We start from the raw sequence: 119,265 nt of genomic DNA on the forward strand, positions 1-119,265 counted from the left end.
TAAGATACATTGGATAAAACTTACAGAAAAAAATGTTAAATGATTTCTTTCAGACTGAAGGATCTTTATCCAATAAGATAGAACCTATTTTCTCAAATCATGTCATGAGCTCTTTATTCCCATCACATGCTAATTTCATTTTACAGCAAACAGTAGACATTTATGATAAAACATTTTGAATATAAACTTAAAAATGTGCAGGTGAGCAGAAAGGCTTAAGGACCACTAACAGATAAATGTCTTCATATATGTATGAGGACTACTTCATTAATAATGCATTGTCCTAGACCAGGAATAGATGTCTGTATATTGTAACACTAGACAAGTCTCTTCTTGAGAATATAATCTCTACTATCATTTCATTCCAATCTTCTGAGGTTGTCTTAGCTATAGAAAAAGTAAGAGTGATGGCATGTGGTACTGGAAAGAATGCTAAATTTGGGATTTTTCAAAAATGGTTTCTATTTTTTGAATAGCTGACACATGGCTCAACCAAAATGTAGAAAGAAGTTAATCAGTGAAGTCTCTTCAGTTTTGTCCCTCTGCCACACAGTCCTCCCCACCCCAAAACCTTAACAGACATCTCATTTGTTAGGAGTGTGTACGTATGTGTTCCTCTTTCAGACATATTTTAAACATATAAAGAGAATAAATATATTCATTTTTGCCTTCCACTTGTACAGAAATGATGGTATGCATTACATCCATACATAGTGTTTTTCACCTTGATTTTTACTTACAATTCATTTTGGAGACCTTTCCGTATCAATTCATGAAGAGTGTTTTTTTTTTTTTAATATCCAAAAGGTATTACATTGTATGGTTGTAACCATTTATTTATTTAACCAGGGCTTTATTAACGGATACTGGATTATTTCCAGTTGTTTCCTATCCTGAACGATAATACTGTTGTGAAAAACCAAGTTCACTTTTTACTTCTCTTGTGTCCAAATATATCTTGAGAGGCCACAAGCAACAGCCTGGATTCTAGACACATATGGCTGGGGTTTGAAGCCTCCCTTCACCACTTACTGCGTGTCCTTGGGCCTGTTAAGTTCTCTGTACAAGTTTCTCATTGGTAAGAACTCAGGTTACTGCAGAGATTAGTGAATGGCTCTATATGGAAACTTCGTAGAAGGATGCCTGGCATACAGTAAATGCTGGATTAGCTGTAGCTATGACTGCTACTGTTACTATCATCATCATCTTAAGGACACATTCCCAGACACAGAATTACTAGGTCAAAAAGGAAATACACGTCAGATTTTGACAGATGTTACCAAAGTGATTTTTTTTTTTTACCAAAGTGATCTTTATTAAGGTTCTACAAATTTACATTCCCAACAGTGATGTGTGAATTCAATGTCTACTTCCTCACATGCATGCCAAGAAAGTATTTAAACTTTTTTTGAGTCTGATGAATGAACTGTTACTACAGTGTAGTTTGTTTTTTTTTTTTTTTAAGTTTTTTTTTTTAATTTTATTTATGATAGTCATACAGAGAGAAAGAGAGAGAGGCAGAGACACAGGCAGAGGGAGAAGCAGGCTCCATGCACCGGGAGCCTGACGTGGGATTCGATCCGGGTCTCCAGGATCGCGCCCTGGGCCAAAGGCAGGCGCCAAACCGCTGCGCCACCCAGGGATCCCTACAGTGTAGTTTTAAGTTATATTTCTTTTTAGTGAGGAAGGTATTCTGTTCTCTGGATTTCTTTTGGTGTAAATTATCTGTTCAATTCCTTTGTCCATTTTATTTGAAACCTGGAACTTTAATTCGTCTGAATGAATTTGTAGCTCTGTGTACTGTGTCATACTTAGGCTTTCCCTATATAAGAGTTCAAAATATTTTATCTCATGGTTTGATTTTTTGTCCATTTAAATCTTTCATTCATTTGGAAATTATCATGGCGTAAGTTTTGAGCTATAAATCAATGGCTGCTACCCAGTTGTCTCAAATTATTTTACTGAATAATATCTATTTTCTGAAGTGATATGAGATGCCCAGTTCATCATATACTTAATTACCATATTGCCTCTTCTATTTCTGGAGTTGCTATTCTACATCTCTCAATTCGTACCCTTGTAATATTGTTTTACTTTATATTTCAGTATCTGATGGAGCTAATTTGTACTTACACATTAGTCTTTCTCAGATATTGCCTAGTTGTTCATGTTTGGTTTAAAATGAACTTTAAAATCGATTTGCTAATGTAAAAAAAAATGTTTTCCTCTTAGCATTTTTTATGGATTGCAATAAGAAATTCAAAGGCTCACTGGAAGACCACTGAAATCTTCATGATGTTTTCTTCTTATCCAAAAATTTAGTGTCTTCTCATTCATTTCAATCTTCTTTTGTGTCTCTCAGGAGCATTTTAAAGTTGAATTCTCTTGTTCCCTTTTTTTTATTATTAAAGATTTTATTTAGAGATGGGGTGGGGAGTACACAGGGGAAGGGAGGGGCAGAGAGAGAGAGGGAAAGAGAGAATCTCAAGAAGATCCCAAATAGACTCTACACTGAGTGCGAGCCTGACTTGAGGCTCAGTCCCAGGACTCTGAGATCATGACCTGAACCAAAATCAACAGTCAGATGCTTAACCAAGTGAGCCACCCAAGCACCCCTGCTTGTCTCTTATTCAGTTTATTCCTTGAAATCTTAACTTCTTTCTGTTACTCTTAGATGAGGTCTTTTCTTTTGTCTTTATATTGCAGTATTTATGAAAACTATTTGTCTTTAATAACCAACTACCTTATTGACTTTTCTATTTGTAATAAGTTTTCAGTTGATTCTCTTGGGATTCCAAAAATAGAGTCATATTGGGATCCCTGGGTGGTGCAGCTGTTTGGCGCCTGCCTTTGGCCCAGGGCGCGATCCTGAAGATCCAGGATCAAATCCCATGTCAGGCTCCTGGTGCATGGAGCCTGCTTCTCCCTCTGCCTATGTCTCTGCCTATGTCTCTGCTTCTCTCTCTCTCTCTTTCTCTCTCTCTCTCTCTCTCTCTCTGTGACTATCATAAATAAAAAAAAATAGAGTCATATCATAGTAATTATTTTACCTACTTTTAAATATTGATACCCTTGCAGTGGCTGGGTGGCTCAGTGGGTTAAGCATCTACTTTCAGCTCAAGTCTTGATCCCAGCCACATGTCAGCCTCCCTGCTCAGTAGGGAGCCTGCTTCTCCCTCTCCCTCTGCCTTTCCACCTGCTTGTACTCTCTCACTCTCTCTCTGTCAACTAAATAAATAAAATCTTTTTTAAAAAAGGCAAGTTTATTAAAAAGTAATAATAAAAAAATAAATATTGATACTCCTATCTTCTTTTTATCTATTTGTATTACATAATACTTCTCAAGGCAATGTTAGATAATAGTGAGGATAGGCCTTCTTCTTATCTTAGATAAGATTTTAGCATAAATGCTTGCAGTGTTTCCTCATTAGGAATCATGCTGGTTTGGGGGTTGAGACAGATGAATTTTAATCACATTCAGAAATTTGCATCTATTTTTATTTTTAATACTATTTGCATCAAAATGTGTGTTGAATTTTGTCAAATGTTTATTTAGCATGTATTAAGATGATCATATATTTTCATTCTTTAGATTTATTAACGGAATCACATATTCATAAATAAATGAATATGAGCCTTCCTTAAAACTCTAATATGAACCTTCATATGAAATTATTTTAGTTTCCTTATTTGGGGCAATTCTTACTGAGTTTGGTACTAGTACTATATTTCCTTTATTTAAAGGAGTTTAGAAATTTTTTTCTTCTGTTCTAGAACAATGTAAGTTATACTGAAACTGTCTATACTTTAAAAGTCTGATAAAATTTTCTAGTAGAACCATCTGATGATAACTTTGAACAGTAACTTCAACAATGCCACTTTCTCATTGTCAGTTTTTGCAGATTATATTTTCCTAGAAAATTATCCATTTTAACTAGGTTTTTTCTTCTTTTTTTAGTCTAGATTTGCAAAGTAGCCATTTACTTTACACCTTTTTTGTCTACTCATGCATTTAAGACTTTCACTTTCCCTCTGAATACTGCCTATGCTGAATCAAATAGGTAGTATGTACAATGTTTTTGTGATGTGTTACACATTCAACATGTTCAATTTCCTCTCTGAGTCAAGAATTGTTGGAATGATTTAAAGAGGTGGGCTTTGTTTACTTCTGTTTTAATTTTTGGATTTTAGAGACTCAATATTTTTGGTTTTGCCATTAAGTTCAAATTTTATAGTATTATGATACAGTTTTATCTGTATTTCCAAATTTTTGAAATTTACTGATATTTTCCTTTTGACCTAACATATGGTCAATTTTTGTGAATGTTTCTGAAGAAGAAAGAGCAGGAAATAGATCTGTGTTTTCCACCTACAACCTTAGTATGTTAATGTATCAATTTTCAACGTCATGACTTAAAGTACAGACTCTGAAGTCAGACTGTTAGGATCCAAGTCCCAGATTCACTATTGGGATCTTATGCAAATTACTTAATTTCTATGTTCCTTAATTTTCTCATCTGTAAAATGGCTGTAATGGGAACATCTACCTCTTGGGATTGCTGTTAGGCGAATATGTGCAAAGCATTTATTTCATTGTCTGGAATGAAATCACTATAAATGTATTAGCTGTTACAATTATTTACATTTACCTTGTTAATTATCTAGTTCATCTAGAGCAGCACTGTCCAAATGAAATCTAACACAAATCATGTATGCTATTTATTTTTAAGATTTTAAGTTATCTCTACACCCAATATGGAGCTCAAACGTACAACCCTGAGACCAAGAATCAAATGCTCTGCTGACTGAGCCAGCCAGGTGCCCTCATGTATGCACTTTTAAATCTTATGGTAGCCATGGTAAGAAAGTGGAAGAGGTAAAATTATTTTTAATGGTATATTTTATTCAACTCATTATATCAAAAATCTTATCACTGCAGCATGTAATCAATATTCAAAATTTCTTAAGTAACATATTTTACCTTCTTTTTCGTGTATGTGTACTGTCTTTGAAGTCTGGCATGTTTTATACCTATACTACATTTTAATTTGGACTAGCTACATTTCAAGTGCTTGACAGCCACACTGGGTAGTGCTTGGTGTTTTGGATACATAGGTCTAGAATTTATTTTTTGTGTACTGGGTACTTAGTATATCATGAGCTGAGAACATGAAAATAAATGTCATATATCATTAATATATTTCTGTGTCTTTCTTGTTGAATCTCCTATGCTTTTTGTTCTATAAATGTTGATGTTCTGTAATTTGATGAAAAAACAGTGGTAATTATTATATTTTCATTTTGGGCTTTTTTTTTTTTTTTAGCATTAAAATGGGCCTATCTCTCTTTGTGCCTTTTGCCTTGAGTTTAATTTTGTGCAATACTATATTTATGAGTAATGTTATCTTTGTTTTCATTTACCTGCTATATCTTTGCCTGCTTTTTTAACTTCTCAAGCATCTGACTCACTTATGACAATCTCTCATACACAGCCTAGAACTGGATTTTTCTTTACTAGTCTGTAGTTCAGTTTTGCCCATTTACACAAATATGACAGGTATATTTGAACTCAGTTCTGATTATTTTAGGATTTATTTTCCATTTTTATGGCTTTTATGTATTTATTTTTAAGTATTTTATTTATTTATTCATGAGAGACACACAGAGAGAGGCAGAGACAGAAGCAGGTTCCCTGAGGGGAACCTGATGCAGGACTTGATCCCAGGACCCCGGGTTCAACTCTGACCCAAAGGCAGAAGCTCAACCGCTGAGCCACCCAGGCATCCCCATTTTTATGACTTTTAAATGTTTTAAACTCTCTTTGCTTTGGTTTTTGAATTCTGGTATTTAGAAAGATTTAGAGTTTTATTCCAATGTTTACCTTTATAACTATGTGAAGTTGCCTTCACCATATGTTTCTCCAGAATTACTAAGAAAAGTCATTGGAAACCTGGAAATAAGGCCAAAGATGGCTTCACAGCCTTTGGGTCTCATTCTAAAGTACCATCTAACAGTGTTACTAAGAGCCATCTGACTTTCTAGAGCAGTGATTTTCAAATGCAGTATCTAACTAGTAGCATCAGCACCAACATTATCTAAGCACTTGTTAGAAATGCAAGTTCTCAGACCCTACTCCAGACCAGTAAAATCAAACTGTGGATAGAGCCGAGCTATGTGTTTGAGCAAGACCTGCAGAAAATTCTGATACATGAGTAGTGTTTCTCAAACAAGAGCAATTTTGGCCCATAGGGAACACTTTTGACTGTCAGAATTTAAGGGAGAAGAGAATGTGCTACTGGCATCTAGTGGCATACTCTGCAATGTACAGGAGAGCCCTCACCCCTTCCCAGCAAAAAATTATCTGGAAACAAATGTCAGTCAAGCAGAGTTTGAGAAACTCTCTTCTAGGGGAATATAACTTTATTTGTTATACTACTTATTATGGATTAGGATCCAGACGTTAACTTATAGAAAACTTCAAAAGATGCAAATGATTTTTGTCTGGTAGAGATTCAACTTATTTCTGTGCAGTAGAGAAGATCATCTAAATCTTAGGGTTGAATTGCCCTGCAGGATATTGTGTTAGCTCTCTATTATTATGTGACAAAATGCAGTAAAACTTAGTAGCTTAAAACAACACTAAGCATTTATTGTTATGGTTTCTGTGGATTGGGAATTTACTAAGTGGCTTTGATATGCAGAGAAACAATTTTCAGATGCTCTGTAACACTGTGGCTTGTTTTCATGTGAGAGGTCTTCTGACATCTGTTTATCCTTTTTTTTCCCCTCTACTATGCGCCTGGGTTTTTGTTTTGTCTTGTTTTTAATTTTGAGCTTTTATCCAAAATTTGTGGGAAGTTAATTTAGGGAAGGAGCCAGAATAGTGTTCAGGCCAGGTGAAATTTGTCATGATCCTGGGTTTTGCATGTAAGTTCAATTAGCAAAAGCTAATTGGCAGAGATTGGCAACTGTGGGGTTTTTTTGTGTTTTTTTTTTGTTGTTGTTGTTTTGGTTTTTTGGTTTTTTTTGTTTTTAACCCCAAGACTGAAGCACTCTGCTATGGTAAAGACAGATGGTTTTCTTGCAAATATTCCCTGTGTGCTCTGCTTCTTCTGCTTCTCAGAACCAAACCAGGTCCAGGAAGCTCCTGCCACTGGCTGGTACATGCATTCCTTTTGTTGTGAACAAAGGATTGAGGATACACACTTCAGAATGTACCTGTGTGTTGAGAGGGATGCTTATATGGCCTGATGTTTGTTTATAATCTCTTTACTACAGCAGCCTCTCCCCAGGTCCTCCTGCAACCTCTGATCAATCTCTCTGTTGCTTTGGGCATCTTTCCTGTTGGCCTAGGATTTCAGATCTCTCCTGGTTGTTCTGCATATGGAACTTGTTTCTTATTTTTATTATGGTTGTTGTTTTTTAGTGATTTTCAGTAAGATTAGATAATAATTTCTTTTTCCCAACTTTTTAAACTACAAAACTTCAGAAAAGCATAAGAAATAGCACCATGAGGGGATCCCTGGGTGGCTCAGGGGTTTGGCGCCTGCCTTCAGCCCAGGGCATGATCCTGGAGTCCTGGGATTGAGTCCCGCATCAGTCTCCCTGCATGGATCCTGCTTCTCCCTCTGCCTGTGTCTCTGCCTCTCTCTCAGTCTATGTCTCTCATGAATAAATAAAAACTTTAAAAAAAAAAAAAAAGAAAAGAAATAGCACCATGAATATCTATAGACCCTTTAATAAGTTAACATATACAGTATTCCCTATCAGCGGGGAACGTGTTCCAAAACCCCCAGTGGATGCCTGAAACCGCAGATAGTACTGAACATGTGTTTTCTCTTCTCCAAAGGTACCTCTGATAAATTTTAATTTATAAATTAGGCACAGTAAGACATTAACAACAAATAATAAGAACATAAAATACTATAATGAAAGTTATATAAAAGTGGTCTCTCTTCTCTCAAAATATCTTCTTGTGCTGTACTCACCCTTAGTCATCTTGTGAGGATGTGTCTCAACACTGCCCGCGTGTTGAGACAAAATGAGGTGAGTGAAGCCCACAATACTGAATGCTGTGGTGTCTGACATACCATTAGGCTACTACTGATCTTTGACCTTCTGACAATGGGTCAGAAGAAGCGCCTGCTTCCAATGGCTTTGATTTTAGGTAACTGGAACTGTGGAAATCTGAACTACAGAGAAGGGGACTGCTATCCATATTTAAATTTCCCTAATTGCTGCCTCCAAAGTGTCTGCTTTATTTGTTGATCCAGAATCCCATCAAGGTTTACAATATTATATGTGACTGTTGTGTTTCATTTGGTTAATGCATTTCATTTGATCCAGAACTACTCAGTCTCTTATTTATTTATTTATTTATTTATTTATTTACTTACTTATTTATTTATGAGAGTGAGCACAAGCAAGGAGAGCAGCAAATGGAGAGGGAGAAGCAGACTCCCTGCTGAGCATGGAGCCTGATGTGGGGCTCAGTCCCAGGACCCCAAGATCTTGACCTGAGCTGAAGACAGACGCTTAACCAGCTGAGCCACCCAGGTGCCCTAGCCCTTCTATTTTTTTTTAATGACGTTTTATTTTTGAAGTGTTCAGGCCACCTGCCTTAGAGAATGCCCCAAGCAATGTTTTCCTTATGCTGTTTTGCATAAACCACAAGTCACTTAGTTTCTGAATAGATATGAATTCCAAGTGCTTGTTTTTATCATTTTAAAAAGAAAATAAAGTAGATACTTTTGTTTGAGGTCTGAGTACACTCTAGACTTCAGCAAGTTTTGGATGCAACTTGGAGGAAATGATTTCCTGATGAGCCTTAAATCCCAAGTAGTTTCCTATCATTACCACCTTAGCTAGATGTAAAATATATTCTGGTTATCAAATGAATGGTGTACTTTTTATTTTAAAAATAATTGTTTTCCTCGTCTGTCTCTATTAAACTAAATTCCTTCAAGAGCCAACCTCTTAAACCTAAGCTAGACATTGACCTATATTTCTCTTAACTCATTTGCATTTTACCCATTTGGTTTCTTAGTCTTGCCTACCTCTATTCAAACAGAGAGAGAATAGCCAATTTTAGGAAACTGACCAGAATTAACCCTACACACACATAATGCCAGAAATAAGAAAAACCCCTTAAATATTTTTCATTTATATTTCTCATTTAAATAATTGTTTTTGGTACAGAAGTTAGTTAAATGTTGGATATAGAGCTTCCAAAGTACACAACCGTGTAGACATAGAGTCTGGGATCCTGTAGACAATTTTAGAAAAGAACCCTGCATAACTGCAAAGTAATATTGACTGACTTACTATGTCTTTCCAAAGTACTTTTACATATATGATTCGACTTGATCTTTACAAGAGCTCTGTGAGGTAGTTGAGGAAGGGGTGAAATCTCTCTTTTTCAAATGAGGAAACTGAGGTTCAAACAGAGTACATGACTTGCCCAGGGTCTCGTAACTACAACTGGCAGTGATGGGATTTAAATCTGATTGCGGATTGCATGCCAGAGCCATATGGCCATATGTTCTTTGAATTTATGTCCTCAAAAATCAATATGTTTATTTTAGGTATGCTAAGGTTTCTATCATCAAGAACAGTTTGGTGCTCCCTTCTGTAGGAGTCCTGCCTTCGTTGTGAAACAGCAAGCCCTTTGGACCTTTGGAGGGACTCTGTTACCATGGATATTTGGGAATGTTATTGCTTCAGGAGGCTGCCACTAATACCAATTAGGGCCACCCTCTAGCTAGGCAAATCTAAAGATCAATCCAATCAGTACATCCTTCAAGGAAGACTCAGTTGCAGCGCCTAAACTATTCTCTCCTGGGACTTGATAATAGTCACTGTTAAGAGTCTGATTTTGCTTTTGCCTTTCACCAAAAAGGTGGTGGTGACCATTAAACCTATAAAAGGGAGGCCTGGAGGGACCAAACATAACAGTTCTTTTTGCTTCACCATGGGTTTGCCTAATTTACTTATCTTACTGATAATGGGAAACTGACAGATTAGAACCATCAGAGTTACCACTGGTTGTGAGTAAATAATATAATCAAAATTATAAAGCAGCTTCATTATGGACACAGAGTCCTCTTCAACAAAATTATAATACTAGTGTGTGTGTGCATGTGTGTGTTTGTATACCCATATACACACATATACATATTTTGTTTTCTTCGTTGTTTGTATTTATTTGTTTTTTATTTGAGGTACATTTCTTATGTTCATCATAGGAAGGCTGACAATATAAAATTCTTAGATATGAAAACTCAAAAATAACCCAAACTAAGTGATGAGTCAAATAATTCCTTTGAGAGGAAAAAGAACAATCCAAATTTTCTTCTTGAATTTTCTTAAAATTAAAAAAACACACGTTTAAGGTACTTAAATGGCCATTTTCTATTTTTAATTTTGTTAACACATATTTCATTGCATTTGGGAAGAGGAATAGATACTATATATACATAAAGCCAACACTTGGGGATGGCTGCTTGCTTTCTGAGGTTCTTTGCAAATAGTGAGCAAGTTCTCTTATTACATAGCTTGTTCAAAGCACCCTCAACTAATAACTTCATTTAATTCGCAATATTTCTGCAAATCAATTTCTCAATCTGTTTGGCACAATGAAGTCTGTCCTAGCAAATTTGGAATTGTACTTTAAGGAACCATTTCTCCTGAGGGTAGAGATTAAATATTGTTTGTCTTTGTGCGTTTTAGCACAGGACCTGCCTAAAGCAGGTGGTCAAATGTTTGCTGAGGAGAACTGTCCTTAATTTTATCTAATGGAAAAAGAGAAGAAAGGCATTTATTTACTGAAGTGACTGCCCCAAATATAAATAAATTCAATCTTGTATGGTTTATACATTTAAACTTCCAATGAAGACCAGTGCACTTCTGTGGGGCCATAATTTCACACTGGCCACATGGCAGCAAGTCACTCCCCTCGTCCACTGGCTCAATCCAATCTCTATTTGAACATGTTGAACTAAGTTCTCTCTCCTCTAATCATGTAAAAAACAGACCCACGTGTAGCTCTGTAGGTCAAAGGGAGACATTGAAATACTGATACCTTAAAAGCTAAATAAAATATTAATCAAAGGTTGTTTCTGAGGATTTGATTTCTATGACTACTCTTTAATTATGGATGGCAATTTCTTCGGAAGAGGACAAAAGTTCTCTTTTATAATCAAAACTTTTTTTTAACAAACAAAGTTCTTAAAACTGTTTTGAATTTTTAAAGATTGTTGGTTGTTTTTCATTTCACTAAGTGGTTTGCTTGTTGGTTTGCTTCTCTCCTAAATTTTATTCCCCAAAACTTTAATTGATTTTGTAATCACTATCCACATTTCTTACTGGCGGTCTTAACAGGAGTCTTAAGAAAAATGGCTAAACATAGCTGAGGCAAGTATACTTAATTTTCCCCCACAGCAATTATAAATATCAGGAGATTTTCATGGCTGTGTCATAGCTTCCTTAGGATGCAGAATTGGTAAGACTTATGTGAACATAAATGTATGACCTGTTACACATTGTGACAGCGACTGTAGGGTAAGAACAATGTAAACATCTCTTTACTTTAGAAGAACCACCTCATTCCAGGATCTGAAGAGCTTTCTTGTCCCCTCAAGAAAATAAGTCCTGGTCCCATCCAAAAAGCACACAAAAAAAGACCTCTAAATTGACTCCTCCCCCACCAAAAGTTTATAAAAAATACTGAAATAATATTCTCACAAAAAAGTAGAGTTCAGAGAATGAGTATCAAGTACATGCAGAAAAGCTTTCACTTCACTCATATATAAATGGCTCTAGAGAAAGATATAGGAGAAATCTACTAACTACATCACCCAGTCTTGGTGGCACCTGACTAGGGCCTGGGGAGGAGGAAATAAATAGTTCATAGGGTAAATCCTCTGTCCCATAGTCTAATCAGGGAGACCCCATGGTGTCACCAAGCAGTAAAAGTCCCAGATATCTTTTCAGATAACTTCCTGAGTTGGAGTGTTCTTCAGAGTTTCTCATCTTGCTCCTTCCAAATGCTGACATCATCGCCTCCAGTGTCCTCAGCCTGAAGTCAGCCATCCTGCAACATGAATCAGAACCTGTTGTATGGCTGGGTCACACTTAATAAAACAAGAATATTCTTAGAAAGCAGTTTATCAGTTACATTTGAGGGAACATCTGAAATGATCACTTTGATCAAATGATCAAGCACTTTGTACTCTGAAGATTTAGAGGGAATTAAAAGATCATGTAGTCTACACAGCACATGAAATCTTAAATCTTAGAGTTCAACAAGTTTGCTTACATTAATGTTTCCTAAGAGGGGCTCCACAAAACACTGGTCTATGAAATGTTTCTTGTTGAGGTTTCTCTCTTAGAAAAACACAATGTAAACTTGGGTAAGAGCACTGAGAAAATTTGTATGAGAGAAAAGATACATATCTATATAGGTATATGTAGAGAGATGCAGAGAGAGCTATGCATAAACATATCAAAACTTACAATAAACTGCATAAGACTTAAGATAATTTCTGGCCTCCTTATTAATTGTCTTCAATGAGGAAAGAACTAGAGGAATTTGGGTTAAAGGTCACTGGAGTTTTTCTCATCACAGGAAACCAAGGGGACTGTGTATTTAGGTCTCCTAAAGAGTGGAATGTGAAGGACCACCCATAAGAATAAAGAGCACTGGCTTGATTCAATAGGTTCTCTGCCTAACCCAATAATTCTGTTTATGAGAAAGACTCCATAGGGAGGCTATGGCTGCCCTCCATGGCATGGCTTGAAAGGTTAGGAATATGACACTGATTTCCCCAAATCTTTTTTCTTAATACACTACGGACTGTTGACTAATAAATTTATCTAAGTCTATCTTGAATCAATTTATATTTTCAGCTTATTCTAACAAATTCCACATGCTTCCAATCTGCTTTGGATGATGTGAATGTCATTTTTATGTGGAGTCAGGGCCTGGCTTATAGAAACTTCAGGCTCCTATGTCTCTGATTCTCACCACCCCTTCTTTTCCATGATGCTGTCAAAAGACTTTTTTTGCGGGTGTTGGGGGTGGTAAGGGCAAAAGTTTCCAACTCTTCTTCTCTATCTGCAAGTCTTTTGCTTCCACTGCCCATCAACCTCCCTCCCCTACCCTGATTCTAGCTTGGAAAACTAAACTGATACAGGTACTGGCCTATTGGATACACACAGTGAGTCATGGATCCCTGGGACATCATATCAGTTCACAGAAATGACAGCCTCACTAAGCTTTGGAATCCATCTGGTTCAATTTTATATATGAGGGAATTGAGGTGCAAAGAGAAGAAATCATTTGCCTGGGATCATATAACAAGCCAAGAGCAAGATGAAAAGTGGTACGTGTTAATGTACAACCACTCAGCTCTCAAAACTAGTAGGCTAGGGGTACCTGGGTGGCTCAGTGGATTGGGCATCTGCTTTCAGTTTAGGTCATGATCGCAAGGTCTGGGGATCAAGCTGCATGTTGAACTCCCTGTTCAGTGAGGAGCCTGCTTCTCCCTCTCTCTCTCTCTTTCATTCTCTCTCAAATAAATAAATAAAATCTTAAAAAAAAAAAAACCTACTAGGCTGTCTCCTGGACTCACTAAAACGCTTGTCTCAGCCCCTTTTAGCCTCCTTCTTGTGATTTTACTTGTGCTTTGACCCAGAACTGACCTCACCATCCTGTCTGGTCTCACCCACGTCTGCTTCATCCTGGTCAGGCTCAAACTCGGTACCCCGGTCCACAACATCCACACCAGCCTGCACCCTGGGCTTCTCATTTTCCCACTTGGCAAAACCTTTGTCCTTTGCTGCTTTGTCATGGAACTTGGATTTCATTTTGGGGAAGGTATGCGACCCTGAGTCCCCCCAGCCAGCCTCTGACCATACAGGCTCGGTCTGAGTGGCCTGGCTGGTGGTAGCCCTCTGCAGCCTCACAGAGATCTTGCGAGAAGAGCCTGTAACCAGTGTGATGGCTCTGCTGTCCAGGTCTCGGTGTCCTGCAGCCACGCCTGGGAACTCGAACACCTCATCCTGCACTGGAAGAGGAGAGACTGTTGTGATTATTTGACATCTGATTGCTTTAGAGCAAACTGTCAAAGCTGGTGCAAATCACAGGAGTCCGATGAGTAAGTCCGATGTCCCTAGAAGGACAGACCAGAGATGGACCCAAACTGCCTGCAGGTGAAATGCATAGACTTGAGACCTGAGAGCAGAGAGAAGCAGGTGGGAGTCAAGGGTATAGCCATAGCTACTCACCCTGAAGTAGGGTGTGTATAATGACTCTGACCTTGGTGTTTATAATGACTCTGACCAGGTTCAGATCCAGAACCCAATGAAAGTCCAATATGGAAAGATGAGCAGAAGGAAATTGAGGTAGAAAAGAAAGCAGAGGATCTTACCTGGGGGCAATGAGGGGCTTCCAGGCAGTGACCCATGACTACTGCCCAAGGAGGGAGCACGGGCAAATCTCCTACAGGCCAGAACCAGGAGGTCTTTGCACTGTTTGTGACAATTGGCTCCACAGTCTGAAAAATCACCAAGTATCACAAACGATTAGTGGCAACCATGTGCACCTGGTGCTGACTGGGCTGCCAGGGTGCCCCTGAGCTGTTGGCTGTGCCCTCCCCCTTCCCTGCTTCATGTTGACTCAGAGTCCAGCTCAGGCCTGCAGAGTGTGTCTAGGGACCAGAGAAAGGCCAGTGGGACTTATTTGCCTCCCCAGGGTTCCTCTCACACTTGCTCAACTTCTTCCTCTACACAATTCATTGAGGCGCTGGGGAGCAAACCAGCAGGGCATAGACCTAGCAGGGAGTTGCCTTTGCCCCAAACTAAATGCCAATTCCATGGGACTGGGGTTGTCTCCCAGGCTCCACCAAGAGGCTCCTTGAGCCAGTATGAGGGAAAGAAACCCCAACTTCTAGTGTCTTCTAGGCCCAACAGCTGCCTCCGCTCATTTACAGTCAGGTATCCCTTTATTCAGTATCTGCCTGCATTTTATTCTTCTTCTTCATTCCTTTAATTTTTTTAAAAGATTTTTTTTTTATTTATTCATGAGAGACACAGAGAGAGGCAGAGACATAGGCAGAGGGAGAAGCAGGTTCCCTGCAGGGAGCCTGATGCAGGACTTGATCCCAGGACTCCGGGATCACGACCTGAGCCAAAGGCAGATGCTCAACCACCGAGCCACCCAGGCATCCCCCTCAAAATCTTTTCTAGAACAAAGGATCTTATCTCCTGATTCCTCTCTTTGCATAGAAACAGAAAACAAGATGGGCTTATGCCCAATAACATATTCTAGATTTGATTATGGCTTTGAAATGGCAGCCTGTAAAATGGAGTCTGTAAAACTCTCATTAGAATGCTTTAGTTAAGAAAGTAGACTATAAATTGCTACTTAGAGTAGAAAACCTGGGCTGCTTTGCAAAAGAGAAACACAGTTATTTCCCATAGAGGGTTCTACATTTCTCTTAGAATGAACAGATAGGATCATTTTAAAGAGCGTATTTCTCCTATCAAAGAGGACCTTTCTAATTCTTTCCAATACTCGCTTTCCCCTCAAATGATCTTATTTCAAATACTCTTGTAATGACACCATGGAAAGACTAAATTATAATGAAATGTTGTCTATTTTAATTAATTTTAACATTATTTTGCCTTTAAGAGAAAATACTGTATATACACAGATGATCCAAGGGTTTAATTGATTTTCATCTTCATAAAAGTGTGTTTATATGTGTGTGTGTGTCTGTCTTTAGAGGATAAGGGTCAGAAACCAGAATAAAACTAAAGCTAGGTGGTAAGATATCTTTGCTGTATCTTTGCTACTTGAAAGTACCAATCCAAGTTACACTCAGACAACTAATACCAAGAACTAAAGGGAAGGTTTTTGAGATGAAAAGGTGGCTCCCATTGAGCTTCCGGAAACTCTGTTCATACAACACGAGGACCAAATCCTAAAAGATAGCTAGGAAAAAAAGTCACCGAAAGGCAATTGTATTAATCTGAAGGCATTCTGTAATGAAAATGTTTTCTTTTGTAGTGATATCTTTCAAGAGCACTGTCAGATTCTTAAAACCATCAGTAAACTATCCAGTAATTTCTTTATTTAAACACCAATAATATATGGCGGTGGGGAGATGGGGTCACTGGGTGATAGGCATTAAGGAGGGCACATGATGTAATAAGCACTGGGTGTTATATGCAACTGATGAATCACTAAACTCTATCCCTGAAACTAATAAAAGAGTATATGCTAATTAATTGATTTTAAGTAAAATTTAAAAATAAACATCAATAATATATAATGATCATATAGGCACTAGTGGCAAGAGTCCTAAGTGCCTATTTATATGCATGTATATTGCATTTATCAAGTATATATTTCTTTATTTGTTAATAAACTTCAATTAAATGGGGAACCATATGAACAAATTCATTGAAAGGGACAAAAATAAGTTTTAAGGAGAAACCTTAAATCTGTTTTTCATCCATCATCTGTGATTTAGTGGCAAAAGGAATAGCTAGCTCTATGTGAGAGCAGAAAGAAAGGCATATGTATTACAAGAATGAGTATGTGCTTATTCCCATGAAGGACAAAGTTCTTTTATATGGTATTTTAGTTAGGCCTTTTCCACTCCAAAATTCTCACCCTAACTGTGTGATGTTTCACAAGACATCCTAGTGAAGAGGCCACATGTCTGTGGGTTGATAAGGGTGGTTTGCTTGCTCTTGCAAGCAAGAATTGTGAAATTCTGATTGAGGCTATCCAGAACTGCAGGGATTTTTTTTTTCCCTAGACACATTACCTTCTTCGGTTGGTGGCCCAAAGACCTGAGTTCTCCAAGATGCCAAGAGTTTCTGTAGCTTCCTCAGACACACTGACATTTTAACATTTTACAACATAACGTTTATTTACCTTTGCATTTGTATCCTTGCTTGATTATGCCCCAGAGCTGTAACAAAAGACAAAAGAATGTCAGAGAATCTGAATTAAAATCTGGAAAAAACAAAACAAAACAAGGCCAGAGAGAAGGAAGTCCTGGGAAGCATGATGGCTGGTAGAGCACAAACAGGATGTAACTGATCCTGACACCCTTCCTGTCAGATAGAAGAATGGTCTCCTAGCTCACTCCAGCTGGGGTGATAACAGTTGTGCTTCCCTTTTCTATCTGAAAGCCAGATGGGAGCCGGGATGGGATACTGATGTTGGTACATTTATTGGACCTTGGTATAATGCACTCTCAGCAAAATTTACTGGGGAGACTGTCACTGTTCTTGGAAGCCCCCAGCTCCCTCTGCCTTCTTTTTAATCACTCCAGCTGCTCTTAGCGCCCCCTACAGGAAATTAAGCAAACTACATGGTGCATATCCCACTAAAGCACTTGCGTGGTACCAGGCTCTTTTCTGAGTAGCATTTGTACCCTGAAAGAATACAAAGAAGGAAAAGATCTATTTGTTCACGTAGTCATTCTCTGATTGCTCAGTGTTTGGCCTGTGCCAGGGCTCAGGGAGATGCAGAAAGCTTTCAGATTGTGCCAACCCCAGAGGAAGTAGGATGTAGGAAGTGACAAGTGCCTCTGGAGAGATGTGAGGGCCTACAGTTTAAGGAGGGGTGTTTCCTTAGGGGGTTCAGGGGATCATCCTGGTGGTGGTGTGTTCTTCCCCATGCCTCCCACAGCATTGCTCATGGATCCCAGGGAAACAGAAACATAAATATTAATGAATTCAGTGGGCTTAGCTTTAAGCTGGAAGAACTCCATTTGTAACCTTTTAGTGGTTATGTTAGGTGACTGATACCTGGTTAATAAAATGATCCTAAAAGAAACAAGGCCAGTGGTATATGGAGGCTGATCGGAGTGTCACTCACCTCTATGATAGGGGAACAATGCCCTGAGAGTGGTCATTATGACCCTCTCTATAAGAAGAATAAATAAATAAATAAATGCCAGTAAATAAAATAAATGTCAATGTCAAGTGACTTGAGGGTGTCAGGAAGACTGATCCTTACCCTCTTTCTGACAAGGAAATTTCACCAGTGGTAAGTGATTCTTTTGAGTCTTAAAAGTTATCATGTCCTCCCGAGTACATTATTAAGTTGCAAATGTATGCTGGGAAGGTAGGATTATTAAGACGACTGATTGGAAGCAAGGCCTCAGTTACCTCGGATGACTGGAAGAGGATAAGGAATAGTCTATCCAGAAAGGGGAAGGGGCATCAGGGTAATCACATCATGCCAGAACTACAGGGATCTTCAAGATAATCTAGTTTGCTTCTCTCCTATAACAAGTGAGTGGGATGACCCAGAAAATTAAATAATCTGCAAGGTTGAGCATCTGGGAAACTTTGCAATGGTAAGAAATCCTTTGTTCACAGAGCCCTTGGTGACAGCAATAATAATAATAATGACAGCTAACATATATTGAACTTTTGTTTTGTGAGAGGCACTGTTTTAAGCTTTTCTAGTTAATGTATATTAACTGATTGCATGCTATGTATATTTAGACTGAGCAATAAACAGGTGATGTCACTTGGCAAGGTCTCATTGCTAGTGAGTAAGAAAAGAAGAATGTGTCACAGGAGGGAAAGACATGAAGCCACTGCTCCTGGGTGTTTTATGTGTGAGCAAAAGCCACTGATCTAGAACAAGAGAAGTTAAGATTTGAGAAGAAGCATTCTAATATCCAGATATGGCACATTATCAGCATAGCTGCAGGAACTGCTAGAAAAGATAGAGTGAAGCCTAAGTCCTATCAGGAGGGAAACTCAGGGCATTGCTTGTTAACGTTCCTTAATAATGAAGAGACAACACAAGACAGGAAGAGGCTCTGGGTCACTGTCACTGCCAGCCAAGGACAGGAGATAGTGACCTCATGTGGATGGGTGTATAAAACTATTTCCCCAGGCTTTGATGTGAGACTTCAGGTTGCTTTAAGATTTGAAGGGACTACAATGTTAGGAGCACTGGGAGTGCATATGAGTCATGGGCCTGCTGCTAATGCTCCCTGTGATCTTACAGAAATCACTTATCTTCCCCAGACCTCAAAACAAGGGAATTAGCAAAATTCTTCAGTTCAGGAATTCTGAAATAAACGGATGTCAAATAGTGTTTGTTCTGCTTACCCCTAAAATGGAATTTATTTCAAAGGCAGGTGGTCCAGGCACCAAAAAATAGTTGCTTGCCTTCCCCTACAATTCCTTTTGATGACACATCTAAACTTATAAATCCCTCTGAAAACTAATGGACTTAAAAAAAATGTGTGTGTGAATAAAGATCAAATCAAATCTCATCCATTGAAATTAAATATATTTTGAAGAATAAAAAGGGCTATTAAAACATTAAATGACTTAATTTCAATTAAACTCTAAAATATTAAGGAGCACTCAAGAGGAGAAGTATTTATTCTGAGCTACATGACGGGCAACACGTCTGATGTCATTTAAGTATCGCAACAACATGGCAGGATGTATGCTTGAACACAAACTCCTGTCCTTGGGGCCCCCTAAAGCCAGTCCTTCAAGCTTGGGATGAGAAAAGTGTAATTTTTGCAGCAGTACATAATATCAGCTGTGAATTCAGAGGAGTCACCAGTGGACACAATGGCTGAATAAAGCTAACATAACTGAGCTCTGGCATTTGGACAAAGGAACAATAGCCATGCTGGCTGCTGGGCCATCCTCACCTACAGGATCACATTTTCATCTTCTACAATTTGGGTAACAACTAGAGTTTCAGGGCCCATGAGTCTTTGTTCAATATCAGGGCCAAAGCTGCCCTTAGTTGCAAAGAATTATCAAATGTGGGGAAACAAAGTGTAGGTAGCCGTGTAGGTAGAGTGCAGGATTTAGAGTCAGAACACCTGTGTTTGAGTCCCGGCTCTGGTGATTACTGACTGTATGATCCTGGAAACCTGACTTATCCTCTCTGGACCTCTCGCTGTCTTACTAGGCAAATGGGGAGAATAAAATGTCCACTTCATGAGCGAGTGCTGAGGATTAATTACACTAACGTCTATGGAAGCACTTCATTACTGTCAAGTGCCAAGTAAATGTTATTTATTATTATAACCATCTTCCGTCCAAAAAGATTTCTTCCTTTTTGGGTTATGAATTATTGAGCCATGCCATGATGGATTTCTAGTGACTGACATCACATGAAACAAGAACTGGGAAGAACTGGCTAAGATAAATACTCCCCTTAATTGCACCTGCTATGAGTATTAGCACTGAATGCCAAGGCTCATTGGGCAGAAACTTGCCTTGGCAGGGATTAACAGACAAACTGCTCTCTTGAGTTAACAAGCCTCATCATCCTTCTCTGTCATCAGCCCTGCATTCCTAGAAAGAACATAGTGAAACCTGCAGATCTTGCTTTTGTTTTTAACTTAATTTTTAATTTCAGGGAGCCATCATATTTTACTTCTGATCTAAAGCAGACAATACTCTGTTGGTGTATCATTTTCCTACCTTCTCAGAATGAGGCACGGATAACTACCCACAAGAGAAAACAATAGAAAACAGACTTACAAATCCTGCACAGTGTTCACAGAAGGTTGGCTTGAGATAGGTCATCTCCTGAAAATTATGGACAAATCCCGGTCCCATCTTACAGTGTAATTGGGATTTAGCTCGTAGGAAGTAAGCCATCATTTCATCTTTACTAATTAGGCCATCCCTGTGAAGAGAATCAGAAAAAGGAGGGGTCTTTGAAGATCATGTTGCTAAGTGGCTGACACACTTTAATCACCCAACCCTCCAAACCTTTGTGGCCAAAAGTGGGCGGGGAGTGATGTTCTTTCTGAAAGGAGAGAACCTCAAAGACAGCATTTAGTGTCAAAGGCTTTCTTAGTAAGGAGGAGATATGTACGTATATCCTAGGCACTGTACTACGGAAAGTCTCCTTCATTTCCAAATGGTAGTTTCCAGAAGGAAAACTCTTTTCTAGCCCATACCTAGCAATAGGGTGTGTAAGAATTGGGTTGCTGGAGAAAGGCAGCAAACTGTAATAACTGGGTCACCATGCTCAAGTTCATTCAGCCTGATGTCATCCAGGCCACTATTATTAGTAATCTCTCATTCATATGTTACTGGCTTATAGACCATTTGCCAGCACAATTCCCCCAGATCTTTTTCACAAAGAACCCTCCAGACTTCTAGTTTACCAAGAGATCAAATCCACCTGAAGCAGGTGATCTTCACACGGCTTCTCTCCACATCAGAATGTACTGGAGGCCACACCCTTCTGTGCCAATTCAGAATCCCTTTTTATCTTCTTGGGTCCTCCCATCTCTGAGGAAATCAGGCTCCCATCTCCCACCCTGCAGCCTCCCAGGATGCGGCTCCTTCCAGGTTCTGTTCAGTTTCTTCACCCACTCCTTCCTCTGTATACAAATATGCTCACAACTCCCTCGCCTGGAAAATGTCTTTCCTCAGCCTTGCTTCCATCCCATGTACCTGTTTTTTCCCTTTCCCTTTTCTTACTCCCAAAGTATTCAAAAAGAATATTCATTAGAGATTCCCGCCCCCCCCTTCGATTACTCTTCACTCCAAATAACCAGGCTTCTAGCCCTACTATTCTATTGAAACTGTCCTCAGTGGCCTTCTCACCCCTTGAAGTTGTTGGCCTCCTGGGCTGCATGTGGCATGGGGACATGCTTCTTCTTTGGTGATCCTCTCCTCCATGTACCCCTGTGATTCCACACAGCCCAGTTTCTCTCCTGCCTCCCATGCTCCTCTTTCTCTGGCTCTCTTATAGGATCAACTTCTTCCTTTTAGCTGCATGGTATGTGGTAGCAGGTAAGAGTCCCCAAAGCTGCCCTCCTCAGGCCCCAACCTCATGTTCTTCTCAACTTTTGCATCAGAATTTGCTCACATGCCTGGGACTCCAGCTTGCCTGGCTGGGCTGAAGAGCTAGCAATGTATACCTCTGCAACTGTTCTGCTGAACCTTGGTATCATATCTACACCTTACTAGAATCTCCTGGATGTTCTACTCGCCTCTCAAAATTGACATATCTCAGCTTGTCTGACAAAAATCATGTAAGCTATGAATATTTCAAACCTTCATTTTTAGAAAAAAAAACATTTTTATATATCTTTGCTGGGACAGTGTCTGGTCCATCTAAAGAATTGGCAGAAAAAAAAGAGATGAAGAGTAGAAAGTGATTTTAAGTTCATGTCCTACATACATGTTCCTGACAGAAACAAACTAAGGGAAGTAGATAGTTAGCAGGTAACTTAAATTTTATTTTGTAAAAGAAGTTTATGTTTCTAACAATTTATTTCAAATTATTCTTTGTTCTAGATATGCAATGAAGATGAATTAAGGTTTTAAGGTGTTTGTGATAAAATACCAAGGCTTTCCTTGGTGTATTGAATTACTTACAGATTTAATTTTTAAAAAATTCTCACACCAACAAAAATATTACAGGATGTTAAAGTGGTATAATTTGGACATTTCACCAATATAAAATCTAGCATCTCATTGCAGATGCTTTTGAAACGAGGAACTAATCTCACACAATTAAAAATTAAGCAATCAAATTACTAATGCCAGTGTTTCTCTGCAATATATATTTTTTATCATTATTTTCTAATGAGCTGGCTTTTAGCCTCTAAAGTCATCTAATTTTCCAGGAATCATTTGAAGCTAAAGAGAAATATATTTTTACTTCATTTATCAGAACAACCTTTGAGCTAGCAAAGAGAAAAAGCAAGGACACTTCCTGGCTACCTATAGATATCATCTGCTCTTCTGAATACTATAAGTAATTTAAAATAATTTTACCTATTTGTGTGTTTTAGGATTGCCCTCAAGTCCTTTGATGCTGAGGACTTGACGAGCCTAGGTGTAACTATATTTCTCATCTACTCTTTTTCGATGGAGTTTTGGGGTTGATGAAATAGCTAAGCAGAAGTAATGTGGAGAAAGGAAATTTGGGCTCATTTGCAAATGGGCACTCAGATTTAATACAGATGGTGTAGTCTGACCTGTGACTTTATCCAGTCATGTTTGTGGACACCAAGAAAAAAATCAGTGAGACATTGGACTTCTCTCATCAATGTGCTAGGATTAAAGCTGTCAGGATGTAAATTAAAGATATCCCTGTTCTCCTCTGACACTAATTTTCTACTTTAGTATAGTTGCACTACAATATAACAAAATTAAAACTTACTGATCTTTGTCCAGCACACAGAAGGAATCCAAAAAGGGAAAATTGGCAGCTATACTTTCAAAGTCCTCTTGGGAGATGTACCCATCATGGTCATGGTCATAGTTTCTAAACACAGACTGAAAGGGAAAGACAAATATTTATTGAATAGCTATAAGAGTCAGACTCTGAACTGGTTATTGGGAAAGCAGTGATAATCAGAATATTATTCTATCAAGGATCTTGGAACCCAGTAGGAGATAATGAAATCCAGAAGTCTTTATGGTATAACAAGATAAGTGCAATGCTGAGGATAAAAATAGTCTGTTAAGTGGGGAGAGTGGAACAGAAAATGAAGCTTTAAAATGTTAAATTATCTAAAAAATTCAAGTATGCTCTAAATGCAATTTCAATCAGAATTCCAGTGTGAATTTGTTTGAAATGAACACATTGATTCTAAAGTTCAAATAGAAGTGAACATGTTGAGAATAGCCTAAAATTGTTTAAGATGAAAAATAATGAGGGAGAATGTGTCCTATCAGAAATCAAATAATCTACAAAGCTATGTGAATCAAACAACATGGTACTGTAACTTACTACAGGGAGCAGAGTCTGGAAATAGACCTATGTATATACAGGAAATTAGAATATCAAAAACTATCTTTTCAAATCCACAGGGAAATTAAAGATTATCCAATGACTGCTTTGAGTTAAAATGCTAATACTCTTACAAAATCAATTGCCCCAAACTAAATTCTAGATGCATTAAATATTCTAATGTAAAAACAAAGCTATAAAAATATGAAAGGTAAGTAGATAAAAATATTTTTTTTGTTTTCTGTTGAGTGGGAAAGGCCTTTCTTACCATGACAGTGAAGTCAACAGCTATAAACGAAAACATTTTATTACATAAAATGCAAAATAGGGGGAGGGGCAAGATGGCGGAGGAGTAGGGTCTCCAGGTCACCTGTCCTCAGCAAATTACCTAGAAAACCATCCAATCATCCTGAAAACCTACGAATTTGGCCTGAGATTTAAAGAGAGACCAGCTGGAACGCTACAGTGAGAAGAGTTCGCGCTTCTATCAAGGTAGGAAGACGGGGAAAAAGAAATAAAGGAACAAAAGGCCTCCAAGGGGGAGGGGCCCCGCGAGGAGCCGGGCTGAGGCCGGGTCGAGTGTCCCCAGGACAGGAGAGCCCCGTCCCGGAGGAGCAGGAGCTGCACCAACCTTCCCCGCGGAAAGGGGATCCCCGGGAATTGGAGCAGGATCCCCAGAAAGGCGGGGACGCCCTCGGGCTTCCTGGGACAGTAACAGAGGAACTGCGCCCCGGAGAGTGCGCCGAGCTCCCTAAGGGCTGCAGCGCTCGGCGGGGCCCGGAGCAGCTCGGAGGGGCTCGGGCGGCGGCTCCGCGGAGGGGGCTGAGCGGGCTCCGGGAACAGCTCAGCGGCGGCGGCTCGGGCGGAGGAAGAAGCTCCGCGCGGAGGGGGCTGCGCGGCTCCGGGAACAGCTCGGAGAGGCTCGGGCGGCGGCTCCGCGGAGGGGGCTGCACCGCCGGGAGCACGAATCCAACAGCGCAGGCCCCGGAGCACAGGGCGCCGGGACACAGCCCAGGATCCGGCCTCCCCCAGGGACAGGCAGACGCCGGGAGGGCCCAGGACAGCAAGGACGCTCCTGCCTGGAACTGAGCAGATCAGCGGCCCCGCCCCGGAGCCCCCAGGCCCTGCAGAAGGAGAGCCCCGGAGCTACTGCGGGGGCTGGATCCAGGGTCCCAGAGCTGCCCCCGCCACTGTGGCTTCCTCCCGGGGCCTCACGGGGTCAACAACCCCCACCGAGCCCTGCACCAGGCAGGGGCAGAGCAGCTCCCCCAAGTGCCAACACCTGAGAATCAGCACAGCAGGCCCCTCCCCCAGAAGACCAGCGAGACGGACCAGTTCCAAGGGAAGTCAAGGGACTTAAACTACACAGAATCAGAAGATACTCCCCCGTGGTTTTTTTTGTTTTTTGTTTTTTTGTTTTTGTTTTTTTTTTTTTTTTGTTGTTGTTGTTTTTGTTTTGTTTTGTTTTGTGCTTTTTTTTTCTCTCTTTCTTCTTGATTTCTGATTGCTTCCCCCACCCCCCCTTTTTTCTTTTTTCTCCTTTCTTTCTTTTTCTTTCTTTTTCTTCTCTTTTTCCCCTATTTTTTTCTTCTTTCTCTTTTTTCTTTTTCTCTTTTCTTTCCTTCTCTCTCTTTTTCTCCTTTTCCCAATACAACTTGTTTTTGGCCACTCTGCACTGAGCAAAATGACTAGAAGGAAAACCCCTCAAAAAAAAGAATCAGAAACAGCCCACTCTCCCACAGAGTTACAAAATATGGATTACAATTCAATGTCAGAAAGCCAATTCAGAAGCACTATTTTACAGCTACTGGTGGCTCTAGAAAAAACCATAAAGGACTCAAGAGACTTCATGACTGCAGAATTTAGATCTAATCAGGCAGAAATTAAAAATCAATTAAATGAGATGCAATCCAAGCTAGAAGTCCTAACGACGAGGCTTGACGAGGTGGAAGAACGAGTGAGTGACATAGAAGACAAGTTGATGGCAAAGAGGGAAACTGAGGAAAAAAGAGACAGGCAATTAAAAGACCATGAGGATAGATTAAGGGAAATAAATGATAGTCTGAGGAAGAAAAACCTACGTTTAATTGGGGTTCCCGAGGGCGCGGAAAGGGACAGAGGGCCAGAATATGTATTTGAACAAATCCTAGCTGAAAACTTTCCGAATCTGGGAAGGGAAACAGGCATTCAGATCCAGGAAATAGAGAGATCCCCCCCTAAAATCAACAAAAACCGTTCAACACCTCGACATTTAATAGTGAAGCTTGCAAATTCCAAAGATAAGGAGAAGATCCTTAAAGCAGCAAGAGAAAAAAAGTCCCTGACTTTTATGGGGAGGAATATTAGGGTAACAGCAGACCTCTCCACAGAGACCTGGCAGGCCAGAAAGGGCTGGCAGGATATATTCAGGGTCCTAAATGAAAAGAACATGCAACCAAGAATACTTTACCCCGCAAGGCTTTCATTCAAAATGGAAGGAGAGATAAAGAGCTTCCAAGACAGGCAGGAACTGAAAGAATATGTAACCTCCAAACCAGCTCTGCAAGAAATTTTAAGGGGGACTCTTAAAATTCCCCTTTAAGAAGAAGTTCAGTGGAACAATCCACAAAAACAAGGACTGAATAGATATGATGACACTAAACTCATATCTATCAATAGTAACTCTGAATGTGAACGGGCTTAATGACCCCATCAAAAGGCGCAGGGTTTCAGACTGGATAAAAAAGCAGGACCCATCTATTTGCTGTCTACAAGAGACTCATTTTAGACAGAAGGACACCTACAACCTGAAAATAAAAGGTTGGAGAACCATTTACCATCCAAATGGTCCTCAAAAGAAAGCAGGGGTTGCCATCCTTATATCAGATAAATTAAAATTTACCCCGAAGACTATAGTGAGAGATGAAGAGGGACACTATCTCATACTCAAAGGATCTATCCAACAAGAGGACTTAACACTCCTCAATATATATGCCCCGAATGTGGGAGCTGCCAAATATTTAAACCAATTAATAACCAAACTCAAGAAATACCTTGATAATAATACACTTATACTTGGTGACTTCAATCTAGCTCTTTCTACCCTGGATAGGTCTTCTAAGCACAATATCTCCAAAGAAACGAGAGCTTTAAATGATACACTGGACCAGATGGATTTCACAGATATCTACAGAACTTTACATCCAAACTCAACTGAATACACATTCTTCTCAAGCGCACATGGAACTTTCTCCAGAATAGACCACATACTGGGTCACAAATCGGGTCTGAACCGATACCAAAAGATCGGGATAGTCCCCTGTATATTCTCAGACCATAATGCCTTGAAATTAGAACTTAATCACAACAAGAAATATGGAAGGACCACAAACACGTGGAGGTTAAGGACCATCCTGCTAAAAGATGAAAAGGTCAACCAGGAAATTAAGGAAGAATTAAAAAGATTCATGGAAACTAATGAAAATGAAGATACAACCGTTCAAAATCTTTGGGATGCAGCAAAAGCAGTCCTGAGGGGGAAATACATCGCAATACAAGCATCCATTCAAAAACTGGAAAGATCTCAAATTCAAAAGCTCACCTTACACATAAAGGAACTAGAGAAAAAGCAACAAATAGACCCCACCCCCAGCAGAAGAAGAGAGTTAATTAAAATTCGAGCAGAACTCAATGATATCGAGACCAAAAGAACTGTGGAACAGATCAACAGAACCAGGAGTTGGTTCTTTGAAAGAATTAATAAGATAGATAAACCATTAGCCAACCTTATTAAAAAGAAGAGAGAGAAGACTCAAATTAATAAAATCATGAATGAGAAAGGGGACATCACTACCAACACCAAGGAAATACAAACGATTTTAAAAACATATTATGAACAGCTGTATGCCAATAAATTAGGAAATCTAGAAGAAATGGACGCATTCCTGGAAAGCCACAAACTACCAAAACTGGAGCAGGAAGAAATAGAAAACCTGAACAGGCCAATAACCAGGGAGGAAATTGAAGCAGTCATCAAAAACCTCCCAAGACACAAAAGTCCAGGGCCAGATGGCTTCCCAGGGGAATTCTATCAAACGTTTAAAGAAGAAATCATACCTATTCTACTAAAGCTGTTTGGAAAGATAGAAAGAGATGGAGTACTTCCAAATTCGTTCTATGAGGCCAGCATCACCTTAATTCCGAAACCAGACAAAGACCCCACCAAAAAGGAGAATTACAGACCAATATCCCTGATGAACATGGATGCAAAAATTCTCAACAAGATACTAGCCAATAGGATCCAACAACACATTAAGAAAATTATTCACCATGACCAAGTAGGATTTATCCCTGGGACACAAGGCTGGTTCAACACTCGTAAAACCATCAATGTGATTCATCATATCAGCAAGAGAAAAACCAAGAACCATATGATACTCTCATTAGATGCAGAGAAAGCATTTGACAAAATACAGCATCCATTCCTGATCAAAACCCTTCAGAGTGTTGGGATAGAGGGAACTTTCCTCGACATCTTAAAAGCCATCTACGAAAAGCCCACAGCAAATATCATTCTCAATGGGGAAGCACTGGGAGCCTTTCCCCTAAGATCAGGAACAAGACAGGGATGTCCACTCTCACCACTGCTCTTCAACATAGTTCTGGAAGTCCTCGCCTCAGCAATCAGACAACAAAAAGACATTAAAGGCATTCAAATTGGCAAAGAAGAAGTCAAACTCTCCCTCTTCGCCGATGACATGATACTCTACATAGAAAACCCAAAAGCCTCCACCCCCAGATTGCTAGAACTCATACAGCAATTTGGTAGCGTGGCAGGATACAAAATCAATGCCCAGAAATCAATGGCATTTCTATACACTAACAATGAGACTGAAGAAAGAGAAATTAAGGAGTCAATCCCATTTACAATTGCACCCAAAAGCATAAGATACCTAGGAATAAACCTAACCAAAGAGGTAAAAGATCTATACCCTAAAAACTATAGAACACTTCTGAAAGAAATTGAGGAAGACACAAAGAGATGGAAAAATATTCCATGCTCATGGATTGGCAGAATTAATATTGTAAAAATGTCAATGTTACCCAGGGCAATTTATACGTTTAATGCAATCCCTATCAAAATACCATGGGCTTTCTTCAGAGAGTTAGAACAAATTATTTTAAGATTTGTGTGGAATCAGAAAAGACCCCGAATAGCCAGGGGAATTTTAAAAAAGAAAAACTTAGCTGGGGGCATCACAATGCCAGATTTCAGGTTGTATTACAAAGCTGTGGTCATCAAGACAGTGTGGTACTGGCACAAAAACAGACACATAGATCAATGGAACAGAATAGAGAACCCAGAAGTGGACCCTGAAATGTACGGCCATCTAATATTCGATAAAGGAGGAAAGACTATCCATTGGAAGAAAGACAGTCTCTTCAATAAATGGTGCTGGGAAAATTGGACATCCACATGCAGAAGAATGAAACTGGACCACTCTCTTTCACCATACACAAAGATAAACTCAAAATGGATGAGAGATCTAAATGTGAGACAAGATTCCATCAAAATCCTAGAGGAGAACACAGGCAACACCCTTTTTGAACTTGGCCACAGTAACTTCTTGCAAGATACATCCACGAAGGCAAAAGAAACAAAAGCAAAAATGAACTATTGGGACTTCATCAAGATAAGAAGCTTTTGCACAGCAAAGGATACAGTCAACAAAACTAAAAGACAACCTACAGAATGGGAGAAGATATTTGCAAATGACATATCAGATAAAGGGCTAGTTTCCAAAATCTATAAAGAACTTATTAAACTCAACACCAAAGAAACAAACAATCCAATCATGAAATGGGCAAAAGACATGAAGAGAAATCTCACAGAGGAAGACATGGACATGGCCAACATGCACATGAGAAAATGCTCTGCATCACTTGCCATCAGGGAAATACAAATCAAAACCACAATGAGATACCACCTCACACCAGTGAGAATGGGGAAAATTAACAAGGCAGGAAACAACAAATGTTGGAGAGGATGCGGAGAAAAGGGAACCCTCTTACACTGTTGGTGGGAATGTGAACTGGTGCAGCCACTCTGGAAAACTGTGTGGAGGTTCCTCAAAGAGTTAAAAATAGACCTGCCCTACGACCCAGCAATTGCACTGTTGGGGATTTACCCCAAAGATTCAGATGCAATGAAACGTCGGGACACCTGCACCCCGATGTTTCTATCAGCAATGGCCACAATAGCCAAACTGTGGAAGGAGCCTCGGTGTCCATCGAAAGATGAATGGATAAAGAAGATGTGGTTTATGTATACAATGGAATATTACTCAGCAATTAGAAACGACAAATACCCACCATTTGCTTCAACGTGGATGGAACTGGAGGGTATTATGCTGAGTGAAATAAGTCAATCGGAGAAGGACAAACAGTGTATGTTCTCATTCATTTGGGGAATATGAATAATAGTGAAAGGGAATATAAAGGAAGGGAAAAGAAATGTTGGGAAATATCAGGAAGGGAGACAGAACATAAAGACTCCTAACTCTGGGAAACGAACTAGGGGTGGTGGAAGGGGAGGAGGGCGGGTGTTGGAGGGGAATGGGTGAGGGGCACTGAGGTGGACACTTGACGGGATGAGCACTGGGTGTTTTTCTGTATGTTGGTAAATTAAACACCAATAAAAGTTAATTAAAAAAAAAAAAAAAATAAAATAAAATGCAAAATATCTGAATCAAAAAAGCTCAGCTGATAAGTTTAAAGATAACTGACAGAGAAGATTATTTGCAAATATACATGAGAGCAAAGACACAAAAGGAAAATGGGAAATCACCAAAGTAAAAATACAAATGGCCAATACATTCATGGAAAATGCTCTATTCTGCTAATAATTACAGAAACACAGAGAAAAAAATTTTTTAACCTCTCAGATTGGAAAACATTAAGATAATTGGCAATTTCCTAGGGTGTGAGAAAATAGGCACTCTTCTATTTGTTGATAAAGTAAATAGCTACAATTTTTCTGGAGGATAGTCAGCGCTTACTCTCTGACCCAGCAGTTCCACTTAGGGGAATCTGTTTTCCAGGGGAAAACAGTTGAACAGTGTTACTTAGAGGCATACATGAGTGTATGTGTTTATGGGGAGCATAAAGTCATACAAGATAATTTACAAATTATCAGTGTTTATCCCTAGAGAGCAGAATCCCCAAGGCATAAAAGTAAGGCTGGTGTTCTCCATATTTTATGACAAATTGTATATTTACAATGATTCTGACTTTCTTTATAACCAGAAAAAAATAAAAGTTTTCCATTGGCCTCTGCTAAATTGAATTTTCAAAAAGGTTTGTTAAGTTCTCCTCAAAAACACAATGTGATCTGATATATGCAAACAGATCATAATGAGTCTTTCTCCCTTTTCCCCATGGTTTCTGTTTATTCTCTTTTATCCATATTTATTCTCTTTTATCCATAAATCCATATCCATTTATCCTATGTTGTAAGCTGCTTCAGGAGTATTTTGGAAGATGACAAAGGCATAAATGAACAAATTACTTAATTAAAAATTGACTGTTTAGCACCCATTTTAAGTTTATTTTTAGATAGCTGAATTGTGCAAAATCATAAAGCATTACATTTTTTGCAAGTCTCAATATTAATATTTATCTACAAAGTATCTACAATATTAATATTTATCTTGAAATTAACTATTCTACAGTACCTACTATTTATAGTCTAATATCCATATTCATGTCAAAAATACAATCTTTTTTGTAGAATAAAATTTAGTATAAAAATTCATAATAAAGCCCAGTCTTTCCTTTGATTGAACCAAAAGTAGGCAACGTATTCAAACTGAGCCACCCTTCCCCCATGAAATCGGAGAGAAAATAAGAGAGATGTCATAAGGGAAGAGAGAAACTCCCCATGTGGAGCAAAGAAAGTCCGTTTGCAGATAATGGAATGAGCACACAGCGAAAAGCAGAGAAGAGAGTGGGAGAATCATTCTGTCTTTTATTTCCTTGTTACAGACCTTCCTGAGCTGTAACTCCATCCTGCCTGGATCCCTTACCCCCCTTCCTTGGCTTCAAGTTGGATCTGCTACCACAGCACCAACACATGGCTTCCACTGGAGCTTATGCTTCTCAGTGCCTTCCCTCATCCTTTCTGACCTTTCCTTGCTGCCTCATAGGCTCCAAAGAACTTTCCTTTCAATGCATCACAGTTCCCTGAACGATCCAAGATGTAGAATGTTCTTTTTCTTTAAACATCCAACCTCAGCAAAAAGTTCATTTTATCCCAAAGATAAAAGATATGATCCTATTGCATCATATCCAGCTATGAAAGCAGATGTTTAAATCAGGGATCACAGTTTTGTTCTAAGATTTTATTTATTTATTCATGAGAGACACACATACACAGAAGGAGAGAGAGAGAGAGAGAGAGAGAGAGAGGCAGAGACACAGGTAGAGGGAGAAGCAGGCTTGACATGGGACTGACGCGGGACTCGATCCCGGGTCTCCAGGATCAGGCCCTGGGCCGAAGGTGGTGCTAGACTGCTGAGCCAACTGGGCTGCACAGGATCACAGTTTTTAGGGCCAGGTATGTTTCCATTTGCCCCACATTGGCACTTCTACTCTTCTTTCTCCATGGAAAACTCTGATAGAGATTTGTCCATCATTTAGTGATGTTTCGGACCTAAATGGCATTGTGCTGCTGTGTCACAGACTCCCAGTACATACAGCAAGAGAAACTATGCAACATACAGGATTTTTTCCTACCCTCAGGTTATTAATTTATTGGGCATTTTATTGTGATCCACATAGGTTTTCTAATGAGTAGATTCTAATCCCCAAACAGTCCCTCAAGTTGCAAGGGCAACAGTGGCATCAAATGTTACAGAAAGAGAGTTGGAAGTAGCTGAGGGTATTTGGGCAAATGAGAACAGAAGGCCAGAAGGGGGAGGGGTCCTTTCTGGGAGTCTCCCCCAGAGGCCAATGCCAGTAGACCTAAGTATCTGCTAAATTGTTCCTACCTGCCAGAAGGCTATTTCATTGACTTCAGCTGACTCTTGGGCAACTATAGAATATTCTGGAAAGAGAAAGGGGCCTTCTACTCTCTCTCTCAATCACTCACCTCAACTAATTTCCTTATGTGCTTGTTGATGACTGTGGGGTCTGGCTTTGGCATCACTCCTGATGCCCACTCCAGGGGCACCACAGGCTTGGTGGGCGTCGTAGGGGAGGTAGGCTGTGACAGAAAAAACACATTTTTCAACTTTATTTGAGACCTTGAGCAATTAGGGGACACAGAGAAAGACATATACATTTTATATATTAATAATACCAGGAAAAGCTTATATATTAGCTCTTAAATGTTCTAAAAAACGAGCATCTTTTGTCAATGGGATCTACTCTGTGGCTAAATACACATTTGGATAGTGCATTTTCTGTAGCAGTAGCCTGGATTCCATTATTTTAAGTGGAAAAAGAGGTATTGCTCTTCCAACCCACCAAAAAATCTTATCTAGTCTCCCCAAACATTACTAAAACATCCTCAAAACCTATATAATACTCCATACATATTTTTGTATAATGTAAAATATACAAAACACCAGTTGTCTAATTCTTTAATATTTGGTGTTGGGGATAAATTAGTAGATGTGTGCAGTAAGTGAGCCCATGAGAATGGTCAAGTTTATGTCCTCAAACCAGTTTCCCTCTCAGTATGCGTAGTCACTTCTCACTGGCTCAATGGGTCTTCCTATCCTCTTTGGTGAATTTACTTTATACGTTTTTCCACATTCTTGCAAGACATTTTCACTAAATGATGTGGAGAAGGCGGTGGTGATAACACATAACATGTTCACACAACACAAGGGAAAACACAATCCTACCAGGAGACCAGCCAAGAGTGGTGTGTGCTTTATTCTTCTCCTTTGGACCCATATAATGTAAATATTTTTGCTAGTGCATGCATGCAAACCTGTACCGGCAGGTTTTTAGTTGATACTGAATTGGGAATAAACATGTTTGCAAGAGGAATCGAGAAGTAACTGTGCTAAATTTAAGACTCTGGCAATGTTATGAGGTGGGTGTTGCTGATATCCTGCAGGCTACCAACTGAACCAAAAATTATCTGCTATCTGAATAGGATCATCGAGACATAGACTCACTCATACACACATCATATATATCACGGATCTTTTTTCCCTTTATTTAAATTCAATTTGCCAACATATAGTATAACACCCAGTGTTCATCCCATCATGTGCCCTCTTTAATGCCCATCACCCAGTTACCCCATCCTCCCACCCACCTCCCCTTCCTCAACCCTTAGTTTGTTTCCTAGAGTTGAGTCTCTCATGATTTGTCTTCCTCTCTATTTTTTTCCCCATTCAGTTTTCCCTCCTTCCCTTATGGTATCTTGCACTATTTCTTACATTCCACATATGAGTGAAACCATATCATGACTCTTTCTATCAAGCTTTTCATTTTGTTCATCTGATGAAGGATAAACCCATGGTTCCCAAACTGTATAACAAGGTACCCAATCCAGAACACTGCAGTGGACTTCAAAAGTTTACTCAAAGATATTTCAAACTTCCAAGGGAAATACAGCAGTATTTGTCAGACATCAACTACCGCTTGAAGTAGTTCACAGTTCACCCATTAGATAGATCATGCTACATTTTTTCAATGATATCATATCTTTCCAAAGTAAAAAATCAATGTGGGACAAGAAAAAAGGTAGCAGTATTCACTCTGATTCCAAGATTTAAGAAATTGTTCCATGCCCAACAGGCACACACATCCATTAGTAAGGAATTTGGGTTAGGAATGAAATTACAATATTATTTTTATTTCAACATGTATTATTTTCTCAAGTGGGTTCTAAGTCATTAGAACATTGATATATATTAAGTTGTTTGGACCTAACTATTTTATACATGGAATGGAACGGTATTTCTTTTGACCTAGAGGTGGTGTGAAAAAAACAAGATGCAAAGTAAGACACAAACTGGCAAGACACGAAAGGTGCACTGTGAGGAGCAAAGGTTCGCAGTGGGACTACAGTGAGGCCCACCAGCACCAACCATCAGCACACTGAGTGTCCGGACAGGAGCTTGTTCTCCAGTGTTAGCATATGTCACACCTAAGCACAAAACAGGATGATATTCCACTTAGACAAGAGACAGAAAGGGAATGGAGAAATGCATTTTCATAGATTCATAGGATTTTAGCCCTTGGAAGGAGCCTTGAAAGCTTCTGCTTTTACAAAAGATAAAAAGACTTTTCTACATTTGTTGGAAATGTCTTCTAAAATTGGCAAAAAATGTACCCTGAAAAGAAACTAAAACAAATCTAAAGAGTGCAAATCAGTCAAGTGTGCTAACACGGTCATTCCTAGTCTGTTCCTGATACAAGGGCAGGAAAATGATGGGCAGCATCACGTGGTAGAAAAAGCACAGGCATTAAAAGACAGGCTTGATGCATCCCATTTCTCCACCGTACTGGCTATGTGCTCCGTGTGAGACATCTGTCCTCACCAGACTCCATTTCCTTAAAAGTTCATGAGATACTGATGCCCCACCAGGTACCTAACAACCAACCGGTAGCAATTCGGGCACCTAGTCACAGGTAAATAAGGTGTGGGGAGGTGGAAATGCATATATACAGCTTGCCACTCCACAATCAACTTCTTCACACCAAAACTAAGGAATGAGAGAAGAATTCATAAATTCTTTTTTTCTAATAACTTTACTGTTCTCTCCAGGTGTTTGTCATGCTAACTTTGCAGAATCTAACCCTCACTCATTCCTTTGACCTTCCCATGTGGGTCTGTTCTTCAGTGTCTCCAGGAGATGGTCCTCTGAGGGCTGGTGGTGAGGTGAACATAGTGATGGAACCACCACACTCATCATTCTAAGAACAGGTGCTTCCAGTCAACTGACTCGGACTCAAATGCATAACCTCTGAGCACCAGAAAATGACCTTACAGTCATTCCGCCTCTTTGGGGCTGATGCTTCAGAATCAGAATAGATGGTCAGACCTAGGGTCCATGTCTCTGACAATATGCCACTGAACTCAATTGGTAAGGAGGTAGGGCATGAGGCCTTTATCATAAACCTGATCTCATCTAAGAAGCAAACATAGACAGATTTTCCTTCAACATGCAAACCTCGTCCTCATTGTAAATTTCAAATTCACTGAGGTATTTTTTATTAGCATAAAACATATCTAAGATACAATCTACTCACTAAAACTAATGTACATTCAGTAATGCAATTTGTTCAATTGCAGCAGATAATGTTTCTTTACTAAGAGTCAGCTGTTAATTGAGACATGATCCAATGTGATACTGAAACTCTGAGCTGAGTTATTAGCAGAGAAATTTGTGCATTATGATTAGGGCATTCAAAATTTATTAAACCAAATTTTATGCTGAATGGGATTTTATATTGAAGAGTCTAGATGCTCTGTAACATTGAGTTCTTCTTTTGTTGGGAAGAGGGCCTATATGTATAACAAATTCTCACAGGACACAACACATAGAAGATAAACAATAAAACAGTAATTAGGAATATGTTCTTCTTTATTAGACTCTGCTGTGAAGAAATAATCCTCAAACTGTCAGGGCTCATCTGTTCCATTGGCAAAATGGAATAATGCAGATTTTTAAAATTCTTCAATCTTCAGATCACAAAGCATCACTGTAACAGGCACTTACTATAAATGACAAACAACAGTATTTGGCACTGATCCTTAGAGAGAAAACACCACCTACCGATTTAGAATTTCTAGGCTCTAGCACCAGTGACAGTTTATAGATATCATCTTCTGTGTGATATAGGTCCAGAGAAAGCTGCAAGAAATTAGAAGAGATAAATGATGATGTTGGCTCACATTTACTTATTTACACTGCTGAAATATTTTCCAAATTCAATGCTTAATGTCTAATAATTTGAGAGAATGCAAAACATTAATAAGATAGCATGTAGAGGTACAACATGAACTTTTAAAAAGAAACAGTTAAACCTAGTATGGTCATCATTATCCTATGATGTGTTTACAGCAGCAAAAGGCAACACTCTCAATGCTATAGGGATTGTTCAGGGAGATGGTTGTCTAGAGTCTGGTAGGCCTGAGTTCAAGTGCTGAATCTACCACTGGTTAGTCCTGTCACCTTGGGCCAGTTATATTAGAGATGTCTGATACTCAGTTTCCACATCTGTAAGATGGAAATTACCATAAAAGTCCCTAATGAATTGCATTTTGATCAGGATCAAATGGAATACTTCATGTGAAATACTACCCGTGGGCCCTGGTACACAGTAGAATGTCAAGAAAGGTTATTTGGTGTTGCTACTGTTACTATTGATATTTCGTGTGGATGTCACCAAAGACAGAAATGATCAGGATGGAGTCACAGAAGAACTTGTGAAGTAGGACTTCCCTGGGAGGTCTTGCGGAAAGAAAGAGGGAAAGATCAGGGCAGGCAAGGACAACAACTTGGATAAAAGATTGGAGAGGATGGATAAAATCAGTAAAACCTAAAATGCACAGTCTCATTCACCTAAAATAGAAGTCATGAGACTTCAAATAAGCCTGGATGAGTCCCACCCACACCCTTCAATGCTAAGCTACCTGATGAACAACATCATGTCATCAGTAGTGACTGTAATCAGGTGCCCTGTCCTTTCTTTGGCCATTTAGATGTGAAAAGTTTCCTTTAACATATTTGAGTCTAAAGACTTAGTGTGTGTGTATATGGAATGAGGGAAAAGAGCAAGAAGGAGGAAGTGGGAGAAAACTCAGACAAAGGATGTCTTTCAAGGATTTATCTTTCTGTTCTCATTTTTTTAAAAAAAGTTGACATTATACAATGTCATTTTTTAATTAATCCTTCATTCATTCAACAAATATTTATTGATCATCTAATATGAGCCCAGGACCATTCTAGTCACTCTTCTAGCTCCTAAATTTAACATTTAAATTAAGGATTTTATATATTAGGTCATACGTGGCTTTACCTAGATTTTGTCACCTAGAGATTTTTCTAAACATAATAAAATCGACTTTATTATAAAGTGGCTCCAGCATCACTTCAGATCTTGAAAATCTTGCTCACAAAGAATGTATCTACCTTTACCTCAACAGCAGGCACTCCTGCCTCCAAGGGCTCTGCCTTTTTGTTGGCATCCATCATGTATCACAAATGAATGCCTTTAAGGCCAGTCCATTATATAAAAGAATGAAGTGGGATGCAGAAAAGAGATCTTTTGATAGGAACATTGGTATAACAGTGTTTTATTTAGGAAAAAAAATCTTTAGAAATGTAATTACCCTGGGGACCTTTCCTCTCAGCTCAATAATAAAAACTTGTGATAAGTGGAATCTGACACTGGATCTCCAGGTTAGGGAAGCAACAGGGAGAGCAGTGGTCCCTGATGAATGAGAGACAACCACTGCTCAGCTAAGGCAAATTGCTGTGAGCCTGACAAGTGCCATATCTTTTCATTTGTCAAAAGAAGCCAGAAATCTGGATATTTTATTAAATATCTCACTTTTTTTTAGTATATGTGCTGCTGAAGTAACCACTCTCAATTTTTTTTTAAAGATTTTATTTATTTATTCATGAGAGACACACAGAATGAGGCAGAGACATAGGCAGAGTTAGAAGCAGACTCTCTGCTGGGAGCCTGATGTGGGACTCTATCCTAGGACCCTGGGATCTTGTCCTGAGCCAAAGGCAGATATTCAACCATTGAGGCACCCAGTGTCTCAAAATATCTCAATTTTTAAATACTGGCAACTAATAAAATCTTTATGATTCCATGTGGGCCAAAAAAAAAAACCTATCTGCCATGGGGAGTTGCCCGCCATTTTGTAAATTCCACAATGGAAAACTCTACTGGCTTCTAAGCTTCCTGAAAGCAGGCAGTGCATCCATCCTTTCCTACCTCTATAATCCCAGCCACAGCTTGCTGCCTTACATTGTGAATACTACACAAATAGAAAATCAAATGACTTCTTCTAAATTCCTTGTTATAGGAGTTATTCTGGACTTTGACGAGCCTGTTCCTGTCCTCTTGATTAGGCCTCTAATGACTGGCATTGGCATCTGTTGGAGAAGGGATGACAACAGTGATAGAACATCTCACCAGAAATCCAAATAATCACACACTAAGTAGGGGAGATGTTCTTTTAAAAGACACAGAATATCCTTGGCTATTTTCACACATCACATGGACAAATACCAGATCCTTTGATGGAAATATCTTCTCCAAATGTTTGCTATCTATTAGCGGTGGTGTGAACTTAGGCAAGTCATTAACCTTGGGTCTGAGTCTGCTCGTCTATAAAATGGGAGGCAAAAATAATAGCTCCCTCCCAGGACTGCTGTGAAGACTAGATGAACTGATGTGTATCCAGCAGGGGTTTGTTTACTGGACCACAGAGATGGGCGCTGTAGAGTATGGCTTCCAGTCAAATGCCACCATGTTCATTAGTGAATGTAAAGCTGCCCCTGCATTACTCTTGCCATTGCTCTACTTTCCCAGCCATGATCCTACCTACAGGCATTCTCTCATGCCCTCTAGGTTTTATAGCCCTGTGCAGAGTAACCTGTTTTACTTCCTATATACCTATATTTTATAATTATAGGCAGTTTGTCAATGGAATTTCAGGAATGTTTGCTTGTGTCTAACATATTTTGAGTTTGATTGTTTTTGAAAAATATTCTTAGTCACTGTCTCAGGTTGCTGCATTTACATCCAAGCCTATCAGCAAAGATGGTTGTTTTGATTTACTCTGTACATTAAGACCACACTCCCATGACTGGAAAATTATAAAATAAAACACACTTGGTCCTCAAACTATCTCCATTCACCATTTTTGCAATTCTTCTTCTTCTTTTTTTTTTTTTTGAAACTGTAAAAATACAGGGGGCTTTCCAGTTATTTGCATATACTCAGAATGGTAAAAGTAACTGATAGATCTAAAAATACTATGAAAAGAATCAGACGATTTCATACACCATGAAGCAAGAAGCATCAGCTTTTAAAGCTTCTGGTTCCAGGATTGGGATCACAATGGAAAATGCCTTCTCTAGATCGTCCCCGAAAAGGGGAACAACCCAAATCCCAACAGTTTAGTGCTGGGGTCCTCCTTCCTTTACAGGCCCAGTGCTGTTCAGGGGGTAAGTTTACAATGATAAAAATGGCACAGAGTCCCTGATTCACAGATTTTGTTCTGTAATTAACTCCTTCTTTAGACATCCATGAAGAAAGAGAGATTATTTAATTTTTACAGATGCAAAATAAAATAAATGTCAGCAATGTTCCCATCATTGAGAGAGAGAGGGAGGAAAATCTGAATCCCTCATCCCTCCAAACTGGGATTTAGATTTTCGCCATCTGCAAGCCTGTTGTCCTATAGAAATTTGTTTCTTCCTTTGTAAAATACAGAGGGGCAGTGGTGATGTTACATGCTCTGCCCTGTCCAGGCTACCTCCTAGGGTGTCTGTGAGAATCTATCAAGAAAATACATGTGAAAGTTCTGTGAAAATGCAATCAATTATTACAGAAAGTTTAAACATTGCTATGCAGCTCACTGCATGGAGCAGACACTCAGTAGTTGTGGATTCATTTAAGAGTTCTTATTTTTACCTTCCAGGGCTCTCTATTGTGAATTGGCTGCTTCACCTGAGGCCATGTTTAGAAGCAAAAAATCACTTTGGGCAAAAACTTGACCTAGAGTCTGGGGGCAAAAGAATGGCCCCTTCAAATGCTGCACATACATTTGGGCAGCTTCTGTCAATCAAATGGTTCTAATCCCAATCCATATGTGCTCTGTGAAATGCCCATTGGGCTCCAGTGAACACCTGATGGGAGTCACCTCTACCTGCATTGAAGAGATAAATCCACCTGTGACCAGGAAGAATGAATGTATATTCCTGTGCACTGAACCTCTCTTCCTTGGTTGTGGGAAGGAAGGAGAGATGTTGTCTTTAAATAGAAACTGGCTTGATGATAGATGCTCATATGTGGGGCTATGCTATCCTGAGGAGCCACTGGGCTGGAACCACAGAATCAGACTGACACCAGGTTCCTCATTCTCAAGGCTCCACCAATCTTTCTATTTAGAATCATAGAAGTTTAGAGCTGGAAGAGATCTCACAAATGAGCACAAAACCCTTCATAAAAAGTCCAAAGTCCAAGCCCAGTTATCAAGGAGACAAAACTAAGTAACTGCACACACAGGTAAAGGCTAGATCTCCCACCTAGGATTTCTGCTACTGCACTACACTAGATAACACTGCTGTTCCTAAATATGGTGTTTGGTGGCTTCTATATCTTCCTTTATTACCAAGAGGAGGAGAGAGAAAGAGAGAGAGAGAGAGAGAGAGAGAGAGAGAGAGACTGAGTGGGTATCCTCTTTTTTCTCCCCAGAGAGAGAGAGATTGAGTTGATATCTTTTTTCTTTCCAGCAAAAAAACAAAAAACAAAAAACAAAAAACAATTTTTTTCTTAGTCCTTATTTCTAGAGTTTAGAACTTCCATTTGCACCCAAAAAAATTTCCTTCAAAATCCTTTGATACTTCTCTAAATATCTGTCATTCTGTTGCTTGCTGCATTCACAACTCAAAATTAATTCCCCTACTCCACCATTATCTTTTGTCTGGATGAGAAAATGCCCAAGTACGGTGACCTGCTGCTCTGTGATGTTCTTCCCCACATGGTGAAGCTGGCCTGGATGCAGGCTGTCTTAGGCTGGTCTGCAGACATCACCTGTGCCTGTGGCTTTGCAGTCTCATCAGGGCTGCAACTCTGGTCACTTATTCATGGAAACAGATTTACATGGCAAATGATCAATAAATGCAGGTGCCTAGATTGTTGTGAGGTTCCCCCCCCCAATAGAGAATGTCTGTGTGTTTACTGTTGTCAGACAAACTCAACCCCAAGAGATTCATGTTTCTGTGTTTTGGCCACTTCTGCTTTATACTAAGGTACAGCTGGCATTATTGCATGCACTTTAGGGGTTCTGTTCTTTCGTAAACAATTATGTGCTCTAGGAACAGCTTGTGAAAAAGTCTAGGAACCAACACTCTTATTCCAGTGTAGAGTCCTAGGGGGATTTAGGCTCTCAGAGCTTCAGAATGGTTATTCTTTTCATTTTCTATGGCCATTAAAGGAAAATAGTCAATTCAGTATTGCAGCCAAGTGTCAGATGCTTCAGTGTTATAAACCCAAACAGGGAAGTTGCTTCTCCATTTGTTAAACAAGGGTTAGAGAATTTGGTTATGCCTCTTCCTCCTGATAAAGCAGCCGCCAATGGGGAAGGTTCTCTTCTTACACCTGTGGAGTCTAAAAGCACTAGAGCAGCCTAAAAGCACTGGAGACCAGCCACAAATGACAAAAAAAAAATACATGAATGTTAAGTAGATGTCTTCTGCCTGACCCATTTCATTCCTAAATACAGCATTCAAGTCATCTGTTGAGCTCTAAACATGCCAGGTACCATGCTGGGGATATGGAATGTGTAAAGCAGGTAAACAGGAAAAAAAATTGAATACAAATGATGCCTCCTATGGTTATAAAAGAACAAAGGGCAAGAGCCACACATGTGACATATGTATTACTGCTCTGGAGAGGAACAGAGAATGATCCAGAAAGACAGAGGCTTTTGAATTGAGCTAGTCACAGGGGTGGGTAGGGAAGGGATTTTCCAAGAAAGTGCAAAGGTCAGGAAGCAGAAGGCAACTATTCATGGTGGAAAGTCCAATGTTTCTCAGAGGCAAGTGTGATGTGGGATCAGGTGATAACAAAACAGGTTAGATAGACAATGAGTCTGGAAGGGCCTCGAATGCCAGGTGGGTTTGCAGAGGTTGGTGGGGGGGGGGCAGGGAGATTACAGAAGAGGTCTGGACATTACCCCAAGCTTCAGCTACAACTGCACAGGGAGGGCAAAGGGAAGGGGATGAGGTGAGGCCATGTAGAGGGAGGTATGATGAAGGAGAGTGAGAAGGGCTGAGTGAAGGAGGGCCTAAGAGCTCTGGATGCAGGCAGAGCTATAGGGGTGGTGACTAGGCTTCCCCAGACAACAGGAAATTTCTTTGCCCCAAGATTATAGTCTCAATTCATGCTGCTTATGGGAGTGGGTTCCCCTTCCCTCACTCACCCTTTCCGATTTCTCCCCACCTACCAGCCCTGCATGCAACCTGGTGAATGACTGGCCCAGATCATCCTGCACCCTCCTCCTGTCATGCAGTGAAGCCCAGAGGCAAGAGCCTTAGTGCAAACTCCTGTCCCTTGAACTCACTGTTAGCAGGTTGATCAGATCCATGTTGGGTTCTAAGTGGTGGGAGGCGTTCTGGAGGGACACCAGTTCACTCAGGGTCACGGAGAGCTGGTGCATTTTTACAATGTTCACTTTGTTGTCCTCTGTCCAGTCTGGGAAAATAACATGGACTGCTATCAAGTCCTTCAAGTGCACGCCAAGGATGGGGATCTTGAAGCCCTCACAGTCGGCGAAGGCTCTGCGGTAGCTGCAGTAATTGCCATTGGAGGAGACCAGCTCTGTCATTTCATGCCAGTTCTGGGAATGGATGGAAAAGGAGAAGTTTCAATCTTCCTTTCTGCCCACCCCCAGGCCCTGCATGTGGCTAGGACATTCCTTGGCCGCTGAGAGAAGTATCAATTGCACCTACCCTGATGTAGGGGAAGTATTCACCTGGAAAAGGAAAATTAGAAAAGGTACTGGTTCTGGCTGTGAGTGGGAAAGATTGTCCTATTCAACTGCAGAACAGAAATTGCCCTCACCTCTGCCTGCCTGCTAGGGATACTGGCATGTTAAACAGCATCAAACACCTGCAAGCATGTCACACTTCATGGAGATATTATGATCCACAAAGATAAGCATTATCATATTAAAATATATAGTATATGACAGTGTCCTCATTGTTCTAAGAAAGTTGTAGTCATGAGATTACTTGAAGGTTAACCTGGGACAGAATAGGGTAGGAAAAGCCACACTGGGGTGTGAGATAACTACGGTTTGGGACTCTGTCATTAACTAGAAGGGTGACCTTGAACAATTAACTTCAGGTCAAGGGGGCCTCAGTTTCCTTTTCTGTAAGAAAAAGGAGTTCAGATAATTTTCAAACAGACACTAGTGATTCCAAGCCTGTAAGAGCCTCTACTGAATACTTATTCTTCACAACATGTAAAATAGGTTTTGCTCTTTACTTGAAATTCAGTACAAAGCTAAAGGAAAATAAGACACTTGTATAGCAACCCCCCTTATACATAGAATGTGTGCCATGTTTTAGGTCAGACAGCAGCATATCTTGGCGTACATCCTGCTGTTTATTGTTAGTTGCCCAACAGCAACTAGATCTTCCAAATAGACCTCATTTTCTATCAGTCTGCACTTTCTCCAAGCAGCCCATGTGACTCAGATGGAGCTGCGTCCATTCCCAGGTCCAAAGATGGGTTCTGATTTACCATCATCCTAATTCCATCACTCTGGTTTGTGATTAATTCAGGAACACAGAGGTAAGCCAATCAGCACATTATATTGCTATAGCAACTGTTATGGTCCAGGAGTGAGCATATGACTTGAGGTAGTTCAATCTGCCTAAAAAGAAGGTCTTTCGTTCCAAGGGGGCAGAGCTGAAGAGAGTTTTCCCTATCTCCAACTTTCATGAGCAAGAAAGTATCATTTTCTTGCTGCTGCAGACAGTCCAACCAGGAGGGAAGCCAGTCTAATGAAACAAACAAAAACCTAATCCTCCAAAAAAGAGAGAGCTACTGAGCCAGAGCTCTGATCAGATCACGCTTGGAGCTGGCCCTGTCTCTGGACTTCCAGGTATAGGAGATGGCTCATTCCCTTAATGTTTCAGCAATTTCAAGATTTTTAAAAAACTTATAGCTGAAAGTTTCCTTACTGATTACAGCATACTACATGGTTACAAGGAGATCTTTTCATAAGGATGAAATGTTCCTTTTTACTCAATAAGGGAAAATATTATTATTGTGGTCTGGAAATAAATATGACAGAAAAAGCTGGGTTTAGGACAGGATTATTATTTTTTTAAAAATATATTTTTGTTCCTGAAAACTCAGCTATAAGTCTGCAGGATTTCTAGATAATGTCGGCATCTCCCTCCTCCTTTGTATTGTTCACTGCCCTGAACACAGTACTATGAGTAGAGCAAGTGTTCAGTGACTTCATTTGAGGAGGGTAGGGTAGGAATGATTGGTCTTATTCTCCTTGTACCCCTGTGTGTGTCACAGTGCCTATCATATAGTAAGCACCAAGCACTCTCTTCCTATTTAATTCCCCAAGTGTAACCAATCATTGCCTAAGAGGAAAACTTTCCCCCTGAGTGACATTTATTAGGAGCATCCTATCTCTCTTTTTTCCCCCCCAAAGATTTTATTTATTTATTCATGAGAGACATAGAGAGAGGCAGAGACATACGCAAAGGGAGGAGAAGCATGCTCCATGCAGGAGCCCAATGCGGGACTCAATCCTAGAACTCCAGGATCACGTTCTGAGCCAAAGGACAGATGCTCAGCCATTGAGCCACCCAGGTGTCCCTAGGAGTATCCTATCCCTAAACAATTTATAAATGACTTTTATTCCTTGGGATTAGGATCTAATCCACTGTACCTTTGTAACTTCTGAAGAAAGATGAGAATGAGTCTCCTTGAGGCGTGAAATGGAACTATGGCTAAGGCCTCCCACCACTGCCATCAGGGTGTTAAAATTTTTGAGCTGAAGGAGCTTCTGCAATGAAAAATGTTAATATCAATACTTTGTAACAATTTTAAAATTATTCTGGCCTTTCTGAATTACAGGTGAATGCATGCACAATTTCAACAAGGATCTAGGAAAAATATTATCAATTTAAAATGAAGTACAAATGCAATCCACCAGAGAAACATTATTTTATAGAAAAAATAGTTGTAATAAATGCTTCTAAGTATTGCCGATTAAAAGCAATCCTCTTTCATGACAGCATTATGAGTTGTTCAGTAGATATGAATACTTTCACTGTCCTTTATATTTTGAACCCCAAATTTCTTCAACTTTTCTCTAGAGTGAGTGAACATCTAGATTCGTTTAAGAATCCCATCTAATTCCCAGACATACATACCTTGGCAACATTGATAAACTTTGTAATGACTTCTGCCCTTTGCTGGGGGGTTGGTTTGCTAAGGACCATCAACTGGACCCACTTAGAGATTCCATTAAATAAAGCAATAGATCTCTCCAAGGTTGGGTTATTCTCCAGGCAGCCATGGATGACATAGCTTTGGTAATCAGTGAACTGGTAAAGGAAGATCAGAGACTGAATTATAATGGAGTATTTGCAAAACCAAAAATTAGAATGCTGTATGGAAGATGTGTGCTACTATTTCATAACAACATGATTTATTTAACATTCATAATGGCATCTTACACATTTGAATATACATGTACCCTTAACATTATTTTGCTGTGTTTCACTTCCCCCATACATAGACACGTACTTCCACATCACAGTGTTGGGGGTGTGGGTGTGAGTGGGGAAGGACAAGATTTGAAGTCACATTCCAATGAGTCCTAAATTTGTTGGTTCATAAGATCCACCTGGGGCATTTGTGTTATACGTAATGGTTTCTGGGAATACTCCAGACCTAAGGGATCAGTATCTCCAGAGGAAGAACCTAAGAATCTCCATTTTTCAGTCACTACTGATGATTCCAATGGTCAGGCAAGTTTGAAATATAGTGGCATACATTAAAGAAAAGGAAATGAATATAAATATAATGATTTCAAGTCAGGATAATTTTGTAACATTTTTTTTTCAAGAAAAAATAGAAAAAAACACTAGTTGAAGTAAGGTAGCTCCTAAGCAAAAAAAAGACATTCATTTCAGGAAGTCAGGATGGATGTCATCAGATACATATGAGCCTTCCATCATATAAAGAGTGCAGGGGGTTCCCTCTCATGGCCTGCTGATGGAGAACCATTAAGGTCCTCTCCAGGTAGGATTATTTATTGAAAAGAATCAGCCTTTCAGAAATCCATACTTTCAAATTCATGTTCTTCTTCGCAAGAAATAATGTAATTAACTCACTGGCATCTTAGAAAAGAAAGAGGAAGAATAACTGTCCCAGAGTTTGCTAAGACAAAGGCTGATTGTGAGCCACTGTAAAAATATTATCCTAACAAGTGGATAGTGAGTAGGTGGCTAGGAAGAAACCGTAGCAGGAGGAAGAGAAAAGAGGTAGAGAAGGAATGCTATCAAGACAGAGTAGGAAAGAAAAGTTTAATTCAGGATCTCCATTCCTGGGAAAGAAACAACCTGATAGGAGATTTTCGTCAAAGCCTACAAGTCTTATTTTCAACCTACACCCATAATTAGGCATTTATACAAATCCTTACCTAAATAAAGATTTCTTCCCTCAAATGAAGGGGCTTGCAAAACATGTTCACTTGGGAGAAGTCAGTGGAGCTACATAAACCTTGAATGGTTAAATCTCCACTGAGTATTTAGAAAATCATGCTTTAATCCTATGAAAGGAGACATTGAAAATAGCGACAGATATATAGCTCCTAAGCCATAAAATAAAGACAGGATAATATTTATCTTTGGTTAAAAGGGATTGTTCCTGTGAATTAAGGGCACTTTTCCAGTGGAGCACAATGACAGAGCTGCCAATACTTCAGAGTATGAAAACGCAGCTCTTGGGAAAGTTGGCATGGGGGTTGTTATCCTTGGAAGAATAAATGTCAGTTTCTTACTGAGATCCTTCTAAAAGATTTATGCTCCAGAAAAGTGAGGTGCTCGGCCAATTCAATGGGCTCCAGATGGTCAAACAGCAGACAGGCTTTTCCCTTCTTGGATACTTTTTTCCTCTGTGTGACTCTTCTCATCCAGTCATAGGAAGGACTATAAAAGAAACAGTGAGTCTGGTCAATGTGCTGAAAGGCCATTTCACTCAATGGAAGTTATTAACCTACTGACTCTGTAACTCTTGGCCTGCTTCCAGGAGCTTGTGCAAAATACACGCCCTGTCCTTCATATTTGAAGAGAAAGCCACTGACCCATTGCCAATAGAACATAAACTTTGAGCTGTTTTTCCAGACAGGGTGGGTTTGCACTGATCTATCCAGAATCTCTTGGTCGCTCTTTCTTGTGACCAGTTAGGTTGGGATCATAGGAGAGAGGTCAGGGTTAGGTATATAAATTTGGCAGTTTATTAGTATATAGGATGGTGATTTAAGGCACCTGAAAACCACCAAAAGGTGGTTCTCACACTCCAGCAACATATGCATTATCTGAAAAGCTCGTTATAAAGACAGAAGTCAAAAAGAAAAAAAAGGTCAAAAAAGTTAAAAAATTAAAAAATTAAAAAAAATAAAGACAGAAGTCTGACCTCACTGCCAAAGATTCTGATTTGCTAGGAATGAACTGAATAATCTATTAACAACATCCTTAATGATTCCTAGATCACGTACTGTTGATCAGGACTCTTGAAGAAGTATTCTAGGAAAATGGACTAGAATATGAATGCCAAGGACACAAAGGTATATCTTTGCAAGATGCATTAACCATATATAAGGTCATTAAAAAGTTTTCTAAGGTAACTAACAAAGCTAACTAGTAGATATAAAATGCTGGTCTAATAAGTACTGAGTTCCTAATAATTGAGCTAACCAGTTCATGGCAAAATTATAGTCAACATTTGTACAGCCTCAGACTAACCTCAGAAGCACATGGTACAGGGCTTCTCAAACTTGAATGAGCATATGAATCACCTGGGCTTTTATTAAAATGCACTTTCCAATTCAGCAGGTTTAGGGTGAGGCCTAAGAGTCTGCATTTCTATTGAGCTCCCAGGTGATGCCAATGTTACTCATCTACAGACCACACTGTGAGTGGCCAGGACATAGGAGACAGGAACTAGATTTAGTAACTAAATATTGAGCATTTATTATGTGCCAAATGCTATGTTACTATGTATTTGTTGGATGCTCATAATAGCTCCATGAGAAAGGTACTATCACCATTTTACAAATAAAGAAACTGAAGGTTGGAAAGATAAACATATCCAGTGGGGCTGTGCTTATTGCAGCAAGGTTTTCCTCAAAGGAGCACACCTTGATTCCGAAACAGTATGTACTGAGTTTAAGTGGAGTCATCACCACTCCCTCCCCCAGACAGTGGACTCATCATGTTTGAAAGAAGCTTGTGCCACTCTTACATGCTGGATATGTCGATGAGGCTGATGTGCTTTTCATACCCTAGTTGACTAGCTACCTCCCGGAACTCTTCAGTCATACGGATCAAACCAAGATCCAAATTAAACTCTGCAGGAAACTTGAGAATCCAGTACCTGAAAGGCATCAAGTATTTTTGAGGATGAGATTTCAAGCTAGACCTTCATGGAAACTATTGTATCATTTTACAGATTATATTTAACAATGAACACAAAACCATATCCCAAATTAGCAATCTCCTATTCCCCACCCGTGACACGGGGTCTCACTCTTCCCTCCTTCGATCAAGGACTCTGGGATCACACCCACTCTGAGTCTCTCTCTCTGACCCTAAGTTCTGAGCAACTGCACTCACATCTAAGTGTTGAACCACGGCTGAGAGGAAACACTTCTCCCGACTCATGACAAACTAGATAGGAAAGCATGTGTGTGGTGGGGGGATAGAGAAAAAATGAATTTAGTCTTTCCAAGAGCTAGTTTCATTCCCTAACCACATCTGCTACTGCTTGATCTCTAAGAGAAAGATAAATTCTACTCCCAGGAACAGAGAAAGGCCAACTTAAACAAAATGAGTATAAGGAGGAATCTGAGTCAATTCTATTGCCAAACCAGGTCTGCTGCCTGGGGCAAAAGAAATTGTCAACCATTCCAGAACCATATATTACAAGACAATTACATGTATATTTACCTCATGAAGTAGCAGATCTTTAACCGAAATTCATCACAGCTTTCTCCACTGGCATCTCGATACGTATACTAGTTAAAGAAAAAAAACCTCTGCACGCTGTTTCCTTTGCCCACACCTGTTTGACCAGTTTAGATGAATTCCTAATAAGAAGGCCATACTGGGGACGTGTGGGTTATGTGGATGTTCAGATAGAGGAGAGAATGGGCTCTGACGATGTCAGCACTGAGTAATTATAACCTACACACTACTCCTTAATATTGAGACCTGGGGACCCTCAGACCACTGGGGACTAGGATCTTGCTCCCTTTTAGGGACCTCTGCTCAGGGTGAATGTCCTCTTACCCCCTGACATCCCCTTCTACCCTGTGGCTGTGGGAAGGATGGAAAGAAGAAGTAGGAAGTGGAGGAAGCTTGCAATGAGCAGATGGATGCCCATGTGGCCCTAATAAATACTTGACAGACCTTCGGCCTTTCAGACTCCTCCTACCCTGTGAGGATTCCCAGTCATCTGCAAGCTGGGCTTGAAGCAGTGGGAGACTGTAGGAACCAACATTAGTGATGACATAATAAATATTAGATCTCCGGGAATAAAACCTCCCTGTAAATGTGAGACTGTTTTGTCATTTTGGGTCATTTGGCTTTCAGCCACCTTTCAAGACTGTGTACAAAAGTGGTAGACTGCTAAAAGCCCTTATTATAGAATGAGGTTTCTGTGTTTTGTTCTGTTTTTACTTTTATACCCAGAAGGAAATCTGAAATTAAGGTCAGCCAACAAATTGCAATAAACTTGCTAGAATGTTCTTTGTGTCTTGTCAGCAAGGGAAGATGTGAAAACTCAGGTGGTGTTTATGCCTGAGCCAGATCCCATTATTTTGGCTGGCATTACCATATGTCTAAACTGTATCCTCCAAAATGTCCATCATTTTGCCATCCTAAAAAGAATAAATTAGTTCTGGGATCAGTGTTGGCTATTCTTTCATTGTACTAACAGCAGAAATGTTTAAGTCAAGTTAAAAGCATTCAGCCTACAGCTTCTGTTTCATTTTATATCTAGTAATTATTTTCAAGTAGAGCCAAAACATCCAGATGGATAGTCAACTGTTTGGTCCATCATCCAGATGTCTTGTCTAGACATCTATATATATCCACAAAACAGCTGGATAACTGACTAAAGACTGTTTATTCATCTTAATTTACCGGCTTTTGTTAGACACTCTATCTAAATACAGAACTTGATTTATGATGGTAAAAATTACACAGTAGTTGAAAAGATATATGCAGAGAAGTTTTTCTGCCAATTCAGTGGAAGATAAATACCATCGGTGCATCAGTAGAACTATTCTTGGCAAATAACTATTATTCAGCTCTCCATTGTCATCTGTTAAAAAATAAAATAAAATGAGTGAGAAGACAACAGTACTACAGTACTACTCGTCTCTTTTTCTAATAACAGTTGAGAGACATTAGTGTCAAAAATTTTCTCATAGACCCAATTATTGTTTTCCTCTTCCTTCCATTGGTACTTCTTTGCAAGTTAAGTGGATAGGAAGGTTTCACCCTCCCTCTGGTGCTGGATAGCCAGATTTAGCAATTAGCACTATAAGACACTTAATAATCTGAACTAAGGTAATCCACAAATAATTTTTAGTATATGTATATCCCATGCATTACTTAGGACATGCTTACATGAAAAATATACTTTATCTGAAATTTAAATTTAACTGATCCTCCTGTATTTTATCTGGCCACCCTACTCTGGTCTAACTCTTCCTATAACAATCAATTTTAAAAAATTAAAAAAACCCACATGACTTTGTGCAAAGAATAATCTGAAACGCTGAAGTAGATATGTAAACAATGTTTAAAAAGCATATGGCTGGGCAGCCCCAGTGGCTCAGTGGTTTAGCGCCACCTTTGGCCCGGGGTATGATCCTAGAGACCCAGGATTGAGTCCCATGTCAGGCTCCCTGCATGGAGCCTGCTTCTCCCTCTGCCTGTGTCCCTGCCCCTCTCTCTCTCTCTCTGTGTCTGTCATAAATAAATAAAATCTTAAAAAAAAAAAAAGCATATGGCTGTAAAGTCTGTAACCTAGTAGGAGATCTAAGACATATATGCACATGTAGAATGGAGCAGATTGTGCTACTCACACTTGTCTGAGCCAAAAGATGGAGAGAGGATCACAGCACCCTAAGAAAGTCACAAAGGGCTGTGGAAGGAAGCAGTTAGCATTCCTGACAGTGGGGATTAGGAATGGTATTGTCAACATCTGAGACAGTATCTGAGATGAGCCCTGAAGCAGAATTTCAGTGAAGGCACAGAGGTAGAAAGATGCAGGGAATGTTCCAGAAACATTAAGTAGACAGAGTGGCTGGCATGTTAGCTATGGGCAGTAGAGGGAAGGAAATGCAGAGGGCAGTGTTATTAGGGAGATAGATTGAGGTAAATGAAAAAGGACTTAAATACTAAAGATGGAGACTGAATTCTGTTCCACAGCAACACTTGCATCTGAAGAAAGGGGAAGTGAGACTATCAAGGTATATCAAAGGGAGAAAAGGCTCATACCAAACATCTCAATGCAAGTGCTCAGCAGTTCATCTAACGTTGCTGCTTTTCCAAGTCCACTTGACCCCATGGTTATTTAGCCGTTGTCAAAAAACTAGACACATTTTCAGCATCAGATAGACCATCTCCATAATCCTGTAACTTGGTAATGTTTGTGTTGGTACCAGTGTCTATTCTTAGTTATACTTCAAGATTCTAAAGAAACAAGAAAAGAAAGTTATCAGACCAGAGTGCAGACCACATTAGAGTATTACTTCCCTACCTAAAAAGATAAGGACTTCCAATGACTGTATCCTTTTACAAGGATCAGAGTGACAGAGATTATGTCAACCACGAGGATGGCAAAATGCCTACAAAACTGTTCCTTGGTATGCAGGGTGCTCCAAGACCACAGAAATGTTCTGTTAGATACCATTCCATTTTGTAGCTGACATTTTTTTGATACAAGATCTTACACTTTCTTCATATTCTTAAGTGATGAGAGATATTTAAGAATATTACAAATGTTACATGGTTTAATATTATTACAAGTATATAGAAGGAGATAAATTTTAAAGTTCAAATATACTGGTGAGCATCATCCTCAATGATCATATATACATTCAACAACTGATTTAAAAAATCTTACTTGCCTATTTTTAATAGTAATAGTAACATTAGTAGAGTAGTAGTGGTAGTAGTAATAGTGAAAGTATTAACAATAAGCTATTGGCCACTCACATTATATACCAGGTACCATACCAAATGCTTTAAATATATTATCCAACATGACCTTCATAATAATACCATTATGAAAAAAAAAATACCATTATGACCCACACAATGATGCTTCATAGCAATGCTTCCTAACAATAGTAATTATTATTCCCAGTTTACAGATGAGATCATGAGATTTGCAGAGATTCTGCAACTGGTCTCAAACCAGACAATTAATAAGGCCTAGAATCAGGACTCTGTTGTAAAATAAAACTTTTAGTTTCCTGTTCCGTCTTTCATTGCTCTCTCAAGTAGGGATATCATAAACTGTTACAATTTGGCCCCGTAATCTAGTGAAGAATATCACTCCTCCATACCATATCAGAAGCTGGTCATAGCCAAATGATCTGTTGCATAGGTAGAAGAAAAATGTGGATATAACAGAGGTCCCATTTTACAGCATCGTCATGGGAAGCATGGGATTAGAAATAACCTGTTAGGGTTCCTTACACTGGAAGTACTGCCGTTGGAAACACCATCATTTTATTTTACAGATTCCTTATGACAGCTCCCTATATATAGCTCTTAGAGAAGGCCAGAGATCATGATGTAAGACAGTTATCCACTTTGGTCAGTTTAATAGGCAAATGTGGCCACTGGGCCTTAATCTCTTAAACTGTTTGAAGTCAGTGTCTATTTTACTTTCAAAATATATTTATTCAACTAGTAATCATTGAGTACCCAACAAATGCCAGGCACTGAGCTAAGTACTGAGGCTGCCAAGATGAACAAATCATTGTCCCATCCCTGCCTTCAGTAGGCTCAAAGTCAACTTCAGAAGACAAACACACGAATGAATAGAAAAAGAAGCTAATGTGTTTGGTTGTGTTAGTTCAATAAGACCACCAAAGAGTGACATTTGAGTGGGTCTGTGCACTAGGCACATAAATCCAAAGAGAATTTTTTGCCATGTATTATTTCTGTGTGAAAACCATATTCTTATACCGGAGGTGCCATGCTCAAAGAATAAAAAATAGAATTATTTCCCATGTGCTGTAAAAATAACAGAAACACTGGATCAGTGCTCTCCCACTTCTGCTGCTCAAATGATTTGTCAAAGGGAAATATTAAAGATGTCTGGAACCAACTCTTTTTATATCTCTTGACCAAGTTACCGTATCGGTGAGGCCTTTCCTGACCACCCTATTTAGAACAAGACCTTTCTCCCCAAACTCACCTCCTATTTGGCATGCCTTTCCTCACCTCCTGAATTATTTTTCTTCCTAACGATTAACCCCACATGACATACTATATATTTTACCTGTTTATTTGTTTTGAAATCTCTCTAGCACTATAAGCATAAGCTCTATGAATACAGGGATTTTTGTGTTTTGTTCTCTTTTGGTGTGCTCAACTCCAAAAATTTTTGTCCCTCACAGAGAAGATACCAAGAAAAGCATTTGATGAATTAATGAATAAGTAGATGGATGAATAAACAAATAAAATAAAAAACTTGTTAAAGCTTTGTCTTTGAATATGTATATATTTGTATGAATGTGTACTACACCTTTGTTAGTTTTAGTAATTTAAATCAGCTTTTAGTAAACATCCTGGGACAGAAGTTCCTGCCAGCTTTCTAGACTTAATAGCATCTGTCTGTATTCATAACAAGAACTTTTTATCTCTTTTAGAACATTCTGGGGGCAACCCTTTTCTTATTTCCCTAATGTAAATTCTGTCAATCCCATTAAAGTCAAGACTGGACAAGTGACAAGTTTGATTACCGCTCTCATATATATAGACATTTTTTATCTTGTTAACTTTTACTGAATAATAAAAATAAATTTAGATCCAAACAGCCTAGATTAACTAATAATCTAGTTAACTAGATTAACTATTATTTAGTTAACTAGATTAACTAAACAATAAATAATAAAGTTAGATCCAAGCAGCCTAGATTAACTAAACTAGATTCTCAGATCAAAAGAAAAATTATTCAGCAGATCTACTTGAGGAATCTGGGGTTTCCCGATTCCTCTCTATAAGGAATACCTTATGGAGGGGTTTCCTGATACCTTTCCATAAGGGGTTAGAAATAACCTTGTACCAAAGACCTGTCACCATGTTTGGAGTTATATTTATGATCTGCAATGAAGCCAGCATCTGAGAGCCAGGTAGGCTGGACTATCCAGTTACAATCTGTCTCTGCAATCAATAGATATGTCTATGTCCCTGCTTAGCATTTTGTTACCTGAACGTGTACCTGAGATTTAATTTTTATATGTGTGGATATTATCGTGTCTACAACTGCTTCTCCAAAAGTAAAGCTTTTCTATTATAGAAGCAATATAGGGGCAGCCTGGGTGGCTCAGCAGTTTAGCACCGCCTTTGGACCAGGGTATGATCCTGGGGACCCGGGAGTCCCACATTGGGCTCCCTGCATGGAGCCTGCTTCTCCCTCTGCCTCTGCCTCTCTCTCTCTTTCTCTCTATCTCTCTCTCTCTCTCTCCCTCTTTTTGTGTCTCTCATAAATAAATAAACAATTTTTTTAAAAAGCAGCAATATATATTCATCCTTTAATATAGGACAGTAAGGAAAAGGGAAGGAAAAAATGTTATCCATAACCTCATCATCCAAAGATAACACTCATTAGTATCATAGCATGTTTCTTTTGGTTTTTCTAGGCATATTTATCTTGTCAAGTTTCTTACATAATCTACAGTAGTTTAAAGAAATACTCACTGGTTTCACACTGAAAGATATCCAGGTCTGAACGAATTTTAAGGGCAGTTATCATCATTGGAAAATGCACTGGGGATGCAGTCTGCAGAACCAGCTTATCCACCTTGAATAACAAGTACTTTGGAGAACCTGATAGAAGAACATAAAGAAATCCCCAGGCAGAGTTAATTAACAAAAGCCCAAAAGAATCTACATTGTGTTACAGTATTCCCAAAACCCTATAGGTAGTTTTGAAATTTTGTCTAAATTTCATCTACAAAGTCAATTTAAAAAAATAAAATTATTCAATATAGTTATTTGAGGACTTTTTTTTAAATCAAGTAATTAAAAAAATCAGCCTATTAAAGCCCTGCAAATGTGGCAAAATCAAAATTTATATCCATTGTGTAAACTACTATTTTGATCCAAATAAACTTTTATCTTTGGAGTAGTCCTTAAGAATTTCCAAACACTAACTTTGGAATGTTAGTAAATCTCTAAAACAGTTTGTTGTGGTGATCATCAAACTAACTCTAAATCACTCCTGTCACAACCTGAATGTCAATGTTATTTTAGTCCAGGTTGTTTAGTCTCCAAATGATTTGAGACTTGCTTTATAGTGTTGATAGGTACTCTTTGGCTGCAATGAAAATTACTGCTCTCCAGCATCCACATTTTCTCACAAGTTTGAAAAGGACATAATAAGCCAAAAATTTCCCCAGGGCTTGAATTACTTCTAAGAGAGAAGTTCTCACTTCAAAAGGGCAATAGAGTTCTTTTGGGTGTGATTTCCAAAGGCCATGATGTATTCATGCAGCAAAAAGGCTTTCATTAACATGAAAGCCTCTATCTTCAAAAAATCCTCATGAAGTTTCCTAGGACAATAAGAACCAAGCTCCCAATTTTAGAAATAGTAAAAAGGAGCCAATTCTATACAGCTGTCCATTAACAGACATAAATTAGCACCCAAGCCTCTTGACTCATAATCTTGGACTGGATTTCAACATTAGATAAGCAAATGGGAAAAGTTTTACTTACCTCTGAGTAAAATGCCATTAATGCTGCTTACTTTACTAGACTGTTGAAGGAGTTACAGAGGTAAAATCTACCCACTGCAGGTCCTATAGAACACTGGTTGCCCACACTACCTCTTCCCTTCCAATATTTTTTTAAAGATTTTTATTTATTTATTCATGAAAGACAGAGGTAGGAGAGGCAGTTTCCCTGTGGAGCAGGAGCCCAAAGCACGACTCGATCCCAGGACCCTGGGATCATGACCTGAGCTGAAGGCAGACACTTAGCCACCCAGGCACCCAATCCTTCCAAAATGTAAGGGTTTCTAAAATGAGGACTTAGGTGAAATTAAGGACCAATATGATTGAAGTGACAGGAAGAGAGGTGTTACATTAGAGAAGGAAAAAGGAAATCAGAGAAAAAATATTGTGACACTAGAGCTGCCAGGGGTAGGGCAGGTGGCCTCATCAGCAATGGAATTCCATTCCCAAAAGTTCTCCAGCCAAAGTAAAGTAATGACTGTCAGAGATGTTGTAGGCTTAATTCCCAGATGGTGTCTAGGAAGCATGCCAGAATGACAGCAAAGTTTGCTCCTGGTTCCAGGATTGTAGGATTTATAAGGTGAAATATTATATCTAGTAAGTATTCAACAAATAGTTTTGAAATGATGTTGGCCATATTAGAACTTCCAAAGATAGTCTCGTCTATAGCATTATCTCCATTGCAATAATAAAAAAAAAATAACAAAAGCCCTTAAAGACTCTTCCCTCCTAATGGCAGATATTGTCTTTATTTATAAATGACCACAAATATGTCTTTGCTTTTATATGACCTTTGTATGGAGATAAGGGGATTTCTCTAAATGCCTAAATCCTTAGTGAGAATGAATGCTAATTATTACAAACCTTTTAGCCTTAAGGATTAACAACTAATGTGTCATAGCATTTGTTGTTCTGGCCACATTCAAGCTTAATCTACTTTTCTCACCACAGACATAAGATTTGAAAGATGCTGTGATTATATTCTCTGAGACTCCATTGGAAAAATCAAGGCTATTAAGCTCAGTAAGAGAAATGATAACAAAACCCTAAAAACTAATGAATTTATTTGACAGATACTGAGGATCTATTAGACACCAGATACTAAACAAGATACTAGAGTGGCTGGTAGAAGAGATTGGGTACAAACAGAGAAAAGGATAAATTGGTGAGCAAGAAAGACATAATTCTTATACTCTAGTAAAGAATTAAACAAGTAATTACAATAAAGAATCCCAGGAAGGGTAAGAACTCTAATTTTATTCCAGGAGCCAAAGGAGTTTTAGCTAGGCAAAGAGTGGATGGGAAGATGGCAATTATGAAAAGCTGAAAGACATTTAGAATGACTCAAGTATTGAATGTGGCAAGACATGAGACTAAAAAATCCATAGGCGTAGCTCATGATCAGTATTGTTAAGCTATATGAAGGAGTGTGGGCTTTATCTGAAAGGCAGTGGGAAACCATTGTTTTAAAGGGGAGTAAGAATGTGGCATGATCCTATGTAGGTTTTTTTAAAGATCCCTTCAGCTGCAGTATGGAAAAGAGATGTACCCTGATGCAGAAACCAGTTAGTAGTCAATTATAACAATCTAGGCAAGAGACAGATTGTTATCTAAACCCGCGTGTGGCAGTAGAGATGATAAGGAGGGCTGGCTACAGAATATAATTTGAAAATAGATGCAACAAGATTTGCTGATCCTATGGCTTTGGAGAATGAACAGAAAGGTTTCTGCTAATAACTTCCAAGTTTCTAGCTAGACATTTGGTTGGGTTATAGAGCCAATCCCTTGAGATTGAGAAACTGAGGGGAAGAGGAAGGAGAAGGAAGTTCATGGTAAACAATGATGAGTCCAGTTTTAGATGGGTTAAGTTAGAGATGTCTGAGACATCCAAAGGGAAATGTTGACTTAGCTTCTGGAAACCTATTAAATTTCTGAATTGATCCTTGAGCATATTTAAGTGCTAAGAATCAGTGGAAAGGAAAATTTAAGGAACAGGACAAAAAGAATTTAATCTATATAACAAAGTCCCTGAGAGGATAGAAGTGATGGCCCCATGCCTAGGTGGAGGGATTTACCTTGGATATGGTAACAGGTCACCTTTTTCAATTCAACAGCAGGAAAAAGGGGGAGAATGAGTAGAGGTATAGATAGATTTGTCCTTTTGATAGCAGGAAGTCAAGGAAGTTTCTAATGATTCATTAACTCTAAAAAGGAGATAAGGTCATCTGCTGGAAGATCCAAGGTTTATCAAGAGGAAAAAATATGCAACAGATGTAAAGCACAGAAGAAAGAAACCAGAATTACTGGGCTATTTTCCATTATTTCCATTGCAAGGGCTGATGTTTCTCTTCTGGAGTTTGTTTTGAGAGAAGTTTAGTGTTCCCTGTTCCCTGGGTGACATCACTCACTTGTGCCACGTTTCTGAAATTATTTAACTTTTCTGGAACAACTTATATGGCAAGTTTCTTCTTTATGGAACAGGCAATTCTGAGTTAATGCTATTATATAGTCCAGTCACATGTGGTTTCCATAATTCAGAGCTAAAGCATGGCTGCCATTTGCTAGGCAGTTCCCTCACAAGAGCATGCATCCCTCCCATTTCACCTAGCTTTGCTTCAAATGGTGAAGACAGACCCTACCGGAAGTGAAATAATAAAGAAATCATTTGTCTCATTTGTCTTGATCCAGGATATTGCATTCAGGTATCTACAGCCTCAGCCACCATTGCCGTGTCCTCTACAATCCCTGCCGGGATTCCTGTATCTCTGCTCCCTCACACACATTTATGAATAATGGAGCAATATCCCCAAATTGTTATTTAACAATGACATATGGAGTAGCTGCAGAAAATACTTTCTCAACTCTGAAAGTAATTTTTTTTCATTCTTGTCTTGGATGGATTTATTTAACGTAATAATGAAGTTTTCCTGGGTTTTAAACTTTTGTTGTTGTTTTTCTCCTACAATGAGCTTTTCCTAAATCAATAGGGCATTAGTAATCAACATTGTTTTGGATTTAAGAAAACAAAGTAATAATAGCTCTCTCAAATACTACTTGCTGGTGGCATGTAATGTGATACACATAATGTTGGGAATATTATATTTAAATCTTGTAATATCCTGAGACCGAAATATTATTCTATTTCATAGATGATGAAGTTGAGGCATATGGAGATTAAGTTATTTGTCCATGTTATGTTACTAGTTTAGTGGCAAAGCCAGGTCTGTCTAAACCTGAAAATTTATATTTTTTCTACTACCCACACAAGTGTTAACTGTTCTTAAGACTTGCCTATTAGATCAATTTCTGGGCATTGTCTAGAACAAATGTGGACTATGCCCTCTGCTTAGATTCTAAGTATTCTATCACTGGCTCTATTGTCTGAAGATGAATAACCATCATTATTACAGCAAGCGTGGCATTTCAGGGACTCACTGGTACCAAATACTGAATGGAAGTCAAATAAGCAGCTCAAAGCTCATTCCAAAGGCCCCCTTGTTATTTGGGTTAACAATTAAGTAACAAGGTTAAGCTGTATTATATTTATTTTCTTGGTTACTGATATTTATTATCAGCAACCAAGCAAACATATTTATAGCTATCTGACATGAGTTGAATGAGAAATGAGAATCTTGAAGAAACTATAGTAATAAATATGAAATTCCAAAGTCCAACCAAAGAGATATTTTCCTAGCATTTGGCTGAAGCCAAACACAGAAGAGAACCAATATATGCACATATTGGACATTTGCAATCAGATGGTTTCCAGATGGACACATTCAACTCCGTGGAAAGGTTATGACCTCCTATGGCAACTCTAGTGTTCCGATTGTAAATAATATCCCAAAATAAGATTCAGAACTAGAAAACATTTAGCTTAGAAGTTACCATTTTAAGCTTTGGGAAAACAGTTTTTATGAAGATCGGGTGTTTTCTTCAGCATTATATTTCTAAAAATTTTGTCTGTGGCACTAATGCTTGAGAAGGACCTGGTTCCAAATCCCCTGAAATGAGGTCACGTCCCCTTATCCTTTGATTGTTCATTTACTCCAGAGTGAACTAGATGATGATGATGCTGGTGGAGGAGAAGGAGGAAGAAGTCATCATTTTGAATGCTGTCAGTGCCAATATGGTGCTGGAGTGCTTTACCCATTGCATTCTGGGAGGCCAGTATTCTCCCCAGAAATCTAGCAATAAATAAAACTCAGTTAAACCTTGTTAATTAGTCCTTACAAAAAATTCAAGGAGACCATGTGTGATGAGCTCTGAGCTCAGCTTATTGACTTCTGTTCAGTACTTGGTATCAGCACTAACATAGTTATGCCTATGTGCCCACCAGGAGCAAGAAGACATTTTTAGCAACTGGCATGAGTGAATAAAACTCTTAGAGATCCACCCACTGGGGCCAAATGACAATCTTAGGGGTTAGAATCTACATAAAGGGGATCTAAGAGAATGAAGATAAAAGAATGTGAACAGAAAGCACAGCCTGCAGTATCATCTCTCTCTCTAACCTACCATCATTCTGTGCTAGGGTGGAAGCTGCCCATCTCTGAAAATCTTGGAAAGCATTTTATTTTATTTTTTTTTAATTTTTTTTAAATTTTTATTTATTTATGATAGTCACAGAGAGAGAGAGAGAGAGAGGCAGAGACATAGGCAGAGGGAGAAGCAGGCTCCATGCACCGGGAGCCTGATGTGGGATTCAATCCCGGGTCTCCAGGATCACGCCCTGGGCCAAAGGCAAGCGCCAAACCACTGCGCCACCCAGGGATCCCTCTTGGAAAGCATTTTAAAACCTGAGTTCTAAGTTCTTTCATAGGAATACAGCAAGAAGCACCAGACTTCAAAAGTATCACCATGCTCACAGAAAGACATTTGGTTGAACCAAAATAAAAGGGCCAATGATTATTAAATGTCTTTTAAACACTAGGTGCTATCATATGGCCTGGGGATGTAAAGAACCCACTTAAAGGGCCTATATCCCCTTGTAGGATACAGATTATAAACCAATAATTATAAAACAATGAGCCCAGTAAGTCCAGTGTCACAGAAACATGCTCTGAGTGTTTATGAGAGCACAAAAGTGGGATCAAATTTAACCAAAAAGATATGGAAAGGCTTCCTGAAAGAGGAGACATCTGAGGATATTTATGGGTCACAGAACTAGAATAGGAAATACCAAACTCAGTGGTACCAGACAGCAAAACAGCCAGAAATATCTGAGCTTGATTCCAGAATTGGGCAGATTGATATCATCAATTTGTTATCAAGAAACTTTTACCCTCACAGGAAAAAAGAACACATATGGGACAATACTTAGAATAAGAGCTGATGACAATAAAATGATTGGGATGCACTGAGTTCTGAACTGACATTGGATTTTTTAAAAAGCATAAGTAAATGGATGCACTGTGAAAAGCACTGGGATTATATAATGCTGCTTTATTAGTAGTATTAAATTTATTATCAAATTTTACTATTAACGGTGATGACTTTTTTAAAAGATTTTATTTATTCATGATAGACATAGAGAGAGAGAGAGAGAGAGAGAGAGGCTGAGACACAGGCAGAGGGAGAAGCAGGCTCCATGCAGGGAGCCCGACACGGGACTCAATCCCGGGACTCTAGGATCGCGCCCTGGACCAAAGGCAGGTGCCAAACCGCTGAGCCACCCAGGGATCCCCAACAGTGATGCCTTTAAAAGTTAAATTTCTTGCACTATTCTAATGCTAACTTTTGTATACACATATACAGACCCATTCAAGGATGTAATATTAATTTCTCCTTTTTAAGTTAAGCTGTGCTATCATCCAAATGAAAGCTTTTGCTCCTATTTAGAAACCAGCATGTTCAGAGTATTCTTTGGTGGGATGGTAAAGTCTCAGTTTGCAAATACTTCTGAATCGAGGATTTGGGGCTAGACCTTTATTTTTTAAAAAGATTTTATTAATTTATTTGAGAGAGAGAGAGAGAGAGAACCATAAGCAGTGGGGACTCAATGTGGGACTCAATCCCAGGACCCCAGGATCATGACCTGAGCCAAAAGCAGACATCAAAGGCTTATTATTCAACTAAGCCACCCAGGCGCCCCCCGGCTAGATCTTTTACTGAGACCAATTAAAAGTATAATATAGGAACCAAAAAAAGTGCTTTTAAAATTATTTCTGTATTCTCAATTAAATGTATACAGCCCAAAGGCCATAATTAGAAGACTCCAGTTAATGACTTTGTCATCCTTTCTGATTTCAGGTGTTTTTCCTACAGCAAATGTTTTTTCCTTTCTCTAAAAGGAAAACACATCTCAAGAGGTAGTGGTATCTTTTTTCTTCTCATTTACGGCATTAACTAATTTCGCCTTATTCCTGAAAAGAAATCCTTATACATACCAACAAGAGAGAAAATATTAGTGACTAATATATGTCAGCAAAAGAGAAAATATTAGTGACTAATATGTAAGTTAAGTGTCTTAGGTCCCACTTAACTTCTCTAATGCTTGCTTTCATCATCCCTAACACAGAGAAACAATATTACTCTGTCTTCCTCATTAGAGCAAAAAAAGTCCACTTAAAAAAGGTTTTAAGAGCCTAAAACACAATGAAAAAAAAAGGAAGTCCTAAAATTATGAAATGTTCCCAACTATATTTTTGTAAAGTGGTTATTTAGAATTTAGAAGATATTTCCACACTAGAACAATATTATAAATGGATTAATAGCATATTACAGACAGAGTATGAGGAAGTCAGTGGGCATCCATCACAATGCTGAAAAGAACTTTGGAATTCTCACAGAATTTAGAGGTTGACAGTACTAGTTTGTTAATATGCCAAATTACCATTTGGAGATTGTGTAACAGCTAGAAACATGAATCATATGGGTATTTTTTTTCTTATTAGAGGATCTAGAGAGACACAGGAAGAAGAAAAACAGAGGGAGAGGAAGATTCCTTCTAAAAAGTAACTACTAAAGAGTTGGAGGAGACAAAGGGCTGGAAATATGACTTTGTTGATATAATTCTAAAAAGGGAGAATGATTGGAGCAAAATTGTTAGCAGTTCAAGTAACCATGAGGTGTCTTTTCTGGCCAAACCCAGAAACAAACAAAAGACACCAGCTCCCTCCTGGACACCTCCCCTATCTCTCTCATCCTTTTACAACCATGTAGAATTTGCTGGATTGGTTGCATCTTCTCATTAGTCCACCCAAATCAAACTCTGTCCAGTCCTCCCCTTTCTTCCCACCCCCACACTTCACTGAAACTACTCTGGTGGAGACACCATGTATATGCTAAGGCTCAGCAGCCCTGTGTTACCTCTTGACCACCCTCCCCCTGAAATTCTTCCCTCGGATGGTTTTCCTCCTGTGCCTCTGGTCACACCTCGGTCACACACAGACTTCTCCTATGGCTGGGGGTCTACAGGTATTCGTGCCTGGACTTTTCTTGTCACCTCAGACTCTCCGTGGTAAACTCATCCACAGCCACAGCTTCCACTACCACCTCCATGTCAGTGACTCCAAATCAAACTGAGGCCAGCTACATGCTGTACTCTATTGGAGCAGGAGTGGGGGCTGCAGACAGGCAGACCTGGGGTAGTGTCTCAGCTCTGTCACTTAATAGTGGGTACCTTTGAGAAAGTTTCACTTGTAGGTAGGCTTTCATACCTTACCATCATACATTGCTACTAGAGATATGAAATGGTGCAGCCACTTGGGAAAACAATTTGGAAGTTTCTCAAAAACTTAAACGTAGAGTTACCATAACACTTCAGCAAATTCACTCCTAGGTAGATAGATACCTGAAAGAATTGAAAACTTACGTCCACATAAGTTCAGTAGTACTATTCATACAGCCCCAAAGTTGAAACAACCCAAATGTCAATGAACTGAAAAGTAGATGGACAAAATGGTATATGTGTATAATGGAATTTGATTCAGCCATAAAAAAGAATACAGTACTGGTACATGCTGCAGGATGGGTACACCTTGAAAACATAATGCTAAGTGAAAAAGGCCAGACCAAAAAACAAAAAGGCCACATATTGTATAATTCCATTTAAATGAAATTCTCAGAATAGCCAAAGACTCTACTCATGACTCTACTCATAGAGACAGAAAGTAAATCAGTGGCTTCTCGGGGCTGAGGGAAGGGAGGCATAAGGAGTGACTACAAGTTCAGGGTTTCTTTTGGGAGTGATGAAAATGTTCTGAAGATTTATAGTGGCAGCTGGTGAACAACAGAGTGAAACGACTAAAAAATCGCAAAGCTGTACACTCGAAAAGGACAGATTCTAATAGCATACAAATTATATTTCCACTACAATTGTTTATTTAAAAAATGTGCCCTTCACCCTCCTAAGCTGCTGTACCTATATAGCCTTCCTTGATGCATGGCTCAGTCTGCCTCCCAGTATTCCATGCCAGAAATTTGGGACTCATCCTAGACCTCCCAGCATTTTCTTTAACCATCCGTCTATGCCCAAGTCTGAGCATCTACCTTCCAAATACTTCTCCCATGTGTCCACCCCTCTTTCTCTCCACTGCCACTCCTAAGTATTATGAGATGGAGCCTTTGGGAGATAATGAGGTCATGAAGTGGTTTGTTGCTTAAGTCACCCAGTCTATGGTATTTTTGTTGCAGCAGCCCCAACTGACCAGGACATCATGCTTTGTGCATACTGTTTCTTTTTTAGAATGTTTCCTTTCCCCTCAATATGTCTGTTTGGCAATCACATGCTTACTTCTTAAATGCTTACTTGAATTCTCCCCCCCCCCCGCCCCCCACAGCTCCTCCAGGCAGACTTGGCACTCAATGTCCTGACTTGTGTTAGGCTTTGTATGATTTATGTTGCCGATGGCTCTGTCTCCCCAGCAGTTTCTTAAGAATCAGACTGGGGGGCAGCCCGGGTGGCTCAGTGGCTTAGCGCTGCCGTCAGCCCAGGATGTGATCCTGGAGACCCGGGATCGAGTCCCACATCGGGCTCCCTGCGTGGAGACTGCTTCTCCCTCTGCCTGTGTCTCTGCCTGCGCCTCTCTCTCTCTCATGAATAAGTAAATAAAATCTTAAAAAAAAAAAAAAGAATCAGACTGTGTCTTTTGTCTTTCAAGCTCTCAACCCAGAAGTGTGTCTGATATCTGTATATGGCTATCTTGCTCTGCCATCTTATTCTTCCAACATCATCTGCAGACTTCAAATTTGTTTCTTTTCTACTTTTTTCCTTTCATCTTATTTTTGTCTTGAATTTTTTCCTTTTATTGAATGAATTTACTCATCTTATATTAGCATGCCCCTGATGGAATTTCAAGACATGCTTCCAGATTTTTATTACAGATTTATGTTACAGAGAATAAAATTACACTGAATATTTCTTCCAGTCATTTTATCATTTATTTAATAAACACTTATTTCTGTGCCAGGCACTGTGATTAACACCATGGCAGAGGTACAAGATTATATCAGGCACAGATTGTGATCTCAGAGGCCTTAGAATCTAAAGAGAGGGGCACAAAATAAACAGAAATGATGATACAAGGCATTAGGAAAGAGTCACGAGAGAAGTAAAAATTTCTGACTCATAGAGTTGAACTGGGCTTTAAAGCATGAGTGGGGTTGCTCTGAGTGGAGAAAAGAAGAAACCACATGCAAAGAAAATGACACTGAAAAAGGCAGAGAGCTGTGGAGAAGCAGGAATGGTAACAGAGTGGGGAGCTCTTACAACTGCAATTAAAGTATCTATGTGTTCATTCTTTCAGTCAACAAACATCGAGTAGGGGGAAAGGAACTACCACTCTAGGCATTGGAACCAAAAGCCACTGTGAAGGCCCAGGCAATATAATCCAAATGCAGCAGCCCTTTCCTATGGGTTTGGGCAGGCTTCACACATTTAGTCATGTAATGAGTTCTGAGTACAGCTTAACTGATGGATAAGAGTCTGGACTCTAGAGCCAGACCAAATTTGACTCTTATGCTTTCTAGTATGTGGCCTTGGGCAAGTTATGTAATCTTTCTATGTCTCTGTACCTTTACCTGTATAGTCGGATAGTAAAAGGATCTATGTTGTAGGGTTGTTACGAGAATTAAATGAGTTAATATACGATAAGTGCTTATTAACTGGAACATAGTATATTCTTAGTAAGTGTTAGCTACTATTCTTTTCTTCCTAATAAATGAGTAAAAAGTGCCCTCTACCTTTTGGAATAAAATGATTCCTATTTATAACATTTCTCTCAAAGTTATAAGCCCCATATATTTTATCTACATATACTCATTTTGTAAAAGAAAGAAGAGACAGAAACAAAGAAACCAGGGGGAAAGGCAGCATAGGCCAGAAATTTGAGTTATGAAGGGAGAACTAGTTTAAATCCCATTTTTTTTTAGTATTATTTATTTGTTTATTCACGAGGGACAAGGAGAGAGAGAGAGAGAGAGAGAGAGAGGCAGAGACATAGGCAGAAGGAGAAGCAGGCTCCCTCTGGGGAGCCCAATGTGAGACTGGATCCCAAGACCACGGGATCACGACCTGAGCCAAAGGCAGACACTCAGCCAATGAGCTACCCAGGTGCCCCTTAATCCCATTTCTACTAACTGTGCCTCATGCCTATATTTCCCTAAATAAAGATGCCATGATCAGCTTCTTACTATGTAGTGTTCACTATTTTGGGAGGACAAAGTAACTGCCTCTAGACATACAGCCCAACCTATTCATATTTACTTATTTATACTTAGGTTAATATTTGTAAATATTAACTTATTTTTAAAGAAATATCTATCAAACGTATAAATACTTAAGGGGATACAAAGACACATACATGGCCCCAAAGACGTTAAAGAGCAGGAGATTTTAGTAGAGTCATATAGAAATCCCAGTAATATTTCATGTGTATCAAAGAGTCTTGAATAGGATTCAAGTCTTGACATTCCAATCATTCTTCTCCAGCATGGGAATAAATGCATATCAGATTATTAATATCCATTAAAAGCAATTCTTTAAAGTAGAAATCACACAAAAACATTTCCACCTAAAGTTCTGCTGATGGATCCACTAGTCACAATAAGGATGTTGAAGAATTGAAATAGTAAGCGAAACCGAGCTGGGCACTAAAATTAGAATGAGAACCTCATCAGCTTCTGTGGTAATTTGTGGGGATTTCACAAGTTCCCATGTTCACACAGTTTTAAACCCTCACCAATCTTTATCTCACCACAATATCTCATTTTTAGTGACTTTTTTCAATACCTTTAATTTCTAGTCCAGGAGCCAGGGCATGTATTTATTTATTTAGCTATATTAGCACTAAAGGATTTACCAAGCATTGAGGTAAAAAGATACTTCCTCCCTACTAAAAACAGTGCCAATTATTTGTTGCATTCTTTAAGAAAAAAAAAAAGATTTATTCATGGGAAACAGAGAGAAAGAGAGAGAAAGAGAGAGAGAGAGAGAGAGAGATCGGCAGAGACATAAGCAGAGGGCCCGATGTGGGACTCAATCCTGGGACTCCAGGATCACACCCTGAGCCGAAGGCAAATACTCAACTGCTGAGCCACCCAGGTGTCCCTATTCATTGCATTCTTAAAACAGAAAAATACAAATGAAAATTTTTAAACCTCTCATTAATTTATTACTATGCAGTAATACTTGGTTTGAGAGATAAAGGGGAAAAGAGCTATCATAAAACCATCAAAGACTGGAGGGAAAAATACTAGACTATCTCAATAGGTGTTTATAATGAAAATGAAGGAACACTCAAGACCCAAAATGTGTTTCCTTCAGGTATCTAAATCAATGTGAATAGAGCCCAAGTTTTATAAAAGTGTTTTTGGTTCTTAGGCATACTAGTTTTTTCCCCCCAAAAAATTTAATTTTGTTTTGGATAAGGGAGTCTTGACTTCAATAATGCACTGTCTACAAGGTGCCAAAACTATTTTCTTAAAACTAGAAAATTGATCATGTCATTTAGATATCTCCAAATCTCCACATTTTTGTTGTAAAATGGAGTGAATCATCCCAGTGAGTTTTTTATTGAGAACTGTGTTAACAGCAAGATGACTGAATAGATGTCATATGCTTGACATCAGCAACATCTTGCATAGGTGATCTTGTGGGTCTTAATACAAAATTCATACTTTCCATAAAATCTAAGAAACTGACTCTGATGCTATAACAACTAAATATAAAAGTACAGTGACTTTTAAATTCACTTAAAAATTATATTGTTCTCAAATGCTCTTTTTTTTTTTTTAAGATTTTATTTATTTATCCATGAGACACAGAGAGATGCAGAGAGAGGGGCAGAAAAACAAGCAGAGGGAGAAGCAGGCTCCATGCAGGGAGCCTGACGTGGGACTCGATCCTGGGTCTCCAGGATAAGGCCCTGGGCTAAAGGCAGTGCTAAACCGCTGAGCCACCCGGGCTGCCCCTCAAATGCTCTTTTGACATTTTTCTCTTTATCTGAGAATGCCTAAAGACCTACAAATACTGAACCACAAGTCTTAGGTTCTTTTCTCCAAATTGAACATTGTGCAAATTAAGGTCTTCCTCACTCAGTGTTCACAGATTATAAAAATGGTGACCTCTTAGAGATCTGGCTCACAAACATATTATTTGTTGTTGTTGTTGTTGTTGTTGTTGTTAGGCTCACACAGGATTGGCTCTCACAAAGTTTCAAAAATTCTGCATCATTTGCAACATGTACAAATCCAGACTTTCACTTTTTCACAAATCCAGTTTTCCAGATTCTTATGGTAAAATCAATCTGCCTCGTGAAGCAACATCCAGCTGAAGCTGAGTTGCAACTGCCTTCTAGTTCCTCAAAGTTCCCGCTGCTCTCTATTGTTTCTCCAGCTGAGGTCAAGGGTCATTGCCATTTATCATCCTACTATATGCCTTTTCTTTTTAGTAGATTTAGAAGGACAGTGAAATATCACTTGTCCCCAAAAGAGAATTTTTCTTATCCTGAATCTACCTCACTCATTATATTCCTCGTCCTGGAGACATTTGCATTTGTGAGCCCCTACCTCAGACACATCACACTGTCTATTGACATCACAGATGCTAAGTGAAAGCTAAAGAGGACTCTTCACGGGGCAGATCTTCAAATGTTACTATTTGTGGATTAAGCAAAGAAGAATCACAGCTCCTATGCCTTCTGGCATATTTTCATTCACAAAGTAGGTTCAAATTGCAAGACAAACTATACCTCATGCCCAAGAAAGAATGTTTGAGGATTTCTATAGCATTTGTCAAGCTTGCTTTGGATAATAAATTATTATTTATTTCCATTTATAACATGTTTAAAATGTCTACATTATCTCCAAGTTTTGCAATTTCCTCAGATTTCTGTGCTTTCCTTTTGCAGAAAAGTTCTCATAACAAAATAGATGTCCACTAATGGTTCCCAAGGAGCATGTGACTTGGTGCGAACTCCCTCTCAACACTTTACTTTGTAGATTCTGGAAATATTAAGGGAAAATAGAATGTATACTGGGATATTTATATAAAAAACATGTACAATTCTTGCTTAGAGGCAAATACATCTTCAGATTCCTCACATTATAGTGAGTATCTAGTTTCATTCTCTTCCATTTCCTCTCTACATTACTTTGGATCTGTTTACTACAGCTAGTAACAGCTTACTCCTCCAGGTCAGATTTGAGTAACACACAGGGACTCATCACTGTGAGCTTTTCAGGCTAGCTTCCTGTGGATAATTCCCAGCACTTAGATCATGAGTCACTCAGGTAACTAGTGACTATACAAGTTGAGCTGGTATTCTTCCTTTGTTGTTGTTTATTGCTCTAAAAGGAGAAACCAGAAACCAGAGAAGGGTTATTTACTGGACAGTGCAGCTGCAAGGACTGGTCTCCAAACACCTGATTTCATCAGATTGCTCATTCAAGTCTTCTGACAATACTTTGTTTTATCTACTCAGAGAAACTCTGTAGTTCAATAGAGAAAGAGATTGTGGTACAGGAGACACAGAGAACATTTGTACTTTTCAAGGGGACCCTTTTTTGGCCAGGTAAACTACCTCACTTTATAAAGGATGAGCCCCAGAACCAAAAGGATAACAATTTGTCCAAGTTTAAACAGTGAATTTAGGCAAGAAAGGGAAATACACCCTCACAGTGAGTGTCCAGAGAATCCAGCCTCACAGTGAGGTCTCTGGACATAAAAAGTGCATGTATCAGAAAGCTGATTTTGAACTTAGACTTGGAGAAATAGAGCTCCTATATGCTATCTGTCACAGAATTTCTGCTCATCAGTCTGATTTTAAGGAAGTTTGGCTCTTTGACTTTGCAAATATGATTCCTATCCTATCATCTCCCTTTGTCAAAATATTTTTTGTATTCAGGGGTCTAAAATGGTAATGGAGGTTTGAGTAAGAGGGTTAAATCCCTGGTTGGTGGGTACTGGGAATCTGAAGCAGTTCTGGGTAATTTTGAGCTGGGCAAGGATGTGTTTGTTGGGAACGGTGAGCTTGAGAAGGTAGAACCTTGGAACTTAAAATGGTCCTGGCACCAACGACTGGCTCACTGGCTCTGACGCTTACACTAAACCCTGTCTTATCATTTACTTCTGTCACATGAACCACACATATTTTGTTGGTTAACTTTGGCCACTCAAACTTTGGCTTCTCATTTTAAGTCTTCCAGAAAGACTTGCACATGCTCCCTTCCCCCAGTGTAAACTCACTCCTATGGCGTCACTAGGCTTTGAGAATCTGCCTTTGCTCTCCCAGGTGTGAGACCAAAATGATCTATAAATTACAGTTCCTATTGTCCTCACCTTCAACTTCTACCCACGCCAGTCGTGGCAGCCTTTTCAAGAGGGATAAAGCTGGATTTTTAAGGAGCAAAACACTTCCCACGTTCTCAGCTATTTGTCTCTCGAGTGGGTAGCTCTAATCTTATTTGGAGAGAGACCTCTCTACTTTGCAAAATGAGATTATTGTGTTCTGGAAGATACCTGCCTCTTACTAAATTTTTGGAAGAAATTCAAGGAGGCCCTGGGTTCAGAGGGACAACCTTGCCAGTGAAATGAAGGGGGTCTACAAAAGAGGTCCACATCCAGCTTGAGAACACATCATCCTACTGCATGACCTTCATACTTTGATCTGTCAGTGTAGACTCATGAAGCCTGGGGCAGAAAGAGAGAGCCAGGCATGGTGTTGCCAGCTGGGCCTGTCCCTGTTCTCCCAGGCTTCCATATACTCTCTTCCCCAAGGTGGTTCTTCCACATGTAGGAAAGTTGTTCAGTTGGGAGTGCCCCTTTCCCATACCCACTACTTCAAAGCACAACTACTTTAGGGGGCACAGCAGTTTCTAGTCTGCTCTGGCTGCTATAATAAGATATCACTGACTGGGTAGCATAAACAACAGAAATTTTTTAGAGTTGTAGAAGCTAGGAAGCTCAAGATCGAGGTGCCGGCCAATTTTTGTTCCTGGTAAGACTCTTCCTGACTTGCACTCTTCTTGCTGTGTCCTCACATGGTGGAGAGATAAAGAGTGAACAAGTACTCTTTTGTCTTTTCCTCTTCTTAAATGGGTTCCAGCCCTATTGGATTAGAGTCTTACCTTTATGACCTCATATAATCTTAATTACTTCTGTATAGACCCTACTTCTAAATTCAGTTACATTGAGAGTTAGAGCTATGACTTATGAATTTGAGGAGGAACACAATTTAGCCCCACAGCATGACTCTTAACAGAGAATCAGATTTGTAAGATCCCCAGCCCTCAACACCATATGTGGAATTGTGTTTGTGCCCACAATCTTCTTTCTGGGGAGAGGGCCCATAGCCTTACTCATGGTCTCAAAGGGGTCTGTGATCAATAAAAGTTTAGAAACCACTATTTAAACCCACAAAGACTTATTGCCTCAGAGGATTTCAGAAGAAGACAAAAGAAAGTCAATATTCCTTGAGGTTCTACCATCTGATGTCATTTTTTAATGTCTTAGAATAGATGGACTTGCCCAATGCAAAGGACAGAAAAAACACATCATTCCCTGATTCCTACCAACAGCTGTTTAGAGTTACAAAAATCTGAGATACTGAAATGTTTATCCCCTCAAGAGTCCATGTACAACCTTAGATTGAATATCCCATTTAAGAACAACTTAAGTACAATGTAAGATTTCTCTCTCTCTCTCTCTCTTCAGAGATACCTATGATGCTGTCAAGGTCTAGAGAGACTCCTCCTCCTCCTCCTAGTGAAGTTGCTTTCTTCACCACTTTGTTCAGCACCTTGGCCAGACACCCTCAGGTGAGGCAGGGTGGACACTGTGTTGTGTGGTACACGGGCTTCTATGTCAGTTCCCACAGGGCAGAACAGCCAAGAGGAGGGCTCTAAGGGCACATAGACAATGATAGAAGTCCAGCCACTTCATAAAAAACACTGTCAAATGGTGTCATTTCAAATAGGGCTTATAACAAGCCCAGTGACATTTTGTTGACCCATAAACCACAAGAGTTCAGACATTAGTGCAGTGCAGTTCTCAGACTAAGGAAATTGATAATACATGTAATCTCTGAATGATCTCAAATGGAGCTTTGTGCCTATCTAATGTCTTTCTTCAAAAGACATTATAGGGCCATGATCTAACTTCACTCTACAAAACAATTCTGAAAAAGAGAGTTAATAGTATTATTTTTATGCTATAAATAAACAGGAATATAAAAAAATTAAGAGAATTTTCATTTAGCTACTCAATCAATTCATCAACCAACAAGCATTTATTAAAGATTAACTTTTTTTCTTTTTTTGGGGGGGAGAAGAGCAGAGAGAGAGGGAGAAAAAGGATCTTAAGCAGACTCTACACCCACCATAGAGCCCAATGTGGGGCTCAGTCTCACAATTCTGAGATCATGACCTGAGCTGAAATCAAGAGTCAGATGCTTAACCAAAAAAGCCACCCAGGCACCCCTTTTCTCTTTTCTGAATGATGTTTAACTACTATCTTTTAATCTACTTAAGAGTATGATTCAAACAGCAAAATGATCTGATTCTTATCTCATCAGGAGAAAAAAAAAACTATCTCTTTAAGGCTTACAATCCAAATAGTCCTTTATTGGCTAAACAACTACTGACTGAACACAATACCTCTACCTTCCAGACAGTATGCCAAGGCCTGGGTACCCAGCAGTGAACAAAAAAGGCCAGATCCCTGCCTTGGACTGTACAATTAGTGAGGAAAACCAACATCAGACAAGTAGACAAGCTAATATACAATTACAAGTTGTTATAAGAGCAATGAATGAAAACCTTCACAGGATGTTAAGATAGAGAATGACAAGAGAGATTATTTTAGGTGAGTAGCAAAGAAAGAACTCTTTGAAGTGTTAAAACTTGGAGATTAATTTAGTGAAAGATGTGAGAGAATGAAAGGTCTGAAAAACTGTCAGGATTACAATTCCATTTACTAAGTTGGAGAAAGCTGACAGGACAGAAGGAGAGGTACACTGGGAGAAATCTAGAGCTGTACTTAAGATGTGCTAAGTTTGAGTTGCCTGCAAATTTCTGGTACAGGTCTCAAGAGGCAGTTATTTATCCAAACGTGGAAATATCTGAGATAGAATTTAATAGCAGCTAAAGCTACAAAAATGATACAGATCACTTGGAAAGAAAGCCTAAAGAGAAAGGACAAGAGAGCCCACTCTTATGCCTTGGGCATTCCAACATCTAGAGGGCAGAGAAAGGAGGCAAAGCAGCAGAGTATTGTGAGGAGTTGTCAGAGAGGCAGAAGAAAAATGTCAAGCATAAGGCCAAGACAAGAACATGCTCATGGAAGCTGAAACTGTGTGTTGAATGCTACTGAGAGGCCAAACAAGAGAAGGACTGGAAACTATCTGCTTTTTAAATTTTTTCTACAAGGAAGTCAATGGCAACCTTATAAGAGCAGCTTTAGTGGAGCTGTGGGCTGAAGCCAAGTTGGTGTGAACTAAAGAATAAATGGGAGATAAAGAAACAGAGACAGCAAGTTTAATGACTTTGTCTAGAACTGAAGAGAAATTGGCAGAGGATGTGGGGATCAGGGGATATTTTTATAAGATGAGAGATGCTGAAACATCCCTTTATTCTGATGGGGATGATCTTGTAGGGAGGAAGAAGTTAAAGAAGGAGGAGGAAGGGGTAATAGAGGGGATGAGCACCTCTTGTAGCATGAATGAAGAAAGGAGAACATGGTTGCAAACACAGAGCATGTATAATTAGCAAGGGGAAGATTAAGGAGAACAGAAGTCAGAGATACAATCATCAGGTTGGCAGCAGGGGTTTATCTAATCCACTTGCTTCCAATACTCTCAGTTCTTCTTCCTGAGATTTTGAAGAGGAAAGAAGCAAGCAAATTAATGAGCACGTCCTAAAGGAAGAAGTTCTAGAATGAACTGTCCTAGGACTTAGGATCTAATGATCCCTTCCCTTGCTCGGTATGGCATGAATTCCCTTAAATATGTTCCTAGTAATTAAATATCTGTATTCTTGCCTCTGCCAACATTTGGTGCTCTCAGATACCAAATAATGCAGTCGACTTGTGCTGTAAACCACTCAGCTCTGCTTTCTGTGGACCTTATTCTGAAAGACTTGTCACTTTACATCTCGTTTTGGCCTGATGCCCATACAGTAGTGTTTCAGTAAGGGTATTGGCTCTTCAGTAGCAGCCATGAGGCGAAATGCACATGTAAATCAGCTAGTGTTTCCAAGGCACACTAGTGTAAGATTTGTGACTGACACATATTGATCAGGATTTCTCAACCTCAGTAGTATAGATACTTGAGCTGGATAATTTTTCCTTGTGGGGGTCCATCCCATGTACTGCAGGATGTTTAGCAGCATCCTTGGCCTCTATCCACTAGGTGCCGGTAGTTCGCCATCTCCAACCCCAGAAGAAACAGCCAAAACTGTCACCAGACATTGCCAAATGTCCCCAGAGGGTAAAATTGCCCCTGGGTGAAAACCATTGAAATAGACTGATGTCCTAACATCAAAATGGAAACTGAAAAAGTCAATCAAACACCTAAATTTCTTTCTAGTATTAGAATGTCTGCTTTTTTGTGTAAGCAAATGCCTGGCTATCTGACTGAATTTTTCAAATGAATCCTAGATATCTTCATCAGCAATAAGCATTTGAACAAATGCATCGTCTAGACATCCTCTCAACTTGATTTTTTAATTCTTGAGCCAGTTGGTGGGTTTTAACATGTTAGAATTTTATTTCACTTACAACATTTCAGTTCAAAGCTTTCTAAGTCTAAGCTTGTTCATCACTCCCCTAACTGACATACTTTGGCCTTTGTTTTATTCCTGTGCTAATCATTTTCTATTTTAGTTTATTTTTTCTGTTTATCACAAGCTGCATTTATTTATTATTTTTAAAATATTTTTATTAAGACTTATTTTATTTTAAAGACTTTATTTATTCATGCAAGACAGAGAGAGAGAGAGCGCGCGGGCGCAAGGAGACGCAGGCTCCATGCAGGGAGCCCGATGTGGGACTCAATTCTGGGACTCCAGGATCACGCCCTGGGTCAAAGGCAGGCTCTAACCCGCTGAGCCATCCAGGGATCCCTCACAAGCTGCATTTAATCTTTCTGGAGAATGTGAGGATGTATAAACACAGACATTTTTTTTCTCCATTTGTGGATAAAGAGTTCTCTTTTGTGAAAATAGTTTACCTTCTTTCCTCTTGCCCACATACTGGCTCCTCTTGACTAACCCCAGGATGACTTTGTATAGAATACATTGCCTGTACTACAGTTTTTACTTATAAACCATCCACTCTGTCACACTATTCTACAGAGTAGTTACAGGAGGGGACTGAAGCTCAGTGTGAAACTACTGGAGGTGATTTGTTCTCATACCTGCTCAATCACTTACTGGCAGAGAGCTTATGCTTTCTGGGTGCCAGTTTCTTCACATTCAAATTCAATTAACATTTACTAAGAAGCATTAGTTTTGCCAAGTCAATACTTGACATTGCCTCAGAGGCTGTTTTGCAGTAGGGTTATGGTTGCTCCATATGATAACTTTTGAGGATCAGGAAGTTCTCAAACAGTTTCTCATTTTCATAAATAACCTAGCAGGAATCAGCCATGAATTGTGTTAATCCTTCTTGAATCACAGCCTTTCCTTATGGCAAAATAAATATGTAAGTTTAATCTCTCTCTTGTAAAATACAAAATTTGCATAAACAAATATTGAACCCCAGTTACTAATATGTATGATGAAGTCTTTAGAAATGAAGTGTAATGCTGTCTGCAACTTATTTTGGAAAAAAAAAAAGGATGAGCCAGTGTATGGACAGAAGAATGGATAAGCAAATAGATGTGAAAATGCAAACATGGTAAACTGTTAATGATAAAATTGAATTGGTGGTGTAAGGATATTCAATATACAATTCAAGTTTTTTTGTTTAAACATTTTCATCATAAAGTGTGAAAAATTCCATTCATTATTTTAAATTCACATCATTCAAACCTTTAGTGTTTTGCGGCCTTTGATGAATAAGTCATGTTCCTTAGCCTTTATGATTTTATAGCTATTATCAGATGTAAACTAAAGAAGTCTCAGTCATCAGTCTGTCCAAGTGGCTCCTCTAACCCCTTGAAAATTTTAGATGTTACTTTGGATGTTTTCTAATTTTTGTTAATGACACTCTTAAGATGGAACAATCAAAATTACTTCAAATGTTCCAAGTCTGAAAGCTTTGAGGGTAATAGGAAGATATATTTTGGATTTGTTTCCAAATGCCTCTCATGTTAAAAACCTCTAAATTTTAACTCTTAATCTCCTTTACCTTAACTCTCTTATCTCCTTTACCCCCATATCGAATTGCTCTCAAGAATTGCCAATTTACTTTTTAAGTACTCTAAAAATTCTTCCATTTTCTCCATCACTACTGGCTTGATTCAAACCCACCTCTGGAGTCTTCTATCAGTTTGGTGTTGTTATATTCCCATCATTGCCTCCAGGGTTTTCTTTCCAGATTACAAATATATTCATATCACTTATTTGAAAACCTATAACAATAGTTATGAATTATTAATTATTTTAGATATGTTAATGATATTATAGATTTTTCAAAAGAGAATACATCTTTTAGAAATACATACCAAAATATTTACAGGTGGAATGATTAAATGCCTGACATTTGTGTCAAAACTAATATTGGGACAAGAGAACATTTGTGGGGATAGAAAGGAAACACAAGATTGGCCACTGAAAATTGTTAAAGTCAGGTAATGAATACATAGGGGCTCACTAAATTATTCTGTCTACTTTTGTATATGTTGGATATTTTCTAAAATAAAAAGACTTTTTAAACACTTTAAATGGTCCTCAAAAATGTCTAAATGCTTCAGAAGGGCAAACACTACCCTTAGCCATCAGAACAAATGATCTTTAGCCTTTTATCCAATTCTTCCTCTAATGCATACCCTCTGATTCATCTCTACCAGATTACATGCTCCTCATGGAAAGAAGACCTTCAAAATATAGTTTTTTCTTCTTGAACAAGGACTAGTTCCTTGTCACCTTTTATACCTAGTTCAAATGTCACCAACTCTAAGGAACCTTCCTTGACTCACTCAGATAGTTATCTCCTTTTCCCCAACTACCATAAAACTCCATACAAACCTCTTTTATAGGCAAAATATTTGTATGTCGTGATTATAATAATTTTTAAAAATATTGATATGCTTAAATAAGTGGTAATATCCTATAGGTTAAAGTCTGTGCCATGATTCATGTTAGTGTAATATGCAACACAAAGCATGTTTAAAAATACTTGCAAAATGAATTGTATGAAAATATATTTTGGGCTTTTTCCTTTTTTTTAAGATTTTATTTATTTATTCATGAGAGACACACAGAGAGAGAGGCAAAGACACAGGCAGAGGGAGAAGCAGGCTCCATGCAGGGAGCCTGATGTGGGACTTGATCCTGGGTCTCCAGGATCATGGCCTGAGCTAAAGGCAGATGCTCAACCGCTGAGTCATTCAGGTGTCCCAGACATTTTTTTCCTTTTCTTTTATTATCTAAACATAAATTCTGGCTTCCACATAAGAAGTCCCATAAGCTAGACTGTACTTATTGAAGTTTTGATAACTTTGGTTGAGTAAAGTTTCCATATCTGAAGATTAAAACTCAAAACAATTTTTCAAGCATATCAGCCTCTCTTCCACAAGCTTGATATGAGAGAATATTCCGAATAGTTACAGAGTTTTATGTATACACATTTCTCAGTCATCCTTTTAGCTAAAAAGATAAATCCTCAATTCTTACCCAATAAAACCACCATCACTGGCTTAAGTCAACCAAAGTTCCTGCAGCTTCCAAGAGATGGTAAAGAAGGTATTCTAAAACAGAATTAAAATAGCATGAGATATGTTCCACTGGTCCTGCTTCAAGGTCTGCTTCACCCTTTTATCTATTTGTAATCACGGCCCCAAGGAAAAAATGTATTAAGGGAGTACGATTGCCTCTTTCAATGCCAATATTATGTCACTTCTTATAAAAACCAAATATAATTTAAAGTAAACTGTCATTGCTGGTCAATCAGCCAGGTCCTCCAGTCATGATCTTTTTTATACCTGTCATCATCTGAGATAGTGTAATGATTTTTGAGTGTAGCCAGAGGCTTGGCTCTGCAAGACAACCCTGCCTAAGGTGCAGAGCGCCACGGTTGAGAGAACACCTCAACAATAGGAGCAGGATGAGTGCATTATGGGTAGAGGCTAAGAGGAGACTGCAGGATGCACTCATGCATCCACAGAGTCCTAAGAAGTTTTGTCCTATAGCATCCCTCTAATGGAAATGGCTGTGATGTAATGTTGGTTGCATGGCAAAGCAGGCAGATTCCAGACTTCACAGAACGGTTGCCTTTTCCACAGTGAGCAGTTTTTAGCATGAACACAGTGAGAGACAAGTGAAGTTCAACACAAAAGGCACACACTTTGTTTTCCTGACAGACTAGAACCAGAACCCTGGATTCATTACTCGCTGGCTTGTGACCTTACAGAGGATACTCAGCCTCTCTGAAATTTAGTTTTCTCTTCTGTAAGAGTGTCAGTGATAATATCTACATCTGGGAGTTGTGAAAATAAAGTCTCTTTTCTCTCCTAGTAGCAAATTATGTTTAAATGCCAACTACAGAAGGAAAAGAGACAGACTCATCTTAGAATTGAGTGAGTGGGGAAAGAGACAACAGAGAAGTCCACAGCACTGCCATTCAGATGGAGCACTGTCCTTGCCATAAACAAACAATAATCTGCAAAACATCCTGTCAACTCATATGATTTTGAATGGCAGGCATTCCATGCATACATGAAATACTTTCTACTTTTAAAAAGCAGAACTGAAAGTAAAGCAGAATCCGAAGTTCAGTCAAATTGAAGCCAAGGTAGGATTTTTCCAGAGCCAAGTATGGAAATTATACTCAGCTCTTCTATTTTAAAATGGTTTTAAATTCTTGAGTAGTTTTTGAGCTTCAGAATTCTATGTTGAGAACATTCCTCCTTGATAGTCATAGGCAGGTTGATAGAGTATGGCTGAAGAAGGCATTTGTCCTTCCTAGCTCCTTGATTCTAGATCCAGAGAGTTTGGTCAAAACAGTGTGTGTCAATTCCTAAAAAGGAACCCCTTAGTGGTATCTTCCTAGAGTGAATGTAGGTAAATGTCTCTAAGGAAAACTGGTTCAGCTCATTTTAAATTGTTAGATGAAAATAAAAATATTACTTTCTCAAAACAGGCAAGTGACTAAACAGCTTTTTTTCATTATTCTCGTTCTTTCTCTCCTTTTTTAAAAAAAAATTGATTCCATGGCAGATTGATGGCCCTGCCTGAATTCCTCTTCAGCCCCTTGACTTCCTTTTGGCCAATTCATCAATTGCTAAGATCTCAACCACACTACAAAGACCTCAGAGGGGAAAAAGAGAAGCAATTAAAATCACACACATTCAAATGTAGTTACTTGTCTGTGATTTTTGAAACAATGAAGCAGTGGCAAAGTAGTGACTAAAATGAAATTCTGGAATTAATGACGAAGTTTTTTCCATGTTACTTTCCCCATCACAAGTTCTCTATCAAAGACTGTACCCCAGACACATTCATTTCTAACATTTACAATACAAAAGCAAATTAATGACAATGATCTAGGCAAGGGTCTTCGAATATTTTGTGGGCTATGCACAGGTTCTCCTAAAGCAGCACTAAGTTAAGCATAAAGATAGTGTAAAGGGCAGCAGCTGGAATACATGAGCCTTCAAAAACCAAAATGACTGATTTGATCACAGGGAAACTGATCAGATGTTGGGAAATCTGCTGTATAAATTATTCATATATTGAGTTGAATTCTCCACTTACAATAGCGGCATTCGAGTTTATATTACTTCCTATTCTACAGACTGGAATCCAAGGCACTAAGCTTTTATATATATATATATAATAGAGACGGAGAGGGAGAGGGGGAGGGGGGGAGAGGGAGAAACTCGAGCTAACTCTGCACTGAGCATAGGCTCCTCTTTGGGCTCCATCCCATGACCCTGAGATCACGACCTGAGCTGAAACCAAGAGTTGGATGCTTAACCAACTGAGCCACCCAGGCACCCACAGAACACTAAGCCTTTAACCTATTTCATTTTCTTTCTTCTTTTTAAAAAATTTTCTATCCACTTTTATCCTCTTGAGAGGTACAAAATGTTCTGATTATTACAGTAGTTACTAAGAAAAACACTCTTTGAGTCAATTCATGAATCAAATGTTTTTCAGAATTTTTTAAATTCAAAAAGGCTACCTTTAACATACATACTAAAAAAAAGTGACTTTAGAAAGAAACACTGTCATAGCTATTATTGTCAAAGAGCTGTTCCCTTGCTTCCCCCAACCCCACCTCTAAGTCATAGCCATTAAAATGTGCAGCTGCACTGTAAAATCATCAGGCATCGGGCACTGTCATTTTTATGACATCGCCAACACAGAGATAACTCTGTTATACAATGAATCGGGTGACCATAACAGAAAACTGACTAGTAGTGAAGATTCTCAACTATTCTAGTGAGCTAGGACTCTTGTAGATAACTTTGCAAAGGGAAATGGTCACAGTGGACTCTATTCCTAGTAGTCAGAATAAACTATTTCCCATGAGAATAAGGGTATTGTGACCAGGCGGAGCTTCCAAGAATGCTGATGGTTTTGTGGGATAATGGAAGTGCATGCTGAACAACAGGCTACATTTTTTTCTAATACCTAAAACAAACAAACGAACGACCCAGACGCCTTATAAAAGTTGAACATTACATCATGCCACAGTTAGTAGGATGGCAGGGGAAGAAAAAGACCACTAAGTTCGTTTAGAAATACTACACAAATGCTCTTGTGTCTGTCACTAAGGCTGATCCTGTTTCTAAAGACAAATATCCACAGGTTGTGGAAATAGCCTCACAGACAGGCACGTGATGGTACATCCTGAATCAGTCTCCCATTTACCTTTTGTTCATCAGAAGATAATGCAAATGACAGCACTTTTGATCACAGAGGACAATTCTCCAGATATTCAGAATCAGAAGATGGAGGATTTAGCTGAGCTCTGCCAGTTACTGGTTCCATGACTCACTTTCCCTCATTCTCAGTTTCCTCACTAAACAGCAGTGATGATGTTCTCCTTTCACAGGATTGTGGCAAAGTGCAAGAAAGTGCCTTACACCAGAAAATACCAGTATAAATGCAGGACTTTATACTACAAATGGGCTCAAGATCAAACACTGTGAACCTATATAGACTCCAGAGATGCCACTGTGATCATTTGCAACTACAAAAACAACCCACCTGCTCCCCCCAACCCCTCAACTTTCAAATCCATAAAACAAAGGAAATGTGATTTGCAAGTAGCAGAACAACTCTAGGGATTGTAAATGAGCCATCAATACAAAGGGAAAGGGGGACCCAAGGGAGTTAACTCTTTGGGAATAGGTTCTTTGGAACACACAAGCTAGAAAAAACAAAGGAACAAAGCCAGCCAACATGGGCATCACAAATTTTGTTTCCTCATCCTAAAAGGTCCCAAGAAGATAATCAAACACTTTATTTTGCTTTAAACCACCTCTGGAGGGGCACCTGGGTGGTTCAGTGATTGAGTGTCTGCCTTTGGCTCAGGATGTGACCCCAGGATCCTGGGATTGAGCCCGAATCGGGCTCCCCAGAGGGAAAGCCTGCTTCTCCCTCTGCCTAGGTCTCTGCCTCAGTCTCTCTGTGTCTCTCATGAATAAATAAATAAAATAAATAAATAAACAAATTAACCAACCAACCAGCTCTGGAGTATAACTTACGTACTCTGGTGATTTTGAATCTGTCTCATGTGTTTCTGCATAACCCACTGGACTGCACTGACTGCCATGGAAAGAAGCCATTTCCAGCAAGAACTGGAGGTCATTTCCAGTGGTTCTGGTTTAGCAAGACTGTCTTGCTGACTTCCCTGGAGTTGGACTTAGTTTTAGAAGCATCAGTAGGTGATGGGGAGATTAAAAATTCCTCTTTCTTCCCATAGATAGCTTGATCTTCAGAATAGTATAATCTTGCCATATAACAGCCTCGGGAAAACATTAATAACTTCCTCAAAGATATCCATGACTGGTCTCCATACTTAACTGTCCTCCTGATTAAGCAAAAGACCCCTCTGCTGTGTATCATGTATTAGACCCTATGTATTACTCAGTGTTCCTTCTCATCACCCACCTTAATTTTGACATTTAACTACATGGAAGAACCAAATGAAATTTTTAGAAGGTTCAAGAATGAAGTTTCTTTAAGGGCCTAGTCTCTGGCTGCCAGGGAAGCTTCAGGTTCATGGCTCACAAGTAAGACAGCCAGTCTTTAGGTATGCAGCAGGTGCAGGAAGAAGTATGTACCTGGGCAAAGGCTGGACCAGGCAGCAACCCAGTCAGCAGAGAAAAGCTCTCCTCCCTCACCTCAGTCTCCTGGCCTATAACCTCCCCCTCACAGCTCAGAACAAAGGGAGTAAATAGATGGAAGGACTGCATTGTTTCTCTTCGTGAAGAGCCACCACCTACTTGGACAACCAGCCTTCCAGGTTGAACGACAGTGAACAGGTCTGGTAATAGTTTTATCACCACCAAGTGAGCTCTTTGGGGTGGGGCAGGGGTGGAGTGGCTGTCCTCCAAAGGAAAGGAGGGACAGGAAAAGCTGAGGAAAGGGCCAGAAAGGGCAGTGACAGTGGTGTGCTCCACGGTAACGATAAAACTCAAACTTGCTGCTCTTACCAATGTGAGAGCCATCACTGAACCACTCTCAATGAGAAAAACATGCTGCAGGTCAGTGATCCTGTGCAACTTGGGCTTGGACTGTCACCAGGGGAAACCTCACCCTTCCTGCTGGGGAGCGTGCAAAAGAGCCCGAACACACATTGTATATCTGTGTTCCACTCAAAATATGCTCATTTGCATTCCATTGAGCATTCCATTAAGCACTCAGCTTTTAAGTTTAAATGTGTGGGATTAGCATAGGTGTTCCACGTTTATTATTTAACGTGTGCAGGTTCTGGAATCAGATCCAGGAGCCACTTCTGTGTGTGCCATATATTGCTCAGCAGATAAAGGGGTTCCTGAGCTTCAGTTTCTCCACCTATCAAACTGGTATAATGATAAGTAGTACATAGACATATTGTGAAGATTATGTGAAAATAAATACACTTGCTTAGCACATCAATTGGCAGAGTAAGTGCACAATAAATTTAAGTTATAATTAGTAGTGCTAATGTTGTAACAATAACATAATAATAGTAGCAGAAGCCCAGGGCCCTCTCTTGTGGATCTGCAACTAACTAGCACTTTGACCTGAATAAAGAGGTCACAATTTTCTCAACTTTGAAATGAATGCACTAAATTGCACATTCTAGACTTCCTATCGAGATATGAAAGTCTGACTCTGTGAGTGTACTATCTGCATGTAAAATAACTATTTATTATTCTGTTGATATTTTGAAAGTCAAGATATCATTGGGTTTTTCAAAATCATCTGTGGGCCTTCAAACATTCAGCACTTGAGGAATTCAAGGATACTACTACCGATGAGATACCCCCCTCCCCATTTTATTGTGGTTGTCTCTATTCTTTTGGAGACATAATGGCACCTCATAGTCCTTTTCCACTACGCCTGCAGTAAAAGTGAAACTATACCGTAAGCAAACTCCCTTAAAAAGTGGCCCCGTGGGCAGCTGGTGCCCTGTAGTCAAACAGGGAAGTCACTGAGCCATGTGGCCCTGGGCTATATCAAGGACTTCACACAAATGGTATAAAAACGAATGCAGGAATTAGAAATTTTTTTTTTCCTCATTGAATATTCCAGGTCTTGTAGATTCTTCTACGTTTTAAGGAAAAGAAGGGGAGAAATTTCTCAGTGCCAGACTAGCCACTTTTTCAGACAGGCATCAGAGAGTGCTTCCAGCCCCGATCTTTGACTAGTGTGGTCCTCAGGACCAACCACTGAGGGGAGCTGCAGCAGGACCAGCGTGCTCTGGGTCATTTTCAGACCATCCTCTACATTCAAGGGGTGGGGGGGGGGTGTGGTGTGGGGAGAGCAGAGCTCCCTCCACGCAGGGGGCAGAAATTGCAAGGCAACCCCAGCAACCTGAGCATATCTGACAATCCCCTGGTCACCCCGGGGAAACACACTTCAGAATGCCCTGTGCTTGTCTCAAGCCAAATAACTGCTCGTTAAGAATTCAAGTCAAAACAACCTATGCCCCCACCCCCCTTCCTAATGTCCAGGCAATCCAGAAAAAGGAACTTGTTTGGTTATCTCCCCCAGGCTCTGATTCAGAGGCCTGTCACTTGCAGAGGGTTACCTCATCAATTCCGGGTTCTGTCCTCTCCCTATCCCCTTTTCCTTTCTTAAACATTCTGACTGGTGGCCTCTACAGGACAGACGTCCTTGACCAACAGCCCCATTCCAGCAGGGTGCCTGCGCTGTTGCTGTCCTGAGAGCAAGCTCCAGGATGGCCGAGTGAGCCTGAGAAAGAACAGGTCTGTTCCTTGGAAGCCAGTTGTCAAGCCCCCAGAGTGGATAATCAGCTGCAGGCAACCCTTTTATATATAATTCAGGTCATCGACAAGGAAGGAGGACACCCAGCATCATCCAAACGCTAACTTCCTCTTATCTAAAGTATGAAAGACCAAAGACGACTAAAAACTTTAGCTTTAAGGTAATGAAGCTGAATTAGCTTGTTAAAGAAAAGAGCTACCAAATCTTCAAGGAGTTAGAAAGCTGACCCAAAATCTAGAAACACTTTCTCATCTAAACCTCAATATGACTTTGTTCATTGTCTATATATTGCAGGTTGTTACACACAGTTAGAAGGGATCGTTTCCAGAACTGGTCAAATCAGACATACACGTTTCCCAAAACACTATTTTTCAAATTTCAATGGTAAAAATCGATTAAAAATCACATCTAGTCCATCAGTTCACGTTCACCGGCTCTTTACTTCGTAACCTGAATCTTGCCTTTAAGCCTCAACACCACAGATCATAGAAACCCCAGACACCAGGGAATCAACTTGCTGCTTCCTAGGTCGGAATGGAGAAATATGCCTCATTCACTCCTAAGGTTAGAATACGACGTTGCTGCAAATGACAGAGTCCAAAAAATAATAATAAACAAATAAATAGGTTCAGTAAAAATACAAATGGCTCTTAACAGATAACACAAATAAAATACCTCCTTGAGTGCCGATGGAAACCAAAATCAGAGTTAAAAGTTGCCAGTGCCTTGCACACACACACACACACACACACACACACTCTGTCTCCCCCTCTCTCCAAAGCTCCGCAGTTGCTTACCGGGCTCCTGAGGCCGACCCACATCAGCACCCTGCCTGTCCAGCTGCCAAGTGCCGGAGCACGCCGCGAGCAGCTGTTTCCTTCAAACCGGGGCGCTGTGTCTTAAGCAGTCACATGCGCCTCCTGATAAATACTGCTGCCGTGCCAGGAGGTCAGCACTGAAGATCATTATTCTCCTAATTCGCAAACCTCATAACCCCTGAGCTGGCTCAGCCGTTTCACTAGCACGCAGAGCAGTACCTTCCACAATTTGTTTTCTTTCAGCGGCAAACCCCAAACAGCTGATAAGTCACCCCTGAAGGGCAGGTCACTGCAAGTGGAAAGTTGATGTGTGGTGGGGGTGGAGGGGAAAGGGGCAGGCAGGCCCTGTGCTCTCTCATCTCCCTCAGGTTTTCACTGGGGCTCTTGAACAGAGAGAAGAAGGAACCACAGGTCGGCCGGCAGGTGGAAGCTGCTCTGCATCCCAGGTGTGCAATCCACCCCCCCCCCCCCAGTACATCAGAGTGCCGCCCCATCTCGGTTTCGTTTTTTCAGCATCCCAGGCTCCCATTTGTTGGAAGGGCTGTAAGATGGGGCAGCCTGTTCTGGGGAAGGTGGACTAGCAGTCTAAGGTTTAGGTTTAATTTCAAAGGCCAGGGCTGCTGTGCCAGGCAATGCTGAGGGGCAAATGTGTGAAGGGTTAATGAAGACCAAAACCCCTCAGATGCAACTCGCCTAGAGAGCTCATGGAAATGACTCTCAGGTAGCTTAAGACCAAATTTAGGCAAACTGTAGTTATCTGTTGGATTGTATCAACATTTTGGGGGGGGGGAGGGGGCACAGCAGAGCCATTGGGACTATCAGCTAGGGAATCAGAGTGGAAACAGAAATTATCACAAGATTTACAAGCCACTTTACAGATGTGCTGCTGCCTGCTTTGCTGCTAGGAAGTTGAACCGAACCTGCTGTTTCCTGTGCTGCTCACAAAGGTGGCGGACCATCTGGGTGCCTTGTTGGATTCAAACTTCTCACCTTAGCTGATTTTCTCACCCCATCCTCTTCATTCCCCTCTCCAAGGAGAGCCTGTGGATGCTCTGACTTTGGATAGCACCTGACTTCTTGGTATAGTAAGAGTGACACTTTCTAAAAGCAGAGCCCAAGCAGGGTAGAATGGAGATATGAGAGGCAGTCAGCTCATTTGGCAGACTGAACATCCAAAAAAGATTTTAAGAGGTTAAAATGCCCCAGGGGATTTCTGCACCAGCATGAGCCTGTTAAACTGTCAACCTTGATTTTTAATAAGTGAGATCTTACTCAACAGAGGAGCTTGTGTGGGCAATCTTTCATATCTGGGTTTTGCCTCATAATTATTTACAGAATTAATCAAACCAGAAGTTTCCCTCCATACAGAGGAGAGAGTATTTTTCCAGAATAACAAAGAAAGAAAGAAAGAAAAAGAAAGAAAGAAAGAAAGAAAGAAAGAAGAAAGAAGAAGAAAGAAAGAAAGAAAGAAAGAAAGAAAGAAAGAAAGAAAGAAAATTAAAAAAAAAAAAACTCTTGGTCTTGCCATTCTTTCAAGGCACTAAATTTGTTACCAACATGTAAGTGTCCAAAGCATAAATAGAAAATTGTTTTGCAAGCTTCAAAACATATCCCTTTTTAAGAGGTCAAAGTTAGTAATAGAAACTACAGATATCAAAATACAATGTGCTAAGATATGTCACCTTCATAAACCTTTTTTGTTGTGTGACAATCATTAATCAGAAACAGAAAAGGAGGTCTACTGAAGATCTGAAAAGTTATTTTGATTTATTTATACTTTACACTTACAGTAATGGAAACTTTTGTGATCTTATGGCATCCATTAATCACTTTATTTGTAACTGGTGGTGTTAATTATTCTGATGATTCCATTGCATGCCACATAGTTAGTGAGGCAGAGACTCCCAGAAACCCTTCACGACCAATTAAAAAAGCAGCCTCAGGAAAGATAAGCATAGAAATTCTTTGATTCTGTTGGGAGAGAGGAATCATACATCCCAAATCATACATGTGGAGTGAACTGTCAACCCAGACCAAGACCCTGGACTCTTCTGACAGTGTCCAGGAGTGTCACTGAGGTTCCACAGAGACATTTTTCTAGCCTTGCAAATAAATGGGGAGATATCCCCTCTCTGGCCCAAACACCTATAGTTTCCAATCTCCTCCTTCAACTCAAAAAGAAGTGGCCTCCTCCTGCCAAAGGCCATTGACCCCCCGCCAGGTTTCTCTCTCACTCTGGGACTCCCACCTGTTCAGGACTCTTTGCCAACAATCATGCCTTCTCTCACTGTCCACTCACCCTCCTCTTCATCTAAGTATGCTCACATTATTTTTACATCTTACAATCATTTTTTATCCTTTGCTCCTTTAATTACTGTCCTAACCTACTCATTCCCTTCACAGGTCAGATTCTAGAGATATAGTTCTTGTGTCCATCATCTTCACATCCTATTTACGCTGAGGCCTGCTTCCAGTTTGGCTCTTCCCCTACTTCACTGAAACTGCTTTCCCCAAGTCACCAAAGACCAACGCTATTGGACACGTTTTTGCTTTTATCTTACTTAACCTCTTGGCTGCACTTGACCTAACTGACCAAGCACTCCATTAAGGAGTTCTCTTTTGGCTTCTGTGAAATTCAATTCCTACCTCATTCAGCCTCCTATGTGGACTTTTCTAATACCTGCTGCTCTCACACGTGAAAATCCCCTCTGTTCTTCCTGTTTTCTAACAGCTCTCCTATGTCTTCTTTTATTACTGAATGACTACAGTGGTTTCCTCATTAGTCGTCCTGCCTCCAAAAGTCTGTCTCTGATCTCAATTTCTTTTATTTTATTCTTACACTTTTGTATTGAAAGCCTCTCAAAAACTGTGATAGAATCTTAGCATTTTTGTATTCCCAGAACCTAGGACAAGGCTTAAATCCCTTTTTTGTACATTCTGTTACTGTTTCATTTCTTACTCTGTGTTCTAATTAGGTCTTAATGTGTCTAGGTCCCATCCAAACTTTGACAACCTTAAAGAAATCCTGTGACTTATTCATTTTATATCTTGAAATGCCTAATACGATGCCTGAAGTGTAAGAGACCTACAGCTGAAACAATGCTGAATGACTAAATGAATGATTAAAGAGAAAGATCTTCTGCTTATTCCTCCCAGAAAAGATATAATAAAGCTTTACAAAAACTGATTTTATTTATTTATTTTTTTAATATTTTTATTTATTTATTTATTTATTTATTTTATGATAGTCACAGAGAGAGAGAGAGAGAGAGGCAGAGACACAGGCGGAGGGAGAAGCAGGCTCCATGCACCGGAAGCCTGATGTGGGATTCGATCCCGGGTCTCCAGGATCGCGCCCTGGGCCAAAGGCAGGCGCCAAACCGCTGCGCCACCCAGGGATCCCAAAAACTGATTTTATATTAGGCCACCAAAAAGTCTTATGTCCCCCTCCCCCAAAGAAATTATTTTCAGCATATTCTACAACCACATTGTAATACAACTATAAAATAATTGCAAAAGTGTTAAGTCAAAAGAGAGCTCTTTTTTGAGCTCTTGGAAAATTATTAGGACTCTTCTTTAAGAAAATCATTGATTGGAAAGAAATCAAAAAGGCAATTGCAGAATGCTTAGAAAGTCTTAGTAATGAGAATACCACATATCAAATACTGTAGGTAGAGCCAAAAGAGTTAATTAGAAGCAAACTGACCCAAGATGTTGAAAAATAACAGATCAATAATCATGGAAAAATGTAAAAGTTATTGAGAAATTGTTTCCAAGAAAGGTTTCTAGTCCAAATTACTTACACAATCAAGTTCTCCCTAAGTTTCAAACCACAGATAATTCCCAGGCTGTATAAAATGTTCAAATGGACAGAAGTAACAGAAAACTAGCATAATAGTCCTGACATAAAAACAAATAAAAGCAGAATAATGGAAACCACAGACTAATCTCACATATAGTTTACCCGAGAAATGTAAAAAAAAAAAAATCCCAATATTAAGGAATACATTTGCGTGATGACATGATGGGAAAAAAGCCTTTGAATTAGCACAATAGGTACCCTTGAAAGTCTTTTGATAAAATTCAGTATCAATTTTTTTTAATTAATAAAATGGAGCTAAAGAACTTTTATTGGAATGCTAAAGATTATCCCCAAACACAAGCATCATACCTAATGGTGTAGTAGTAGAGGTATTAACATTAAAATCAGAAACAGGGAAAAGGTGCTCATTGTCATTGCCATCACATAGCACCGTTCTGGACATTTGAGCCCTTGCAACCAGACAAGAGAAAAAGAAAAAGAAAAAACAACTGAAGAATGATGAGAAAGCAAGAAACAAAATTATCCAACTTGCATATGTTATAATCATTTACTCAGTAGAATCAACTTTCAAAAATATTTTAATTAGAGATGTCAGTAAACAACCACAAAATAAAATTAATTGGGTTTCCCACATCACAGCCTAAAACTGTTTAGAAAAATACAATGGAAAAATAAATCTCATTCAGAATGGCAACAGTAACAACAAAATTTCTGGGAAAAACAAGTAAAGTGAAGAAAATATAAAGAAATTTATAAAACTTGACTGAGAAAATAGGAAATATTTCAATAAATGGAATATTCTATGATTTTCCAGGACCAAAAGACTCAACATTGTCAAGATGTTGACTCTCCTCTATTTAATTTTTAAATATAATTAAATTTTGATTAAAATGCTGGAGATTTAAAAAAATAGGTCAGAAAAGAAAACCTGAAGCTTATGTGAAAGAACAAAAAATTGAGAATGATAAAGAAAATTTTAGAAAACAACAAGGTGGGTGGGGAGTACTAGGTGTTAAGTAGGCTGCAAACATCAAGAATTAAAAGTTTGAATCTGGTACCAAAAGACACAGAGCAATGGAACAGAACAGAAAGCCAGAAATATAAATACAAGTACTATATTAAAATGTTTATTTGTTAAATATGATATTTAAACCTAATGGGAAAAGAATGGATTATTTAATAATTGGTTTAATAGTTAGGTATTAGGAAAAATTAAATAAATTATTACCAATTATTAAAATAAAATAAAAATCAATTATTACCTCACAAAAATAAATTATCTCACACCATACACAAAATAAATGCCTGTGGACAAAAGAGCTAACTGTGAAAATAAGACAACACATGAACTTGAAGACAATAATGTGATTATTTTCATAAACTTAAAATTATTTTAATTTTAATTATTTTAATCATGATTAAATACTTTATCATAGAAATTATTTTGATTATGATCACAAAAACAGAAATAATTTAAGAATGTCTTAAATATTTAAATAAATAAAATGTAGAATTTATGTATGTCTAAAATAACCCCACCATAAACAAAATTAAATCACAAATGACAGAATGAGATAAAAAAAATGAAATCTATAAGATAAAGGGTTAACGGCCTTAATATATAGTCTCTATCATTAACAACTAGGCAAAGAATATATAAAGACTTTACAGAGAAAGAAATAGAAGTGACCCGAATACATACACATGAAAAAAAAAAATCCAGCTTCTTAAAAAGGAGTACAAATTAAATAATGATAAGATACCATTTATTATTTCTAAACTTGACAAAGATTAAAAAGTTGATAATCCCCAATGTTGATAGGAGGTTTCAGAAAATGACACCTTTATATATTGCTGGCAAGAATATAGATTGGTACCACATGTAAGAAAGATAATTTTGTGATACAAGCAAAACCTTTTTAAAATGTGTATACCCTTTAATTCATCAGTTCCTGTCTTAGAAATGTGTCCCAAGGAAATAATGTGGATTTTCATACGTGCAGGACTGTTTCTCACAGCACTGTTTATACTAGCGAAAAATTAAAAACAGTCTACGTACCAAAAGTTGAATAAGTTATTATATATTCATAAGATTTAGCACTACACAATCATTATAATGTTGAAGTATATTAACATGGAAAATTATTCAGTATAGATTAAGTGGATAACTCAAGTTATAAAAGTTTATTCAGTATGATCTCATTTTTCTAAAAAGACGTGAACATGTGAAAAAGACAGAAACATTATATAGTTGACACTTGAACCACACCAGGGTTAGGGGCTCTGACCCCCACACACATTGAAAATCCTCGTATAACTTTTGACTCCCCAAAACCTTAACTACTAATAGCCTACTCTTGGTCAGAATCCTTCCCAGTCACATAAACAGCTGGTTAACTCATATTTGTATGTTATATGTATTATATACTGTATTCTTAAAGTAAGCTACAGAAAAGAAAATGTTAAGAAAATAATAAAGGAAATACATTTACAGTGCTGTATTTATATTAAAAAAAAATCCACATGTGAGTGGCCCTGTGCAGTTGAAACCCATGTTGTTCAAGAGTCAACTGTGTATCAAATTTTTAATAGCAGTTATCTTTAGGAGTTGGGGTCAGTGTTCTACCCCCCTTTATGCTTATTGCTTTTTTCCTACTGTTTTTATTATAAATATGTATCAGTTGTTCATTTGTAAGTGAGATCTTTCTTATAATAAAGAGACGTACCAGCATACTAGAGTGGTTTCATCATCTACACAAAGTGGAGAAAGCCATTGACAAGAAATGTGTTCAAGGAAAAGGACCCAAAGCAGCAAACCTCCCCGTCCATTAATAAGACCTGACACTTCTTCCCGACTAAGTCTCGATTCTCTATCCTTCTGTATCCTTCTGTTCCTGGACCCAATACTGGATAGCAAGTCCCTGGAAGTATTGGAACGACCATGTTCAGAGGATGCAGGAAGAGGAGAGAAGTATGGTCTTGCTTGAGCACCTTGGATTCAGTTTCCCAGAGATGCCCTGATAGGCCTTTATGACTATCTGAAGTATTCCCTTAAAGTGGAAATTCCCAAATGGTTTCCATCCTGTGCACACTTGGTCAGAGAGCAGGAACCTCCTCTGCCAACTGTCCCTCCCCCTCCCCGTGAAACCACCCATCTCTCATTCCACCTTGTGCCAAATTCCTGCTCCAAATTGGTGATACACCATCTGCTGGGCAATTTGAGGTACTAACGCCATACCGCACCTTGACCCCCACCTCCCTTTCCTTTCAGAGGACCTTTTACACATTACTATATTTCTACCAGGTCATCTCTTCCTCAGATACATATATTTTTGGATACCTTGTCTCCTCTTTTTCCTCCCAACATTTGTCTAAGTATTATGGAAAATTTTCTCTCTCACTCATGTTCTTCCCCACCAAAATAAACACCTAGACAATCAGTGATCATAAGAGCCTTAAACCAAAAGAAAAAAATTGTGAAAAAATCAGAGAGTGGAGTTTTTAAACTCTAAAGCCCTTGAACAGAGCAAACCATTGTCAACTAATGAAAAAATACACTGTCTGTGTTCAAAGTGCATTGCATTTGAGGATTCACCAAAGCGTGTGACATAAATCTTTGTTCTCAAAGCTTACAATCTTTCTTGGAGAAAATGGAACATGCAGAAAGCCATACAAAAGGAATTATAATTATCATATATCATAAAAATTAGTGTCTATTAATATTATAACATATTATACTAATATAGTATTAATAATATATAACAAGCTAACATCTGGGCAAAATACTCATTTAATTCTCACAACAATGCTCTAAGGAGATGCTATTCTTACTCTGATGATGACCCTTAATGAGATTAACTAGTCTGCCCATAGCTAGTAAGCAGCAGAGAAAGAAAGAGAGAAATATGGATTCAAACAAACCCAGGTCTCTCTGACTCTAAACCTTCCACATTTACAGTCCCCACCCAACCAAATGATTTAGTATCCATAAAAGTTTTCATAGACTTTCTCATCCATTTCTAATTAAACCTGCTCACTCTCATGCACAACCAAGACAATTGCATTGCGCTTTGGGATCTAATAATTGGAGATGAGCTGTACAAAAACAAAGGGGGACTGAATCAGGAGGATAGCTTTTATAAGAGGAAGCCTCTGCAGAAGTTGCTCCCACACCCTGTCTGGGTGCCCTGCCTCCTTTCAGCAGTAACTCTGGAGAAATCCTCAAATTGCTGGACAAATCGGTCCTGTTTAAAAATGGATTTCCTCTTTCGTTCTCTTTCTTTTTCTTATATTTTATTTTTTCTTTCTTCCTTTTTGTAAAATTTCATTTTTTAAAAAACCACGTTACATATTAGTATAGCTGCATTTACTTAATCTAATTCATTGAAATTTACCTTTATGGCAGATTTTTTCCCTCCATCTAATCAGCTTCTTAGACTAAGCTGGCTTTCTAGCTGAAGCTGGGATCAGTAAACATGAGAAGGAAAAGTTAGCATCCACGACACAAATTACCTCACTTAGCATAACTACTTACATAATAAAATTTCCAGTAGTTTTATTACTAAACCCTGATTTGACAGCAATTTGCATTAATCTTTGAAGATCTTAACACTATAAATCACCTTTTTAATCGACTAGTAGTCAATTTAATCTGAATCTAAATCTTCTAACATACCATTGTTCCTTCCAGAATTTAGTTCTTTTTTTATTTATTCATTTGAGAGAGACAGAGAGAGCACGTTAGGGGAAAGGCAAAGGGAGAGGGAGAGGGAGAATCTTAAGCAGACTCCCCCACTGAGCAGAGAGCCTGATGGTCTTGAGATCCCAAGATCCTGAGATCATGACCTGAGTTGAAATCAAGAGTTGGCTGCTCAACCCACTGAGCTACTCAGGCACGTCCCCACAAACACAGAATGATTTTAGTTCTTGAAGAAGTTGCTTAGAGGAAAAAAAAAATTCCTAAGGCTGCCTCTGTGCATTTTTCTGAGAAATCATTTAGTGTGCAGAATATTAATAGAAGGGCAATTTCAGATTTATAATTTCCTTTCTAGGGATCCCTGGGTGGCGCAGCGGTTTGGCGCCTGCCTTTGGCCCAGGGCGCGATCCTGGAGACCCGGGATCGAATCCCACATCAGGCTCCCGGTGCATGGAGCCTGCTTCTCCCTCTGCCTGTGTCTCTGCCTCTCTCTCTCTCTCTGTGACTATCATAAATAAATAAAAAATAAATTAAAAAAAAATAAAAAATAAAAAAAATATATAATTGCCTTTCTAGTCAAGTTTCCGCATCATTGCTGTTTCAAAGGAGAAAATACAAAGCTGATTCATAGAAAATAAAGCAAAGAAATATATTTTAAAATTTTGTCTTGAAATGTGTGATAGCTAAATACATGAAATGGGCATAGTTTGATCTTTGTAAGAATCATAGGCAAAGCACAGTTAGAAGCTGCAAATCTTATTTTTCTCTTATGAGAACTCAAGGGCCCTCTCCTCCTGCCTTCCTCTCTCACCTTCCCACTAGGGCTGCACTCACTGAGTCTGCTAAACTATACTATATGGTTCATATTATAGCCCACTAGGCTGAAGATGATGCTCAGTGTACACCTTCCGAAAGAAGGAAGGAATTTTTATACCATGGTTGTAATCATAAAATAGCTATATTATTTTGATACTAAATCCATCTGCTAAAACTGTGCAGGCAGGTATGCCCCCACTTTTTGAAAGTTCAAGTTATGCTACTTCAAGTTATGCTAACCTGTTCATGCTACTTCACTTTTATAGTAAAAGAGCTACATTAGCACCTGTTTTTGCTAATAGAAATTTTAAAAAGGTAGAAAGCAAAAAGTGTTCAGCATTTGGCCTTACAGAGGCAGGGCACACCCTGGAGCCATGAGTGTGGCACCCCCGGGGCCAAGAGTATGGCTCCACCAAGCTCCTCCCCAGGAATTACACTCACCATCCATGTCTGTGAGCATCTGTGCTTTTTGTCGATTTATCTTGTGCCTCCATTAATAAGATGTGATATCAGAAAAGCCAAAGAGAGGTTATTTTTGGAATGTGGGCACACTCAAAAACTTTTCCATATAAATTAGTGGCAATTGCTTCATTGCTTTACACAATTTTGGCTTACAAAAGGTATCACAGAAATGCTCTTTTTTTTTAAGATTTAAAATTTTTTTTTTATTTATTTGACAGAGAGAACATGCACACACAAGGAGAGGGAGGGGCAGAGGGAGAAGGAGGGGCAGACTCCCCGCTGAGTAGGGAGCCATCACAGGGCTCTATCCCAGGACTCCCGGGACCATGACCTGACCCCAAAGCAGACGCTTAACTCACTGAGCGGCTCACCCAGGAACCCAGGAATGCTCTACTTTTGAATAGCTGGGGGAAATGTGTCATTCTGAACAATGTCAATTAATTCTAGATAATCACTTCCCCCCTTCACTCTATCACATTATCCAAACCCAGCTAGCTGCCTGCAAGTCCTGCTTTCCAGTCCTTTGTGCCAAACTACTTGCTCACGTTTTAATCCAACCATCACCTCCTCTAGGTTATAAATCTGTGAGGACTGAGCTTCTAACTTTATTTTCATATCCTTTCCTAAAGTATCATTACCTTTATCACACACTTCAGTAAACATTGCCATGATTTACCTTCACTGTTTGCTCAAACTTTTGGCTGCAATTTTGGGATTACTTACAGCCTTTGTGCACAGAAAGCCTTTGGATAAGATGTTCTTCACCACGACTGGCAGGGAGAACACAAAGGCAACCACAGACAGAGCAGGAGCCCACTGAGTACTAAGGACCTAGTATTACTGCAACCGGATTTTCTGATTTGTAGGTCAGAGGGGGGTCAACTAAGAAAGCACTTATAAAAGCACATTAAAAAAAGTGGTAGAAAATTTTCCAGTTTTCCTTCACGTTTTAATTAAACAGGAAGTTTTTGTTCTCAGGGCTCGTCTTTGTGATTGCGATTCTTATTAGTGAAAAGCGGTGGAGTTCAATGTATGCTGTGCTCAAATTCTCAAATTGAGGGGCAAATGGAGGGGAAGAGTCAGAACTGAGAGGTGGGTGTTGTTTCTTTAATATAACCATAGGAAGTAAGAACTCTGCAAAGCTTCTTGCTGCTGGAGATAAACACATGGAAGCGAGAAATCACTGCAGGGGAGCACAGGCTAAAACAGCTGCAAAATACCAGCCTCCATGGTGAGGCCTTGATAGGGATTTGAATGCCTATAAATTCTTTTAAAATTTATATTCTAGTGGTCAGAATAACTACATTTTCACATGAAAGAATAGTCTTGTCTCCTTTTGCAAAATAGGAAAAGCAGGACTCCTATATTTTTTACTTTATAAAATATTTAAGTTTAAAAAGCAATAATGTTCTGTAGCTAGTCAAATGACACAGAGATACACACAAAGAAAAATGTAGTAACCTCTCTGTCCTATCCATTCTCATCTTGCCAAGACAATATACACCTGTTAAAAATGTATCATATATATATGTATGGGGTTCTATTTTTCATTAAAAAAATCTGTATTTGATTTTTCCCCTTGATGTATCATGGTCATGTATATTGGCTCCAAGGTCAATAATAGAGATTTAACTTCTACTTTTTAATAGCTGCATACTTCTCCTCAGTGTAGTTATAGCATACTTAATTCACCCTATTAATGAATATTCAAGATGCTCCCAGTTTTGTGCTTGTGTAAACAGTGTTGCACTAAACATCTTTGTACATGTATCTCTAGCTTCCAGTGCTTTTAATTCCATAGTATAGATATCCAAAACTGGGATTATTGGGTTTGCAAAATTATTCATGTTACTATACATGCTCAGTTATTTCCCCAAAACTAGCTTAAAATCAATGCAAATGTCCATGGCCTTAAAAAGATTGATAAATATCAACGTAGAGGATCAAGAGTTTAATATGAGAAGCACTAAAAATTCCTTCTAGAATTCTGTACCATCAGGTATATTAACTAAATCATTTATATTGAAGATATTTGCTTGCTTTTCGCAAATAATAATGGTTTTTAAAACCAAAATGTTTTAATCCAATCAACTAAAATGTGTCAGAGTTAAAAGCTGGAGCCTATTTCCCTCCGGCTAGTCCTTGTGATCTTCACACACCAAGAATTCCATAAACTCTAAAGGCCATTCCAGTTGTAGAGTCAATTGCTGATTAATTTTTTTAAATTATGAGTGGATGTGAACTGATACATTATGAAGAACTAAAATGTTAATGTTGGACAAAAAATGTTTCACTGTATTTTCACAGAACTCAAAGAATGCAGTGGTGCTTGTGGGAAAAAGGGTCAGTCAAAAATTCACTTGTTTTGGTTTTATTCTCTGGACTGTGGCCTTAGTAGCTGAAGAGCGAGCTCTTGCCCATGCCATCTCCGTGAGACAGGAATGGGGCTCACAGTCCAAACACAAGGATAGGAATACCCAAGTTCGATAGCTCCATGCTGCCTGGTAAGGGTTGGTTTTCTAAAACCACCTCTTCAAAATTATATGGTTTTGCCATGTCATCTCATTTGGGACTTTGGAGTGAGAAGTTGGACTACATTTTTCTATACTTTTAACAACATATATATATTCCACATTATCATTAACTGACATGGCTATACCAGGCAACGCACTCTAAGACACAAGCAACCATACATAGGGTTCCCTGCCTTAAGAAATGTTACATTCAACATAAATTCAGGAAATTTGTTCGCATTACCAAAGCATTCTTTGTTTTAGAAAGCCAGTCATCGAAGGATTACAAGAAATGTGTGCACCCCTGGTGCATTAAAAATGGCATTCAACCACCCAAAATTCAATTCATATTATTCAAGAACACATTTATTAAGTAACATAAACATGAGCCCGATTTTAGATCCAACTTACTGGCCCAGCTGGTCTGTGTCCTTTCCTTCCGCACAAAAAAGTGGGCAAGCAATTCTTCACTGCCTGTGATGGACAGGCTATTTCACAACTACCCCGCCCCCCACCCCAACTCAGGGCTTAAAGTAACCTGCTAAAAATAGCCCCTCAGCACTCACATTAGCGTCCTTAGCTGCAGGGCCAGGTGAAAACATAAACTGCTTGAAATATGTCCTGCATTCTAATTCCACAGGACTACCATTAGCTGAAAATCCCCGCTAATCCTCCTAACAATTCCAACATTAATAAGCATTTTCTTTTTTAACTGTTTTTCCAAACTAGTAGGAGAGGCAGTGTGTTGAGCACTGAGGATGTTGACACATTGGAACATTGGGAAGTTAGGATTCTCATTCCCTCATCAGCCACTAAGAAGCTGAGTAAGCCTAACCCTTTACATATAAAATTCCTCAATTGTAAACAAGAAATAATAATACCCAACTCAAAAGGTGGCTATATGGGTTGAGAATAATATGCTGTATTTCAGGATTTTATCCTATAAAAATATTCAATGAGTGCACAAAGATAAATGTTAAGACAAACTCAGTGAGACACATACATGTAATCACAACAAAAAAGGGAAAATAACCTAAAAAGAAAGGGAGGTTGATCAAAATAATCACAGTGCATTAATTCAGTGCTATATATGTCATGCAGCCAGGAAAAGGATGAAATGGGAAGATGGCTTTGTTGTAAGAAGTGAAAAAAGCAAATTGCAAAAATCACTGTATATAAATGATTATTGGAGAAAAAAACGAGTGGGAAATATCAGAAAGGGAGACAGAACATGAGAGACTCCTAACTCTGGGAAACGAACAAGGGGTGGTAGAAAGGGAGGTGGGCGGGGGGTGGGGGTGACTGGGTGACAGGCACTGAAGGGGGCACTTGATGGGATGAGCACTGGGTGTTATTCTATATGTTGGCAAATTGAACACCAATAAAGTTTTCCTTATTGAAAAAAAAATAAATGATTATTGTTTTAAGCCGAAAATACCCCTCCCTTATATATTTAGGTCCATTTCTATCACAATCATGTATGCTTTCGAATTCATAGAAAATATCAATGATATTTTCAATGATAATGGGCAATAGACATATATCTACTCTGAAGAAAATAAGACTTGCAAGTGTTGCAAGTCTTTCTTTTTTCACACTATTAATTTTTTATATTGAGTACATTTATAATAAATCTCTGCTATTTTTATAATTAAAAATTAAAGACAATAAAGACTGCAACGAGAACTAATTTACTGTAAAGCAGTTGGCACATGGCTAGTGGGCTTTGATGAATGATTATTATAGTTAATTCTGTCCAGAAACTACAGAACTTCTTAAGTAAAAAGGGGTTACAGAAAGCAGGCCTTGGTCACATGTTGCCAGTTACGCTTGAGTGTGAACCTGATCCGTTTTATTTTTTAAGTGACCGTTTATGATCTTGATTGTGGTGATGGATTCCTGGGTGTCTACATATGTCAAGACATCAAACTATATACTTACAATATGCACCTTTTATTATATGTCAATTATACCTCAACAAAATTGTTTACAAGAGAAAAAAAGTAGAGCTAAAACTTTCAGCAGTGATAAGATGACAGATGGGAGAATGAGATCAGAATGAAAGGTTTCTAGGGCCTTTGTGTTATTCAGAAAAAGATGTCAAGATGAAGACATTAGCATTAGACTTTAGTTTTCTGTTTGTTTTTTTAGCATTAGACTTTGTTACATCAAAAAATGTCTTTTATGTGCAACCACTTACAAGAAAAGAAATAGAAGACGTAACTTCCAAAACACTAGAGGGGAGAAACTAGAATAAGGAAAACTTGAAAAGTCCAAAAGAATGAGGAGAAGAAAGGAAAAGAATATTAAATAGAAAATAATGCTATTAACTATTCATAGCATTATGGACTGCCTGAACTCACCAACAAAATGCAAAGACTATTATTAAATAACAAGCAAAAGGATGGATCCATTTTTAATCAGTTCAGCTCCACAGGTGTAGGGTGTGTGTGTGTGTGTGTACACAGAAAAGAGGATCAGGTGTCTTTCCTCAACTCAACCTTCTTTAACTGCTTTTCTGAAGCCTTGAAATTAATGGAAGGAAAGTTCTTTATACCAAAAATAACAAAGGGAACTGACTTGGTTGGGAGGGCTGAGGGTGGGGAAATGTAAGGGAGGCAAGGACAACTGGCAAATAGAAAGCATGTTTAGCTGCCAGAACCTTAGCAAAGGGTGAATGAAAAGTCCAGGGAGTTGTCTAGTGGATACCAAATGAGGCCACCCTCCCTACCTGTAGTGAGGCCCTCTGGCCAGCCTGGGGCTCACATCTGGGACCTCTAGCTCCTCTTCTCAGAAGGAGGTCTGAAGGTAAAGAGGCTTCCGCTGTCTGGCAGAGCCAGCACTCTTCTGAGAAATGTGAACTAAACATAGCCATGCCAGACGGGACAATTCATCCATTCTTTCATGGAATCTGCAAAACTGGGTAGATGGTTCTAATCAATCTTATCTGGAAAACAGATGAGAAATTCTTCCCAGAAGTTAATTCTTTAGTACTATTCCAAAAAGAGGCCACGTGGCTCCTCTGGCTGTGTGTGCTTGGCAGCGCTCTCCCAGCCTCTACTGATCTGACACATGTTGGGGTTGCTGCGTGGGCAGTGGTGGAGGAGACCCTAGGTGACTGGGAATGGTCAGCCCTACAGTCCACTGCCCATGAAAGGCACCTCTACATGCCCTTCCCTGCCCAGTTATCTAGGAATCTGATCACTGGGGTGCTAACATGGAAACTGAACCAGACTAGGAATCAAAAGACAGAAAAACCATAAAAGACTGTGACAGAGGGATGCCTGGGTGGCTCAGCAGTTGAGCGACTGCCTTTGACTCAGGGCATGATCCTGGGGTGCTGGAATCAAGTTCCACATTGCACTCCCTGCGAGAAGCCTGCTTCTCCCTCTGCCTTTGTCTCTGCCTCTGTGTGTGTGTGTGTGTGTGTGTGTGTGTGTGTCTTGTGAATAAATAAACAAAATCCTTAAAAAGGAAAAAAAAAAGACTATGACAGGGAACTAATGGTTGCTTGGGGGGAGGTGGGCAAGGCATGGACTAAATGGGTGATGGATATTAAGGAAGGCATTTGTGTTGAGCACTGGGTGTTATATGTAAATCACTAAATTCTCCTCCTGAAAAACAAAACAAAACAATACAACCCAAAAGACAGGATGTCTCCCATCAACTCTGCCTTAACCTAGCTGATGCTTAGTGAGGGAGCCCACTACATTACCAGTAAGGGTCCCCCTTAATCATCAATAAAGTGGGAATGACAGTATCTGTCTCCCAGGTTTTTCTGGAAAACTAATGAAATGAAGTACTTTGAAACCCATAATAAAGTGTGGAAATGCAAAGTGTACTCATTTCTTACATTGGTAAAGCAGCTTTAAGCCTTCATAGTACCTCTGCCTACATAACACCATTGCCTACAGAGGAGGTTAAGGAGTTTCAGCTGACATCTCTGACACCACCTAACATGCCCACTCTTAGTGACAACCTCATCTGTCCCTCCTACCTTTGGAACTTCTTTGGTATTTTGGGCAAAGTTCATTGGTCCAGGGATGGGCATGGGCATATGACCCAAAGTGGAGTAGTCCTAGTTCTTGTCTTGCTTTGGCCACATTTGAGTGTTTCAGGGATGAACATCTGATTTGATCCAGGCAGATGATTCTCTAACCTATGAGTCACTGCCCCATGCTTTTCAGACACGGAGCCAGAACATCCTTCTTCCATGGTCAAGGCTTAAGATAAAAAACCTAGAACCTATTAGCAGTTACATTTTCTGCTTTGCCCACACCATTCTAGGAGCTGAGTGGGAGTAGAGGGCTGGTGTTCACTTTCAATTAAATCTTAGTTTTAAGTATATAATGCCTGCCTTAGCTGGGTTCCATCCAAGGATCAGAGTCTCCAGTCTACACACCCCATGTTTTAACTTCTTGAGAGAATAAACCACCAGAATCCAGCAAAACAGTGAGAGAGGGGCAGTATCCCAACTGTGTGAAGTAGGGCAGGGGATCTGGAAAGCTAACTGCTTTTTAAGATTTCGAACCACTCCTCCTCGTATTGGCCTCATCTTCACCTGCAGTTTCAGGGTGTCTGGGCTACTAATTCCTGGGTCTTTGAAAGGTTTGTCAGTGTAAATCGGATTCATGTTCTGATTTCTATTGTTGAATTAGTAGCCAAATGTCTGTTTTCCAGCTTTCAAAATATTGTCACTGTGTATTTGTGACTTTAAAAAAACACAGCAGGGTGCCTGAGTGGCTCAGTCCATTAAATATCTGCCTTTGGCTCAGGTCATGATCCCAGAGTCCTGGGATAGAGTTCCACATCGGACTCCCTGCTTAGCAGGGAGCCTGCTTCTCCCTCTGCCCTTTTCACCTGCTTATGATCGCTCGCTCTCTCTCTCTCTCTCTCATTCTCTCTCTCAAATAAATAAAATAAAACCTTCAAAACAAAAACCAAACCCGAAACATTTGACCTCATTTGAATGGGATCTCAGAAGGAAGAAGAGGAATTAAAGGTTTGTGTTACACCCTTTTTTAGCTGAAAACTCAAGGTCTGTACCATATACTCATCACTCTTTATAATACTCAATCCTCTTTGCCAGTCCCTGTGGGCCAGGCCTATCCCAAGGCTCTCTACTTTGGCCACCCTTCCCAGTCTTGTGCTCCAGATTTCAAAACTATTTCTCTTCCCATACCACCATCCTAAGTCACAAGATTATTTAGAAAAGCTCAGCTAGCCAAACTTTATGTCAAGGTATCAGGGATCCACTCGTTCCTATTTGGAATGGTTATGGTTTCTGAAAAGTGAGTTGTGTTTCTTTGTATGCGTGTGATTTCAAAATTCATGTATGTTCACCACAAATGATCTGAAAAGTACAGAAAAGCACAAAGAAAAAAAATCAACTCTAATCACACCATTCTTAAAATTTTATTTTCTTATGAATGTATGTGTGATAACCTGCAGATAGATGGTCCCAGTGATCCTCATATGGCTTATATCTCAGGGAATTTATAGCTAAGTTGATGAGAAATGAAAGTCCTAGAAAATGCACCATGCAGGCATCTAATGACTTGATAAGTGAAAGTAGTATCACCAAACATCATGTGATTAAATGTATTAGATAGATGGTGTGTTATAGTGTGTCTGAAGCGGGCAATGTCCTTGCAGACTGATGGTGTCTTCATCAAACAGGGCAGATATGTACAGGGTCTGGAAGCCTATAGGATTTGGACTGAGAGAAAGAAGGGGGAGTGGCGGAACCCCAGTCACCTAGATAAGCACAGGGAAATCCACATAGAGAGTGACATTTCAGGCAAAGTTAGGAGACTTGTTGTTGGTTAGGGTCTGGTAGAGAGAAGTAAAAAAATAAAATAAAATGCTCTATTACACTGACGGCCAGGTGTGTAAGACATAGCTTTTATACAAGCACAAGGTTCTTTTCTAAAAACTGCCACCATCCTCAGGATGAGCACTGTGACTCTTCTGCCAAGCTCATAAATGACTAGGCAGGAAACTGACACCTGAGGCAAGTTTAAGCTGTTCTGATAGTGAGATTCTTTCTCGAGACTTTGGAATTGAAAGCAAGACATTTATCCATTTCTACCAGTACTTGAAAAAAAATAAGACCATATTGAGGAGCTGATGGACATCCTCTGTCCTGCACTTGGTGAGGGAGAGGTAGGAAAGGCAACGGGGAAGGCAGGGGAGGTGAGAAGAGCCTCTGAAGAATGGAGGTAGAAACCATCATGGTCCAGCATTGATGGCTTCAGGCTCTGATCAGATTCTGGACGGAGGCCCTTGCAGTTCTCAGCTTTACTTCTTGTGCTTTCATGACAAACACTTTTTTCTTATAACCAATATAACTACTTTGAATATATTTCCATTCATTGAAACTTGGCTAAGATCCCAGGTAGCGTGCAGCCTTGCATCATGGTGTTGCTGCCTCAGCATCCATTTTGTTTTGCCAAGTGGGACACTAGCCCCACTAGCCCCACACAAGGGCTTGCCTTAGATAACACCACAGAGTGACAGGTTAACGTGAGTTCCTTATAGGACTTCCCTAAAGCCTCCCCAGCCTCCCAGGGTCTTTCCTTATGCTACCCTTAGGTAAGACCCAGTGGAGCTTACCAAAAGCCATAGTCTGTGGTTTGAATCAACTAATCTGGCCTGAGCCCAGGAGCCCCAAAGCATTCCACCCACAGCCTCTAATAAAGGCATGTACCCGGGTCCATGCCTGTACCCCGTCTTGACCCCCCTGTGTAGCCCCCAAGGTGTGCAGTGAGCTTCATCCGGGACCTGTGAGTAGTCTCTCTATTGTAGTGTCTGTTGTGGTCTTTTGTTTAGCTCACCATCCAGCAACCCAGGGCTCTACTTAACAAATGTTAACAAAGTCATAACACCCTCCAAGACCGGATTATTCTCTCAAGAGTGTGGGGAGGTGAGTGTGAAGGGAGCAGAGAGCCAGCCATCAGCTGGATGGCTTCTGACAGAGTCCTGGATTTAGGTAAAAATTTAGGATTAGGACTGAGAATGGAAATACTAGTGACAGAAAGGGAGGAATGGAATGTGAGACACATTTAACAAGAAGGATGATCTACTGGGTTACCAGGAGGTGAAGAACAAGATGGAGGAAAGATGGCTCCAACCCAGATGGGATGATGTCATCATAAAAGGAAAGAACACAGGGAGGCTGAGTAGATAAGGGAAGAAGGGTAGGATTTTTATTTTGGACGGGCTAAGTTGGAAATGATGAAGGAACATCGAGTAGAAACATACGGACAGATGCTTGGTCCTAGAATGCAGCTACAATTCCCTCAGCGCTAGATAAGCAAGCACAGGGTTCTTTACATATGGAAGCCATGAACAGGCTCTCTGAGGGAGAAAGGATTTTTTTTTAAGATTTTATTTATTTATTCATGAAAGACACACAGAGAGAGGCAGAGACACAGGCAGACGAGAAGCAGGCTCCTCACAGGGAGCCTGACATGGGACTCGATCCCGGGACTCCCTGAGGATCACCCCCTGAGACAAAGGCAGATGCTTAACCGCTGGGCCACCCAGGCATCCTGGGAAAAAGGATTTAGAGAGAAATGGAAGACAAGGATGTCTGGTAAATGGCTGCAACCGAGGACAGAGGAAAAAAAAAAAACACTTATCAAGGCTGAAAGAAAACAGGAACAATGTGACACCTCAGATTTCAATAGAGGATGATTTTAGTTTATTAAATGGTGCAGGGATCAAGAGGAATAAAAGTGGAAAGAGGTTATTTCCCGCATCATTTGGAAAGTTTCTGACATTGTATTTTCAGTGGGGTTGAGGACAGAGCAGCTGATTTCATGTGTTTAGAATCTTGAAAGAGAAATGAGAAAACAAATGTGTGAGGTTTCCAGAAGACACACTGAGAATTTCAGCAGTGGAATTAGAGAATTCAAATGGGTAACTAGTCTGGGCAGCAGATTTTTTAGGCAGTCTGGGTTGTAGTTCCCACAGCAAAGTAAAAAACGTGAAGGTTTTAAAGAAAATGTCCTAGAAGTAAAAGAAATTGAGAGAGAGGACCCTGAAGAAGGATGGGTTCATCGTGGGGGTGGGGGAGGAGAGGTTGTTTCAGATGCAGGAAACACAGATGTGCATGCTCCAGGTGCGGCACACCTCTTGGAGCAGCATGCGGCACAGCCCCCACCCTTGGTCTTGGTTGGTGGACCTCCATAACCAGAGAGACAGCCCCCCCCCCCCCCCACCCCCCACCCCACCCCGTTCCCAGCCAGAAGGGATTACAGGAAGGGCTTCCAGAAGAGGGAAGTCACGGGAACACATTATTCTCCCGGTCTAGACTCTTGTCCTTGAGCTACACACATACTTTCCACTCACCTAAATGTCCTTCAGTTCTCTTGCTGACGTGTGGAACCACCCAGTGCTCCTCGTGCCTGAAGGCTAGCCAGTGCCTAACTTGGCCACCTGCTCTTCATTTACTAGTGGTTACAAAAAGCCGTGGTCATACCTGCAAGATCCAAGAGCTCACAGCACTCACAAAGATACAGAAAACTGAGTCAGAAAGTACCCTCTCCATGCAGAGACCAGCTGCGCGTGCCTGCCTCCTCGCCTTCCACCCCCCACTCCCATCCCCCCCTCCACCCCCCTGCCCCTGGAGGCTGCAGGGAATAACACAGACCTATAGCCAAGTCCCTGCCACTCTGCTTTTCTCTCCCCTCTGGAGACCTGAGCAATTGTGCACAAACCTCTGCCTCATGTACTCACATATACCCCACTGCAACCTTTCTCTCCACCTTCCTCTCTGCCTACTGTTACTTAGGAAACACTCACCCTATTTGGGAACAAAAAAAGATCCTAATTATGGTTACACAGTAAGAGCTGTGTCAGATGTACTTCATCCTTAAGGAAAAGGCAAATCCAAAGTTCAGACATACAGATGCAAAGGCCTTCTCCACCGACCAGTCATGTAGGCAAGGGAGCCTCCTTAGAAAAGAATTCCATCTGTTTCCTCACTCTTTGGTGAATTTGCTTTCCTACCAATATTCAGGGACAAACTAGTATCTTTTATACTAGTTCCCATGCCCGGTGCAATATCTGATGCTCGCTTAGCTCCTCTATCAGTGCTTGTTGCTTTGGACATAAGGTGATTTGTGCGTTGTGCATGTTCTTTTTTGTTTTAATTATTCATATATAATCAATGTAATTATTAACATATTATTAATGTAGGATATAATATGCTAATGGAGAAGTGATACATTAATAATTATACTTCATGATGACTGCATTGCAATAATGTAATCCATGTTCATGGATTAATAATTTAATCCATGTTCATAAAAATAATCCTGATTTTTATATAAAGAATAACAATTTAATGTAATATACTGTGAATATAAATAATAATTTCATTGGAAGTACACGGCACTTTAGGTGTGCATATCCAGTCACTATTTGTGATTTTGTTTCTATGGGAGAAACGGAAAGTAAATTCAGAGGGCTGAGAAAATTCTTACAAGCAAGCTTTTGGTGCACTACCAATTTGCCACTCATGTGATGGGTGGTCATTATTTACATTGCGAACGTCTTTAACTTTTATTTTGATTTTAGAGTTTTCTGACTGCTTTAAATCTAGCTCTAGCTCTCAAACCCTCATGGAATAAGAAATGAACCGAAACTACGATCAGTCCAGGGGGCTGGGACTTATTGCCAGGACTTCGGGGCCCTTGTCTCCAGGACTCTGCCATTGGCGGAGCCACAAGAACCTACAGAGTCTTTTAGTTTTATCCACTTCCACCAGTTCTATTTTTGTATCCCCATATTTAGCACACAGAGCTATCTTTATCGCTCCAGCTGACTGGCATGAGAGTCCCCAGGGCATAGTAGTTATACAGGATTATTGAAGCATACTTCCTATTCTTCAAATAAGACAATGCAGAATGCAGAAAAGACATCAGCAAGGGATCACAATGTTAGAAAGAGTGTGTGTGAGTGTGTGTGTGTGTGTGTGTGTGTATGAATTACTAAAGATTTCTTTCTTTGTACTAAGTTTTATGCATTATTAGAAACAACGTTCATAATGCGTTCTGGAAGTTCGTTTTAGGCTATGTAATGAAATCCACTCCTATGCCTAAGTTCATGTGAAAACATCATTATGAAATAAAGTTTCTTACAACCCAGATTTCAAAAATTGGGAGTTTTTAAAAACCTCTATTACCCTATTCTCAAGTGAGGCATCCATTAGCTACACAGTCTAAATGAACAGTTGAACTGTTCTCATAGGCCAACACGGCCAATCTTTTGCTTGCTTTTCAGTTATTCAGTTTTCGTTGATACTTGTAAGAGTGGCCGGCTGAATATATCACAGAGGAGAGGATTGAGTCCTGAATAGGTAGTAGGGTCTCACAGCCCAAACTTCAAATGCTATTTATGTAACGATAGCTCTTCTGGTTTGGATCTGTCTAGTACAGGAGCCACCAGGCACCTGAATCCATTCAGCACATAAAATGAACCTTGTCAGAACTGAGATGTGTGCTAAGAGTAAAATACACACTGGATGTCAAAGACCTCTCCTTCCTCCAAAAGAAACATAGACTATCTCACTAACACTCTTTTATATTGATTACATGTCAAAATGATAATGCTTTTCATATACTGAGTTAAATAATTATAAAGACTAATTCTATGGGGGTGCCTGGGTGGCTCAGTCAACTAAGTGGCTTTCTTTTAATTGTTTTTAATGCGGCAACTAGAAAATATAAAATGCCATTTGTGGCTCACATTTTGTTTCTCTTGGACAGCACTGGTCTAGAGGACTCCACAAAAATAGCATGACCTGTAAGAGTTCTTTAAGATTGGAAGCAAGAGCTGCTGCAGAATTTTACTCCAAATCAGGCTAATCAGAGGAGAATATGACTTGCAGTAAAGGTTAAAGCATGCCCTGCATGTTTAGTTCCCACACCCAAAGAATTTTAATGGTACCCAACCTGACAGTGGAGGGATGCTTATGAACGCAGCCACTAAGGGAAGAGAAATCCTACTATGGTGTATTTACTACCTGCCTCACCTAGCTCTTTCCTAATTGATAACACAGCCTACATTTCAGCTCAGTGGTTGCTAATTGTGCTCATTCCACTGGAGAATGAACCATGAGTTTGAGTTTTTGTTGTTTGTTCCCCCAACCACTGCTGCTAAAATGAAGACCAGGGATCATTTCATGGAAAATAGAAATATGAATTTGATATTTTTACCTCAAATAGAAAATAAAACTTCTAGGATTTTATGTATGGGCAGCCAATGGCTAGTTCATTATTCAAGGAGCATTAGTAGTGGACACACATGCACAAGGAGAAGTTCACACTGACCCTGAGTATTAATATACATAAAAAATTGAGCACCAAATCCTTGAATGTGCGATTACTAGATTACTGAACAAAAAACATATTTCGGAATCACTGCTGCCAGCAAAGGATTGTGTAACTGCTGGTAAAAACAACAGCAATTTCAGGAGTGGATTGAAAACAAAACAATACTATCTTTGTAATGTTCTGAAATCGTTGCATGAATAAAACTGAGACTGGCTCCTTTGCATTTCCCAGTCTGATCTGCTGACCATCTTGTCTGCCCATAATTGTTTTCTGCCATTCATTTCCTCCAATTGTCAATTATTACTAAAACAATTATGAAAAAAAATGTGTGTGTCTTTGTTTCCTGTTGCTGATGAATATAGTGAAGTCACAGACCAGGCTAGTGCATCATAATCTTTTCCATTACAATGAATTATGCTGTCATAAACAGGATACAGCTCTTTACTGGGCAAAGAGGCCGTAAATGGGGCTGAATTAGCACAGACATTATTGTCAGCCGTGACAGCCATGACAGCAAGAAATTAGAACACTGGGACTTAGCTCTCTGCTTCTTAAAGACATGCTGTTTTTAGCTCCCGACTATAAGGGTAGTACATGCTTGTCTTGGGGAACATGTTTATCCCAGAGACAAAGCAGAAAATAAAAATCCTTATTATCCCCCTAACTAAAGATTCCTATTGTTAATATATTTTTTAGGATTTTATGTATTTATTCATGAGAGACACAGAGAGAGAGGCAGAGACACAGGCAGAAGGAGAAGCAGGCTCCCTGTGGGCAGCCTAATGCAGGACTTGATCCCAGGACGACAGGATCAAGACGTGAACTATTCAACTACTGAGCCACCCAGGTGCCCCCTATTGTTAATATTTTGATATGTAAATTTTTAGTTAACTATTTTTCATTAAACATATATAATTTTTAAGAAAAGGAGATCACACCCTATATATAATTTTTTTGCCTTCTCTTTTTCATTTATTTTTTTTAAGATTTATTTATTTATTTATGATAGACACAGAGGAGAGAGAGAGAGAGAGGCAGAGGGAGAAGCAGGCTCCATGCTGGGAGCCCGACGCGGGACTCGATCCCGGGACTCCAGGATCGCACCCCAGGCCAAAGGCAGGCGCCAAACCGCTGAGCCACCCAGGGATCCCCCTCTTTTTCATTTAACATTCACTATAAACATTAAATATTTTAATGCAGTTTAATAGCTATATAAATTCCACATTGTGGAAGACTATTTGACAATTTCCTAATTCTGTATATTTGTGCAAAGTTTATCCGTTACAAATAGATAAACATTCTTTTAAACCAACATACATGTTGGTCTCAATCTATGAATATTTCCTTAGGATATATTCCTGAAAGTTAGAGAAGGGCCATAGGATGCCTGGGTGGCTCAGTGGTTGATCGTCTGCTTTCAGCCCAGGGTGCAATCCTGGAGACCCGGGATCAAGTCCCACATTGGGCTTCCTGCATGGAGCCTGCTTCTCTCTCTGCCTGTGTCTCTGCCTCTCTTTCCCTCTCTCTCTTTCATGAATAAATAAATAAATCTTAAAAAAAAAAAAGGGGGGGGTACATATTTTTCATGGTTACAAAGTTTAAGAGAAATCTGAAACTGGCCTACTCAAACTGCCCTTCAGACCAACCAACCGTCACCGGGGAGGGCTATGTAATTCCATGAAGTCCTTTTCCAGAATCTCCTAGCACAGTTAGCAGCCCACACATGATTCTGCAGTGGTTCTGTGAACTGGTTTCCTAAAGAGCTTGCTTCTAGCTGCTCCTGTGCGGTCCCTGCCTGGCCGGGGCGTCGTTACCTGGCATGGCCACGAGAGGGCAGCCGGGGACAAAGAAAGGGGTTTAACCTTCTAGACCCAGTTTTCAGCATACCCTTGAATTCACCAGATAAGCAAGGAAAAGTAACAAACGAGGCATTCAAGGGAAAACCAATTTCGGAAATAAATAAGCACACAAATACATAAATGCAAGTACAAACTCGTCCCTTTGCCTGGGGAGATGCACCAAAAGCTGCAGAATTCTGAGAGCTACCAGTTAGAAAAAATTAAAGACCAGGAATCCAGGTAAAAATCGGGTGACAGCTTGAACGACTGGTGCCTTTTGACTTTTGCAGATGCAGAAGGAGAATTCAGAGCAGATCCCTGACCTTCTCTCGGGGAATTAGCAGGGAACAGGGGCCTGTCCCCCTCCCTACACACCTGCTTTCCAATCTCTGCCCCCCTAGCTAGGGAGTCCTGGACAGATTCCTCAACCTCTCCTCTGTTTTCCCTTTTTTATAAAATGTGGCTAGCCATGCAGCCTGCCCACGGGCGGTTGTGAGCATGAAACAAGAGACTGGACTAGAAGGCTTGGCATGTAGGAAATGCCCCGTCTGTGCTGGCTTCTGCAATCTCTTTTGCTTCTCATCTCCCTCCTAAGCTGTTCCCATTTCCAGCTGTTTGCTTGGGATTTCTACCTGACTGTCCCATCAGGGTATCAAAGTTAAAATGTCTAAAACCAAAATCCTCATCTCCCTAACTCCCTGACTGCTGCTACCTCTCGGATTGGCTATTCCTTAGAATAGACTATAAAACATAACATCCTCTCTAAGGCTTCCTCTCCTGCTATAACCCTAGCCAATTAGTTTACAAAGCATGTCGGTTTTTTCTCTCATGTGTCTCCATCTAGTTTCCTTCTTTCTCTTGTCACCAGAACCCAGGCCTTGGCAACCTGTTCTCCTTGCCCCACCAGGTCCTGCCTTGAATGGGCAAATTTTATTGATGTCATTTCCCTTTTCAAAGCCCCTCAGTGGCTTCCCAGTGGCTTTAAATTAGATTCTAGACTCCTCTGTCTGGCATTAAAGTCCCACCACACTCTGACCCCAACCCCCTCCAGACGCTTCTCTCTTGTCCCATGTGCTCACGGCCTCTGCCCCTGTCAAGCTGTTGACGCACAGCTCCGTGCCATGGTGGCCAGATTTAGGAAATTAAAACACAGGACATTCGGTTACATGTGAATTTCAGGCAAATAACAAATAATATTTTTGAATCGAGTGTGTCCCGTGCAGTTGGCTTCATATACACCTGTGCAATAGGACGTAGTTACGTGAGAAAAAGTTCATTGTTTATCTGAAATTCACATTTCACTGGGAATCCTGGGTTTCATCTGACATCCCTAATCCTAAACACACCAAGAATAGTCCTATCTCACAGGAATGTGCAGAGGCCCACATATACAGCTCCAGTCTTGTTTTGGATACCCTTATCTCCTGCTATCCCCATCAGATTTCTGCCCTGCAAAGTCAGCTCACCTTCATAACTCCATGGAGCCTGCCTGAATCAGGACTTCCTTATCTGGTACCCACTATCTACATCATTCATTTGGTTAATATTAATAATTAATTTCCTGTGGGATGCTTTGTGTCTTACAGAATTCCCTTTCTCTGAGTAAATGCTGAGTTATCAAAGGTAAAGACTGCAGGAAAACTTAATAAATATGCTTTGGTGGTGGGGTGCCTCTGTTAACCGGTAATATAGGGTGTAAGGGGATCAGGGCATTGGAGAAAGAAAACCTCCAGATGCCACTTATCTGGATTTAAGGTGCTCATAGAGACACTAAAACCAATATGCAATGCCTCCTGCCCCCATGACACCAGGCCAGGTGGGCACAGCTGCCTGACCTTAGCATGCTTCTCTCCACACTCCACTTCAACACATCCTACGGGTTGTGGTGACATTTCAATTTCTCACCACTTCATACCATCTCTTCAGTAATTTGATCTCACTGATATTTAAATGTGAGGGACAGAGGTGGGTCTATAATGTAACCTCTAAAAACGCAGCAATTACAAGAGTCATGCTGGGAACCCAGCAATAAATTCCTACTTAATAGAAAAAATTTTTAAATGACAATTTCTTTCCCTCACAATTAGCTAACTCTAACACAAAATGCTCTCAGGAGCTTAAAAGTACATCAAGAAACTTGCGAAGCTATTCAACAAACCCCCCAAAATCTATTTTAAATAACTGGTGTTTCATGAATACATTTATAAGCATCTGTGGGGCATCCAGAAAGCAGTGTCCAACCATAAGACTTCTAAAAGTGAAAAACAATACATTCTTAGAATAAAATGCCTAACTCCTAATTCTTTCTATTATTTAAACATTCAGTAGTATTTAAAACATTTTTATTCTCATAATGTAAATACACAAATGTGTCAAATGAGAAAGTTGTGTTGAAATCAGGATCACTGTCAACACCAAACCCACGTAGGGGGGGCAATTAATTAGGTTACCTTGGATTTCACTTTGTGTTAATAATAAGGCAGACTCAGAATTGACTTTGTAGCACTGGAATGTCTTGGAAATAAGTGGGAAGAGTTTATCTGTTTCTTCAGATCCATCATATTTATCCAACATAATTTTCTTTCCTTCTTCATTTGGATGGTTTAAGTTCAACTAAGAAACGTATTTTCTCTCTTCCAGCAATACTACATTTTACTACGGTTTCCAAGGAATGAATTATAATTTTTTAATCAGAAAAAATAACCCTTAAATCCTCCTAGGAAAGACAATGGCCAATGAACTCCACATGGAGACAAAACCAAGGCTTGGCCTCCTTGCACCAGCTGCAATCTGGCTGGCTCAGCTTTTCTGGCTTCCAGCTTTGCTATCTCCTTGCAACAGATTCTAAACATACCAATCTCAAACTGGGATAAACCAAAATAACAGCAACACGTCTCCTTCTGCTCTTTCTTTTCAGTAGACCACTAGAAACTTATTCCTTTGTTGTCATTGTGACATCAATTGAGTGACTCCAGGATACAAATGTAGGTATTATCAGGGGTGGATGCAAATATGGTGCATCATTTAAACAAACCTTGTTGTTTGATGGCAAGGAATGTTAAAAGAATTTGGAATGTCCCTAGAAGCTTTCCAAGTTTTTGTGGGCAGCATCAACTGTTCTTGGATTTAACCCATTCTATTTAGACCTTTCCACTTCCAAAGCCAGGGGCAATTTTCAGGTCACTCATAAAACGTATACTACACGAATGTTTTGAAATCATAATTTAAATGTAAATAACTATTGTGAACAGTTTCTATCGCTGGAGCTGTTCAAGGCTGTTTTGGGTGCTTCTGGAAGGTTCTCCTTTGTCTGAAAATGAATGTCCAGGAAAAGAAGCTTTGTATCAACAACAACAACTTTATCTTCACTTACTTTTCTACAAAATACTAACTTTTAGCTAAACAACAACTTTATCTTCACTTACTTTTCTACAAAATACTAACTTTTAGCTAAACAACAACTTTATCTTCACTTACTTTTCTACAAAATACTAACTTTTAGCTAAAGTAACTTTTCCAAAGTTGATGTTTTTTGCTTGAGAGCTGATTTGAATGGATTCTAAACCAGAAGTGACAAAAAAAAAATCAAAACAAAAAAATAAATAAATAAACCAGAAGTGATCAAAGAAACGGTACATGGATTATTTATCAGCAATTCGAGAGGATTGGACAGACATACTCAAACTATTTTCAAAAATGATCTTCAGTAAAGTTATTGATACTACTTAATCCCTTGGTGATGACAAAACAGAAGAAAACATACTGGGTAAAAAGCTATCTTAAGGAAACAATGACTATTTCCAAAAAAAAAAAAAAATTATCATTGTTAAAAACTGAAGAAGTCAACGTCCAAGACTGACTTCTACATTTCTTCAGAAATAGAAACGAGCCTACGAGCTTTTCCTGAGGACCTGCCCTCACAGCACACACGCCGTCCCTGGCGAACGCCCATTGCTCGCCATGTGCCTGCAGACACAACAATGGACAGTCTTAAAAATGACACTTACCTTAAGTCGCAGACGTGCAATCATTTCCAGCTCATCCCTCTGTTCAAATGTCTCTTTCTGCTTCGCCAAGCCCTCACCAGTTTCTCCTCCACGTGTGCAAATACCTAGAGATTCCTGTCCTGTCTCCTAAAATGCTGCCATCACCTCCACTGCCCTGATGCCGGCCAAAGGTGGAAAGCATGAAAAAAATGTCAAATTTGCAAGCTGTTTACGCCTCAGGACGACAGTGAAGCTGCTAAGCTTTGAGCTCAATGAATTAAAGGTTGTTTGGCTAAATGGCAGGCACACTTCCTCCTATTCTTTCTGAACTTAGTTTTCCTGCCTCCAGTGGAGCTTTTTCCTTTCCCGGGCTATAAATAGGCTGGTCGTAAGAGCACTGAGGAAAGAAGAAGGCAGGAAATGTATTTGGATTTCAAAAAGCAGTCTGAGGTGTGTGTGTGTGTGTGTGTGTGTGTGTGTGTGTGTGTTTCTTTCAAGTGAACACCGATAAACAAGCTAAGGGAAATTCAGCTTTGGTAATGGTACCAGAGTCAAAGTTTAATTTCCTATTATCTTGGTTTCACTAAAGTGACATTTCCCACAAGCAAAGCTTGGGCTTGGCGATGGACCATCTTCTGTATAAAACACCGTCAACAAACCTACATCATCTCCTTCATTTCCCACAGGAATGAGCCAGAAGGAGAATTTCCTGGGGGAAGTGAGGGAAGGGGGCAGGCCACAGGGGTCAGTCACTACTCTCGTTTCTTTTCATTCGAAAGAAGCTGAAGTACTTTTGAGGCAAGGTTCAACAACAGGAAGATGTTAACAGGTGAACGAGAAAAGCAGATACTTTGGCTCAAAAGACATTACGAAGCTAAGTTTATAAACTGGTCAGCCCATCTGCATTAAACTAAAGATTGTCCACAGTTTTGCTACTCAAAGATATTTAACTTCTCTCATAATTACAACAGAAAATAAAAATTAGACCTAACTTTTCACATATCAGATGGACAGATCCAAATGTTGGCATTGTCAGATATCATTCAAGCGTGGAGGAGTAAGAATTCTCGTAACAGTCGATGGGAGTACAAATTGGCGTCAACTATGTTGAGAGTGATTCTCAATTTCTTGCAAAATATGAAGTTTACATACTCTAACAAAACACTTAAACATGGTTGACTTGGCAAAATGGGAGTACAGATCTTGACTGTGGGGACAGTCTGGTTTGTGATATACACATTTAGTGCTCTTTTATTTTTTTATACTGTGCATCCCATGCTTTAAAAACTTACTAATTTGGGGGATGCCTGGGTGACTCAGCGATTGAGCGTCTGCCTTTAACTCAGGGCATGACCCTGGTCCCGGGATCGAGTCCCACGTTGGGCTCCCTGCAAGGAGCCTGCTTCTCTCTGCCTGTGTCTCTGCCTCTCTCTCTGTAACTCTCATGAATAAATAAATAAAATCTTTATAAAAAAAAAAAAACCTTACTAATTTTGAAGACACATTTTAGAAACTGTTATTACTTAAGGTCCTTCTTATGATTCTATTATCTATTGATCATCTATCATTTTCTGTTGGTCATTTGACACCTACCTCTGTCAACAGGCTGCTCTTTATATTGGGGGAACACTTTGAGAAGCAACACAGGGGAAGTCAGAGAATTCCCTTGATGGAGGGGCTGCTTGGTATGCTGTCTGCTGTCCGTGGACCCGTAGCCTCAGTACCTCTTGGATCAGAATCTCAGAGTGGCGGAGGGGAGGAGCAATCTGTGTGAACTCCAGGTGACGCTGATGCTCCTTACAGTATGAAAAGCAGTGGTCTACAAAATTATTTTGTTTATTAATATCCCACTTTAGAAAAAAGATTTGGTGACTATCATTAATAACACTGCAATGTGGGGCAGCCCTGGTGGCCCAGTGGTTTAGCGCTGCTTTCAGCCCGGTGTGACCCTGGAGACCCACGATCGAGTCCCACGTCAGGCTCCCTGCATGGAGCCTGCTTCTCCCTCTGCCTGTCTCTCTGTCTCTCTCTGTCTCTCTCTCTCTCATGAATAAATAAATAAAATCTTTAAAAAATAGGGATCCCTGGGTGGCGCAGCGGTTTAGCGCCTGCCTTTGGCCCAGGGCGTGATCCTGGAGACCCGGGATCAAATCCCACGTCAGGGCTCCCGGTGCATGGAGCCTGCTTCTCCCTCTGCCTATGTCTCTGCCTCTCTCTCTCTCTCTCTCTCTCTCTCCTCTCTCTGTGTGTGACTATCATAAATAAATTTTAAAAATTTAAAAAATCTTTAAAAAATAACACTGTAATGTATATTTGAAAGTTGTTAAAAGAGTGGAACTTAAAAGTCCTTATCACTAGAAAAAAATGCTTGGTGGCAGATGTTAACTTGGCTTACCATGGTGATCATTTCATAATATATAGAAATATCAAATGATGATGTTGTATACCTGAAACTAATACAATGTTATATGTCCATTATACCTCAATTAAAAAAAATAAAATTGAACAAGATTTAAGGCAATTGATTTTGTTTTATAGAAGAATAATGAAAATTTCTAAATGCTTTTTATGCTGGTGACTCCTATTTAGAAGACTAGAAGAGTCTATATATATATATATATATATATATATATATATATATTGTTAGGAAGACACACTAATCTCCCCGTTACTGTGGAGAAGTCACCTGGAGCAAAGCAAAAGCAGCAGAAAGAACAAGCTGATGGTTTATAAGGGAGAGACAAAAGTTCTCTCTCATTTGGGGTAGTCATGATAAAAATGGATAAAGTCAAAGCCAACTTTACTTATATGTATATCTGAAAATTATACATTGCCTAAAATTAGATGAAACCAAAGAAAACAGGAAGAAATTAAGTCTCTAGTTGGAAACAAAATGTCCTATTTCCCTACTTTTGTTTAGTGATTTGATTATTGTTTTCAGATCCAGCCATTTCTCATCATCCATTTGTAGCCTTCATGTAAAGACCTGATAATAGATAGAAAAGGTCAAACAATGAGCTCAGCCAGAGCTGGTGAGGGAAACGCAAGAGTATGTACATTCCCAGGCACAGATGGGGAGGAAAAGATTTCTTTAAAAGAGAGAGAGGGAGAGAAAGGAATGAATGACACTGTTGTAATAGCAGAAAGGAAAAAGGAAATC

General features: G+C 39.5%; 1 protein-coding gene across 6 annotated transcripts; it reads right to left on the minus strand.

The window, feature by feature from the left end:
• Positions 1 to 11,118: 11,118 nt before the first annotated feature.
• Positions 11,119 to 116,380, minus strand: RASGRP3 (RAS guanyl releasing protein 3). 6 transcript variants are annotated; one of them, XM_041755716.1, is made up of 19 exons: positions 116,127 to 116,380; positions 77,676 to 77,776; positions 55,732 to 55,860; positions 52,294 to 52,488; positions 51,007 to 51,109; positions 49,732 to 49,794; positions 49,028 to 49,159; positions 47,565 to 47,712; positions 45,931 to 46,104; positions 45,444 to 45,560; positions 43,089 to 43,364; positions 36,553 to 36,630; positions 32,901 to 33,014; positions 23,201 to 23,316; positions 20,554 to 20,701; positions 16,946 to 16,982; positions 14,430 to 14,555; positions 13,702 to 14,066; positions 11,119 to 12,091 (listed from the first exon to the last, which is right to left on the minus strand). In XM_041755716.1, exons 4-19 carry the CDS (start codon positions 52,361 to 52,363, stop codon positions 12,083 to 12,085), a joined length of 2,076 nt encoding a protein of 691 aa, XP_041611650.1. In that variant the 5' UTR covers positions 52,364 to 52,488; positions 55,732 to 55,860; positions 77,676 to 77,776; positions 116,127 to 116,380; the 3' UTR covers positions 11,119 to 12,082. The 6 variants fall into 6 exon arrangements, with proteins under 6 accessions (XP_041611650.1, XP_041611647.1, XP_041611646.1 ...); XM_041755713.1 differs by lacking the exon at positions 77,676 to 77,776 and adding an exon at positions 107,295 to 107,424; XM_041755712.1 differs by lacking the exon at positions 77,676 to 77,776.
• Between the last annotated feature and the right edge of the window lie 2,885 nt (positions 116,381 to 119,265).

This window comes from Vulpes lagopus, chromosome 5 (genome assembly GCF_018345385.1).
Source record: "Vulpes lagopus strain Blue_001 chromosome 5, ASM1834538v1, whole genome shotgun sequence".
NCBI lineage: Eukaryota > Metazoa > Chordata > Mammalia > Carnivora > Canidae > Vulpes > Vulpes lagopus.

Coding starts and splice junctions, on each gene's coding strand:
- RASGRP3 (XM_041755712.1), bottom strand. CDS start 52,363: ATGGGGTCAAGTGGACTTGGAAAAGCAGCAACGTTAGATGAACTGCTG. Junction 45,561..45,930: donor AGTTTATCAATGTTGCCAAG/GTATGTATGTCT, acceptor TTTTCATTGCAG/AAGCTCCTTCAGCTCAAAAA. Junction 14,556..16,945: donor GCAAGGATACAAATGCAAAG/GTAAATAAACGT, acceptor GTGATTTTTCAG/ACTGTGGAGCCAATTGTCAC.